At 40.1% G+C, this 144,179-nt stretch overlaps 4 protein-coding genes across 4 annotated transcripts; 3 read left to right on the forward strand and 1 right to left on the reverse strand.

Moving 5' to 3' along the window:
• Positions 1–43,860: 43,860 nt before the first annotated feature.
• LOC141622631 (mannosyl-oligosaccharide 1,2-alpha-mannosidase MNS1-like) lies at positions 43,861–53,252 on the forward strand. The gene is made up of 14 exons (XM_074438645.1): positions 43,861–44,321; positions 47,223–47,270; positions 47,575–47,739; positions 48,384–48,496; positions 49,045–49,110; positions 49,214–49,385; positions 49,494–49,583; positions 49,884–50,008; positions 50,122–50,187; positions 51,095–51,203; positions 51,284–51,382; positions 51,772–51,852; positions 51,929–52,099; positions 52,549–53,252. Exons 1-14 carry the CDS (start codon positions 44,169–44,171, stop codon positions 52,768–52,770), a joined length of 1,680 nt encoding a protein of 559 aa, XP_074294746.1. The 5' UTR covers positions 43,861–44,168; the 3' UTR covers positions 52,771–53,252.
• An 8,331-nt stretch (positions 53,253–61,583) lies between these two features.
• Positions 61,584–66,331, reverse strand: LOC141622632 (protein MANNAN SYNTHESIS-RELATED 1-like). Its single transcript, XM_074438646.1, has 6 exons — positions 65,863–66,331; positions 65,266–65,404; positions 65,057–65,127; positions 63,937–64,022; positions 62,606–63,170; positions 61,584–62,136 (listed from the first exon to the last, which is right to left on the reverse strand). Exons 1-6 carry the CDS (start codon positions 66,082–66,084, stop codon positions 61,858–61,860), a joined length of 1,362 nt encoding a protein of 453 aa, XP_074294747.1. The 5' UTR covers positions 66,085–66,331; the 3' UTR covers positions 61,584–61,857.
• Positions 66,332–82,281: 15,950 nt separating this feature from the next.
• On the forward strand, positions 82,282–85,727 carry LOC141622634 (uncharacterized). The gene is made up of 2 exons (XM_074438648.1): positions 82,282–83,486; positions 84,391–85,727. The coding sequence occupies exons 1-2, from the start codon at positions 82,429–82,431 to the stop codon at positions 85,529–85,531; spliced, it is 2,199 nt and encodes a 732-aa protein (XP_074294749.1). The 5' UTR covers positions 82,282–82,428; the 3' UTR covers positions 85,532–85,727.
• Positions 85,728–91,773: 6,046 nt separating this feature from the next.
• On the forward strand, positions 91,774–93,575 carry LOC141622635 (UDP-glycosyltransferase 73C5-like). The gene has a single exon (XM_074438649.1). The coding sequence runs from the start codon at positions 91,994–91,996 to the stop codon at positions 93,443–93,445; it is 1,452 nt and encodes a 483-aa protein (XP_074294750.1). The 5' UTR covers positions 91,774–91,993; the 3' UTR covers positions 93,446–93,575.
• The last annotated feature ends 50,604 nt before the right edge of the window (positions 93,576–144,179 follow it).

Raw genomic sequence — 144,179 nt, forward strand, 5'->3', positions numbered from 1 at the left:
ATTCTGATGGAACATGGCTTCTGGAACCAGAACAGGTTGAGGGTGAAATACTTTCTTATTTCCATAATCTTCTGTGTGCCTCAAATGGTCATGCTGCAGATCCGTCTTTTGCATCAATGGACTCGTTCCTTTCTACTCTGGAATTGCCTTCACTTTTTTCTGTAGATTGTTCACTTTTATCTGCACCTTTCACTGAAACTGATGTCCTTCGAGCACTACGCACCATGGAAGGCTCTAAGTCACCTGGTCCAGACGGAATTACGCCCCGATTCTACCAGTTCTATTGGCCCCAGATTGGTCATTTGGTTTCAGCTGCTGTTCTACAGTTTCTGAATACGGGGGTTATGCTTAAAGAATGGAATAGCACGCATATTGTTCTCATTCCGAAGATCGGCCATCCTGAATTGGTTGCTCATTACCGTCCTATTAGTCTATGCAATGTTATTTACCGTATTGCTTCCAAGTGCATTGCTAATAGACTACTACTGGTGATCCCTTCAATTATTTCGGATTCTCAGCAAGCTTTTGTCCCGGGTCGTCTTATGTCTGACGATTGCCTTGTTGCGCATGAGATACTGCATTACATCAACAAAACAAAAAAGGGTACTAATTGTTATGCGGTGCTGAAATTGGATATGAGCAAGGCTTTTGACCGTGTGTCTTGGCACTTCCTTATGGCTGTCCTGAGACATATGGGTTTTCCCACACAGTGGCGCAATCTTATTTGGGAATGCATCTCAACGGTTTCTTATCGGATTCTCATAAATGGCACGCCTTCTCAAGCTCTGCATCCTACTTCTGGTCTGCGTCAGGGGGATCCTATTTCTCCTTATTTGTTTATTATATGTATGGAAGTTTTATCAAGACAGCTTGTCAGGGCAGAAAGACTGAAATGTTTCACTAGTATAAAGATCTCACGATATGCGCCTCCGTTATCGCATTTATTTTATGCGGATGATGCTCTTCTATGCTGTAAAGCTACTAATACTTCTTTTGAAGCCATGCGCGATTTACTCAAGGAATTTGAAGTTGGGTCTGGTCAAATGATTAATCTGGACAAATCATACATTAAATTCAGTCCAAATACACCAACGGATTTCCGGAGCCATCTTACATCTATCCTGAAGATGCCCACGGTTACTTCTTTTGGAGATTATCTGGGAGTTCCAATTGATATTCCGCGGAAAAAATCAGAACCGTTTCTTCCTTTAATTGACAAGATTACTACACGCATTACTTCATGGACAGCACTTCATTTAAGCCAGTCGAGTAAGCTTGTTCTTATCTCGTCTATTCTATTGGCCTCTCTTAACCATATTTTGTCTTGTGTTCCTATTCCACATGCCGTATGCCGTAAAATCGACGCTTTGATTGTCGCTTTCTGGTGGCGTAATGATTGGAACAAAAATACAATTCACTGGCTTCGTCGAGAGGTTCTACAATCTCCTAAGGAATATGGTGGACTTGGTATTAAGAATACTTTCTTGCTCAATCAATCCTTACTCCTCAAAAATTTCTGGCGTATCACTTCAAGATCGACTACTTTACTTGCCAAATTTTGGAATGCTAAATATCGGAGGGATCTGCCTATTCCAAGCTCTAGGTCGGTGGTTTCGAATGTATCTTATGCATGGAATGGTATTTGCCACGCAGTGGATTTGACAAAAGACGCCATTTGCTGGAAAGTGGGAAGTGGTAAGTTAGTTGATATTTGGTCAAGTCGATGGGTGAATGGAGAACTCCCAACTATCAATACACCCGTTCCAGAGACACTACCGCCTCTACCATCTTTTATCTTGGATTCGGGGGACTGGAATCCAACCATGCTCTACCGTTATTTTGCTTCTAAAACTACAAAGGACATCATTGCTATGGAACCTCCATTTCGATATTGATGACTTTATTTATTGGAAGTTTCCGAGGATGGTGTTTATACAGCTAAGTCGGGATATTTTCTTCTTTGGTCACAAACTCCAGCTGCTTCTTCAGCTCGTTCTAGGCTGCACCAGTTTCCTTGGAACATTGTCTGGAAAAAGACGCTCTCACGTAAGTTATCGATCCTTCTTTGGAAAATGGCGCACAATATATTACCTACTAATGTAAACTTGTTATCACGAGGTTTGAATGTGGCCCAAGAGTGTCACCTTTGCCACTCTTCACATGAGTCCATGGATCACCTTTTTAGATCGTGTTCGATAGCACAACACTTATGGAAATCTTCTTGGCTTGGTATTAATGCCATGGCGAATCCTTTCATCCCCTTTCTTACATGGATTGCGGATTTTTTAACTTATCTTGCACGTCAATCTTTTGGATTGCACAAGGACTCCGGCTTGATATATTTTTGTTGTATACTCCGTGCAATATGGAACTCTCGGAATTTAGTTGTTTTCCAAAATCATCCAGGTCCCAGTAAGCGACTATTTACCATCTCATTGGTAATCTGGTAAGTTCCACTTCTCAGCTACGTCTAATTAGGTCATCTTTTGAACCACATGCTGTTTGTCTTCCTCCTATCAAGCTGGCAAGAATTTGCACGCCTCAAAGCGACCAGGTTGTTTATATTTCACTCTCAATCCAGCAAGATGCGACAATACAGTGCTTCACTGGTATTATTTTGGATTCTGCTTTGGATGACTCAGTTTCTAACACAATTCGGGCGCGATCGTTGGTTGTTGCATCCGCACGTCTACTCATTTGGGCTATGCAGTATGCTCAACAGAAGAACTATAGCCACGTTTCCTTTCGTATTTCATGTAGAAAATTATCCTCCGTTCTGGCAAACAAATTGCAGTCTCACCAATTCTTGACGACTCTGTCTTTCGGATCCGTATTTTGTTTGTGCTACACCCTCTATGGTCTGTAAGCCTAGCAACAGGCTAACCTTGTTGTATTTGCTTGTCTTTTAATATAAAGAGTTCATTGTTGTCAAAAAAAAAAAAAAAAAAAAAAAAAAAAAAAAAAAAAGAAATGACGAGTATGAAGAATGTTGATTAAAAGTAAGCCAAAGGAAAGCGACTAACACGTTATAAAACTTTCCTTAAATTGGTGAAGTAATGGGGAATGCCCGAATGGGACCAAAGCATAAAAGAAAATGTAATTATGTGGCAAGAAATATGTGGACCGTTGATTAGTTGTATTATTATCGTCTTTTGTTAGGGATCACAAATCAATATCAGCAATGAGAAGAAGAAAGCAACTTAGGAAACAACCACACAACGTTAAAAGATACTGTATGGCATGTATGGTGTCAATGTTGAGAAAAATATCAAGTGAGATAGAACCATAGTAAATGTGACACGTGCTTGAATGAATAATTGAATACGACGTACATTGTACATAGGTTGCTTGGTTGATGACCATCCGAATTTCAGATCCGCAAATTCCCGTCTAAAATATGACGGACTAAATATAATCATTTTACGATAAAATTTTTCTATTTTCAAAATAAAATATTATTATTATTTTAAGGGTAAAAAGTAACAATTATAATTATAATATTTTGAAATTAAATAATTACATCCTACCGTGTTAAAAAATATAAACGAAATTTTGTGTTTAGCTCATTAATTAAAAATTAGTGTGTTAAGTCATTACTTTTCATATTACTATGGATGATTTTAAAGCATTAGTGTATTGGGAGAGTTAAATTTAATATAAAATCTCATTGAAGACGGCGATATCCGTCACAAGCTTGTGACGGATAGCATTTTCTCTCACGAATACCCATAAGAGGTGAGTGGGGAAGTACATGGGGGGTGCCCCACCTTGTCCCCTTTCCCTTTTTGTGAGAGGTTTTCAGCTTCTGACGGAATTAGCCCGTCACAAGCAAGACGATTTGTAAATATAAATGAGTTGTTCTTTGGAAGTGTTTGTTTTTTGGTTGAGTTGTGGTTTGAACATGCTTATTATAAGATCATTTAATAAAATTTTACAATATTGAGTCAGCGAGGAAACTATGACTATGAATCGTCGAATCATGCATCATATCATATACTCGTATTTCATATATTACATTTTTAACATCATTACTTAAAATAATCACACCTTCATTTAAAAATTGTAAGTGGAAGAAAAATCCTAGGCATTAGTAGAGACTTTTCTTGGTACAATTTTCCTATGCAAAATAAAGGTGAAAATTTTATGAGTTAACATTTACATTTCATGTTTCATTCACTCTCAAAATGTCCCATTTAATTTGGTGGGTAAAGTACCAATTTGAATTATCTTTATTTTTCTCTCTAATACACTCATATTCCCTATCTACTAAAAAAAAATAGGTGAACTCATACTTTTTCCCTCAAAAAAACATTTTTTTTAACTAAGGAAACTTTTGATAATTTAATTGTATTCACTAAATAAGAAAATTAATAATTATAATGTATTTCATTATATAATTCTTTTCATTAAAATTAATCTTTTTATCAAATTATATAATTTCACTAAACACAAAACTATAATATTTTTATTAAAGTATAAATAATATAAAACTATAAACTATTAAATCTTTTATTGATATTATTATTTGAGAATGACTTAACTCATACTATTTCTATACTATGTATAAATAAAACTATAAATGATTTTGATTACTTTTATACAAAAAATGGAGAGAATTATTAAATTGGAATCATTAGTTTTGTGGTATAAAAAATACTTTTTTAAAAATATATTTCAACACATTACTTAATTCTCCTAGATTAATTTTCAGTTTAATTTATTTTTTGCTCGAAATAAAATACAATAAGGAGAAAAATGAACAATAAATGAGATACCACTATTATAAATACCTCGCATTCCAGAATTTTTTTGCAGAATCCATTCCTACCTCCAACGACCTAGGTACCTGATCAAGTCTATGGCGGATTCCAGAAATTTCAATTCTTAGTCTGATTGTAGTTTAATCTCTCTTGCTTGGAGATTATATGCTTTTGTTGAGAATGTATGGCTTTGTTAGCTAGTGCGCTATGATTGTAAACATTTGAATGATTTAATTTAACACTCCGTATATGCTTACCATTTTCACCAAAAAAAAATACCGCGCATTTATTGTGTGGGATCTAAACAGTTTTAATATTAAAACATTACTTTTATGAAATGATTATAACTATTAAATCGTTACAAAATTTAATCTAAATCATTATAAGAAATAAAGGCATCTTTTAAAGAAAATAGAAAAAATTCGGACCGGTAACATACATAGTGCAGAATTATACATTGGGCCGATTAAATCACTTTTTTTCTACAAGTTGGTCCACTAAAATAAGTAAGTTTAATGGGAGCCACAAAATCATACCCATCTTTGTTGTTTGGTGATTATAATGTCCAGAAAAGATATTGATATAGTGTAATAGTATGTTCTCATTTTTTGCCCACAGATTTTGTTTCACGGAGGCACAATATGTGTTTATAAAATATGTTAGGTGTCGTGGTGGTTGCGTTGTGTGTGGTTATTCATGTCTCCCTTCATTATTGTCCTATGGTCTATACTTTTAATATGAGTCACATAACCCATATGCTCATTAATATTTCTTTCATTTGTGGAAGTTTGCACTTATGATTGGGTGATCGATCAACCATCAAACATGGGCATCGAACTTTTTTTTTTAATCACTTGTGAAAACTGACAAATAAATATTGGTCGGTTCGGTTTAGAATATAATCATGTATGCATGTCGGTCCGATCTCCGAATCCACTAAAACATGGTGACAAATTCGGTCCAACCTACAAAAAACAAACAAATTTTCCTAGCCAAAATAGGTTGGTCCAAATCCGGAAAAATGTACCTACTGTATTTCGGTCCAATCCGGGTCCCCTCCTAGTCACTCCGGTATCTGCTTTGAGAAATGAGATAATTTGGTTTGTGGGTTCTTGTCCGGAGAACAGCCCTAGTCATCCTACATTATCTTCCTTTCTACAAAGAAAATACTCATCTCTAAATTTTCCCCCTTTACAAACACCCACTTAGAATTGGGCCTCATTTTTTGATGTTGAACTATATAGATAATGAGCTACAAATTGAGCTTACGTTTTAAGATTGTAGTATATAAAAAAATTATAATCATACATTGCATTTTTTGAAAAATTAGACATTTTAAGGCCCTGTTTTTTTGGACTTAATTTCAGTTCTAATAAGTTGATTGATTGACTCCATTAAGTTGATTCGATTGATTCAGCTCCATTGATTCGATTCATTTGATTCAGATCGATCGATTGATTCATATTAGTTTATGTCAACATTATTATTATTATTATTATTATTGTTGTTGTTGTTGTTGTTGTTGTTGTTGTTGTTATTGTTGTTATTGTTATTATTATTGTTATTATTGTTATTATTATTATTATTATTATTATTATTATTATTATTATTATTATTATTATTATATTGTATTTATTATTGTCATTATTATTATATTATTTATTTATTATATTACTATTATATTTATTAATAATTAATTTGTATTATTTATATTATTATATTTATATTTAATATATTTATTATTATTATTGTTCCGGGTGTAATTCCAGAGCAGTTACTTGTTACCACCCGTGCTTGTAGAATGACGTCCTTGGTTGAATCCTCCTCTCGGTCTCCTGAAACAACGAACAAACTGAGGGCTCGGCTTTGGACCGAGCGAACTCACTCCGACACTCAAGTCAGTAAACTTAAGAGATAAGTTGTTGTTACTTGGCGAAGTATATATTGTAGAGAGATAAGGAAGATATTACCAGATGAATAGTAATTCTTAGGTTAAATTGTGGATCCTTTCCTCAATGAGAGTTGAGGAGTATTTATAGACCTTCACCTTTTGTCACGTAGTGGTCAAGTGGCTAGCAGGTGGAAAGACTGATCTACCCTCGGCCGAGGGACCCATGGCAGACCGGCGGGCCCTGTTGACTCGCCGCCGAGGGGTCTTGGATATGAGTTCGCGGATGTGTGCCCTGGCCGGCTAGTTGCCCCCCGGGACCCAAGAGACAGCCGAGACAGTGCGTCGGTTAGGGTTGTCTAAGTCGTTGACTTGTTGATATCTTTGACCTTGCTCAATATGTTGACTTGGTCCCGGTGCGAGAATATGCCCCATCAATTTGCCCCAGCCGTAGTCATGCCGTGGTATGGGCTCCGATGTGTGTTGAGCGTATATTCTGCGTAAGACAAAATCTTTCGCCCCGCTTCTTCTACCTTGGCTTGGTTCTCGCTTAGGCCGTACCATATCCCCCTCCACATGGATGTGTAAAGGGCATCCGATGTGGAAAAGAAAGTGACGCCCGGCCGAGACCGAGTTGAGAGTCTTAGGTTGTTTTTGATTCCCCGTAGGTGCTACCTAACTTGGTTGATCATGTGGCCGGCGGAGAACAGATACCTTAGGAATTTGTTGAGGAAGATGAATAGGCAGAGAGATATGAAGGGGCGTGTTGAAGACGCTTGGTCACTGTTTCATTGATTGACGTTAAACTGTTGCAACGATTGACATTCCGTGGTTGCATGTCTGACACGTGACTGTTCGCTGATTGGCTGACGTTTCATGGGCTGTGCCCTGATTGGTCCTTCTTCATGGGCTTTCCCCTATAAATAGGGCAGTTAGTCCCTGAAATTGGCCTCCAATTTCATTTTCTCTAAAATTTTCTTCTCTCTAAACTTTCAAGGGCTTCTTTCTCTTCTAATCTCCAGAGTCGTTACTTCGGCTAGTGCTTTTCTTCAAGGTAAACAAACACATTTTTCTCAATCTCTTATTTTGTTAAGTAATTGTTGCTACCATGTCTTCTGCTGATGCCGGACCTAGTAACCGTGCGTCGGCGGGTTCCCCGTCGCGTCTTGATGAGGAGGAGATACTAGACGCTGTCCCGATAAGGTCTGGGGGCCCTAGGTCTCCTTCTCCCGAAGTCGATCCGAAAGCTTTGGAGGATTGGGAGGATGATGATGATGTTGATGATGACGGTGATGATGCTGAAAGGGCTCATCCTAATGAGGGGAGGCAGTACGTCATGGATCACGGCGAGGCCTGCATGACTGGTCTTGATCGTGCCTGGACCAATAAATTCGCCAGCTGTTCCGGTGGAACTCTTTTCGAGGGTCATTTCTCCTTCGGTGAGGGGTACAAAATTGTTATCCCTGAGGAAGGTCAGGCGGTCTGTTGCCCTCCCCGGTCATATCGGCGTATATATCGGGCACTGGAGTATGGGCTCCGGTTTCCTTTGAATGAATACGTCACGGCCATCATCAAAGCTATGAACGTCGCTGTGGCTCAACTGCATCCGTTGGCCATTAGGACGATAGTTGGCTTCGTGTGGCTCTGTCTCTTTAAGGGGGAGGTCCCTACAGTTAACTTATTCCGCCGGCTTCATCATCTTCGGCCATCGACCCCTGGTAAAGTGGGGTGGTATAGCGTGCAGATGGAGCCGGGCTACATCTCCGTTGATAAGCTTTCTTCTTGCAAGGACTGGAAGGGGCGGTGGGTGTATGTCGAAGTGCCGGATGACTATCCGCTGCCCCGGTCCTTCCAGCACCAAGTTAATTTGCGGTGCGAGAGCGAGGCAGAGCGTGACAAATGGGTAACCCGGAGTAAGCTTAAGATGGACGCTTCGAAGGTCTATCTTAATGCGGATGAGAAGCGGGCGATGCAGCTGTTTGATGCTGAGAAGGGATGGGTGCCCCCGACTCAGATTATTCTTCAGGATGAGCTGCTTTGCCGCGTCGGCCTCATACCGGCCCTCAACCAGGGTGAGTAGGGTCGGTGTGAGGCCCATTTTTGTCTGTTATGCTTCTGTTTTTAGAGCTTTGTTTTACTTCTTTCATGTAACTCTTGTCTGGTTTCTTGCAGACCGGTTTGCCAGGATCATCTCGAGAGGACCTTGAAGAGGTTAGGGCTTGATAAGGACGGGGAGGTCGTTCAGCGGCATCCTCGGCCGACGCGCGTGATCGTAGCGGCTCCCAAAGAACTCATGGACAAGCGGTGAAGGCACTTTGGATCCGGCGGTGGCTCAAGCACGGGTTCTCGGTGGCCTTTCAAGAGAAAACCAAAAAAAGCGTCCGTGTCGGCGACGGCGTCAACCCCAACTCCCTCTTCAACCCCAACGGTCCAGAAGGAGCATGTGGAGGTCGTCGATATTACCGCGGAGGTGGTGGCTGTGCGAAGGGCCCTCCTCCTCCAAAGAAGAGAAAAGAACCACCGCCGGCTTCTACGTTTCGGGGAAAGAATGATTCACCCGGTCCTTTATCTAAGAAGGTCCAGACTGGTACGGACCTAACCTGTGGTTCAGACTTAGCTGGTTCATTATGGATTCCCGATGACAGACTCTCTGATGTGTCAATGAATGTTGACATGGATGCTCTGTGTAAATTTTTTGTAGATCCCGTCGGGCGGCCGCCGTTCTCACCGATCGGCAACTAGAGAAGCGACTGAGAAGGCGGGTGATAGAAATGTCACCGTTGACTCCTTACTCAGAAGGTTTCCCGCCGAGCTTGTGGCAGAGGGGACGAGAATATACAAGAGGTTGGCGAAATGGACTCTAGCTTGGCTCCCACATTATGGAGCAAGAGAAGGCTATGGCCCAAGCTGGGCCATTGATCGAACGGCTTAAGCTTGATCTTTCCGCTGCAAAGGGGGAAGCTGGGAAGGCTAAGCTTGACCTCCTTGCTGCACGAAAGCGTGTGGAGGAAGCTGAGAAGCAGCTATTGGCCGAGAGGGCCAAAGTTGAGGCTGCTGATGCCACCGCTGCCAAGCTGTTGGAGGAGCGGGACAGGTATAAGGGCGGTTACGACGTCGTTGTTGCCAAGAGGGAAGAATGGAAGGAAATGTATTTGGCTCAGTCGGAGGCACATAGGGGCACAAGGGATATCCTTGCCCAAAGGGAGAAAGATATCGAGATGCTTCAAACCGAGATCATCCCTAACATGTGCGCTCAATTAGGGATCGCCGAGGAAGCGACTAGGGAGGCAATCAAGAAGCTCATTCCCGAAGGCTCCTTCCCGTGGGAAAAATTTGACCAGCTTCTGGATGAGATGGCCGATCTTGATGGAAAAAGCGGCTGCGGAAAAGGCGAGGCGGCGAAGGCGCTCAAATAGCCGAGGCCAAGGCGCTTACGATGCAAAGGTGAAGGAGGCCAAAGAGGAGGCCGAGAGGCTAAAGGCACGTGAAAATAACGAGCTTTCCTCTGGGCCGCCACCGAAGATGATGTCTTGCTGCTGCCGATGGGGGGCAAAGAACAAGCGTAGGGAGACAAGGCGGTCGTCACCGGACTCACCCGGCATCTCGGATAGCTTTAGCTGTTCGGGGGCCAACTATTGAGCCTTTTCTCCCTGCCATCTTTTGGCGCTTCAAATGTCATGTCTGTAACCTTTTGCTTTTCTTTTCCTTGTTTTTGTAAAACTTCGGTAGGTTGCGTTTTGGCTCATCCCTATGGGGACGGCCGTCGTCTGTATTCTTCTCATTTGTAGCCTGTTATCATTTTTAATAAGAGTTTGCTCATTTTGCCTCTGGCTTGGCCGAGGTCTTCTCTTGTCTTCTTGCGTTATTAATTGAGCGCTTTTTTTCATTTTTTATCTTCGGCTTGGCCGAGGCAGCTAGAATGCGCAACTCAACTGCGTTTAACGTCTTTTTCTTGAACATGTTAGCATGTTGGTCGCTTCCTCTTTCACTCTCGGTCTAGCCGAGGCGTCGAAATTGCGCTTCCCAACCGCCGTTGTGAACATGTTGGCGTATCGACCGTTGTGTCCTCTGCCAGGCCTTCGGTTGGCCGAGGCGACTAGAGGTTACGGCGCGACAGCGTATGTTAGCGTATCGACCGTTGTGTCCCCTGCCAGGCCTTCGGTGGGCCGAGGCGACTAGGGGTTACGGCGCGATAGCGTCTGTTAGCGTATCGACCGTTGTGTCCCCTGCCAGGCCTTCGGTGGGCCGAGGCGACTAGGGGTTACAGCGCGATAGCGTCCGTTAGCGTATCGACCGTTGTGTCCCCTGCCAGGCCTTCGGTGGGCCGAGGCGACTAGGGGTTAGGGCGCGATAGCGTCTGTTAGCGTATCGACCGTTGTGTCCCCTACCAGGCCTTCGGTGGGCCGAGGCGACTAGGGGTTCTGTAGCGATAAGCGTCCGTTAGCGTATCGACCGTTGTGTCCCCTGCCAGGCCTTCGGTGGGCCGAGGCGACTAGGGGTTACGGCGCGATATCGTCCGTTAGCGTATCGACCGTTGTGTCCCCTGCCAGGCCTTCGGTGGGCCGAGGCGACTAGGGGTTCTGTTGCGCGCAAGCGTTAAGTATCGCAAGCGCAAATTGGTAGTGATCGCTAGTGGCGTTTACTTCTTGGTAGTGACTATGGGGGGAAAATGAACACTTTGATGGAAAACTTGGACGATTCTTCATTAGACATAAACATGCGTCGGGGTGCCCACAGTTGTCTTAGGCACCTCCGCCGCTATACAAAGTATTTCTTGAGGTTGTCAGTGTTCCAATGGCTCATCAAAGGCACACCCTCCATGTCTGTCAGCCGGTATGTACCCGGCCTCATTTCTTCAACGACTTTGTAGGGACCTTCCCAGTTTGCCGTCAGTTTGCCATGAATGTTCTCTTTGTTGGTGGCGGCTGACTTTCTTAGGACTAGATCTCCTACTTTTAGGTCCCTTTTGTGGACTCTTCGATTGTATGCTCTTCTCATTCGGTTTTGATATACTGCCAAGTTGAGGCGTGCTGTATCTCGGCTTTCCTCGACCAGGTCTAGGGAGGCTCTTAGACCTTCCTCATTTTCAACCGGGTTAAAGGTGGCCGTTCTGAATGTCGGCACCGTTGCCTCAATTGGCAGGACTGCTTCGGATCCGTAGACTAAGTGGAATGGACTGTACCCCGTTGCTTCTTTCTCCGTGGTCCGGAGGGACCACAAGACGCCGGGTAGTTCGTCGGCCCATTTGATGAGCCTGCCGGATTGCTCAAATTTTTCCAATGCATTCTCCAATGGCTGGTCGGTTAAGACCGTCACGGGATGTGCGTCGAAGTAGGGTTTCAGTTTCCTTGCGGCGACGACGACAGCAAAGGCTGCTTTTTCAATCAGCGGGTAATTTCTCTCGGCGGGCAACAACGTATGGCTGACAAAGTAGATTGGGTGTTTTGCTTGTCCTCTTCTCTCGACGATCACAGATCGACCGTGGCCGAGGTAATCGCCATGTACAGATATAGCGTCTCCCAAAGATCGGCTGGACGGGGGTTGGGAGATTCGAAGATGAGCTTTCGGTTGCTTGAAAGCTGTGCTCGCTCCTCCCCAGTGAAGTCTTTATTCCCCTTCAACACCTTGAAGAATGGGGTGCTCTTGTCGGCTGACCGAGAGATGAAACGGGCTAGAGCCGCCATCCTCCCGGTCAGCATCATAACCTCTTTTCAATTCCTCGGCTCCGACAGGTCTAGGATTGCTTGGACTTTGTCTGGATTGGCATCAATTCCCCTGGCGCTGACAAGTACGCCGAGAAACTTACCTGCCCGGACACCGAAGTTGCATTTCATTGGGTTGAGCTTCATCTTGTATTTCCTTAGTGAACAAAATGTCTCGTGTAAATCGGCTAAGTGCTCATTTTGTCGGACTTGCTTTTCACAATAGCATCGTCGACGTAAGCCTCAATGTTTCGCCCTTTTTTATTTTGGAACACTTTGTCCACCAGCCTTGTGTAAGTTTGTGGCGTTCTTCAAACCAAACGACATCATTTTATACATGTATGTGCCGTTAGCGGTGATGAATGCGCATTTAGGCATGTCTTCCTCGGCCATGAATACCTGATGATACCCCGAGAAGGCGTCAAAGCAGCTCAAGATAGTGTAGCTCGTCGCGTCAATTAAACTATCTATTCGAGGCAAGGGATAGCAATCTTTGGGGCATGCTTTATTAATAATGGTAAAATCTACACACATCCTCCACGCCCCCGACGACTTCCTCACCATTACAACATTAGCTAACCACTCAGGATAGGTACAAGGCATGATAAAGCCCGCCGCCAGTAATTTATCTACCTCGGCTTTGATGGCCTCATCCTTCTCGGCTGAGGAGTTTATCATCCTTTGCTTGACATGGCGAGCGGTGGGGAGTACGTTCAGCTTGTGAACAATTACCTCCCGGCTCACGCCTGGCATCTCGGCCGCTGAGTAGGCGAAGACGTCTTTGTTCTTCCTCAGCAGGTCTAGGAGAGTGGCCCTGAATTTTGGCTCCAGGTTGACACCGATAGTCACGGTGCGCCCTGGGTCAATTTCCACCTCTCCAGTCTCGGCTCCCTCGACCATGCCGACAGTTGAATCCATGAGTTCGCCCTCCTGTTGTAAGGATGGGCTCTTCCCCTTCTCTGACTTCTTTGCCACTTTGAGGGATTGCATGTTGCATCCTCTGGCAGATATCTGGACGTTGACCACCTCGTCCTTCTCGTCCTTGGAGACGAGCTTATGCGCTTCCCCCCGGTCCGAGACATACATCGTGTCGTGGCCCGGATGGACATTACTGCATCGGCCTCGCTCAGAGTGACTCGGCCTATGAGAACGTTGTAGGCGGACGAGCCGTCAATGACCACGATCTCAGCTAGGACATTCTTAGCGCGATCCCCTCGCCGAACATCACTGGCAGTCTGATTGAACCCAGGGGTACCAGGCCGGCCCCGGAAAAGCTGTACAGTGGATTGGTGCAGGGGCTCAAGTCCTCGACTTTCGGACCGAGGTTGAGAAAGCATTCCCTGAACATGATGTTCGTGTAGGCGCCTGTGTCAATCAGGCACCTCTTGACCAGGTGGTTGGATATGTCCAAGTGGACTACAAGTGGGTCGCTGTGAGGGGCGATGACTCCCCCGCAGTCCTTCTTTCCAATAGTCATGTCGGGGATGTTGGAAGCGGGGATCGCTGTTTTGGGCACAAAGTTGATGGCCCGACGACTCGTTCAGTGCCGTTTGTGCCCATGAGCGGACCCACCGTTCTCGTTGCCCCCGATGACAACATGGATCACTCCTATCCGTTCAAAGACGGATTTCTTATTTGAACCGCCGGCATCAGTCTTCTGGCCTTTGGCAACATACTTGTCGAGGCTCCCCTTCCGGATCAGCTCTTCAATGGAATTCTTCAGATGCCGACAGTTGTCAGTAAGGTGACCGGTGTGGCCGTGGTACTCACAAAGATCGCTCGTGTCACCGTCACTCCTACCGGGAGGCCTTTCCCACTTCTCGACCCTCGTTCTTGCTCGGGCGAAGACCTCGGCGGCGCATACACGACCTGGGGGGGTGTGATCATTGTATCGCTTCTGGTAGTACGTTTCCGAACTCCCCCCGGCGCCCACCGAGTTCTGTTTCCTGGCGGACCTGTCAGACCGTGACCTATTATTGTCACAACGTCTTTCCTCCGGGTTGTCCTCCCGGCGGCTCTTACTCTCTGAGTGCCCGACCTCGCTGGGGCCTACCCAGGTTTTGTGGTAGTCTTCCACCTTAATGGCTTGATCGGCCATCTTCCTGGCGGAGTCTAGGTTCAGGCCGCCGCACTTGATGAGCTCATTTTTTAAGTCTCCTCTCGGGAGGCCTTTCATCAGTGCGAAGGCCGCCAGTTCGTTGTTCAGCTCACGAATCTGCTGAACCTTGGCGTCGAACCTCTTCACATAACTTCGGAGAGACTCGCCTCCCCTCGCTTCGATAGTCGGGAGGTCCGATGTCTCGACGGCCCTCCTCTTGTTGCAAGAATATTGGGCTAATAATATGTCCCTTAGGTCGGCGTAACAGTATACCGACCCATCGGGTAGCCCCTTGTACCAACTTTATGCCATCCCATGCAGTGTCGTTGGGAAGACTCGGCACCAAACCTCATCGGGTTGCTCCCATACCGACATGTAAGACTCGAAAGCCTCGGCGTGGTCGGTTAGGTCGCCTTCTCCATTGTATGCTATGGGTGGTAACTTCAGCTTAGTCGGCACCGGGGTCTCTAGGACGTAGGCGCTGAGGGGCTGTCTGACCACGTGTCGAACGACACGCGGCGATCGGCTCATCGCATCCCTAGTCCGGCTCCTCTCCCCGTGGCGGGAAGGGCTTCTTCTCCGACTCTGGTGAGTCAGGCTTCTTCTCCGACTCTGGCGAGTCGGACTTCTTTCACTCCTCTGGGGCGTGCCTCGTCGGTGCTGCGGCGACGCCGTCCTCCCGCGAGTGCGGGAAGGACTCAGGTCTACCACTAGCACTCTGGGCTCCCCCGGCGTCTTGACAAGGTCAGCCTCCCCTTGTGCTCCGTTCAAGTTTCTCGGAGTCACATTTTGGGCCTTGGTCTCCTGGACGGGTTCCGCCGCTCTTGTCGGTGTGACAGTGTGAGTCGGCGTACTACTAATTAGGTCCAGGAGTAGCTTCAGTTTTGCTGCATCAACCACATGTCCCATGATGGTGACCTGGTCGGCGGGCAGCGGTGTATCTTGTTCCTTTGGCATCCCGTTCGTCGTATCAGTGATACGGCCGGTGGGGGACTGCCCGATTTCTGAGTTGTGGAATGTGTCATCTTGGTAGAATTCATTTTCCACCAGCACCTTCTGTTAGAACACATTAGATTGATGATGCCAAGTCCCCTTGTTATTTGATTGTTTGCTCTTAGTTGAAATAATTAGTAAATGAAGCAATCAAATGGACTTTCAACAATGATTCAAGATGATCAAGTCATTCAAGGAAGTCAAGACAATGATACTTTCCAAAGCCTTAGTCGATATATGTAAGAGTAAGTGAAACATTCTCATTTAAGTCAAGTAATGGCAAAACCATGCAACGTACATTTGTCACCGTGGTTTCGGTACTATCATACGGAGGATTTTTCGTCCAAATGTTTTTAAGTGTCAAAACTTTGCAAACTTTAAACCTTAAACATTTGAATTTTCAGAAACTTGAAAACAATCTGAAATTTTGGAGTCACAAGCCCACTTGTCTAAGCCTCTAGATTTGTGCAAACACCTTTTACCAAAATGGCAAAGAAGACTTGTCAAACTTCTAAAGTAAGAAATGCTTTTTGCCATTTCGGTAAATTGTCACATGTTGAGTGTAGAAGCTTAAGTTTTCTGATTTCTTAAGCCCCAAGCCTACAAGTCTAACACTTACCATCACTCAAAGCTATCATTTTTATATTGGATTTAATTTTTCAAAGTGTACTTACCTAAGACTAAATCCACTATAAATAGAGTGTCTTAGTCACATTTATTTCTTAAGACTTCCAAAGCATTTATTGTAAAAACCTTGCAAATCATTTGTGCATTGAAAGCTTTGTTCTTCAAGTATTTGCAAAACGTTTTTCTGATTTTAAGTCTTCAAAATTGTTTTCGAAAAAAAAAGCTGTAAAACCTCCAAGTATCAGTTCGCTGTACTGTGACATGATGAGTTTGTTCCATGATTCTCGTGTTAGATCTTCATTGTAATCTCCATGTTCATTTAAGTGAACTCTTGAGATTCAAGATTCTGTAACACCTTGAGATAGAACCCATAAACTCTTGAAGCGGAGTAGCTTTAAGTTTGAGTGCAACCGGAGTAGGTTGGCGAGTTATTTTACTTGTAAGGGGTTTAGTAAGTTTGAGTAAATTTCTAAACAAGCAATAAAATAACGGTTGGACGTAGGCCTCGGAGTAGAGGCTGAACCAATTTTTAAAATGTCGTTTGTTTGTTCATTTACTTTTACGTTCTTCCACTTTGCTATTTCTCGCATGTACCTAATCAAGTTCTATGTCACGATCACCTATACCGTGACATAGAACTCTCATTGTACCTTCTTGTGAACTTACCTTCAATTAAGTTTCTCAAGTCTTGTACTTCTTTATTCTTAGCTTAAAGTAGTTAATTAACTAAGTTAAGAATAAAATTTTTAAAAGGTACACCTAATTCACCCCCTCCCCCTCTTAGGTGTTAATCGTTCTTAACTCTTCAATTGGTATCAGAGCCTTGTGCTCTTGATATTGGTTAAATCCAAAGAGTTGATCCTATAGTTATGGACGATTCAAAACACACTAAGTATCCCATTTTCAAGGGAGAAAACTATGCCTGGTGGAAACATCGCATGGAGCATTATGTCAAAAGTGCGGACTATGAATGTTGGTTAATCATTCAAAAGGGTCCCCTCAAAATCGAAGTGACTAATGCCGATGACACTAGCTCCCTGAAAAGTGAGGATAAGTATGTTGAGGCCGACTATAAGAAAATCGAGAAAAACTCTAAGGCCATGTCCATTCTTCAATATGGGATCGGTGACCAAGAGATTAATCGTATATCTGGATGTGCTTCGGCCAAAGAGATTTGGGATACCCTAAACCTTGCCTATGAGGGAACGTCACAAGTCAAAAAATATCGTATTGATCTTCTCATGCAACAATATGAGATGTTCAATATGGAACGAGATGAGTCAATTAATAGTTTGTCTTCACGTTTTTCTAGTATTGTCAATGACCTTAAGAGTTTAGGTAGGGGTTTTCAATCCGAGGATTTAGTCCGTAAAATCCTTCGTAGCCTAACTGAAAAGTGGCAACCAAAGGTTACGACTATTGAGGAAGCTAAGGACCTTTCATTGCTCACCCTTGATGAACTTATGGGCTCACTTATGGCTCATGAGTTAACTCTCATGAAGCGTTCTGGTGAAAGCTCTAAAGGGAAAGGACTCGCTCTTAATGCTCTCTCCGTGGAGAGAGGGTCGAAAGACAGTCGAGTTTGCAATGTTCACTAAAAACATCGTTGGCATGATCAATGGTCGAAACTCTCAAAGGTATAGCAACAACTCTAGTAAACGTCGTTTTCCTAAGAGAAGATCTAACTCCACTGTTGGTTGCTTTAAATGTGGTGACAAAGGTCACCAAATCAAAGAATGCCCAAAGTGGAACGATATCAAATCTAAAGAAAAACGTGATTTTGCAAAACGTGATTACAAAAACAAGGTAATGACTGCTATTTGGGGCATGTCTGATTCTGAAGAGGACGATGTCCTTGAGGATGAATTAGACGCCAAACTTAGCATCTCGTCTAGTTCCTCAAAAAATGCTTCCAAATCATCAAAGAAAGAAGACATCAAGTGTCTTATGGCTCACTCCGTGGATTCAGACTCTGATTCAGACCATGAGGCATTAGTGAGGGGCAGCAGCAATTGGTACTTAGACAGTGGATGCTCTCGTCACATGACGGGAGATGAAAACCAATTCCTCTCGCTAGAAGCCTACGATGGTGGCATGGTGACTTTTGGCGACAACAAGAAAGGTGAAATCATTGGTATTGGAAAAGTTGGTAAGTCAAAGTCATTATGCGTGGACAAAGTGTTGCTTGTCAAAGGTTTGAAACACAATCTCTTGAGCATTTCACAACTTTGTGATCGAGGTAATATTGTTGAATTTCTTGCTAGTGAATGTAGAATCATCAATGGAAAAACTAGAGAACTCATACTTGAAGGTAAACGTGTCAAAGATGTCTACATGACTAATTTGTATGCATTGTCGGGTCAATCACTATCATGCATGAGTGTTCAAAAGAACGACCCTTGGCTTTGGCACAAACGACTTGGTCATGTAAATGCTAAGACACTTAACACTCTTAAGAAACTTGATCTAGTTGACGGCATTCCTAACATTAAATTTGAATTTAAATCACTTTGCGATGATTGTGTTAAAGGAAAACAAGTTAAGTGCTCTTTTAAATCCAAAAAGGTTGTTAGCACTTCCTTACCTCTTGAACTCATTCATATTGATTTATGTGGTCCCATGCGAGTTGTGAGTAGAGGTGGAAGTCGCTTTATTTGTGTCATTGTAGATGACTTCACAAGATTTGTTTGGCTTCTCTTCTTAAGTTCTAAGGATCAAACATTTGATGAGTTCTTAATTTGGGTCAAAAAAGTTCAAAACAAATTTGGATATAAACTTGTCTCATTAAGATCCGACCATGGAACCGAATTTGAGAACTCGTCATTTGAGTCTTATTGTAATGAGTACGGTGTTAGTCATAACTTTTCGGCCGCAAGAACCCCACAACAAAATGGGGTTGTGGAACGAATGAATCGAACTCTTGAAAATATGGCTAGGACCATGCTCATTAGCTCTAAGGTTCCTAAGAATTTTTGGGCCGAAGCCGTAAACACATCTTGTTATATTTACAACCGTGTCATGATTAGAAAAATCATTGAGAAAACTCCCTATGAACTACTACGAGGAAGAAAACCTAATCTTTCACACTTAAAATGCTTTGGTAGTAAATGCTTTGTGCACAACAATGGAAAAGACAACCTTGGCAAATTTGATGCTCGTAGTGATGAGGGAGTTTTTGTTGGTTATTCCGATCATAGTAAAGCCTATAAAGTTTATAACAAAAGGACCATGAAAATGGAAGAAAGCGTTCATGTAATATTTGACGAATCTAGTCTTTTTGTGTCAAATACACAGGTTGATGATGAGGATGATGAATATGATGATGATTTTGAGATTGGTATGATACGACATGAAATGGATCAAGTGGTAGAAGAAGATGAGCAACAGTTGGAGCCACTGTTGCATGAGGAGGATGCGCAAAATTTAGGGGGAACTAATCGTCCTCCTACACAAGATGATGCTACCTCATCCAGGGGGAACAAGGATGGTGAAGAACAACCCAACCTAATCATAAATGAACCACAATCACCTCCTTCAAACAATCCTCATGCAACAGTCCCCTCCCCATGTTGCGGGGCATTTAACAAACCGAATCTTCCAACTCACTTATCCCCAAGAAATGGAAACACCAAAGCTCACATCCTTTATCAAACTTAACCAGTGACCTAACCTCTGGAATAAAAACCAGATCATCGCTTCAAAATTTCTGTGCACACAATGCCTTCATCTCAAAAATCGAACCAGACCATGTCACAGTAGCCTTGATCGATGAATCTTTGGATGATTGCAATGCAAGAGGAATTGGAGCAATTCGAAAGGAACAAGGTATGGCATCTTGTCCCTAGGCCCTCCCAACGTACTGTAATTGGTACACGGTGGGTCTTTCGCAATAAGCTAGATGATGTTGGAGAAATCGTAAGGAATAAAGCTAGACTGGTAGTGCAAGGTTTTAACCAACAAGAAGGAATTGATTACGATGAAACCTTTGCACCGGTAGCTAGGCTTGAAGCCATACGAATGCTTGTAGCTTTTGCGTCTTTTCAAGGTATAAAGCTTTTTCAAATGGATGTCAAAACCGCATTTTTAAATGGATACCTTGATGAAGAAGTGTTCGTTGAACAACCTCCGGGCTTTATAAACAACGAATTTCCCAACCACGTTTTTAAACTAGATAAAGCACTCTATGGTTTAAAACAGGCTCCTAGGGCTTGGTATGATAGGCTTTCAAAATTTCTATTGGAAAATGGGTTCATACGTGGGTCCGTGGATAAAACGTTGTTTATCAAGTCACAAGGAGATGAACTGTTGCTTGTGCAAGTATATTTCGATGACATTATTTTTGGTGCAACTAACAATGTTCTTTATAAGTACTTTTCTGATTTGATGACTTCGGAATTTGAAATGAGTATGATGGGAGAACTTGGATTCTTTCTTGGTCTTCAAATCAAACAATGTGAAAATGGAACGATGATTCATCAACAAAAGTACTTAAAGGAAATGCTAAGTAAGTTCGGGTTGACTAATTCTAATCCTATGCCTACACCAATGGTGTCTAAAGTCAAGCTTGACAAAGACGAAAACGGTAAGAGCATTAGTGAAAAGGTATATCGAGGTATGATCGGTTCCTTACTTTACTTAACCGCTAGTCGACCCGACATACAATTTAGTGTGTGTGCTTGTGCCCGTTTCCAAGCAAATCCTAAAGAATCTCATTTCAAAGCCGTCAAACGGATTTTTAGGTATTTGATTGGAACACAAGGGCTATATCTTTGGTACCCAACTCACTACGAACTTGATCTTGTAGGTTTTTCGGATGCGGACTATGCCGGTGACACATTGGATAGGAAAAGCACTTCGGGCATTGCTACCTTCCTAGGACCGTGTCTCATTTCATGGGCTTCGAAGAAGCAAAACACCGTTGCATTGTCCACGGCCGAAAGCGAATATGTGAGTGCCGCTCTATGTTGTGCACAAATTCTTTGGGTACGTCAACAATTGCATGATTATGGCCTTACTTTCGAGACTACCCCTATTTTTTGTGACAACACTAGTGCAATTAATATATCAAAGAATCCTATACAACACTCATGAACTAAACACATCGACATACGACATCATTTTCTACGTGATCAAGTTGAGAAAGGTCATATTTGTCTAAGCTTTTGTAAAACGGAAAATCAAATTGCGGACATTCTTACAAAACCGTTAGAAAGAGAACAATTCGAAAGACTTCGGTCGGAAATTGGTTTATTAGGTGACATACCGCTAAATTAAATTACGTTTTCCAATGATTGATTAGAGGGAGGAATTGCATGTAATTAAATATTAGTTAATATGATAGAATACATGCAAATGTCGAACAAATGCAACTGACAACCGTATGAGTGCACTTGAGTTATTTTTGCATTGAGCTTCCAAAATCACTTTATGTCCCATCATACTTAAAAGCCTACACCCTAGCCTCACATTATCAAACACTCAACCGTCCCTCTCCTAGATTAATTACACCATCCCCTCATTTACTTCCATGTTTCCACTAAACACACCCTATTACCCACTAAATAGACAACCAACCCTCACTTTTTCGGATTCCCAAAACCGTCAAAACCATTTCCCCTTCCACTCTCTCAAAATGCCTCCAAAGTTTTCAAAAGAAGTTCTTCAACTCAGAGATACATTTAATCCAAAATACATTGCCAAAAAGATGGCTCCCAAAACCGCTGCCAAACCAAATGAGATCACCTCTGCCACTGCCAAACCAACCGTTGCACGAAAGAAGACAACCGCCAAAAGGGGCGGTGGTCGTGGCAGAGGAGGAAGAAGTAAGAATCCTCCTATTTCTCTCCAATTAGATGCTGAGGTGGACATTGACACCGATGAAGAAGACTCCGGTTCTAAGGGAACCAAAAAGAATGAAGATATTCAAAAATCAACTGATGTTGTCGAAACAAGTGAAAAGGGAGATCACTCAAGTGAGATGAAAGAGGGGGAACTTGAAGGAGAGAAATCAAAAGAGGGAAAAGAAAGTAAGGAAAAATCAGAGGGAAACAAAGAAAAAGAAAGTGAGAAAAAATCAGAGAAATCAAAAGAAAGTGAGGAAAAATCAGAAAAATTAAAAGAAAGTGAAGAAAAATTAGAGGGAGACAAGGAAAAGGAAAGTGAGGAAAAATCAAAAGAGAATCAAGGGGATTCAAAAGAAAAGGAAAAGAAGGAGAAGAGTGACGATGAGAAAGATGTTGTTGAAGAGAATAATGATGATGATGTACCATTGAAAGATTTGGTGAGTGAAAGTTTAGAGAAGAATGAGATTGGTAACATTGATGCAACGGTGGCCTCCACTGTTGAAAAGGAAATCAGTTCCAATGCTGAAAAAATTGATGAAGAAATCATTGATGTTGAGAATCATGATGATGCCACAGTGGTGTTTGATGATGGGCTTGACCCATTATTTTCAAAACCGGCATCAAGAACCCGATCCAAGCGAAAGATGCTTGAAATCTTTGGTGATGATGATGATGATGTGACGCCGGAGGCATCCCCTCCTAAACCCAAAGTTACTCAAAGAAAAAGGGGATCCGGGTCAAAAACCAAAGCAACCAAAAGGGCTCGTTATCATCGGGATTTGCCGAGAATAGAAGAAAATGAGATCATTGAGGAGAAGGTTCCTCTCAACACATGCATGGATCTTGTTATTGCTCCCTATGCCAAATAATTCAATAATGACATCTTCAACCATCTTACTTCTCTCGATCTCCCGGAGGAGATCTTTAAAATTTGCCACGGTACGCTGATTTGTTGCTTCCACACTGGAAGGCGTTATAAGAAATCTTGGTATGACACCTCTCCTGCTTTTAAATATTTCAAAGAGGCTATGTATGCACAGGGTTGGGTGAATTTGTTGGACAAATATAGTCCCATGTACTTGTCCGAAATCATCCAATTCTATGCAAAGTCCAAGGTAGATGTTGAATCGGAACTCTCTCAGCCTTTATAAATCAGAAACCCTTTGTCCTAACAATCGACCAACTTGCTGCCCATCTGGATATTTGTGATGTCGGGCTTACCTCCTTCCCCAAACGTGATTGGGGTGAAATTGATGAGGTTACCTCTACCCAAGTCATGAAGGTTCTTCGACCTCATGATGACGATGGCCCTACCAACATATATGCCTTTGAATTAACCGCACCCATCCGGTTCATCTTCAACCTGGTTTTTCGTAACCTTGTCCCTTCCAACAATAGCCGTGGGAGATGTTCTCTTCTTGACATGCTCCTGATTCATCACATTGTTAAGCACAAACCCATTAACCTTCCTCGTCTTATGTTTCACCGAATTCTTGAGATGTCCACTGAGTTCCAAAGCGGCAACTTTGACAAAAATGCCGTGGTTCCTTATGGTATGTGGCTCTCGATCATTTTTATGGGAGAGGGGTTAGTGTTGAAGGGCAGTCCTGCAATTGAGAAATTAACTGATGAAATGACACCGGGCCTTCTTTCTCGGATGAACTTGGAGATTAAGAATGGCAAATTGGAAAGGAAAAATCAGTCGGGTTCTACAGTGGGTTCTACCGTTGAAATGGGTGTGGTACTAGCCAAGTTGGATAAGCTCCTTGGGATTGTGAATCGGCTGGTCAAAGAACAGGGCAAGTTGAGGGATGAAGTTGGTGATCTTCGCACCATGAATGAAGATCTTCTTGAACGTCTTCAGAATGCCTCCTAAACTCATGCCTCTTTAACCCGTCTCTCCTCTTGAACTTTGGCTCTTTGTTTTAAAACACTCTCTTGCACCTTCGGTTGTTTTTATCTTGCTTGAACTATTTGCGTGTGTTTTAATCGTGTTGCTTGCCTTTTGGACATGTTTTCTCCTCCTTTGACGATGTCAAGAGGGGGAAGTAGTTTAATTATGCCATGTGTGATCTTCTAACTCTTAGGCTAACGTCCACCTTAATTATGTCTTAGCTTCCATGATTAGAAGTTTTACTTTGGCCAAGCATGTTGCACCTTTCGAATACCTTGATCATGTTTATTAATTATGTTTATGTTGAAATTGACCAAAGACCGACTAACCATGGGCTAAGGGGGAATATCACACATGTTTGGACTTGTCATCATCAAAGGGGGAATTTGTTAGAACACATTAGATTGATGATGCCAAGTCCCCTTGTTATTTGATTGTTTGCTCTTAGTTGAAATAATTAGTGAATGAAGCAATCAAATGGACTTTCAACAATGATTCAAGATGATCAAGTCATTCAAGGAAGTCAAGACAATGATACTTTCCAAAGCCTTAGTCGATATATGTAAGAGTAAGTGAAACATTCTCATTTAAGTCAAGTAATGGCAAAACCATGCAACGGTATTTGTCATCGTGGTTTCTGGTACTATCATACGGAGGATTTTTCGTCCAAATGTTTTTAAGTGTCAAAACTTTGCAAACTTTAAACCTTAAACATTTGAATTTTCAGAAACTTGAAAACAATCTGAAATTTTGGAGTCACAAGCCCACTTGTCTAAGCCTCTAGATTTGTGCAAACACCTTTTACCAAAATGGCAAAGAAGACTTGTCAAACTTCTAAAGTAAGAAAGACTTTTTGCCATTTCGGTAAATTGTCACATGTTGAGTGTAGAAGCTTAAGTTTTCTGATTTCTTAAGCCCCAAGCCTACAAGTCTAACACTTACCATCACTCAAAGCTATCATTTTTATATTGGATTTAATTTTTCAAAGTGTACTTACCTAAGACTAAATCCACTATAAATAGAGTGTCTTAGTCACATTTATTTCTTAAGACTTCCAAAGCATTTATTGTAAAAACCTTGCAAATCATTTGTGCATTGAAAGCTTTGTTCTTCAAGTATTTGCAAAACGTTTTTCTGATTTTAAGTCTTCAAAATTGTTTTCGAAAAAAGCTGTAAAACCTCCAAGTATCAGTTCGCTGTACTGTGACATGATGAGTTTGTTCCATGATTCTCGTGTTAGATCTTCATTGTAATCTCCATGTTCATTTAAGTGAACTCTTGAGATTCAAGATTCTGTAACACCTTGAGATAGAACCCATAAACTCTTGAAGCGGAGTAGCTTTAAGTTTGAGTGCAACCGGAGTAGGTTGGCGAGTTATTTTACTTGTAAGGGGTTTAGTAAGTTTGAGTAAATTTCTAAACAAGCAATAAAATAACGGTTGGACGTAGGCCTCGGAGTAGAGGCTGAACCAATTTTTAAAATGTCGTTTGTTTGTTCATTTACTTTTACGTTCTTCCACTTTGCTATTTCTCGCATGTACCTAATCAAGTTCGTGTCACGATCACCTATACCGTGACATAGAAGCTGCTGTACCTTCTTGTGAACTTACCTTCAATTAAGTTTCTCAAGTCTTGTACTTCTTTATTCTTAGCTTAAAGTAGTTAATTAACTAAGTTAAGAATAAAATTTTTAAAAGGTACACCTAATTCACCCCCTCCCCCTCTTAGGTGTTAATCGTTCTTAACTCTTCACCTTCTCTGGTTGTTTCGACATCTTCTTAGCTTTTTGGGTGGGTTTTTGTTTTGTGTTTTTTTTTTTGTTTGGGAATGAATGTGACTGGCTTCTAGTATCTTTTCCTGAGACAGCGCCAATTGTTCGGGTGTAATTCAGCAGCGATTACTTGTTACCACCCGTGCTTGTAGAATGACGTCCTTGGTTGAATCCTCCTCTCGGTCTCCTGAAACAACGAACAAACTGAGGGCTCGGCTTTGGACCGAGCGAACTCACTCCGACGCTCAAGTCAGTAAACTTAAGAGATAAGTTGTTGTTACTTGGCGAAGTATATATTGTAGAGAGATAAGGAAGATATTACCAGATGAATAGTAATTCTTAGGTTAAATTGTGGATCCTTTCCTCAATGAGAGTTGAGGAGTATTTATAGACCTTCACCTGTTGTCACGTAGTGGCCAAGTGGCCAAGTGGCTAGCAGGTGGAAAGACTGATCTACCCTCGGCCGAGGGACCCATGGCAGACCGGCGGGCCCTGTTGACTCGCCGCCGAGGGGTCTTGGATATGAGTTCGCGGATGTGTGCCCTTACCTGGCTAGTTGCCCCACCGGGATCCAAGAGACAGCCGACAGTCGCGCTTGCTTTAAATTTGTTCTAAGTCGTTGACTTGCTGTTGATATCTTTGACCTTGCTCAATATGTTGACTTGGTCAGCGGGTGCAGAATATGCCCCATCAATTATTATTATTATTATATTATATTTATTATTTTATTAATATATTCATTATTATTAATAATATTAATCAAATATTTATTATTATTATTATTATATTTAATATTATTATATTAATAAGTTAATATATTAGACCTATTATTTTTATTATTATATTATTTATTAGTTATTATTACTAATATATTATTATTATATTTATTATTATATTACTATTTTATTTTTTATATATCTTATTAGATTATTATTATTATTATATTATTATTATTATTAATGAATAATATTATTATAATATTTATTATTATTATTGGTATTATTATTAGTAGTAGTAGTATAATCTTTTTATTATTATTTCGATTCGATTCGATTCGATTCGATTGATCAGTTGATTCGATTGATTGATTCAGATCAGATCCATTAAGTTCATTTCAGTTCAGTTCAGCTCCATTAAGTTCAGTTCAGTTCAGATAATTTCAGTCCAAAAAAAAACAGGGCCTAATTCAGTAAGGAAATAATTTCCTATGAAAAAATACGTTCAAATAAAAACAAATTCCATAAATTATAGTAAATACGACTTATTTTAGAAACTCTGAAAACAATTTTTTTAAGAAATAAGACAAATTGCAGTCAAATACAATTTCTCTAATAACTATGTTCTCTACACAATCAATCAATCAATCAATATATATATATAAAAGAGGCTTTTTTCAGGCAATTCTAGAGACTCCAAGTTTTTTGAAACACTCTAATTATAATAATAATATTGATCTAAAAAAAATAATAGAATTCGTAAATATTAATCTAAAAAGATAACTTTTGTTTCATGGAAACTTTATCTCTTAAAGATAACTTTTCTTTCATAGAAACTTTATCTCTTAAAATAAAAAAAAATCATTGAAATGTATATATAAATACTCTTCATGCCTAACATAATCAACACGGCTCTTCCTTCTTTGGCAAGTTCTTCCTCAGCCTCCTCACATGTTTCTACAAAAGCATAGTAACACCACTTGACATGTTCCGGAAGTTCTTTCGCAACATCTTTCTTCCATAGCCTACATTTCATTTAGCGTATGCCCATAGGGCACATGTTAGAAAACCTTACTTATATATATAAATGATATAATTATGTTAGTATCTCGGCTTAATTATACCTTAAGTTCTTCTAGGGTTCCATAAGCATCATACGTATCATCCATAAGGCATACGCTTTATGGATGATACCATTATAGCTCCAAATACATTTTAAATTATAGCTCCAAGCAAAGCAAGATGGCAATTAAACAACAGCACAACAATTGCTCCGTCACGGTGTAAATCCATATGACTCGGACATTGAATTGTAAAATTTCCTCTACTTTTCCTATGCAAATGACAATTATTCTGTGCATATTATCAAGTTACAAGAAAGTACAGTAGAAGAAGAAGCTTACCCTTGCTGGAAAAGATCAAGATTGTGAACATAGCCAGATGTTAGTAATTATAATCATGAGCGGTTGTGAAGGCATTATTGGGATGTATATATAAATTAGGTACGAAATTACAATGTCTATCAATAATAAAAAGGCTCCAAAGTTTTGGTGTAAGAAATTCTTTTATTTCACTTTTTTTTTTTTTTCGTTTATATTAGTATGTATTTTATACCTTTTATCTATATTCACGACGATTCCACGCAACCCCGATGTACACGCACACTACCTCTATGTCAACCAGCAACACACTTGCATTCTTGCAAGCAGGAGCTATTTCATCCTACTGTAATGGTCACAAAACTATTCGAGAAAGTTATTAAACTAATAATAAACGGTAAAAGGCGGCCTTAATGCCATGTAACGCCTAAGAGTAGTCTAAGCTAAGACAGGGCAGTGCTGTTGCCATATCAAATACAAAAGACTCCCAAAGTGCCTTACTCTAATCCACGTCCTAATTTAGCAAAATCGAGCAGGCTACATGAGCTAACTGCTAAGCCATGAAGAAAAATAAGATTATAGATATGAGTTATTATAAGAGTATGTACTCAATTAATTAACGCAATATTCCGGAAATAAGATACGTTACCTTAAGCGTATAAGCAAGGCAAGGAGATAGACGTGAATCACCGAGCCACCGAGGTTTGGCACCAAATTACAAAAATTTTACTATAAAATATAAAAAAAGAAGTTCTAATTCAGAGTGCAATTAGAGTTGTTATTCTAACCTCTAAGTCAGTTCTTAGGGATTAAATTTATTTTGTAAGTTATTGGTTTTTGTCATGTTAACTTCTCACTGAAAGTAGAAGTGCTTTAGTAGAAGAAGGATATTAGAGTTATTGAGATTGATCGGATCGTTTAGTATATACCACATTACCACGCATATTACTCTGTCCTTGATTTGGCTTAGTTAGGTTAATCTGAACATATCTCAAACACATACGCACACAAAAGATAACTATTGTAGGACCATATTTATACTTTTAAGTTCAAGTTTTAATTGGCTGCGTAAATTTCATATTTCCATCTTTAGTTCAATCCAATCCGGCCCAAGCCAACCATACTAATAAAATAAATAGGATACTCATCTATTATTACAAAATGTTATAATATCCGTGCAACGCACACTCTAATTATAATAATAATATTGATCTAAAAAAATAACAGACTATTTAAATATTAATCTAAAAAGATAAGTTTCTTTCATGGAAACTTTATCTCTTAAATTAAAAAATATTATTGGTATTGTAAGGCAAAGGATATAGGTATTTAATACTATTTTAATATAACTGTACTTATCTCATTATCAAAACATCTGTTAAATAGCTAATTTAATTATATATACATATATATATACAAATATTATAATAGAAGATAAATCGATGTAAAAGTCCTACATATTATAAAAGTGTAAACAGATTTTAAAGCAAAAAACACGTATATATATGATAATCAACTCATTCCCACACCAGCGTTTTTCGGCTGCTCCTCCCCCCACACCCCCCAATATTTTTTATTTGTTGTATTATGTTTCTTCCTTCGATTTCTGTTCATCATGCATGCGATTCATTCTTAGACTACCTTTAATTAATAAGGAAATTGAAAATCCCTCACATGAATTGTCAGTGAAAAGTAAAATTGTGATGCAAATATATGCGAAAGACTTATATACAGAAACTGGGATTAGGAAGAGAATACCTGTTCGCCGAGGTTACAGCTGCAGACAAACCAGAGATAGGTAAAGAAAGCTTTAGAGTGATAGGGAATTGCGGTAAATGGAGTAATTATTATTAGGGTTATTCAATGGGATTAAACCGCGAATGTGATTCAATAGTGAAATTAGGCCCCTTAACTTTCAATTATAGCAATTAAAGTGCCTTTGAACTTTGATGTTTTGCCCGAGATACCCAATTTTTTTATCCGAAAAGAGAGTCTATAACTCATGTTTACGAGCTCCGAAAGTGACGATTGTAATTTTCAAATTGATTATGTTTTCGAGAATTATGACTTGAAAAAAGAAATTTATCGAGTTTCGAATTCGTGACCAAGAAAGTGATAACCGGAACGGAGGGAGTACAATATTAGGAAGTATCATTCGCAAACTACATAAATTTTATATGAAAAGATTTTAATTAAAATAATTTAAAATGAGATATGGACTGAACATAAGACTTTCTAACTTAAGACTAAATTAATCTCAAAAAAATACAAATCTACTTAAGCCTCACATTTTTACAACTTTATTCAATCTACAAACCTTATTGCCTGAAAAAAAATAAGTACATTTACAAAGTCCTATTCCCATAGCAATATATATTGTGCAACTATTTATAGTCATACCAAATTTAAGTACCATATAGTGTGTAACTATTTTTAGTCATAACAAATTTTAGTACCCGTGCAACGCACGGGCACAAAATCTAGTACAAACTAAAATTCCGTGCATTTGCTATCTAAGTGTAATTGTCGCTCAAATTCAGCTATCTGCGAACTTACCAAGTGACTCATCTTATAACTTTGAGTCATACCTTTCTATACTAACTCTATGACTCTATCCTACTTGTTTTGATGTCGATGTGATACGAGGAATTAGTAAGGAACATTACGACTTGCGAGCCAACCATAAATCAGTAACCTTGAAAATTTATCTCTTATGCCGCGTGTTGTAACGGATGTATGGCGTTACCAATAGTTCGTTGATTATGGTGATAATAAGAGTAATAAGATAGTGAATAATAAATAAATGTTAACACAAAGATTTACATGGTTCATCGGTAAAATCAATAGCTATACCTACTCGACGAGGAGAGTAACTTTTATTATTGTGAAGAAAACAGTACGACGGCAGATTAGAGTACACGTGCTCAATAGCTCACAACTAGAGCAAAAAAGTACAACCAAGAAAATAGTAATCTCAAGGAGAAAATAGACAACCCAAAAACCGAGTTCAACCTATAAAGAACTCACCAATAACTTGAAGGACGGATGATCTTAAAGTCAACCAATATCCCAACGAACTTATTTTATCACCAAAGAGTAGAATAGAAAAAAAAGAAGTGAAAACTCAAAAGAAATTGAGATTTCATCTCCCAATAAACTTCGCAGATCGATTATCTTTTGTTTGTGCTCTCTTAATTAACCTAAAATACAGATTTGTTTTGTACGGAGTATAATTCAGTCTGCCCAAGATAAAATACCCGACTTTTTAAAAAACCTTAAGACCTAGTTTAGTTAGGAAATAAGACCATGTAGAAAACTAATCAATTTCTAAAACAAAGAAAATAAAAAGCAAATGACGAACAACACTCCTCGAGAGTCATGATGTACTAGCGACTCACGCAAAGGGATTGTCGTAAAATAGTTTTCCATATTCCGTCGTGTAATATTGTTCATATCTCGAGTTTCTTTCTTCCTTTATTTGCAATCTTATGTAATTACCTTAGTTTACTTAATTAGGTTTAAGGTAAATATTTCAAGATACGTTTCTTGTGCTTTAATGTATTCGTAGTATATAAGGCCATATTGTAACAATTGTATTTCATCAATAATATTAATCTTTCATAAACCTTACATGGTATCAATCGCCCTACGATTCTAACAACACAAACACGTCCTTTACTACCCTAGCCATGTCGAGCAACACTATCAAAAACACCCATGAAACGAGTGTCCCGCTCTACCTTGTTAACCTATCCATGGTCGACAAACTCACTCCATTGACGTTTATGCAATGGCAAGATCAAGTTGCATCGTTCCTCGTTGGTTATGATCTTCTCAAATACCTTGACGGTTCCCACCCATGCACACCCGACACCATCAGCTCTCCCACTGACACGGACAAAATAGCCACCGCTCCTAATCCCGCGTTTCACACCTGGAAATGCCAGGACCAGCTTTTCAAGGGTGCCTTGCTTGGCACCTTGACCCCAGAAACTCACGTTGTCGTTATGAGAGCTCCCACCTCCCATGATGTGTGGACCGTCCTCACCAACACCTATGCCAAGTCCACTTGTAGTCACATACTACAAGTAAAAGTCCATCTCAAATCAATTTCCAAAGAATCCACCCAATCTGTCACCGACTATATGCACTCCATAAAGTCTTGCACCGATAAACTAGCCATCCTAGGAAAACCTATGGACAATGACGATATCATCGCTGAGATTATTCGTGGCTTAGACTATGAAACCTAAAAACCCATTATTGATGCCATTATTGCACGAGATGATTCTATCTCTTTCGATGCCTTATACGAAAAATCGGTCAATTTCGATCTCACACAGAAAAACCTCACCAAGCCTACTCTTTTTCGAGCCTCGACATACCCCGCTCAAGCCCAACTCAATCAAGCCACCACCCATAGCTACACACCCAACCACAACCGAGCCTCCACCTCAGCCGCACCACCTCCCACCGCCGATAACTTCACCCCTGCCCCATTTAAAGACAAGTGCCAGTATTGCCGTGTTATTGGGCATGTCATCTCGAGTTGTTACAAGTTCAAACGTGATTATCCCGATGTTGTTTTTCCGCCCTCGAGTGCCTTCCCATCTGCTCGACAAAACCGTCCTCAACCTCTAGCTCACACCGCCACTGCTCAGAGCTCCACCTTTGACCCGTCACGCCCCTGGCTTGTCGACAGTGGTGCCACACACCACATTACCAATGACCTTGAAAACCTAGCATTACACAACCCTTATGATGGTAGCGATGAACTAGTGATTGGTGACGGCTCTGCTTTACCCATCTCGCGCATAGGTTCGTTCACTGCTTCCGCTCATTCTACATCTAAATTATTTTTCCGCAATGTTTTATTTGTTCCTTCGATTTCTCGAAATATATTGTCTGTATCCCAATTTTGTCGCGATAACAATCCTTATTTCGAATTCTCACAACTCTTTTTCTATAAAGGAACTTCAAACTCATCGGATTCTCATAAGCGAGACATCTAATGGTGGAGTCTATGAATGACATCCTCCAAAACCGATCACTTACACTAGCCGACTTTATAAAGATTATGATTGGCATCATCGTCTTGGACATCTATCGACAAAAATATTACGTTATTTAGTCAATAAATTTTATATTTCTATTGCAAGTACTTTAGTTGATTTTTGTAACTCTTGTCATATACACAAGAGCCACAAACTTGAATTTTCTAATTCAACGTTATTATCTCAAGCTCCGTTAGATTTAATTTTCACCGACTTATGGTCTTCTCCTATTGTGTCGTACGATAATTTCAAATATTATATTATTTTTTGTTGATCACTTTACCAAATATATTTGGTTATATCCGCTTAAATTGAAATCCGATGCTACAACTGTCTTTATTCGTTTTCAAAAACTTGTTGAGTAATTCTTTAAACGACCCATATTACAAATATTTTCCCACAACGGAGGTGAGTACATTAAAATGGCCCATACTCTCAGTGATAACGGCATTGGTCACCTAACTACTCCGCCTCACAACCCCGAATTAAATGGGTATGCTGAAAGACGTCACCATTACATAGTTGAAACCAGATTGTCCTTCCTCACCCATTCTCGTTTACCACCAACATTCTGGACCCATGCTTTCTCCACCGCCACCTATCTTATAAACCGCCTACCCACGGCTACCTTACAAAACTCCACCCTATATTTTCGTCTCTTTGGCCAACACCCCAATTATGCCAAGCTTCGAAGCTTCGGCTGCCTTTACTACCCCTGGCTTCGGCCCTATACGTCTCACAAACTGAAACCGCGTTCCAAACACTGCATGTTTGTTGGATATTCCCCGACACAAAGTGTTTTTTATTGTCTTGATCCTGCTACTCACAAAATCTTTACCTCTCAACATGTCATGTTTGTTGAAAACTGTTTCCCTATCCTGACCTCCTTACAAACGATGCCCCCAACATCCACCATTACCATTCCCACCACCACGTGGTTTCAAGAAGCCCTCGAACCCGTATCCGCTGCTCACCACCAACACCCTATTGCCTCACCACCCAGTACACCTCCCTCTTCACCTCCTCGATCACCCACCCAACCATTGATAAGTGCATATTTTATACATTTTAACCCCTTATATTAGTTTGATTTTACATATCATTTAGCACTTATCAAAGTGTTTTTAAGTTAATATTGTGTTTCTAGTGCAATTGTGTGTTCAAGTGTGTTTTGTAGGGAACTGAGCTAAGATACTACAAATTATGCAAATACTAGAAGCATGACTAAGTGAGAGAAAGCAATGGACTTTGTACTTCAAGTTGCATGGGTTTTTGCATGGGAATTTGTTGGATTAATTAGCAAAATGTAATTGTGATCAAATATCCAAGTCAAACCCAAATTACAAGTCAAAAGTCAAAGGGAAAGCATGCGATCCCAAAGTTCTTAAGATGCCAAATGAAAGCATTAACCGGGTGATTAATCGTATCATTAATCACAAACATTGGATGCCATTTTCAATTAAGTGGAGAATTAAGAGAAACAAGCTCGGACACTACGTCCCCGATCGGGGTTTAACAGTCCTAGGGAGTGTTCATTTCCGGATGTTACTCAATTGTTTTCCTATAAATAGAAGGCTTATGCTACGACTTCACAACAACTCTTACACATATTTTTCCATCTAAATTCTCTCTAAATTTTATTAGTGAGTTTAGGTTAGCTTAGTTTAGTTTAGTTTGTTCACATTTCCTTTTAGCAATTACATTACAATTCCATTTAAAGTTTAATTCCAAGTTACATTTCAAGTTTGTTCTAGTTTCATTGCTCTTCTATCTCCATTCCCATTTCCATTCAAGGTAATTCTTATTCTATTTTCATTATGTTATTTATCATTTCATTTAACATTAGTTTAATTTACATTTCCACCATGTTAGAGTAGTTGCATTTGTCTAAGAAGTAAGGGAAGCCATGTATGATTAAGTAATATATAAATGTTAAAATGAGGTTAAGTTAATATTGATAAATTGTTTCTATCACATGTTTGTAACGTCACGTTTAATCTTTGGTTATTGGCCGTAATCGTAGATTAAGTTTGTTCATTCATTCTGAAAGTCGAGAGGCACGTAATTGAATTAGACTGAGCATGTGTAGTAGGACGACCTAGTCATGGACGAGAGTTTCTTTAAGACCCGGACTATGGTTGACACTAATATCGTAAGGTGGACAATTGACAATATTGTTATTACCAAGTTTAACATAATCATATATTTACGTAATTGGCATGTGTGACCCGACCTCCCTAGACATTTTATTTATTATTGTTTTATTACATCAAACCAATCAACAAAGCAAGCGTTAATCTACCAAGGTAAAATTCAATCCATAACAACTAAATTATAAACTCCCGTCTCCTTTGGGTTCGACCCCTAAGTACTACATTAATTTGTTACCTAGGTTATAAATATTATCTTTGCATAGGTGTGCGATAGCCTATCAACCATCCTCCCATGTTATTCTTACCCATGCCTCACCTATCACAACCGTCACCACTTCTTCCAGTATATCTCTTGCTACTACTTCCCATAACACATCACCACCACCCCCGCCATCACCACCTGCCCGCGCTGTAACTCGCTTGGTTAACAACATTCGCAAACCCAATCCCAAATACGCAAAACTCGCCACTTTTCCCCTACCTTCCTGTTTATGAACCACAACCAAACAAGTTCTCGTTGATCCCTTTATGGCGTGATGCAATGATTGCTGAATATGATGCTATTCAAAACAATAAATATATGGACACTTGTTCCTTCTAACTCATCCTATAATGTTATTGGGTGTAACTGGATTTATCATATCAAATACAAACTGGATAATTCCATTGACTAGTATAAAGCTCGCTTGGTCGTCAAAGTTTTCTTACAACGTGCTGGTGTCGATTACTTTGGAACTTTTAGTCCGGTTGTTAAACCCCCCACGTTACATACTTTGTTATCACTCACTCTCACCAAGGGTTGGTGTTTACGCCAACTCGACATTAACAATTCATTTTTGCAAGGTACACTCTCTGATGAGGTTTATATGTCACAACCACCGGGATCCACTAACCTCGAACACCCCCCACACGTCTGTAAACTAAATAAAGTTATTTACGGACTCAAACAGGCTCCACGGGCCTGGTACACGACACTAAAGCAACACCTCTTTGGTCTTTACTTCACAGCCTCACTTGCTGAGCCATCATTGTTTTTATACACGACATCGTCACAAACCTTATATTTACTTGTCTATGTCGATGACATAATTGTCACCGGCTCGGGCCCGCATCATGTGTCCTTCTTCATCACATCTCTCGCTGCACGATTTGCACTAAAAGATTTAGGTATCTTGTCATATTTCTTAGGTATAGAAGTCACCCCCACTCCACATGGTCTCCTTTTGACACAATCGAAATACATCCATAATTTATTGCACAACCACAATATGCTTGAGTCGAAACCAGCTAACACACCATTAGTTGTCCACCCTCCCTTACAACCCGATGAGAGTCCTGCCTTTCGAATGTCACTGCTTACCGCGCTGTTCTGGGAAGTCTACATTTTCTCTCGTTCACCCGTTCCGATATTACGTTCTCCGTCAACAAACTTGCCCAGTTTATGCAACACCCTACTGAGCTTCATTGAAGTGCTCTCAAACGACTTCTTCGTTATTTAAATGGTACGTCCTATGTTGGTCTTCAACTACATCGTTCTTCGCCATCTTGCATTCACGCTTATTATGATGCTGATTGGGCGGGGGATTGTGACTCATACGTATCCACCACGGATTACATTACTTACTTGGGACATAATGCTATTTTATGGGCCTCGAAAAAGCAACGAGCCTTGGCTTGTTCTTCCACTGAGGCCGAATTTAGAGCTGTTGCCACTACCTCTGCTGAATTGACTTGGCTTCGCTCCCTTCTCACTGAACTTTGTGTTCTATTTTCTGTTACACTGGTTATCTACTGTGACAACCAAAGTGCTACTAATTATTCTGCCAACCTCGTGTTTCATCCTCGAATAAAACATTTGGCTCTTGCGTTTCATTTTGTTCGTGAACACATCAAAGTCAACTTCGTGTTCAAGATATTTCAGGTGATAACCAGCTCGTTGATGTCCTCACTAAACAACTTACGACACCTCATTTTACTTCATTGTTGTCCAAGATCGGTCTCTCCTTTGGGTCGTCCGTCTTGCGGGGGCATGTTAGGAATATTTCCGTAAAATAGTTTTCCATATTCCATCGTGTAATATTGTTCATATCTTGTGTTTCCTTCTTCCTTTATTGCAATCTTATGGAATTACCTTAGTTTACTTAATTAGGTTTAGGGTAAATATTTCGAGATACGTTTCTTGTGCTTCAATGTATTCGTAGTATATAAGGCCATGTTGTAACAATTGTATTTCATCAATAATATTAATCTTTCATAAACCTTACAATATAAAAGAACAATGCATGTGACAAAAACAAACTCGTAACAAATTTTAAGAGCAAACACAGAGTAATAATTCTCGTAAGTAAGAATTGGCCGAGTTTGGAGAACTCGGATTTCGATTTCCAAACATTCAAACATCACAAATTCTTGTCTCAGACAAACCATTTTCGTTTTTCCAAAAATATGGAATTTTATAGCCACTTTATTGTCAAATATAACCACAATGATCCAACTAGTTTTACAAGTAACTTGTTTTCCAAGAGTGGTTACATTTAGCTGTAAAATGGTCTCAAAATCCCGTCTTTTGAAAAAGACCAAAATAGCTCGTCTAAAGGGAGACCAACTGCACACACGTAGATGATTTCAAAGGAGCTCGATATTGGTGAGATCGAAAAAAGACATTCTCTTATAAGAGTTCATTAGTCTTTTTCATTAAGTTACAACAAATAATTTTTGTGAGTGATAGACATAAATAGATTACTTCATTGATTAGCGAACTAAGATTTTTTGTTAAAGCAGATTGATTAGGTTTTATGAGGAAAAAAGAAGAAGGTAAAAATAAGAATTACTAACAAATTAGAACGGTATTAGATGAAAACTTGAGTGAATTTTGTATTTGAAAAATAGGGTTTTTCTACATCGTAACCTCGTGTTTTTTCAAACTCTACGCGGTAACCCTGCTTTTTAAAAAACACACATGGTAACGTTATACTTTATCAATACTTATTAACGTGACCCTTAACTTTTGTTTCGTCAATTTTGTTCGTTAAATAGGTGACATGTCTAATTGCATTTTGGGATTTTCCACAAGGTAACCCCATGTTTAGAGTTGGCATAAAGGGTCGCGGGCTGGTGGGCGGCAAGGCCAAGAACGACCCACGACACTACGAGAAAATCGAAGAAGCACGGGCACTAGGGACGAAGCTAGGACTAAAAAGAAAGGGGGACCGGTTTATATAAAATATACAGTATACTACGGAGTATAATTTACTCTATCAATAGCACTTTTACATAATTATTAGAAGCACAATAGATATAAACTATTTTGTTCATTCAATCAATAAAACTTCGACCAAAGATTTTTATTTATTTATATACTCCGTAAAATATAAAACTATGATAAGGGTAAACATGTATACTCAATAGAAGAAACGCAAAAGAGAAAATGAGAAAAAAAGTAGTCACTCGAAACTTATTATACAAAAAGTATTTTACTTACATTTTTTTATGACTAAAAATAGTAATTTTATTTCATAACACGCATTTATCAAAGTTTAATTTAGTAAAAATTAAGTCGAATAAACAAAAGATTCCAATAAGGAGAGAATTTAGACTAATAAAAGAATTACAAAAACAAAAGAAAAATAAAATCATAATGTAAGGATCGAACTCAAGATCTCCAAAATCCAAATAAAGACCCACGGGCCATGGCACATTTGGCCATAACCAAGCCTCGTCTTTGACGGGCATGGCACGACTGGGCTTGAGACGGGCTCCGACACGATTTTCATCAGAAATCCGTGCCCAGGCACGGCACGGCCAGACATGGTGGAGCCCGGCACGCACCAGGCACGGTGGGCCTGGCCCGGCCCGCCCGAAAATGGCCTGTTGATCATCATTTATTAAACAAAAATACATTAGTCGTCGTTTATTAAACAAAAAGTACTAAAAATATATCAATTATACAACATTTTTTTTTTTAAAAAATATTAAAGCCCATGGGCTGGCCCACAGACAAGGTATGAAAAGCCCATGGACTAGGCACGACCCGAGCACGAAAATGGTTGTGCCTTGAGCGGGCCGCGGCGTAGGTTTGGATTAGTGGGCCTGGCACGACACGGCCCGAGGAGCCCAATATCCGTGCCTGAGCCGGGCCAATTTTGGGGGAAGGCACGACGGTCCAGCACGGCCCATTGCCTACTCTACCTATGTTGCTAAAATTCACAAGATAACCTTTTTTTTTTTTTTTTTTTTTTTTACAAAACACGATTTTTTAAAAACTTATATCCTTCATTAATCATTTTTTCGCAGATTTTCACTCGATTGCCCCCAAAATTGTCAGATCCCACCCTCATCAACCTTCAATTACCCGAATTCTGAAAGAAAAATATAGTAAGAATTTTTTTCAATATAGAAATATTTCCAACAATAATTTCTAAATACCAAAGTAAAAGTCCTTCGTGCCAAGTATTTGATCTTTAGCAAATAAAGAAATCAATAATTTTTAAAATATACACTATAAATTGCATTTTCAAACCTACCGTGCGAAGCACGGGATTCTCCGTAGTTTGGTATAAAATAGGGTTAGCTTGTAAAATTTTTTAAAAAACATAGTATGATTAACTTGTGGAAAATCTCAAAAATCCATTTAGCAACATCACCTTCTTAACTGAAAAATTGACGGAACAAAAGTTAAGGGTCATGTTAATAGTACTCCCACCAATTCACTCATTTGTTCCCTCTTTCCTTATTGATGTTAGTCGGTTTTTTTTTTTTTTTTTTGAAAACTTTTATGTGGTGCAAATTCAATTGCATGTGGGATAGAGTGTTTTGTGTGGTTCAAAATCATTTCCTTATTTCTCGTGTAAAATGATAAGGGAATAAATGAGTAAATAGGAGGGAGTATTTTTTTTTTTAGGTAAAGCTAATGTGTATTTTTTTTAAGGTGTAGGGTTACCATGTGTGTTTTTGAAAAAACAGAGTTACTGTGTAAAATTTGAACAAAATAGAGGATTATCAAGTAAAAAAAAAAACCCCAAAAAAATTACTATGTTTTTAAAATGAGTTTTTTTGTCAAATGATACCTATTTTTTTTTCACTTGCAAATACACTACTTATCATTTGATCTTTAGCAAGCTTATGTTTTGTTGAAAACTACGAAAACCTATTTTTCAGCTAAAATTTGGCCATACTCCAGCATTGACCTTATTTACTCCATTTTTCGCGTTGGAACTATCTTATTTTATTTATTTATTTCCCTCTCTCCTCTTTTACCTAAGTCCTTTTGTCTTCTTCCTCACCCCTATTTTACCCTACTTACTTTTTCAACCATTATCATTCTTTACCCATTTAGGGTAAGATTATTGGTAGTCTTGAGACAAGACTTTGGTAAATTTTGAGACAAGACTCACTCAAGACTACCAATAATCTACCATAGTCTTGACAAAGTCTTAAGTTGAGTCTTGGAAATTCAAAACTCAACTTAAGACTTTAGGTTAGTCTTGACCCAACCTTAAAGAAAAATTGTCCAATGAGTGGGCAACATGTATCATTATTTTTGTTAAAAAAAAGTGGAGTGGAAAAGTAGAGTCTGAGGTGAGTCTGACGGATAATGTATAAAAACTGAGATGAGTCTGAACAATAAAAAGATAATAAAAGTTAGTGGAAAGCTGATGTGGCAGAGTCTTAAAACTTGAGAGAGTCTGACTGATAATCTCACCCTTAGGATTGGTGAATATGTTGTAATCCTCAATCCACTATTTTGCAACTAGTTTAGATCTCGCGCAATGAATGCGCGGTATTTATAGAGTTTTTATTTTTATATTACTTAATCACGTTAAAGTAATACCTCATTAATTTTTCATATTTCACGTCATTATATTTTGATATGAGAAAAAAAAATTTGAAGTGTAAAATTATTCAAGAAAACCGAGTAAAATTGAACCACAAAATAATAGTGGTATCTCATTAATTGTTCATTTTTCTTGTTATTATATTTTTTCCGAGAGAAAAAAATTAAAACTGAAAATTAATCCAAGAGAATTGAGTAAAGTGCTGAAATGTATTTTTTAAAATCTATTTTTTTATACCACAAAGCTAGTGATTCCAATTTATTATTTCTCTCATCTGTTTTTGTCATGAAAGTAATCAAAACGATTTATAGTTTTGTTTATACATAGTATGACTCAAGTCATTCTCAAATAATAGCATCAATAAAAGATTTAATAGTTTATTATTTTATATTATTTATATTTTATTTAAAATACTATAGTTTAGTGTTTATTGAAAATTGTAAAATTTGATGAAAAAGTTAATTTTTAATGAAAAAAATTATATAATGAAATACATTGTAATTATTAATTTTCTTATTTAGTGAATACAATTAAATTATCAATAGTTTCCTTATTTAAAAAAATGCTTTTTGGAGGGAAATTTGTTGAGTTCACCTATTCATTTATTAGATAGGAGATGACAAATTGTAAGCATGAAAACCAAGAATCCAAGCTATATCATGTGGCGGTGTAGATTATGGACTTTATATTAAAGTTTCCGAATTTTGTTTAAAAGAATCTAAGCTATATCATAAATTTTATGAACTCACCAACTCAAGCATAAAAAAAATAAACTTTAAGACAGCTCAAAAAAATTAAACATAAACTCGGTTAGATATATATTGCTAATATACTACTGGTTGTAGGATATTATTTGTGCAAAAACTCGACTTGTAACTTACGACACGAAGTATAGAAACAACCAGTACGTAGATTATAAATCCGATGTATTACCACCAATTGTATTAGTTTCTGTGCATTATAATAAAAATTTGAGTTTTGTTTCAAAAACTATATATGAATTTTACTATAAAATTTCTACTTAGACATTAAACTCCAAAAATTACAATAAAACTCAAAAACATTACATATAAGTTTAGTTAAATTTGAGTTTTGATGGAAAAAAAAATTCTAACTTATAAATTTTAATAAGCCTAGAAAAAAACACACATATGATCAAAAATAAATAAAATCTGAGGTAATAAGTTTAAAAGAAATACACATATGCTCAAAAACAAATAAAATTTAAGGTAGTACATAATGTAGGATTTTTTTTTTTTTTTCGAGAAACCACAAATTCCACTTTTTGTTACTTTTTTTAATTAATCTCTCACATTTTTTTCCTTGATTTCTCCATTTAACTACTCCACCAACCTAGTACTATATCACTAAGGCACTAACACTAAATCAAGTAACTAATCAATTAATCATATATTTCTCTAATGCAGCTGCCAAAAAGTTGACTTGGGATCCTAATTCTACATTATAATCTGACATGGCAGCCAAAGAAGAGGTTAAAGAAAAATCATAAAAAAGTCAGCATGTCAAATTTATGCCATCAAATAAGGAATGATTAATCAATGGAAAATAACAAGAATAAAATCATAAAAATAAAAAATACGGCAACATGCTAAATTATTGGCATATGATGAAATATTCCATATATTATCCCATACCCATTATACACTATATATTATTCTCCGTATATTATGATGATTAATACGGAGTATTTAATAATGGCAAATGCTCAATTATTTCTACATTATATATTATTCTCCGTATATTATGATGATTAATACGGAGTATTTAATAATGGGAAATGCTCAATTATTTCTACATGGGGTGAGATTTGTAAAATGTTTTCTGTAGATAAGGTGAGATTTAATTACAAAATCAGTTATACTTTTATCTTTTCCAAAATTTGCAGAGATTTTTTCAATAATTCAACATTTCTCAATTATTTCATGTAATCTCAAGATTTATATCACAAAATACTCCCCGAAATCACGCTCAAATTAACATAAGTAAAAAAAAAAACTATCATATATTTCTCTAATGCAGCTGCCAAAAAGCTGACTTGGGATCCTAATTCTACATTATAATCTGACATGGCAGCCAAAGAAGAGGTTAAAGAAAAATCATAAAAAAGTCAGCATGTCAAATTTATGCCATCAAATAAGGAATGATTAATCAATGGCAAATAACAAGAATAAAATCATAAAAATAAAAAATACGGCAACACGCTAAATTATTGGCATATGATGAAATATTCCATATATTATCCCATACCCATTATACACTATATATTATTCTCCGTATATTATGATGATTAATACGGAGTATTTAATAATGGCAAATGCTCAATTATTTCTACATTATATATTATTCTCCGTATATTATGATGATTAATACGGAGCATTTAATAATGGCAAATGCTCAATTATTTCTACATGGGGTGAGATTTGTAAAATGTTTTCTGTAGATAAGGTGAGATTTAATTACAAAATCAGTTATACTTTTATCTTTTCCAAAATTTGCAGACATTTTTTCAATAATTCAACATTTCTCAATTATTTCATGTAATCTCAAGATTTATATCACAAAATACTCCCCGAAATCACGCTCAAATTAACAGAAGTAAAAAAAAAACTATAGATATAAATTTCTTATGCCAACGTAGCTAAAATCTTTCTCATTAGTCAACATTAACATTTTACAAATCTATACAAAAAAAATATTTCACAAATCTAGAACACAATATTTCACTCGAAAACAAGAATGCTAATGATGGATATCACCATGTTCATCAGTCTGGAATGACTATGTTGGTGTAGTGCAAGACTCTGTATCAAGTCGTAAGGGAACCAGTGAACCTGTTATCATCGTCACTTACTGTGTTATGAAACAAGATGCCTTATTCCTTAATCACTTTAATATTTTTTTTTCTGAATTAATATAAAATATAATTGTATTACAACATTATAGATAAATGAGATATATATCTATCACAGACAAAATTCTCATCATAAAATGACTATCATCATCATCATTAAAAGTAATAATAGCAGTGCTTAATTTATATATCCCATATTAAAACATATAAAGCAGACCCGTGAATTTTCACGGGTTTAAACCTAGTTCCAACACTAATTTCGTCAACTTTTAACCAATTAATTAACGGATTAATTTAATTAATTTATTACCCTTTTATTCTTTCCCTCATTTTTACATCTTTACCAGATTCCCGACGAAAAATCGTCGATAATATGATCAACAAGGGGATCTAAAGTTCTAAATTACAAACCCTAGACTTAATTTCTCCCCAAATTCAGTCACTTTACTATCTCAATTTCTAATTCGACTCATTTTACTTGAGTTTCTTCCTTTGATCTTCATTTCCCCCATGGTTTGAGCTCAAATTACATCGATTTTTAGGGTTTTAGGGTATTTCAGTTGTCATTTTATCGGAAATTGAAAATGGCGAGAAGTAGATCATCATCTGGGTGTTTGAGATACATTAATCCGGCGTATTATTTGAAGCGTCCGAAACGTCTTGCAATGTTGTTTATTTTGTTTGTTGTTGCTACTTTGCTGGTTTGGGATCGACAAACCCTAGTTAGAGATCATGAGGTTAATATTATGTTTTGTTTTTGGTTTTTATTTGGATTTATTTTGTTGGGTTTTTGTTTATGTTTTGTGGGTTGATCTGATTTTGCTGTTTTCCAAGACATTTTTTTTTTATTATATATAATTTGGAGTAAAGTGTGGTTATTTTTATATAGGGATTAACAGTAGCGGAACCAGGATTATAATTAGGGGGGGGGGGGGTGGAAATTTCTTAGAGGGGCGAATTAGTAATGCAACAAGGTAAATTAGGACAAAGAGCTTCAAAATTTTCATTGTACGGGGCGAGAACCCCTGCTAGCCCTCTCTTGGTTCGGCCACTGGGAATTAAACTTGTGTTTTCATGTTTGGTTGGTGATTGTTGAGAAAAAGGTGGAGTTTGGGATGGTTTTGATTGAAGCAATGCATTTTTTTGAAGAAGATGGATCAATGTTGTTTCAGTGTGATTTTGAGGTGGGATAACAGTTGAGAACTTTTGACATTATAGGATTCCCTACATGTGTTGTAATTTACAGAACAAGTATAAGATGTAGTAGCTGTTGGAAGTCGAGTTTTTAAAAATGTGTTCAATTTGGATGTCTCTGTTTGCTGAAGTTTGATATCGAGGATTTAAGATTAAACCATTGAAGTTTTAGCATTTTGTACGAGGAGTGAGTTTTGTTGATGGTATTTCTAATGAATTATTTGGCAGCGTATTGATAGAAATGTGGAAACTTAAGATATCTAGGTTACACATGGAGCATGTTTGAGTTTATGTGGCAAAGAGTGTATGTGTTTGAGGACTAATTTGTAGAGGGAGCGAGATCGCATATGAGAAGGTTTGGCTGTATGGCAGGGGCATGTGTTGAGGAAACTCAAAATGGGACACTTTATATACTTTGTGGATAATTGATTTCCTTGCCTTTGAAATGATTCAAACTTTATGAAATTTAATTTTAGGATTTTAGGGTATTTCATTTTAATTTTGCCGGAAATTGAAAATTGCTAGAACCCCTGCTGGTAATTTAGGACTTAGAGGGTGAAATTTTTAATTGTATGGGGGAGCACTCCTGCTAGCCCTGCTGGTTCTGCTAGACTGCTACTGGGAATTAAACACGTGTTTCCATGTTTGGTTGGTGATTGTTGAGAAAAAAGTAGAATCTTTGGGATGGTTTCGATTGATGCAATGCCTTTTTTGGAAGGGGGTGGATAAATATTGTTTCAGGGTGCTGCAAAGATTGAATTTGTGATTTTTGAGGTGGGATAATAGTTTTTTTGAGCAAATGTTAGTATGATCTTGGTTGCTCAAATTGTGTTTTGGGTTGGGAATTTTGACATCATAGGATGCCCTACATGCGTTGTAATTTGCGGAATGCGTATAAGGTGTAGTTGCTGTTGGAAGTTGAGTTTGTAAAATGTGTTCAATTTGGTCAAAATTTCTTTGGTTGCTGAAGGCTTTGGTTGATATTGAGGATTTAAGATTAAGCCATTGGTTTTAAATTTTCGTATGAGGAGTGTTTTTAGTTGATAGTTTTTCTTATGGATTATTTGGCAGTGTATGCCTAGAGGAGCATGTACTGGTAGAAATGTGGTAACTTTAGATATTTATGTCACCCATAGAGCATGGTTGAGTTGTGGCAAAAGTGTATGTGTTTGAGGAGCTAATATGTAGAGGGAGTGAGATCGCATTTGAGAAGGTTTGGCTGTGTGGCACGGGCATGTGTTGAGGAAACTAGAAAATGGGACCCTTTGTACTTTGTGGAAATTAATTTTACTGCTTTTGAGATGATTCAAACTCAATGAAATTTAGTTCTTGCTTTTATTATACTCTTAATTACTCGGGCTGAGCCTTTAATCTGTTAATATCTAGTCTGCTGATGCATTTTTGTTTTCCATTGAGGAGTGTCTTCTCAGACCCCTATCCCTTTAATAGCTGAGACATGAAAGTGTGGGGTTTCTGGGCTCTTGAGACCGATGCCCACTTATAGGGGTGTTAATGAGACGAGACAGCTCGCGAGCTACTCGAGATCGGCTCGGGCAAAGCTCGGCTCTTGAGAGCTTAACGAGTCAAGCCGAGTAAAGGCTGACTCGACTCGAAAAGCTCGCGACCGGCTCGATCTTGTGTGATTACATAAGATATTGCTCATATTTTATAAAAATATTTTATCATGATTATATTTTTGTATCACACATATCAAATGTCTCGCTGATTTGCCAAATATTTTTACATATAACCTTCGAGCCTTGTTATTGAAATTATCGAAAGAAAAAAAAATAAACAGTTTTATATAGGCTCGATTTGAGTTTGGCTCGAGTTCGCGTTAAAGCTCGCAAGCTTTATAACGAGCACATTTTTTTCAAGCTCGGGTAAGCTCGAGATCGGCCCGAGCTCGAGTTTTGGTTCTTGAGCACAAGCCGAGCATGGCCATGCTCGGGCTCGTCTCGGCTCGTCTCGTCTCGTTAATACCTCTACCCACTTACCTTACTGTGAATTATATGTTACCTCGAAATTTTACTCCGTTAGATTGCTCAATGCAGCTACTCTCAAGGCCAAAGACTTCACCTTTTCATCTTTAAGAGGATGACCGTTTTAGATAGTGTCTTAGATCCTAATGCGTAAGGGTCGTATTCTCCTTGCAAAGGGTAGACGCATACCTATGTTTTTTCTCTGACAGGAGTACTTAGTTTAATGACAATGCAATTTGATGATCTACATGTGAATGTTTATTGGTACTAATTGTTAATTTTCTATAGAATGTAAATGTAAATGGTGATTTTCAGAATTTGGTTCGTGCTGCCGTAGTTCTCAATGGTTCATTCCGAGTTTCTGAGTATTTTTAGGTTTTTATGTGAACATTGCGATTAGCTTCTACTTCAGAATTCATACATGCGGTTTTCTACTTGTCACATGATTTTTGCTGACTGCAGGAAGAGTTGGCAACATTACTAGCAGATGTCAGTCGATTGCAAGAGGAGGTGAATAGTTGCTATGCCTCACTTTAGTTCTGCATCTTCTTTTCAGCACCTTGCCATATTTACCGTTTTTTGCTCACCTATATGATATTGCTCATCTGTAACCACTGTAGTTCTCGTCAAGGTTTCATAAAATATGAATTTTAGTCCGTAAGCATTGACTAAATAACTAAAAAATTGTCAACACATTTTTGTCATATGTATTTTAAGTTTCCCAGTAGTATGTTTATTAAGTGCATTATTTGCTTTTCATTCCTTTTAGAAGACAAGTCATTTATGCTTTTGTCTCTGGTTTGTCTTGTTGAAGCTCGAAGGGTTGAAAAATGCCCGAGGCATGAAGAGTGGTGACTCAGGAAGTAAGGCTGTTAAAGATGATCCTATCGAAGTTGAGCGAAGGCAAAAGGTTAAGGAGGCCATGATTCATGCTTGGAGTTCATATGAGAAATATGCTTGGGGCCAAGATGAACTTCAGGTACTTCTTGCAATATGTTATCATTGCCTTTATCAGTAATATGGACGTTGTCTGTGTCTTGATGGTTCAACAACAACATCAGAGCCTTAATCCCAAAATGATTTGGGGTCGGCTGACATGAATCATCCTTTAGAACCGTCCATGGGTGAACGCAAACCTCAAAAAGCGAAAAAATATACTCCCTCCGTACCAGACCAAAGGTAACACTTACTATAAACGGACGTACCACACCAAAGGTAACATTCCTTATTTGGCCCACAACATTACCAAGTTATCCTTATTCCCATTTGATATTTACACAAAATGCCATTACATACCCCACCTACCAACCCACAATTACATACCCCACCTATTTTTTCCCTCTTTACCCTTACTTTTTCCACTTTTTCTTAAATACTCCAATTTTCCCTACGTTACCTTGGTGTGGTACGGAGGGAGTATAAAAGAACATTTTTATGTTCCAAAAGTCTATTAATGATAATGACTACACAGAGTCAAGACATAATTACTGGAGCTATTCTCATCGGTTTTGATTAATTTTTACTTTTGAGCTATTTCATGAGCGTTTATAATTGCTTCTTTTCTGTCACCAATGTTAAAATTATTGTGTAGCATGGACTAATTTTTTTTTTCTTTTTTCACAGCCGCAAACAAAAAATGGTGTCAATAGTTTTGGAGGTCTTGGAGCAACACTTGTAGATTCACTGGATACATTGTATATAATGGGACTGGATGAACAGTTTCAGAGAGCTAGAGAGTGAGCTGAACTTTCACTTCTTATACTGTGCCTCTCATTTATTTTCTGGTTGTGAAATGTCTGTGTTCGTTAGTGATAACTTTGCAGTGCATCCCATTTGTCGACAGATTATGCCATAAAGTGATATACCTTCATTTTCTATGACATGCCATTCGTACATTTTGAGACCCTTCATTTGACCCTTAATATCTCTCAAAATATGATCAGAAGGTGCAAAAACATATTTTTGTGAAAATATCTTTTAGTATCAGTATAGCATGTAATGTTTGGGATGTTTAGCTGGTGAATTTGAAAGTAAAAAGCCAACCTTGAAACTCGGACATGTCATATAGTGAAAATCAATAGGTAATAAATACATATTCCGTATTTATTTAGATGATGCTAAAATTTTGATGGAATGAGACTTTTGAATCCCTACATAGAGGGAGCCTTATGTTTTTTTTCCAAGTACTATGTTGCAAAAATTTGTTGCTAATATCTTCTTATTCACGTCTGCCTCTTCATGTATTTGTTTTAATTTGCTGATGTTTGAATGATGGTTTTTGCAGTTGGGTTGCCAGTTCATTGAATTTCAACAAAGATTATGATGCTAGCGTCTTTGAGACAACCATAAGGTTGCTTTATAAGGTTTACTGTCAATTTTAGTCCATTTATTGTAGCTGAAAAATTCAGAACTCACTTCACTTTGAGACTAATTTGTTGTGTGATTTTTAACAGAGTTGTAGGTGGACTTCTGAGTGCATATGATCTCTCTAGTGACAAGATGTTTCTTGAGAAAGCTCGAGATATTGCAGATAGATTGCTTCCTGCATGGGACACTCCGTCTGGTGTTCCATATAATGTTATTAATCTGGCTCATGGAAGGCCACACAATCCTGGATGGACTGGGGTAGGTTGCCAATCCGTGGTCCAAAAGAATTGGAAATTTCGCTACGCTTTGTCCTTTTAAATCCTTGATGTTATCTTAGTCATCCTCTTCATTTTTGCTCAATGTTAGGGTGACAGCATACTAGCAGATTCAGGCACTGAGCAGCTAGAGTTCATTGCACTCTCGCAGAGGACGGGAGACCCGAAGTACCAACAGAAGGTAACATTTAAGGTTTATTCTGTCGAGCTTGTTTACCAGATGCAGGCTTGCTTAGCTCAACTTAGCTGGTTAGTATTGAGATGTAGTACTACTGACGTGAACCCAAAATCCCTCAAGCATTAAAAAAAGCTTTTGTAGCTCTCTTTACGCACACAAAAAAACAGCCAAGCATGGTAAAGGGATACTGTAGCTATGCTCACCGTCTTTTCTCTCTCTTCGGGGTTAGTAAAGTAGCTAGGCTCCCTTTCCCCAGTGAATTAAGATAATAATTTAATTGCCTTCTTGATGCTTATAATGTAGGTAGAAAATGTAATATCGGTGCTCAATAAGACATTTCCTCCTGATGGTCTACTACCTATCTATATTAATCCTGATAGTGGGTCCGGCTCACGCTCTACCATAACTTTTGGTGCTATGGGTGACAGGTAAAATTGGTTAGCTCTTTGAAGATTAAGTTGTTATTTCGACCCTTTAAATTTCCTAGTAATAGTCAGCAGTTTTGGGTTGGGTTTATTGCTAAACAAAACATTTCTTGCAGCTTTTATGAATATCTACTCAAAGTATGGATTCAGGGGAACAAGACTTCAGCTGTGAAGCCTTACAGGTGAGCAAAAGTCTTGTCATGTTTGAAATACTTGTATGCTAAACACAGCATGTTGCATATCGACTCACGTAGTAAATGACTCCCTATATCCCACTTAATTTGTCCCCATTTGACTAGAAGTCTTGCTTGAGAGTGATAACATATTAACATGTGATTATTGCCTCTTAACTGAAAAAATTATTAAAATTTACTTGTAGACATGCCACATTAGCACTTGACCCTCACCATTCCCTCCCCACTAGGGAGTATAAATCGGATGGAGGGAGTATGTTATGGAGTATTTAACTAGGGATTGTATAGGTAGTTCTTTTTTTTATCTTTTAGATATCGGAAGGGGTCAATTTTTTTTAAAATGGGCCAAGAAGGACATGGAGACAATATATATAGGATGAAGGGAGTAGTTTAAACTTTAAAGTCGTTTTTGGCTTAAGCACCTTTTTTAAATCCCCTTTTGGCTTACAAAGTGATGATTGAGTAAAGAGAGGCCTCTATAAGCTCGAGTTCACACTACACATGGTATATTTATATATGCAAAGTGGTGCAAAAATAGTCGGTATTGATTGATATGGTCTATACTGACCGATACAATTGATACATGAAGGCTAATACAGCCGATATTAGACTAAGATAGCTGATATGACCAAATCCAAAACAAGCGAATGTATTGGATTGTCGAGCTATCAATGAATGATCTTCCTGAATCACTCTGGCCAATATGTTTTACTCATTGCTAAGAAAGTTTCTATTGATACATATCCTTTAGTAAAACAATGACAGCTGCTTTGATGTTTTGCTCATTCCATTTATCCATTTTCTTTGCCTCAATCATTCTCGACTGTAATGAAACTAAGTACATGATTTTGACGCATTTATAATGTTATTTTGCATGTGACCATATTGGAAAAAGACAAATGTGGGAGACATCGATGAAAGGATTGTCATTACTTATCCGGAGGACGACTCCTTCTTCTTTCACATATATATGTGAGAGGAATGGGGGCTCGCTAACGGACAAGGTAATTTTCGGTGTTGGATCAAAGCTACCATTATCATAATATATTAATGTGCTAAGGTCACCAGTAATTTGGATATGCAGATGGATGAATTAGCATGTTTTGCTCCTGGTATGTTAGCTTTGGGATCATCTGGTTACGGCCCTGGAGAATCTAAGAAATATATGTCACTTGCTGAAGAGGTAATGAGGGACTATTTGCTTTTGCTAACTCCAAATGCGTAAAAGCTATTTTGACTGCTTGAGATGTGAAACCCTACTCAGTGATAGAATTTCGCCAAGATTTATAAAGCTGTACCACATTTTTTTCTCGCATGTGTGATCTTAGGCTTAGCCGTTTCTTTCATTTTTCATTTGAGCAACATGCTTACTTTGTAAAACAATGACAATGTTGCTAAATGCTTTCCAACAAGAAAATATCCAAGAAGAGGAATATGAGTTTATGAAGGAGATCTTGCAAAGGAGATAAATTCCTCTAGATACGGTGATCCCCATTCCCCAAAAAAAAAGTACAAGAAAAAGGTTGATGTGTAATCCGAGTTCACTGAATGACTTGCCATTTTTGTGTGTAGCTGGCATGGACATGTTACAACTTCTACCAGTCGACACCCACAAAATTGGCTGGGGAGAATTATTTCTTCCACTCCGGAGAGGTGAGATACCTTCTCTTAGGATGCATTGTTCATCCATTACTTTCTTCTGTCTTATGCATTTTTTATTCATGTTTAGGACCTGTCTGTTGGTACATCTTGGAACATTCTGAGACCAGAAACAGTGGAATCATTGTTTTACTTGTGGCGTCTTACTGGAAATAAGACGTACCAAGAATGGGGTTGGAACATCTTTCAAGCATTCGAGAAAAACTCACGGATTGAGTCTGGCTATGTCGGGCTTAAGGATGTAAGCTTCAAAACTTGAACGGCTTATTTTATTCTTTATGCAACTATAGCCTTAATACTTGATCTGATTTTCTAAATTCTTATGCCTTGCTTTTGGGGAAGAAACCTAGTACAGTAGCACAATACTGGAGATCCTTGCTTGTTAAGCTTAAATTCCTAAATTACCCTCTCCTCCCACAATACCTTTTCCTAAAGTCATCATTGTTTCTTTTGAAGGGCCCTCCTGTCAATTAAATTCAAAAACTATTCAAATAGGGAATGGCAAAAATCCAAAGAATTGGTTGAAAATGCAACGTGGTAAAAAATTAAAAATAAAAAAATCAAAGAATCGGAGAAAGTACAAAACTGACTATATTGTGGAGTATATAATATTATAATGTAGTATGTACGAAGTTATGTTGGGTTTATCCTTTATGGAACATCAGTGGTGTAACCCGGTGCTTTGGTCAGGTAAATACTGGTGTCAAGGACAATATGATGCAAAGCTTCTTCCTGGCAGAAACCTTGAAATACTTGTATCTTCTTTTTTCACCACCGTCCGTCATTTCCTTAGATGAATGGGTTTTCAACACAGAGGCTCATCCTCTTCGAATTGTAACCCGGGGAGGCAGCAGTGATCAACATGATAAACCAGTTATTCGGCAACGTGCTAGGAAAGAAGGCCGGGACTGACATTACACATTAGGCAACTTTGATAACAAGACAATGTGAGAGAGTAGATGTTGTACCAAGTTCGGATTTCTTCTCCCAACTCTTTTCGAGTTTGATGATCTTGTTCTCGAGATTGCTCAAGATATATGGCTCATGGCTTTGCTAGCTAATTTGGAGGCGTTGGGGCCGTTGTATACTTGTATTAGCACATCATACTTTTGACGAGCATCATATATCATCTTATAGAGGTCTCATGTAAGCGGTTTTACACTAAAACATGGCAAAACCACATGTTCTCGACTTAAAACACTCCTATAGATGATCATCTTTTGTAACGACCTTTTATTTGTACCATTTAATAGGTACGTAAAGCAGAACATGTAGAAATTTGGCATTGTCGATTGTCATTGTATTTCAGGTCACATGTATACACACTTAGGATTGTAATATTCAAGCCGGATATTTAACTTTGCTTACTGATGCTTTGATTTGATGGGTTTTAATGTGATTGGCCTGATTATTCTAATTTAAGGGTCCCGTTTATTCTAATTTATTTAAGGGTCTCTGATTTCCAGTACAATAGGTTTTGGTATAGACGGGTGGAGCGAACAGACGGGTAAAGACTTCTAATAAAATGGGTAGGGGGGACAAGGTGGGACACTCCCATGTGCTCCCCATTTTATGGCAAATGGGTATTTTGTGAGGGGAAATGGTATCGGTATCCGTCTATACGTATAGACGGATAGTGTCCGTCTATAATGAGAATTTGTGTTTCCAGTAGACTTGTCCATTTCCGTTTATTATTTTCTTGCTCTGTGTTCGTATTATTGCTGTGTGTTCAAATTGAGTTTGAACTCTCCGCTTAATGAATCCAATAACTGTTACTTGTAGACTGTAGCCAATAATATACGGTTTTCGGGATTACAGGGCCCTGGAACAAAAATGTCCGTAAATCACAAGGACGGTTTCACGGGTCAGATAAAGCGTCCACATAAATTTTAAGGAGTAACGGAGGACATTTGAGGGTGTCGGTATTCAATAAACTAATCCGGACGAAAGTTGGATATTCGTTCAGAATGGATAAATATTTGTTATTTGGTGCTCAAATCTCGGGCAAAAGTTGGATACTCGTTCAAAATGGATAAATACTTGTTATTTCGTGCTCAAATTGAATAAGACAACTCCTGAAGCAACCTCGGACACATGACTCCACACGACCTCCCGAACGGCTGAAATTGAAGTGTAATACACAGTTATCGAGATTACAGGGTCCCGAAACAAAAATGCTCGTAAATCACACGGACGGTTTCCACGGGTTAGATAAAGCGTCCACACAAATTTTGTGGAGTAACTGGGGACATTTGAGGGTGCCGGTATGTAATAAACTAATCTCGTGTGAAAGTTGGATACTCGTTAAAAATAGATTAATATTTGTTATTTGGCGATGAAATCGAATAAGGTAACTTCGGAAGCAAACTCAGACACGTGCTAGAAAACTAGGAGAGAAAAGAACATGACCCGACACGACCTCACGAACGACCGAAATGGAAGTGTATAATACTCGGTTTTCAGTATTACAGGGTCCCGGAACAAAAATGCTCGTAAATCACACGGACGGTGCCTCATAAAGTGTCCACATAAATTTTGAGGAGTAAAAGACGACATTTCAATTTGCTGGTATGCAATAATATAATCTTGAGCGAAAGTTCGATACTCGTTAAAAATGGATTAATACTTGTTATTTGGTGTTGAAATCGAATAAGGCAACTCCGAAAGCAACGTCAGACACGTGCTAGAAAAACCGGGAGAGAAAGAAATATGACCTCACACGACCTCCCGAACGAGTGAAATTGAAGTGTATAATACACGATTTTCGGGATTTCAGGATCCCGGAAAAAAATGTTCGTAAATCACACGAACGTTCATCAGGTCACATAAGGTGTCCACAAAATTTTTGAGGAGTAACAGAGGACATTTGAGGGTGCCGGTAGGCAATAAACTAATCTCGGGTGAAAGTTGGATACTCATTAAAAATAGATAAATACTTGTTATTTGGTGCTCAAATCGAATAACGCAACTCCTAAACCAACCTCGGACACGTGCTAACAAAATCGGGAGAGAACGAAACATGACTCGGCACGACCTCCCGAACGGCTGGGATTGAAGTGTATAATACACGGTTTTCGGTATTACAAGGTTCCGGAACAAAAATGTCCGTAAATCACACGGATAGTTCCTCAGGTTAGATAAAGCATCCACGTAAATTTTGTGGAGTAACATGGGACATTTGAGAGTGCCGGTATGCAATAAACTAATAATGCGTGAAAGTTGGATACTTGTTAAATATGGATTAATACTTATTATCTGGTGCTAAAATCGAATAAGTCAACTCCTGAAACAACCTCGAACACATGCAAGAAAAACCGGGTGAGAAAGAAATATGACCCGACACGACCTCCCGAACGGCTCAAATTGAAGTGTATGATACATGGTTTTCGGAATTCCAGGGTCTCGGAACAAAAACGTCCGTAAATCACACAGACGGTTCCTCGGGTCAGATAAAGCGTCCACATGATATATGATCAATTTATACCATTTCCCCTCTTTATTCTCATGCATTTTGATTCCGTTTGAGACGGTTTTGCGTGTCTTTCCTTGCATTTTGTACCCCGGTTCCCTAGTCTATGTAATCGTGTCCGTCTTGCAGAATTTGGGGCGGAAAACAAGGAATGAGAGCAATGAAGATGGATTGAGAAGATAGCATGAGAAGAAGAAGAGGAGAAACCTGAGAAGTGGTTCCCAGAAGGTAGGTCGGCAGCCGGTCCGCCGGCTAGGAACCCTCCCAATGAATAACAAGGAAGAAATAGGTGAGAATAAACAGAGAACTCCCAGCCGGGCAGCCTACCGGAAGCCGGCCCACCGGCTGGGAAAGCAAGGAGATGAGTCAAAGGCAGTATTGAAGAAAGAATCACAAGCGCACTCTCAGTCGACACCCCATCGGCGGTCGGCCCGCCGGCCGTGCGTACATGATGACTTCAATTTCCTTCACAACATACAGAGAACTCCCAGCCGGGTAACCTACCGGCGGCCGACCCACCAGCTGGGACGCACCCTCCGCATTTTTGACTTCTTTTTAATTTTCAACCTAATTTTCTTGTAAACTATAAATACCCCATCCTTTAATCATTTGTACACATAACCCTAGATCTGAATTTATTTCCCTTTTTATGCAAACACTCTTAAGCAAGCTTTAATCTTTCCCTAATCAAACATTAATTACTTAATAATTTAGCTTAGAATTAGTTAATCTCAATTGTTTAGATTTGGTATTGGGTTGTAATTTGAAGATTGGTGAAGATTCTTCTCCTATTTAATCCAAGATTGCAAATTGCCTCTTAATTGGTATAACTCCTCTTCTAGTTTGTTTATCTTTCAATTGTTTACATATTCAAGTTGCTTAATTAGTTTATCTTTACAACATGCTTTCCTTTACTTGTTATATGTCAAAATTTCCATCTTTTGTGTTGTCTGTTGTCACCATGTGTGAGTAGTGCCTTACTAGGATGGAGAAGGATCTTATATAGAGTTATACGAGTGGATTATGACACAGAGAGACTACAATTCTTGAGTATATGCTTGTTGGTTTTATCATGCGCATAAGGTGGTTGTGTGAATGCTTGAATGAGAATTTAGGCATTTGCACTATCTTTTATACTTGTTGGGTGAGAACTTGACTAGTATCTAGGAATTACATGATAAAATTGTGGTTGGATTAATTAGGTGAGGACTTAATCAATCTTGATTTAGGGGTTAGTCTCACATCGAGAGATTGGGTCTTTCCTTTGCATGCGCTCTTGGGTTTTGTCATTCTATGTGTATTTCCCTCTTTGTCTATATAAGTGAACCCGAACATCCTAGTTCAATTAATCATTATATTTCATCGTTCTTAGTAATTACTCGACTTTCTATTGCTCTAGTTTTAATTTCATTAGTTAGTTTTAAACCAACTCACCTTCTTAATTTGAGCTAAACTAGTGTCTAGATAAGCAATCCTAGAACCATCACAACCGTCCCTTGGGTTCGACCTTCACATCTTCAACGATCATTCGTTATACACGTGCTAGAAAAAACGGGCGAGAAAGAAACATGACCCGACACAACCTCCTGAACGACTGAAATACACGGTTTTCGGAATTACAGGATCCTTGAACAAAAATGTCCGTAAATCACAAGGACGGTTCCTTGGGCCAGATAAAGCGTCCACATAAATTTTAAGGAGTAACGAAGGACATTTGAGGGTGCCGGTATTCAATAAACAAATCTCGGGCGAAAGTTGGATACTCGTTCAAAATGGATAAATACTTGTTATTTGGTGCTCAAATCGAATAAGACAACTCCTAAAGCAACCTCGCACACGTGCTAACAAAATTGGGAGAGAAAGAAACATGACTTGACACGACCTCCCAAACTGCTGATATTGAAGTTTATAATACACGATTTTCGGTATTTTAGGGTCACAGAACAAAAATGCCCGTAGATGGTTCTACGAGTTAGATAAAGCTTCCATGCAAATTTTGTGGAATAACAAGGGACATGTGAGGGTGCCGGTATATAATAAACTAATCACGCGTGAAAGCTGGATACTCGTTAAATATGGATTAATACTTATTATTTGGTGCTAAAATCGAATAAGGCAACTCCTGAAACAACCTCGGACACGTGCAAGAAAAACCGCGAGAGAAAGAAACATTACCCGACACGACCTCCCGAACGGCTGAAATTGAAGTGTATAATACACGGTTTTCGGGATTCCAGGGTCTCGGAACAAAAACGTCCGTAAATCACACGAACGGTTCCTCGGGTAAGATGAAGCGTCCACAAAAATTTAATGAGTAATTGAGGACATTTGAGGGTACCTGTATGCAATAAATTAATCCCGGGCGAAAGTTGTATACTCGCTAATAATGGATTAATACTTATTATTTGGTGCTGAAATCGAATAAAGCAACTCCGGAAGCAACCTCGAACACGTGCTAGATAAACCGAGAGAGAAAGAAAGATGACCCGACACGACCTCCCGAACGGATGAAATTGAAGTGTATAATACACGGTTTTCGTGATTTCAGGGTCTCGGAACAAAAATGTCCGTAAATCACACGGACGGTTCCTCGGGTCAGATAAAGCGACCACAAAAATTGAAGGAGTAACGAATGACATTTGAGGGTGCCGGTATGCAATAAACTAATCTTAGGCGAAACTGGGATACTCGCTAATAAGGGTTTAATACTTATTATTTGGCGCTGAAATCAAATAAGGCAACTCTGGAAGTAACCTCGGACACGTGCTAGAAACATTGGGAGAGAAAGAAAGATGACTCAACCCGACCTCCCGAACGGCTGAAATTGAAGTGTATAATACACGGTTTTCGGAAATCCAGGATCCCGAAACAAAAATGTCCGCAAATCACACGGACGGTCCTCGGCGGGTCAGATAATGTATCCACAGAACTTTTAAGGAGTAACAAGGACATTTGAGAGTGCCGGTATACAATAAACTAATCGGGGGCGAAAGTTGGATACTCGTTAAAAAGGAATAATATTTGTTATTTGGTGCTAAAATCGAATAAGGCAACTCCTGAAACAAACTCGGACATGTGCTAGAAAACCGGGCGAGAAAGAAACATGATCCGACACGACCTCCCGAACGACTGAAATGGAAGTGTAATACATGGTTTTCGGGATTATAGGGTCCTGAAAAAAATGTCCGTAAATCACAAGGACGGGTTCCTTGGGTCAGATAAAGCGTCCACCGAAATTGCAAGGAGTAACAGAGGATATTTTAGGGTGACGGTATTCAATAAACTAATCTCGGGCAAAAGTTGGATACTCGTTCGAAATGGATAAATACTTGTCATTTGGTGCTCAAATCGAATAAGACAACTTCTGAAGCAACCTCGGACACGTGCTAACAAAATCGGGAGAGAAAGAAATATGACTTGACACGACCTCCCGAACGGCTGAAATTGAAGTGTATAATACACGGTTTTCGGTATTTCAAGGTCCCGAAACAAAAATGCCCGTAAATCACACAGATGGTTCCACGGGTTAGATAAATCATCCACGCAAATTTTGTGGAATAACAGGCGACATGTGAGGGTGCCGATATATAATAAACTAATCACGCGTGGGATTACTATGTTAAATATGGATTAATACTTATTATTTGGTGCTAAAATCGAATAAGGCAACTCCTGAAACTACCTCAGACACGTGCAAGAAAAACCGGGAAAGAAAGAAACGTGACCCGACACGACCTCCCGAACGGCTGCAATTGAAGTGTATAATACACGATTTTCGGGATTCCAGGGTCTCGGAACCAAAACATCCTTAAATCACACGAACGGTTCCTCGGGTCAAATAAAGCATCCACAGAAATTGAAGTGTATAATACACGATTTTCGTGATTTCAGGGTCTCGGAACAAAAACGTCCGTAAATCACACGGACGGTTCCTTGGATCAGATAAAGCGTCCACAGAAATTTAATGAGTAACGGAGGACATTTGAGGGTACCGGTATGCAATAAATTAATCCCGGGCGAAAGTTGGATACTTGGTCATAATAGATTAATATTTGTTATTTGGTGCTGAAATCGAATAAAGCAACCTCGAACACGTGCTAGATAAACCGAGAGAGCAAAAAACATGAGCCGCCACGACCTCCCGAACGGCTGAAATTGAAGTGTATAATACACTGTTTTCGTGATTTCAGGGTCTCGGTACAAAAATGTCCGTAAATAACATGGACGGTTCCTCGGGTGCCGGTATGCAATAAACTAATCTTAGGCGAAAGTTGGATACTCGCTAATAATGGATTAATACTTGTTATTTGGTGCTGAAATCAAATAAGGCAACTCCGGAAGCAACCTCGGGCACGTGCTAGAAAAACCGGGAGAGAAAGAAAGATGACCCAACCCGACCTCCCGAACGTAGGAGGGATGACAATTATGGCCCAAACCGAACCGAGAACCGAAGGAAAAAATTCGATCCAAACCCACCCTTTAAATATCCATCCCCAATCCACTATTTAAAAACCCATATCCATATCCACTATTGGAAAACCCGAACCAAATCCAAACCCGATCCATTCATACCCGAAACCGATTCAATCGTATATTTTTAAAATTTTAGGTTTTATTAAACTTGAAATTTCAATTTTCTTATATAAGATTAATTTTTTTATGTAGTCAAATAAAGTTTTGCATTGGGTTTTGGATTATATGGTGGATCGGGTATGGATTTGGAGCGGGTATGAGTTTGAAAAAAGTATAATGGATCGGGTATGGATTTTAAAATTTTGGATATGGATCAAGTATGGATATGGATTTGTGATCCAATAAGTAAGTGGATCGGGTTTGGATCTTGCAAAACCCTATCCAACCCGACCCATTGTCATCCTTACCCGAACGGCTGAAATTGAAGTGTATAATACACGGCTTCGGAAATCCAGGATCCCGGAACAAAAATGTATGTAAATCACACGGACGGTCCTCGGGTCAGATAATGTATCCACATAAGTTTTGAGAAGTAACAAGGACATTTGAAAGTGGCGGTATACAATAACCTAATCGGGGGAGAAAGTTGGATACTCGTTATAAAAGGATTAATATTTGTTATTTGGTGCTAAAATCGAATAAGGCAACTCCTGAAAAAAACTCGGACATGTGCTAGAAAACCCGGGCGAGAAAGAAACATGATCCGACACGACCTCCCGAACGACTGAAATAGAAGTGTATAATACACGGTTTTCGGGATTACATGGTCCTTGAACAAAAATGTCCGTAAATCACAAGGACGGTTCCTTGGGTCAGATAAAGCGTCCACCGAAATTTTAAGGAGTAACGGAGGATAATTGAGGGTGCCGGTATTCAATAAACTAATCTCGGGCAAAAGTTGGATACTCGTTCAAAATAGATAAATACTTGTTACTTGGTGCTCAAATCAAATAAGGCAACTCCTGAAGCAACCTCGGACACGTGCTAATAAAATCGGGAGAGAAAGAAACATGACCCGACACGACCTTCCGAACGGCTGAAATTGAAGTGTGTAATACACGGTTTTCGGTATTACAGGGTCCTAGAACAAAAATGTCCGTAAATCACACGGACGGTTCCTCGAGTTAGATAAAACATCAACGCAAATTTTGTGGAGTAATAGGGGACATTTGTGGGTGCCGGTATGCAATAAACTAATTACGCGTGAAAGTTTGATACATGTTAAAAATGGATTAATACTTGTTATTTGGTGATGAAATCGAATAAGGTAACTCCGGAAGCAAACTCAGACACGTGCTAGAAAACCAGGAGAGAAAGGAATATGACCCGACACGCCCTCCTGAATGACTGAAATTGAAGTGTTATAATACACGATTCATGGTACGCCAGAAAAGTAAAGTACATAAACTTTACCTCATCCTTCCATGTCGTTAGTTAATTCGAGGAACATGAAACGGGAGATCTGAACTTGGTACTGATTTACCATAGTTTCTTAGCATTCGGTCTGGTCACTGAAGTCCGACTGGAAACACATCGGCTAAAGGTCCGCACTCAGTCGGCGTGGAGAGTGAAAAGGAGGGAAACAAACGCCTGTGAAGGCACATATAAGGGTTATATCTCGTTATCTTGGAAATTTTAATGCGACCAAATCCAAACCCTTGTTGCATCGTAAATTCAAGTTTGGGCTAATAACAATTCATTACGAATTAAGCAACACTGACATCCACAATTCCACACAATTCGGTTTTGACAGAGTACGAGGTTCAAATGTTCAATAAAAGACTAACCAAAAAAACCCACAAATTATATCAAACTGACAATGTCTAAATCACATCGTTTACAACGAAAATGATAGGAATACAAGTTAACCAAAAAAAATCTATACTAACACCTGTATTTCTAAATTGCTTGTCGCCTCAATGTTTGCTTAGGCAAGCTGAACTGAACTGAATTGAAGTATACTTAAACAATAAACAACTCAAGTTTTGATTCCTTGTCCAAAGGGGTCTGATTTACCTGTTCATGGGGCATTTCTGGGCTGGATTCAATTAGGACTATCAACAGAAACACGAATACGCCAGGTGGGTCTGCTTGGTGATGTAATCGGAAATGAAGCGATCTGGAGTAGCAGAAAGATCTGATATCTCAGTCGGAACAAGTATCTGAGTTTTGCCAGTTGAGATACGTTTGCCAGCAACATTGGCATAGAATAGACCGGAAATGGCTGGCACAAAAACGTCGCTTTCTGAGCAGATGTGGAAATCAATCACCTCTTCTAATGTCGGGGCTTCAACATCGAGGAATTTATCCTTCTTATCCGTTGGCATTATCCCCTCCTGAAATAGTTGCAAGTGGAAAAAACGCGTCAAAATGACTTTAGGTCTGTAGGTCGTACGTTATTGAGTGGCAGTAATCATGACCGACCTTATGACTTGCAAAAAAAAATATTTGCAAATGCTGCGGCTCATGATACTAGTGAACTATAAAAAAAACACTACCATAAAATATTTCAAACTTTCACAGCATGACACCACCTTGTTCTGATTCATACTCCACACTTCACTTTGGCTGCGTTTTGCATGAAGCCAGGCGCTCCAACATGTCACGACACATCATTCTAAGCAAGATAAACATATTTTTTCTTTTACAAAGTATACGATCTTTAAAGCATCATTCAAAGTTTGACCTTCAGTTACAAATCACTTGGGAACCCTTCCCTCCTCCTCGTGAAACAAATACTCCGTAGCAGAAAGACTTCCAAAAGTGGGGTGGTCCAAATAACTTATGTAAAGAAGAGATTTATACCTTTGTGTAAGTTTTCGGGAAGAGCTCCTTTAGTTCACTAAGACTACTGTTCCATCTGGGTTCGGTCACATAGATTGTGGTATCCTTACCATAGCCAATTTTCCTTAAAAATACCGCAACTTCCCTGGCATCGAAACAACTGTTCTGCTCTTCGCAACCCTTCTTCTTTAAGAGATCAACCCTTAAATCCACGGCTATGAAACGGCCGTCTGACTTTCTGCTCAATGTTCTTAAACGCTCCAACATTGAGTCAACAACTCCATGGATTTCAGACTGCAATTCTAATGACCCAAACATTGCCTTGCATGCAACCAGGTCAGTCTCGGTTTTGCCTGCAGTCTTTTGCATATTTACTGACGGAAAAGATGTGGCTAGCCTGACATTGCCCTTCTTCTTGAACATTGGCTCGATATTTTCTTCAATTTGCGTTTTTGTAACACGAGTTGGAACCTTCACAACAGCAAGATTTTTTGCTGCTATCGTTGTAGATGGTTCCTTCACTACCCTGACAACTCCATCTAAACTATTTATGAACTTTTTAGCGTCATAGACGTCTTCGAAATCCCTGCAAGTTAAATGATGTAAAAATCTATTGTTGAGGAAATGTAAATAAGGTAGATTGCCAGCTGTCACATCATATGCTACATTTTTCCTATAGCTGACACAAATCTCGGATGATCATAGATGACAATGATAAAAGAGTTAAAACATTACATAATCAGGCCACTCCGGCGGCTCTCATTTAAGTAGCACAGCAGGTCAACATGCATGACATCTCTTATTTTAATAATCTTATGGACTCATTTTTAAAGGGGGTATTACATAAACTCACTATTGTTTGGTTCCGTATTATAATGCAAGAAAACAACATGGCCGACTAAGATGGTTGCATGTCCTTTTATTCTAACAGTCATTCAATGTAATTTTCGATGCAATTTTCATCAATAGTCCAGAAATCTAGATCGGCCATCAGAACCCTCCATCCCACAATTTGCAAGAGCCTCTAAGGCACTCGACTACTCGAGTAACATTGTTGTTACGTGGACTTATAATTGCAAGTACATCAAAAGCGTGCAAAAGGAGTGGCTTTTTCACAAAACCCTTGTTTTTGGATATGATGCTTTCAGACCAGAAGCAGATTCTCGGTTTAGCAACCCTCCGCAATGCAAATAAAAGCAAACATTTTCAAAAATGGGCGAAAATTCTTATTCATGATTCCTAAGAAAAGAGCAGATGAATATCTGTGTATACTAAACTGGTTTGAGTACACTGTGAACGTCATGTAACAATTAGCTGGAAAAATAATAGCATCGTAGACTTTGATTACTGACCTTTTGTCCCCCAGTTTGCTTCCCCTGATATCGGGAAGTACAAGAGTCGCACCAATGCTTCTCGCGACCACCACTGCATCAGCAATCTGCGCGAAAAAAAGTTGCAGTATTATAGATAACACTCTAGACTCAATCATAAGTACCTGATAGCACCTTAGACCAACCGATAAGTAGTTGACCTAGCCATACTAAAGGTCTCAAGTACGATCCAGGGGAATTCAGCAGTGCTACAAGACAAAACGAATGAAAGCCTTCTCACCATCAACCAAAAGATCCAAATGCTCCAGCACTTAAAATGTGAGAACATAAAAGTCCCCAATTCACCGTTTCAGGCAAGAGCGATTTGAACAAAATCAGTTGGAACTTGGAAGCATAAAAATATAAATCTAAATGAGAAACATTTCAGATTTGACAGGCAAAAATAACAGCTAGAATGCAAAAGAAAATGAGAAGAAAACCATTGATACAGCTTGAAGACTGAAGCAATTGTCAAAAGTAGTCAAATGCAATTAAACCAGATCATAAATTGAAACAAAATTTGACCCGACCATATATCGACTAGTGAGTCTGAGTTTGAGTATTGTATATGACAGTCTTACATAATAGGAATATTTATAATAGTTGGGCCTCAACCATCATCACCTTAAGGTTTTGGTTGAGATGGTTCATCTATCATGGTATCAGAGCCAGAGTGACCGAAGGTCACGGGTTCAAATCCTGGCAATCTCAAAACTCCTCAAAAACTCGAAGTGGAAACCCAGCACACGGTACGGGGGAGCCGGTGCACAACTAACCACTCTTCAAGCCCAACGGGTTTTTGAGTGAGAGAGCGTACACGGGTTCAAATCCTGGCAATCTCAAAACTCCTCAAAAACTCGAAGTGGAAACCCAGCACACGGTACGGGGGAGCCGGTGCACAACTAACCACTCTTCAAGCCCAACGGGTTTTTTAGTGAGAGAGCGTAATAGGAATATTTATAATAGTTGGGCATCAACCATCACCTTAAGGTTTTGGTTGAGATGGTTCATCTATCATTACATACAGACCAACCCAAATTCTCATGTATGAAACTGTCTCATATAAATGTTCGTGTGTACCAATAAAGGTTTGATTCGCTACCTGTGAGACATGGTATTCAGGACCATCTGTCAAGGAAAAAGTAAGATACCCCTCAGATTGATGTGCTTTACCTGAAAACAAGGAATCAAGTCAATTCTCAAGATCCACATAAAACATAGTAATCCCAATCTTTTCAAAGGTTCAAACTTCAAATCCATAACCCAACTATAGATTCAGTTTAGGTCTTGCTTAAAACCGTCTTAACTTACCAAAACTTGATTTGGTCCAACAGGGTTTAAGTGCAGGAACATCATCACCCCATAATGCAATGTTATCAACTGCATCTTCAATCTGTTCTTCAAACTTGGCTTTTTCCAATGGATTTGTTTGAAGTGGTGAAATGTCCACCTTTATCATAAAACAATCAAATTGGAAAAAAAAAATGTTAACTTTCATCATAAAACAATCAAATTGCTCAAAACACATAATTCAGCAAAAATCAATCAATTCCCACCAAATTAGAAAAAAATCACCAAAAATCAATCAAATCACACAAAATTCCCCCAAAGAAAAAAATTGAGCAAAAATCTGATGAACAAAGTGACCCGTCAATAAGACGGATATACCCGTCTTAAATGAGAATTTGTGACAAAGTGAGAGCATGATCACAGAAAATCCATCAAAATAAACACAAAACTCATCAGAAATCAATCAAATCCCACAAAAAAAAAAAGAGCAAAAATCTGATAATCAAAGTAAAGCATGAATACACAAAACCCATCAAAATAAACTAAAAACCAATCAAATTTAACACAAAAAACTCATCAAATTAAGCACAAAAATTCATCAAATGAAGCAAAACCCACCTTGGAAAAAGAATCAAAATGCTCTCTTTTGATCATATGAGCAAGCATAACAAACATAGTAACAGTAAGAAAACCAGCAAGAATTTGTCTAGGATCAGCAGCAACACTTGAGATCCATTTAACAACAATTAACGTACAATTAGAACGATGTTGTTCTTTCTTTTTATCAACTACTAATCCTCCGTTATTATTACTATGATGCTCTCTCTCAGATCTCTGCATTTTTGTTTTATTTCTTTGATTTTTTCTGTGCAGAAACAAAAAGAAGAAAAACAATGGAATTTAAAGGAAAGATTGTTACTTTAATTTGTGAAAATTAATAATAATGAAATGTTATATAGATAATTACATTTACATACACTTGTTTGTTGTATAATTGAAAAATGGTGGAAATGACGTCGGTATATGGGAAGTAGTCTTTAACTAAAGTCAGCGATTTTATGTTGTCTGCTTGATTGGTATCGCCGACACTGGTATTTCCCAAAAAAAACTCACTGGTTTATCGGCACTCTGTAGTAATTTCCGAAGTTGGATTTATTTTCGTAGTACGTTTTTTTACTAACCGTGTATTTTTTTATTCAACTTTTGAATATTGGACTATCTTTGAATTTTCAGTTGTATTTTTTGGTTATATACTTATATATAAGTGGTTTTTAACTCTGATTAGATAGAGTTGTTTTTACTCAGTATACGTTAAAGGTAACGGCTACGGGTTCCTTCGTCATAAAAAAAATAGAGTTATTCCGCGACCTTTGTTTACGGATGGGTTAAGAGTTCTTATTGTATGTTTTATCCACCGTGACTTTACTTTTATTATGATTGTCTTATAATTGTCAAAATGAGCATTAGTTACTTAACGAAAGCTGATAGACAGGCTCGTTAAATCACGTAAAGACCGTGGATTTTGAGAAAAATTAATGTTTTCTGAAATTGTAACTGGAAGATATGATTAGTCAATGTTTACACGCTAACTGTAACTCCTGGTTACTAGATCAGAATGTAGCTAGTTTTTTCCAAACTGAAGATCTCATATAGATGATTTAATGAAAAAAAAAGTCTATTATTCTCTGCACTTGTAAAAGAAGATTACAAATTGTCCCATTTTCTTTTTTACAAAAGAGCACAACTTAGAAAATCAAACAATTCGAAGAAAAAAAAAATCGAAAATATAAGGAAATACAAAAGTGAAACTCCGATTGATTTAATAAATGTAATCATTGCAGAGTACAAAGTCGGCAATGTTTCATCATTCACTAAATTCCATGAAAAGATATGATTATAAAGCGTGAATTGATTGTCCAATTATAACCTTTATGTATTTACTGCTGTTCTTTAGGTAAAATGCAGGCAGAGTAGTTTTTTTACTCAATATATTCTTTAATAAAATCTCATTATAGACGGCATATATTCTCGTCTATATCTAAAGATAGGCCAAATACAATACCACATTCTTAATAGAATAAGCAACAATTGAGGTGGTGGGGCCAAAAATGTCACCAAGCTATTTGACCCGTCTTTAGCTATAGACGGATATATCCGTCTATAACAAGACTAACTGATATTCTTTTAGATTAACATCAAAAAGGAAAGAAGTCAGTCCATAACTCATTTATTGCAGTCTTATTTTAGACTGATGATGTCCGTGTTAACTTTAAATAAATAAAATGTGACTATTTATCGATAAAATTTGAATATTTTTGATAAAAATTATCGCCAAGTTATTACGATTTCAGTTATAAATTTTTATTGTAAAATAATCACTTTTTATTATATAAAATGATTAGTACTAAGGACAGAGATGCATCTACGATACACACGACATGCACGTTCTTTGTGATTTACATTCATGTCATTCAATAATTCAATCATACATAAAATGCTTAAATAGTACTCCTTAATTAATTAATTAATTGATTAATACAACATGATTGTCTTACATGAATTGCTAATGGTGATGTTGTGGACAGTGAGTGGGAGGATGGAAGGTACAAACTTCGACGTGAAACCTCAACGCTTACAAGTAGTTTTCCATTATTAAGGTTGAAGTCCTACAAATATTTTAATCAAAATTAATCCCGACCGTGAGCAGATTGTCGAGTTTATATATTAGAGTTGTTTAGTTGCCTTGGATATCGGGTTCGGGTCAGGTGAAGCCTCATCCGTCATCCATTCGTCACATTAAAATCTCATCCAACCCATCCATCATCCATGAAAATTATCATCCGTCATCCACCCATCCATCATCCATGGATGAAACGGGTGGGTCGGGTGCTAAACGGGTGATAATGTATATGTATGCTTAAGACTAAAAAAATGATAGACTTTTTATTCTTTACAAAAATTAAGTTATATAATTATTTTAATGTAACTTTTTAGTGTGAATTTTCACAAAATATATAACTTTTTAATGTAACTTTGGGGTCGGGATTGTGGTGTTTGTTGAGGGCGTGAGGCGCGGTGATTAGGTTCGTTGTGGGGTACCGTGAGGAAGATCGTCGGCGCCGCTACTTGTGGTGGTGTCGGTGTAGATAATGGTGGCAGGTGGTGGGTAATGGTGGTGGGTAATGGTGGTGGATGTTGGCTTTTAATTCCCTTTTCCTCTAATTGTCAACCAAACACCCAAGTATAATATGGGTGATCCCATTCATTTCCCTCTCTTACCATTTCTTGATTTCATTCTCTTACCCTTTCCCGTACCAAACGCCCCCTAAATATTTACAACATTCAATATTTCACATTTTGTACAAATTTATCTCCCGGCTTTTTATGATAAAGAAATTTTTTTAAAAGAACTTTATGATAAAAATTCATTAACTTTTTATGATAAAAAGTTGTGGCTGAAAAAAATGTTATTAGTAAGTATTCGTAAAATAACATCATTTATTTCTCAGTAAAAAAAAATTCAAAAAAAAAAATACTCATTTCATTACTTCTTACAATTTTAATTTTTATTCCTCAATTCAAATCAAAATACAATGATGAAAAATATGAAAAATAAACAAATTGTCAATCCGAATTCGATAAATAATACTACTGAAAAATAAAATTATATAGGTATTGTAGTACCGTACATACAATACATGGGGTCTATACTATTTATAAATAATACATTACAAAGAAAAAAAAACTAATGTATACCGTGCACCCATTGCGCGGGATCTAAACTAGTTATGTCGTAATTTAATTAGAGTTTTCGAGTTTGATTGGTAAAAAATAGTGCTAAGATTTGATATTACTGAAATTTTTTTTAATGTAATATTTATGTTTATGGTTTGTATGATTGTATCTGAATAAATTAAAACCGCATCTTATATCAGAAAAAAAAAAGCTAAAATATTATGAATTAATAAATAGGTAATGATAAATACAACCCGACCCTAACCATAACCGACTTCCTAAGAGTGCGTAGATCTCCATTAACTCAATTATTAAGGAAGACCAATGCTTAAATAGATCTTAGTCCCTAACAACCATATAATACACCGCAACTATAAGGATGGTAGCCCGCATGAATCGTGTCCATGTGAAATCCTCTTTACACCAAAATTATACTCGTTACGTAATTTGGATTCAACGCAAGGCGTGGATCTTGGCACATAATCAAATACTTTCAACTCCAATCCATTAATTGGACCCACTTAATTATTGGGTTTTCACCTACTCACCTAAAACAAAAACATCATAAAATGAGGAAGAAAAAACTATAATATTTCATCAAATAATAAAATGCTAACAACATAGTCACATTGGATTAGGTATTATACAACTAACTCAATTTGACATTACAAGATAATGGGATAATGACTAGTTCTTATAACAATTTATCAAATTAAAGTACAAATAATTGAGTAAATTTGAGTTGTACCTTTGTTGGAAAATTGCATGATTGGATTTGTGAGTCGTCAGGAGGAGTATACATGTAAATATGTAATACTTTTAAGTTAACTAAAGATGTTATTTAGATTAGAACTGACAAATAGTGACTCGACCTGATACGAAACGAAGTAAGCAGGTTCAGATTGAGACATTTTGATCCATTTAAATAATTGAGTCGATACGAAAGTTAAATGGGTCTGGTTAGGGTTGGGGTTTTATGACGCGAATGAACCCGACATGAATAGCCCATTTAATCTAAATGGGTTGAAATGAAGTTGGTTTTACCTGTTAACCTATTTACCAATATGACCTTATATCATATATAGTGGTAAACTAATAAGTTAAAAAAACATGCAAATGAGATGTTGAAATCATACATTTTTATTAGATTACCGCGTAACATTTCAAAAAGAAAAGCATTAATTTTGTTTTCCACACTTTGATTAAGCCATTTTAGATGTGAAAGGGTTTGAACATGTCATTTGGTAGGTCGTTTTGGGTTAAACAAGTTATTCAGGTTAAATGTGTTAAGTGAGTTTATTAAGATAAAATTGAGTTGTTTAAGGATAAATGGGTTAAACAAGTCGGATTGAGTTATAAGAAAGTTAAATTGATTGGGTTAGGATTGAGTGTATGATCACTTTAAGTAAACGGGTTTGGTTAAGATAGTTAAGGGGTAGATGACCCATTTATATGTGACACAAACACGAACTCAACACGACACAACTAGTTTTCCAACTCTAATTTAGATGGGGTACTTCATTGAAAATATCTACTGATAAGCTTAAATGACTATTGCTTAAAGCGATTGAAAATATTACACATATTAACAAAGTTCGCTTTCTAATATGTAACCCCATGATAAGAACTCCACTGTTAAACATGATTGTTGATGGGGAGTAACTAATCTTAGGATGAGTGACATTCAGGGAAGGTTTTCAGGGATGCACATGGGTGTGGTCAAAATATGCAAAATATGTTGATCTATGGGCTAAATAAACAGCATGACAGGCTACCGTGAGTAACCGTTTGACCCATATTAATCTATGGACTAAATACACAGCCTGATAAGCTACCGTAAATAACCGCTCCCGATTAATATTTAAGTCGGGGTATTACAATATACTTACGTTAACAAATTCCTTGATTAATGTCCTATTCTTTTGGACTTAATTTCAGCTTATTTCAGTTCAATCAACTCTATTCAGTTTAGTTAAGTTCAGTTCAACTCAGCTCATCTCCTCACAAATTAACTTTTACTTCAATTAAGTTAAGTTCAGTTCAGCTCCATTTAATTAAGTTCATCTCTTTTCAGACGAAAAAAAAAGGGCCTTGGAGTATTTGTATAATTTGAGATAAGCGTGGTTAACCCTTGAGATAAAAGTGAAAGAAAAGAAGAGAGAAATGTAAACTTTATGATAAAGGGTTTTTCTTACCTGTGTTTGGGCACATGTTAAGAACACCAAAATCGAAATAATTAAGTGTTTTTCTATTAGAAAAAAGGGTTTTTCTAATGTTAATAACCTATATGTGGAAATAATAACAAGATAATCTTATGAGATATCCAAAAATAAACTCATTTTTACCATAATTAATGAGATTATCTTGTTATTATTCCACATATAGGTTATTAATGTATGCCCTTAGGGCACACGTTAGAAAAACCCAAAAAGAAAGGTAAAGGTGGTTACATATTTCAGTTTTTCATAAAAATAAGACTTAATTATTTCCTTTTTGGGTTTTTTAATATGTACCTAGTGAGCACGTGATAAAAAAGCCCTAGATAAATGAGGCGAGATTCGTAATTTAGGGGCGAAATTAAGCAACTCCAAATCACATACACACCAGATTATGAAACCAAATACATAATTAGATTTTTGGTCTAAACGGAGCTACAAGGGCCATTTGATTCTAACGAGGTTCAAACTCAGGTCATAAATACCATTTTCATGACTTTATTAACTAATTAGTTGACATCTACAAATACATACTTAATTAATTAGTATGGTGTAATGTAGTACCTTTCAAAATTCGTGATTCCTAATCTTATCTTTATTAATTCAGAAGACAATGCTGAATGGAGAATGCGCCACCTCATTTGTACAACTTTTTTTTTTTTTTGGAAATTCAGGTTATGGTGGGTCCCGTTGGTGTGCAAAGAATTTATTTCTTCAAATCGTCTGCCGATACAACCATGCGATAATTTCCGTCTTAAAAAAATTAATAATAAAATTACATAATTAATAATAAAATTACATAATTACGAGAATAAATTACATTTTGTTCCGGGTATGAATTCCGAAGCAGGTTTGTTTACCACGCTAGCTTTGTCGAATAATGCCTCTTCTAGCCTTGACTGCTCTCCTCGGCCTCTCCTGCGACAATGAGCAAACTGAGGGCTTGGCTTTGTGCCAAGCGTACTCACTCCGACGCTCAAGTCAGTGAACTTATTGTGATTCAGTGGTATGTTGCTTGATGACGTGTATTGTAGAGAGATGAGAGAGATAATACCAATTTAAGGGGTTCTTAGGTTAGATTCCCGATCCCTTCCTCAATGAGGATTGAGGAGTATTTATAGACTTTCACCTTTTGTCACGTAGTGGCCAAGTGGGCCAAGTGGCACAAAGCGGTGAAAAGATCGATCTACCCTCGGCCGAGGGACCTATGGCAGCCGGCGAGCCTGGTTGACTCCATGCCGAGGGTTCTTGGATATGAGTACGCGGGTAGGTGCCCTGGCTGGTAGGTTGCCATCCGAGACCCAGTCGGCAGCAGCCGAAAGGTCGCATCGGCTGGGATGTCTAAGTCATTGGCTTGTCTTGTGGATATCTTTGACCTCGTTCAATATGTTGACTTGGTCACGGGCATGAGAATATGCCCCATCAATTTGCCCCCCGGCGTAGTCATGCCGTGGTATGGGCTCCGATGTATCGAGTGTATATTCGTGCAAGTATTTTTTTTTGCAAAATTTCAGTATCGGCTTCTTCGAAGCATCGGCGTGGTTCTTGTTAGGCGCATCAGTATCCCCCCTCCACATGGATGTGTAATGGACATCAAAATGTGGAAGAGAAGGTCTTCTTAGCCGGCGGACCCAAGGTTGAGAGTGCTTAGGTGTATTTTTGATTGCCCCACGGTGCTACCTAGCTTGGTTAGTCGTGTTCTTGGCGGAGAATAGATACTTTAGGAGTTTTCTTTGAGGAAGGTGAATAGGCAAAGGGATATGAAGGGGCGTGTTGAAGACGCTTGGTTTCTTGTTGCTTTGATTGACATTCAATCATTGCGTCGATTGACATTCCGTGTATGCATGCCTGACATGTGTCTCTTCGTTGATTGGCTGACGCTTCATGGGCTGCGTTTTGATTGGTCCTCCTTTATGGGCCTTTGCCTATAAATACCAGGAGAGGCCGAGGAGAGCAGTCAAGGCTAGAAGAGGCATTATTCGACAAAGCTAGCGTGGTAAACAAACCTGCTTCGGAATTCATACCCGGAACAATTGGCGCCGTCTGTGGGGAAAATTTGACGAGCTGTTCGACGATAGGCTCGAGGCTAAAGAGAAGGCTGCGGCGGATAAGGCTGCCGAGGACGCGAGGGCCAAGAAGGAGGAGGCGACCGCTGAAAAGGCGGCCCTTGCAGAGGAGACGAGGGCGGCCAAGGAGGAGGCCGCCAGACTGAAAGCAGCTGAGGATGCTAAGAAAGCTGCGGCGGATAAGGCAGCTGAGGATGCTAAGGCTGCTAAGAAAGCTGCGGCGGATAAGGCAGCTGAGGATGCTAAGGCTGCCAAGAAAGCTGAGGATGCTAAGGCTGCCCAGATTGCACCTAAGCCGCTCACCGAGGGTAACGCTGCTGATGGCGGTAAGGGCAAGCAGCAACAGGCATAGGGAGACGGGCGGTCGTCACCAGGCTCACCCGGCGTCTCGGATAGCTTCAGCTATTCGGGGGCCAACTATTAAGCCTTTTCTCCCTGCCATCCTTTTGGCGCTTCAAAGAACCAGTCCGAAACCTTTTGCTTTACTTTTCCTTGTATTTTTGTAAGACCCTGGTAGGTAGAGTCTTGGCTTATCCCAAAGGGGACGGCCGTCGTCTGTGTTTCTCCTTCTTGTAACTCGTTATCTTTTTCTTAATGAGAATTTTGCTTGCTTTGCCTCTGGCTGGGCCGTGGCATTTGGTTTATCCCTTCACTTGTCTTCGGGCGTTAATTAATTGAGCGCTTTTCGTTTTTACCTTTGGCTTCACCGAGCGCGTTAGAATGCGTATCTCAACCGTGTTTAACGTCTTTAAGCTCGGTCTTAATTTGCCGAGGGTAGTTGCGTTAATTAATTGAGCGCTTTTTCGTTTTTACCTTCGGCTTGGCCGAGGCAGTTAGAATGCGTATCTCAACTGTGTTTAACGTCTTTAAGCTCGGTCTTAATTTGCCGAGGGTAGTTGCGTTAATTAATTGAGCGCTTTTTCGTTTTTACCTTCGGCTTGGCCGAGGCAGTTAGAATGCGTATCTCAACTGTGTTTAACGTCTTTAAGCTCGGTCTTAATTTGCCGAGGGTAGTTGCGTTAATTAATTGAGCGCTTTTTCGTTTTTACCTTCGGCTTGGCCGAGGCAGTTAGAATGCGTATCTCAACTGTGTTTAACGTCTTTAAGCTCGGTCTTAATTTGCCGAGGGCAGTCGCGTTTCACTCGTCTCTTCCCGGCTAGTTACCGGGGCAACGGAGTTTACGTTTTGACCGCCGTTGAACATATGTTAGCATATCGGCTCGTCCCCGTCGCTCCCCGTTAAAGGCCGGGATGATCGAGGTTTTCGCTCTGTCTGCTGTGTACATATGTTAGTATGCCTTCGATTGGGGTGGATTAACACTTTGATGAAAAACTTGGATGACTCCTCATTAGATATGAATATGCATTGGGGTGCCAACAATTGTTTTGGGCAACTCATTTGTTATACAAAGTATTTTCCGAGATTGTTTCGGTGTTCCAATGGCTCATCAAGGGTACATCTCCCATGTCCCGTCACCAGGTATGTACCCGGCCTCATTTCTTCAACTACCTTGTAGGGACCCTCCCGATTGGCCGTCAACTTGCCATGGATGTTTCCTTTGTTGGTGGCGGCCGACTTCCTTAGGACCAGATCTCCTACTTTTAAGTCCCTTTTGTGGACTCTTCGGTTGTAGGCTCTTTTCATTCGGCTCGATATCTTTGCTAAGTTGAGGCGTGCCGTATCTCGGCTTTCTTCGACCAGGTCCAGGGAGGTTCTTAGGCCTTCCTCGTTTTCATCCGGGTTAAAAGTGGCCGTTCTGAATGTTGGCACCGTTGCTTCAATCGGCAGGATCGCCGGACCCGTAGACTAGGTGAAAAGGACTGCACCCGTTGCTTCTTTCTCCGTGGTCCGGAGGGACCATAGAACGCCGGGTAGCTCATCGGCCCATCTTCCCTTGAGGTCTTCAACCGTCTTCTTCAAGCCGTTGAGGATCGTTTTTTATTGGCCGCCTCGCCCGTTGCTCTTCGGGGTGGTGGGACGGAGGAGTATGCGAATTTTATGCCGAGTTCTTCCAACCAGCTCATTATTGTGTCACTCCAAAATTCTCGGCCATGGTCGAACACCATGACTTGGGGTAACCCAAAACGAGTTATGACATTTTCCCAGATCACCTTTCTTACGGCCGCCGCGGTCTTCGCAGTAATCGCTACGGCCTCAACCCATTTGGTGAAGTAGTCGACGACGACGATTAGGAATTTTCTTCCTCCGGATGCCGTTGGAAATGGCCCTAGTAGATCCATTCCCCACTGTGCAAAGGGAAGGGGATTAAGCACTGTTGCGGGTCTCGGGAAGGTGCGTGTATCACCCGGAGCGTGCATCCGCGATTGTTGCATTTTCTGGTTTTGTTTCGGAATCTTCAAGCATGGTGGGCGAAGTAGCCGGCTCGGAGAGCTTTGTGGGCTAGTGTTCTTGCCCCCATGTGATGACCACAGATGCCTTCGTGTATTTACAAGATATTAGCTCGCATCTACCGGACCGACACATCTTAGGAGTGGCTTTGTCGCGGACCTCCTGTATAACTCTCCTTCAAACACCAAGTACCTTCTTTGCGATCCTCTTTATCTTTTGTGAGAGGTTGCGGTCCTCTGGTAATTCATTTGACAGTTTATACCCCTTTATCGGAGTCATCCATGTTGTCTCGGTTTCCACGTCGCACACCATGCCGATGGTTTCGTCAATGCTTTTAGCGTTCTCGATGTCCACCAAAGACGGTTCGGTTGGTGATATTCTTTATGGTTGAATCGCCAGCTTTGAGAGAGCGTCGGCCGGTTGTTCTCGACACAGGGATGTGTCGCATTTTGAATGACTTCAATTTTGAGGTCTCGGCTTTTACCTTTTCCAGGTATCTTACCATCCCATCGTCCCGAGCCTCGTACTCTCCTTCGTATTGGTTAGTTACCAAGAGAGAGTCATTTTCAAAATGATGTGTTCCTTGGTGGCTCTCGGCTAACTCAACTCCGGTTATCACCGCCTCATATTCGGATTCGTTGTTTGAGGTCGAGAAGGTAAACTTCAAAGCGTACTCGAACTCGTCCCCGTTTGGGCTGATGATAAGGATGCCGGCTCCCGAGCCGTTCGTTGTGGAGGATCCATCGGTATATACCTCCCACATGCCGGGACACGATTCTTCATGATACGTGCACTCGGCCAAGAAGTTCCCGCACGCCCTTTTATCGAAGGCCTTGGTTTGTATTGAATGCCGAAGCGAGATAGCTCATTTGCCCATTTGATAAGTCCGCCCGATTGTTCGAATTTTTCCAGTGTTTTCTCCAACGGCTGGTCGGTTAAGACCGTCATGGGATGTGCGTCGAAGTAGGGTTTCAACTTCCTTGCGGCAACAACCACGGCAAAGGCCGCTTTTTCAATCAGCGGGTAGTTTCTCTCGGCGGAACAACAGTGTATGGCGATAAAGTATATTAGTCTTCTTGCTTGTTTTTCTTCTCGACGATTACGGAGATCGTGCGGGCCGAGGTTCTTGCTAAATATAGATATAGCGTTTCCCCGATCGTCGGCCTGGACAGGGTCGGGAGAGTTTGAGATGGGCCTTGATTGTTTGAAAGCCGTGCTCTGTTCCTCCCCCCAGAAGTCTTTATTCCCTTTTAGCACTTTGAAGAATGGGGTGCTCTTGTTACCGACCGAGAGATAAAACGGGCAAGGGCCGCCATCCTCCCGGTCAACATCATAACCTCTTTTCGATTCCTCGGCTCCGTGCAGTCTAGAATTGCTTGGACTTTCTCGGATTGGCATCAATTCCCCTGGGCGCTAACAAGCACGCCGAGGAATTTGCCTTGCCCGGACACCGAAGTTGCACTTTGTAGGGTTAAGCTTCATCTTGTATTTCCTTAGTGAACAAAAAGTCTCGTGTAAATCGGCTAGGTGCTCGCCGTCGGACTTGCTCTTGACAATAGCATCGTCGACGTAAGCCTCAATGTTTCGCCCTTTTTGATTTTGGAACACTTTGTCCACCAGTCTTGTGTAAGTCGCGCCGGCGTTTTTCAAACCAAACGGCATCATCTTGTACATGTAGGTGCCGTGTATGGTGATGAATGCGCATTTAGGCATGTCTTCCTCTCGCCATGAATACTGATGGTATCTGAAAAGGCGTCGGCAGGCTCAGATTGTGTAGCCTGCCGTTGCGTCTATTAAACTATCTATCCGAGGCAAGGGATAGCAATCTTTCGGGCATGCTTTATTAAGTTGCGTAAAATCAACACACATCCTCCACCCCCCTGATGACTTTTTAACCATTACAACATTAGCTAGCCATTCAGGGTATGTACAAGGGATGATAAAGCCCGCATCTAACAACTTATCGACCTCGGCCTTGATGGCATCTTCCTTCTCGGCCGAGGAGTTTCTCATCCCCGCTTCACGGGCGGCGGCTGGGAGTACGTTCACTTGTGAACGATGACTTCTCGGCTTACACTGGCATCTCGGCGGCCGAGTACGCAAAGACGTCTTTGTTCCTTCTCGGCGGGTCAGGAGATCGGCCCTGAATTTTGGTTCAGGCCGACACCGCGATCACGGTGCGTCTGGATCAATCTCTATCTGTTCGGTCTCAACCCCTTCGACCATGGCGACGTGGTTGGTGCTCATCGGTTCGTCCTCTTGTCTTAAGGATGGGTTCTTCCCTTTTTCCTCTTTCTTTGCCACTTTGAAGGATTGCATGTTGCATCCTCTGGCCGATATTTGGACGTTGACCACCTCGTCCTTTTCGTTCTTTGAGACGAGTTTATGAACCTCCCCGCGGTCCGAGATATACATCGGTGTCGGGCCCGGATGGACATTACAAAGATCGACCTCACTCGGGGTGACACGACCGATGAGAACGTTGTATGCGGATGAGCCGTCGATGACCACGAACTCGGACATCACATTCTTGGCCGCGTCGGGTGGCCGAACATCGGTAACTTGATAGACCCCCGGGGGGACCAAGCTGCCCGGAGAAGGCGTACAATGGGTTGGTGCATGGGCTAAGGTCCGCAATTTTCGTGCCGAGCCCTTAAAGCACTCCCCGAACATGATGTTCGTGTAAGCACCCGTGTCAATCGGGCATCTCATGACCAGGTGGTTAGCTATGTCTAAGTGGACTACGAGTGGGTCGCTATGTGGGGCGATGATTCCTTCGTAGTCCTCCTTCCCAATAGTTATGTTCGGGATGTTGGAAGCGCGGCCGTGTGAGTGGGCACGAAGTTGATTTGACCGATACGATCCGTTCAGGTGCCGTTTGTGTCCGCGAGCGGATCCGCCGTTCTCGTTTCCCCCGATGACAACATGAATTGTCCCTATCCGTTCAAAGACGGACTTTTTATCTGAGCCGCCGGTGTTAGTCTTTTGACCTCCGGCAACATATTTGCCGAGGCTCCCCTTAGGATCGGCTCTTCAATGGCATTCTTCAAATGCGGCGATCGTTGGTTAAGTGGCCGGTGTGGCCGTGGTACTCATGATGCAGGCTCGTGTCACCGTCCCCCCTAGGTTTGGGGGGCCTTTCCCACTTCTGCCCCTCGTTTCTGCTCAGGGAGAAGACCTCTGCAGCCGATACGACCAGGGGGGTGTGATCTTTGTACTTCTTATGGTAGTACGGACCTGAACTCCCCCCGGCGTCCGGCCGGGTTCTCGCTTCTGGCGGGCTGTCGGTTCGTGACCTATTATTGTCACGGCGCCCTTCGTCCGGCTTGTCCTCCCGGTGGCTCTTTCTTTCTGAGTGCCCGGCCTCGCCGTGGCCTATCCATATTTTGTGATAGTCTTCGACCTTAATGGCCTGGTCGGCCAATTTCCTGGCGGACTCCAGGCTCAGGCCACCGCACTTGATGAGCTCGTTTTCAAGTCCCCTGCGGGAGGCCTTTCATCCGCGAAGGCCGCTAGTTATTTGTTCAGCTCCCTAATCTGCTGAACCACGGCATCGAACCTCTTCACATAGCCGGAGTGACTCGCCTCCCTCTCCTCGATGGTCGGGAGATCCGATGTCTCAACGGCTCTCCTTTTATTGTAGAAATCTTGGGCCAAGAACGCGTCTCTTAGGTCGGAATAGGAGTATACCGACCCATCGGGTAGCCCCTTGTACCGGCTTTGCGCCATTCCAACCAAGGTCGTTGGGAAAATTCAGACTGCACTCGTCGGGTTGCTCCCACACCGACATGTGAGACTCGAAAGCCTCGGCATGATCGGTTGGGTCGCCTTCTCCTTTGTATGATATAGACGGTAGCTTTAGCTTTGGCGGCACCTGGGTCTCTAGGACGTAGGCACTGAGGGGCTGTCTGACCACGTGTCTAATGACACGCGGCGATCGGCTCCTCGCATCCCTAGTCCGGTCCCTCTCCCCGTGGTGGGAAGGGCTTCTTCTCCGGCTCTGGTGAGTCGGACTCCTTCTTCGACTCTGGTGAGTCGGACTCCTTCTTCGACTCTGGTGAGTCGGACTCCTTCTCCGACTCTGGTGAGTCGGACTCCTTTCGCTCGTCTGGGGCATGCCTCGTGGGCGTCGCGGCGACGTCGTCCTTCCGCGAGTGCGGGAAGGGCTTAGTTCTACCACTGACACTCTGGGCTCCCCCGGCGTCTTGGTAGGCTCAGCCTCTCTTAGTGCTTCGTTCAGGTTTCTCGGAGTCACCTTTTGGGCCCTAGCTTCCTGGACGGGTCCCGCCGCTCTTGTCGGTGTGACGGTGTGAGCGAGCGCAGACGACAATCAGTCCAGGAGTTGCTTGACTTTCTTTGCATCAACCACACGCCCATGACGGTGACTGGTCGGCGGGCGTGGCGTATCGGCATTATTGGCATCCCGAACTCCGGTTGAATTATCCGGCTGGTGGAGGGCTGCACAACCTGCATTGTGGACGGTATCTTAGGGTGGAGGGGCTCTTGATTCACGAACACCTCTTGTTCTTTTGACATCTTCTTAGCTTTTTGGGTGGGTTTTTTTTTTTTTTTTTTTTTTTTTTTTTTTGGTTTGGGAATGTCTAGCTTCTAGTATCTATCCCCACAGACGGCGCCAATTGTTCCGGGTATGAATTCAAGCGGGTTTGTTTACCACGCTAGCTTTGTCGAATAATGCCTCTTCTAGCCTTGACTGCTCTCCTCGGCCTCTCCTGCGACAATGAGCAAACTGAGGGCTTGGCTTTGTGCCAAGCGTACTCACTCCGACGCTCAAGTCAGTGAACTTATTGTGATTCAGTGGTATGTTGCTTGATGACGTGTATTGTAGAGAGATGAGAGAGATAATACCAATTTAAGGGGTTCTTAGGTTAGATTCCCGATCCCTTCCTCAATGAGGATTGAGGAGTATTTATAGACTTTCACCTTTTGTCACGTGGTGGCCAAGTGGGCCAAGTGGCACAAACGGTGAAAAGACGATCTACCCTCGCCGAGGGACCTATGGCAGCGGCGAGCCTGGTTGACTCCATGCCGAGGGTTCTTGGATATGAGTACGCGGGTAGGTGCCTGGCCGGTAGGTTGCCATCCGAGACCCCGGTGGCGGGCAGCCGAAAAGGTCGCATCTACCGGGATGTCTAAGTCATTGGCTTGCTGTGGATATCTTTGACCTCGTTCAATATGTTGACTTGGTCAGCGGGCACAGAATATGCCCCATCACATTTAATTACGGGAATGAATTACATATAATGGGAAGATATTACAGAAATTAATTATAAATTAAATAACTTAAATAATTTTTAAAACTAGATAGTACGATGTTGTTGAGCGCTTTGTGAGAGATCTATGTGCCGAATATGGTGAAACTCTTACTGATGCTAATCCGTCTGTAACTCGGAATGAACATTCACCCGGTAGTTGTGGTTTTAACGCATCCTATTTACGTGGAGAATGTTCATTTCCAGTTAGATCATTGATCTACATTAAACATGTAGATCAGAACTATTAGATAATTACAATAGAAATGTAAAAATAAAAAATTCATAAAAAAACATTCATACGGTCCTAAATACAAACCCGTGCAATTTTGCACGGGTTTAAAACTAGTTTTTTTATCTTTTAACGAAATATCATTTTCATTAATAATAAGTCACACAAGTTTTTATCATCGATATCAAAAATTGACAAAATTCCACCAAGAAATCAAGATTACAAAACTAACCGTCCTACGAATTATGTTGATGATCTTATCTAAGAGCATCCGCAATAATGGGGCTCCCCATATTTTCTCTTTCCTTCTCTTATTCGTCCACCTCATTTTCCACTAACTTTTTCATTTAACCTCCCCATTTCATAACTACATTTATGCAATAATGAAGCTCCCCAATTCACACACAAACATTTGGGAACCTCCCCAAAAGTAACACAAATTGTGTTGCTTTTTTTTTTGGGAGCTTCCCTAAAAACAGTGGAGCCTCAAATAATGGGGAGGTTGGTGCAACAATGAAGATGCCCATATGAGGAGAGAGGGTGCATATGGGGAGCTATTTTCCCACCTTTGCGGATGCTCTAAGGCCATCATTAGAGCTTGTAGGTCTGGCCCGACCCGAACTGAGCAAACCCGACCCATCCCGTCCCGACGACCTATAACACGACACGATTTGATAACCAGTGATCCGAATTTGAACCCGACCCGACCCGATATTGACCTGATTAAATTGTTTACCTGATAATTATTAAGCTTAATATATATTGATCAAATTGAAAGCGATTTAATGTTAGTTTGATAGTTTTGATTTAATAATGAAGTAATTAAACCAAATAATGGTCAAAAAAATAATTTTAATGGTAAAAAATTGAAGTAATGCAATAAAATCGCTAGACTCGATAGTGACCCGACCCAACCCAATACATCATTTGACCCGATAAAGACTCGACTCGACCCGAAAGGATATGTTGACAATTGACCTGATATGACTGTAACCCAATATGACCCAACCTGACTTGACCCGATCTAAACCCGACCCGACTTAGCCGATTGCCAACTCACCTGACACAAGTAATTGGGCTATCGAATTGATGAAGGGGGTAGATTTGTAGCCCATTGTGGACAACACTAGGGTTTCTTTCATCTAAGACAGAGGAAGAGGCCGCAGTTCTGATCTTACCAAACCACAATCCCAAATATTTACCAAAAAAAAAAAAAAAAAAAAAAAAATCCGACCTTTATCCAAATCCAACTCTTATACTATTGCAATTAATAATAATCTTTCCTTATAAATTAAACATAATCGTAAACGTAAACATGCATAATCATAATCAAATCATGGCGGAAGACGAGCTACCATCGATTGATGAAACACCATGGTTATTAGCCGGTTTACTTGAAAACAAAGATGATGCAAAACTTGATCAGAAACAAACTTTTTTCACAATTAATGACAACAATTCAACCGTCAAGAAAATTGTTGAGTTACAGGGCAAGTCGATTATTGCGTCTGTTATGGGCTGGTTTATTTTACGTGACCTTGAAAATTCGACAATTTATACTCTTTGGAACCCGATTACTCGTAATTCGATACTGCTTCCTGAATTACTTGACTCACCTGCGGAAACAGAACATGTTACGTGTATATTCACTTCGCCACCGAATTATTATGAAGATGGCTTTGATACCGCTAAATGTGTTCTTTTACTTTTCTGTAAAGGACTCGTCTTTTTTTGTAGGCCTATGAATGAGGATTGTAAGTGGGTTAAACAACGTCTCGAGCATGACAGCGACATTGTGAGAATTTCACAGGGTGTTACTCTTAATGACGGGGTTATATACGCGTACGCTAATTTGTTTAATGATAATGAGGAAGACGGAAGTTTCCATACCGTATTTGCTCGTTTAAAAGTCGGGTTGAATTCTGTTGGTTTCGAAGTATTGAGTTTGAAATGTCCTTTGTCGAAGATCGTATATAAAATGTTTACAAGAGAAATTAGTTATTTGGTTGAAGTTTGTGGAGATTTGTATGCTGTAAACGTAATACCTCGTCAGTTAGACTTAGAGAACGTTAAGGGTTATGACATTGTTAGGGCTTTTGTTTGGAAATTGGATTTGTCGAAAATGGAGTGGATTCAGGTCGAGTCATTAGGAGATCGTGCATTTTTGGTAGGTCATAGTTGTTCTACTTGGTGTTGGGCTGACACCTGTCGTGGTCGAATTGAAGGGGATTGTATTTATGAGGTTAGTACCGGTAGTGATACTATACATCAATACCGGTTACAAGATAATAGTTACACTTTCTTGCCGTCTCATGCCAATTTTCGGAATTCCTCTTATGGTCCTATTTGGTTCATGCCCCATGATCGTACAAGGTTTGCTACACTTGCTTACTCCGTATCATTGTTATTATTGTTGTTATTGTTATTACTATTATTATCGTTGTTGTTGATTGTTGAATTGTTACAAATTAATGATGAATTGACGAACAAATGCAAAAAATTGAAGGAAAAACTGATTATACCACTTAGTCCTATAGTTAAGATTGATAGCAACTCTAAAGTCGATCAAAGAACTTATCTTTACGAGTTATTTTATACTCCCTCCTATTCTAGATAAGTGTCCCATTATAGGGATGACACGAGAATTAAGGAAAAGAGTTAAATAATGTAAAGTAGTGTGCTGGGGTGAGTTAATTGGAGAGAAGGAAGCTATTGTGGGGTATTATTGTGAGTGAAGTGATTAAAATAAGTATTGTTTTGGGTTGAGGTGGGGTATTGTCGTGGGGTTGAAGCGATTAAAATAAGTATAACAGTTTACCAAAGATAGGCAATGAGACATTATTGTGAATAGACAAAAATGGACAATGGGACAGAATAGGAGGGAGTACCACTTAGTTGGCTGGTGTGTGGTCACGACTCTCATTTCTTAAACAAGTGATCAGGGGTTCGTTCGATTCCTGACTCTTGTGAATGAAAAAGCCAAACTTGGGAGCCGGTCAACCTATTAAATTGTTTTCAGTTCCCCGAAGGAGATTGTCTGAGTTGTCGGTAGGGGATACTCTTGGTCAACACCAAAAAAAACTTAGTCCTATAGTTTAAGATTAAGATTGATAGCAACTCTAAAGTCGATCAAAGAACTTATCTTTACGAGTTATTTTATGTTGATTACATAATTTTGTTGGTGCAAAGAGAGACATATAGGCAGTTTAATTTACAGGATAAGAAATTAGCCTGAATTATATTTCGAGTTAAACTAGTTGACATATGCAATTGACAGGTTAACATCGTTGGAGAAGACTATCGTGGAAAAGATTCAGGATATTCATCTTGTCGAGAAGACTAAGTATGTTGAAGAGTTGGAAGTGATGAACAGAGAGATCCCAACATCATTGCTCTTGGAACTTCCTTTAGATGTAGTGACATCAATAGCGGATCGTATGCATTGGTTCGATTGCATGAATTTTCGTGCCACTTGTAAGAAAATGCACTCTGAAATCTCTAAACCAAAATGGAAAGCCAATAGTTCATTACCTTTATTCATGTTTCTGAAGAATAGTGAAGGCATTTGTGAATTATGGGATCCAATCTATCAAAATAATGGCACCATTACCAAAAAATTACCTTATTTACCCTCAATCGTATCCACAGTCGAGTTTTGCAAAGATGATTGGTTGTTGTTGCGTTCCCACGAGGGATGCTATTTGCAATATCTAAACTTGTTTACAGGGGAAAAAGGTGAATACCCAACTGAATCCCTGGCTCCCGGCCTTTCAAGTTTTGTATTATCGACATCTCCTATTTCTCCCGATTGTGTAACAGCTGGAATTGGCAGTATGGGTTATGTTGATGTTAGCGTTCTTCAAGCTGGACATGTCGAATGGGAAACGTTCCAAATTGACATGCAAGGGGCAGTTGGTTTCCAAGCTAACAATAATTCTAGCCCCAAGTATCACAATGGAGCATTTTATTTCCTAGACGAGAGTGGAAATCTTGCAGTTCTTAAATTGATTGATGAAGGATTCGGTTGGTCGATTTTCAAGGGTCCACTACAAGAAAACGACAGTCGAAGTCGAAATCTAAGTGAGTGCTACATAGCCGAGCTTGATGGACAACTCATATACGTTTTTATTCAAGACCTTGGATCTAAGGTTCAAGTGTACAAGTTTGATATGAACAAGAAGCTTTGGGTTGAGGTTAAATGCCTAGGGGATTTCATGTTATTTGTGAGTTCAGCATCATCATTTTCGGTAGCAGCAAAAGAGAGTAGCATGAGGAACCGGATTTATCTGCCGAAACGTATTGGTAATGAAATGGTCTTCTATTCACTCGACACTGGCAAGTATCATACTTCAAGCAGCAAAGATACTTATGAGAAATTCCATGGCATGATCTCACAACCATTTTCTTGTTGGGTATAATTTTCTATTACTACTTAAGTTATTTTGCAAACCATGGTCCTTCTGGAGGCTTTTGTTTAGAAACAGTCTTATTGTCTTTTAATCCGAATTTGCTCATTTGGTGCCAGCATTCTGTTGTTTCTGAATTTTCTTTTTCATTCTCGGTTTTGTAAGACATTGCATCAAATATTGTATTATCGTGTTAAAAACTATCGTCTGAGGCGATCTTTCACCAAGTAGTGTCAACAATCAGTATCAGTTGATTACTGTCGAATGGCAATTCTGATTTTTTACAGGAGGAAACAGTCAAATACTCAAATCACTAACAATTTAGTCTGTCATCAACTTGCTAAATTCGTACAATCTATTATCTTCATAGTAAATCATAGCAGCATTTTTATATCAGAGAGGTCATTCATTGGTATTTGTAAGCTACCCATTCCTAGAATCCTAGGTGAAGCGGCACCATGATTGATTCTTACAGACGAGTCGGAACTTGAAAATCAAATTACATTCTGTTTGATTAATAATAAATCCTACACTAGTTAAGACAATTGTTGAATTACATGGTAAGTTTTCTAGCTTCCAACCATGGTTGGTTATTCCTACGCTAAAGATGAGGCAGGTCTTGACCCTAAATGTGCCGGTCATTTTCAGGTTCATGTTATTTTCGGGCGGGTTTTGGTCGATTTTTCGGATCGGGTAAGCTTTTGACAGTTCTACCGCTCTAACCCTTTCTTCCCCTATATTCCTGCATCCTACTATTTGTGGTGGACTGTTGGTACTTGGTAGTGCATAAATGTCCCAATTCTTCTGAGTCATGTGTCCAGAGACTCAATCTTTGGACGTTTTAGGTATACATGATAGTCCAAGCCCACAACTAATAATGGGCTCTTTGCACTTTTCATACGAAACATTCAGTTTTTTTTTTTTTTTTTTTTTTTTTTTTTTTTTTAAGGTAAGAAAACTAGGTTGGTCATCCTGCAGAGACCAACCTATCTCATCCTTTCGAATGAGGAGGTAAGTTGAAGCCCACCGGCTATCAAACCACCTCGAAAGAGTTGGACATGAATGTCCAATAGAAGCCATGAAGTCAACAACCTTGTTGGCTTCATTTAAAGAATGTTTAATTATCACTTCATCGAAAAAATGAAGGTCTAATTTCACATCCTTAATAATACTAGAAATTTCCCAAGGAATTTGCCAGGTACCTCTAATCGAGTTAATCACACATAAATTATCACCCTCCACAATTAACTTTGAGATTCCTAAATATTTAGCTGCTAAAATGCCTTCTTTTAAAGCGAGAGCTTCCGCAACAAGAATACTATTGGAACCGCACTTTTTTGCTCCTAACAAAACGACTTTACCATTGTGATCTCTTATTGAATATCCTAAGACAGCTTTACTACCTTCTATTCGCGATCCGTCAAAATTTAGCTTTAGGAAATCGTTTCTAGGTTTTTCCCACCAAATTTCTTCCTTCCTAGGATTGTTTCTAGCTGACTCTTCTATCTCGGGATTGTTGAGATCCTTAAATCTCGTCACATTCCAGGTCTTAATGCTATTATTACATAAAGTAATAAGTTTGCTGATATTTAAGTTAACATTATTAAAGATAATGTCATTTCTATGAAACCATGCATTCCACCAAATAAAGATAATCTTAGTGAAATCATCTCTTGAAATTAAATCTTTCAGAAAATTAAGTTTCGTTAGAAAACTTTGACTTGTAATATTATCATATTTTGACACAAACTCATTGAAACTAATAATGTTCAGGTCTTGAATGACAGATCCAATCAAGGGACATTCGTAAAAAAAATGATCTTTACTTTCAATATGATTGTTGCACAGAACACAATGAGATGAGACATCAATATGACTCTTAAGAAGTCTACTTTTCGTTGGGAGACCGTCAACACAGGTTTTCCAAAGAAAAAATTTCAATTTTGGAGGAATATTCAATTTCCAAATCCACTGAAATTCACATTTGTCAAGAGCTTGATCGAACAAACCTTGCGCTAACCAAGTTGCTGTCTTGGTAGAGAAAGTTCCGTCTGCAGACAACCCCCAAATGAGGGTATCTGGAATATCATTATGCGGTAGAGGAATGTTAGTAATCTGATTAACTATATCGTTATTCACTAAACTGGATACGAAACATTCAGTTTGGTCTGACGGATTATAAACTATATTTTTTAGGGGTGTTCAGAATAAACCGAGCTGCAATAACAGAACCGTTACTTTATTATGAAAACGGTTTGGTTAGGCTTCGTAATTTTAGAAAACCGGTTAACCGAACCGAACCGTTTCACAAAAAAGTAAGCAAAAAATTAAAATATTATATAAAAAATTGTTCTTTCGTTTAATTTTCTTAGTGTTTCCAAATTCAGAATTTGTAATTTGTTAAATTGATTAATACTAAAGTTTACCTAATTAACTTTAATGTTGAGTATAATATATAATGAAAATTTAATTAAACTATTAGATAAAATTAACGAAAACTAAAAAAAAAGTACATGTAGAACGATTATAGGTTAACCGGCGAACCACAAATACCCGTTTAAAGTGGTTAACTGAACCGTTTATAACCGTTAAAAACGGTGCGGTTTAGGTTCGGTGTTTTGCCAAATCCATCCGTGTGCGAACCGAATTAAATATGCACCGAACCGTGAATGAACACCCCTAAAATTTTCGGTAGAAGTTTAGTAAATTCGACTTTCAAAAAGTAAATGCAAAGAAAATAGGAAATGGAGAGAGTATTAATTATTACTCCGTGCCTAACAATATTATCCTCTTCATTAAAAGAACAACCACAGAGCTGAATGGTTGAAAGTCCTTTTTAAAAAAAAATGAAAAATAAAAAAAATAAATGGCCCACCACGTTCACTGATATCTTTTTTTTACCAAGAATTTGTGATCTTTTATATACACTACACAATTAACCTGACAAATTACTTCACCCCTCATAACAACTACACCATTTAACTACAACATAGTATACATTTTACAATGAAGCTTGATTGTCTATGAACAAATGATAATCCATTTCAATTGGGCCAAATTTACTACTATCTTTGAATGATAATTATATTTAAATCCATATTATAAAGAAGGAATCTCTCAGAGATCGAAAAGTGATGGAGATCAAATTATTACTGAAGTTTTTTTCCACCTATACCAGAAAATAAATTAAAAAAGTGTGAAAAAAATATTTAAACCGAAATTATTTATAAGATAAAAAATATACCAATAATTATAGTCAAAATGATGAATAAACATTTGGGAAAAAAATAGCTGAAATAAAATATAGCGTAGAGGCCAGGTTTAAAAATCAAATTTTCTAAATCTACATAACTAATGACATAAAGGTAAATATCTGGTACATATTTCTGGGAAATTATTAAAATTATAGTTACAAAATATTGAAAATTTTATTTAAACTAAGATACAGAAAGAAGAAAAACGTTACTATGAATAAATAAAAACAAATGCAAAAAAAAAAGGCGAAAAATTGTTAAAAAGAGAAAGTAATTACAAACAAGAATATTTTTTGGAGAAAAAATCAGGGATGACTTTAATACTTACGAAACTTGCAATAGGATGAATATCAATAAGACGATAGATCTAAACTAATATAGTTTCTTATGAATTTTTTAGGAAAGAATGAGAGTGAGAGTGATATGAGGTAGGATTCAAGGTTTTAGTTGAGCATAATATTAGTGAGGGAAACTGAGTAGCAATTGAGAGAAAGTGGGATTTCAAGATTGTGACGATCAGAGGAAATTTTGTGTAAAAGATTGATGAAAGAAAACCATCCATCAATCAAAGATTGAGAAAGAGAAAGAGGATAAAAAAGGGGTACATGCAGTGTACAGGAGCGGCGAGTAACAAATTTTAGGTTTGGTGGTGGGTTACTTTATTTTGTGTTTCAATTATGTAAAATTTCATTAATGAGAAATTATAATGGGTACTCCGTAGTTGGTATGTATATGTAGGCTGTTTTTTTATGAATTGCTATCGGCCTTATTAATTACGGATGGTCTTGCTTAAAATCGTCTTAACTTAAGAGTCTCAATCCAGATACACGAAAATTTTGTAACCCATTTTCAAACTGATTTGATATCCGAAAGCCTATCCGATCTAAATGTGTTTTCAGATTGGATATTCAATTTTTCGGACATTTTTCGGATCAGATATCATATCAGTTAGTATAATCCAATGTTTTTCCTGGCTTTAGACGACGTTATCATTAAATCTTTCAGCTAAATTGTTTTAAGTGTGTACCATCATAATTTTCATGTTTCACTAAGTACCAATTGTAATTAAACAAAAATCGCATTATAATTTTCATTTTAAAAGGGCAGGGTCAAAAATTTCATTTTAAAATTGCACGAGTCAAAATTTTCATTTTGTATTTTACCATAATTAACAATCGATACTAAATGAAAAATAGGTTAAAATTTTTCATTTTAAACGTTCTAATTCACGGGTCAAAAATTTCACTTTAAACTTGCACGACTTCTACAAAGTGTACGAGTTTGACTAAATGAAAAACGAGTTTGACATTTTGCACGGGTCTGCTTACAGACCGGTTCAAATTTTACTAATTTTGTTTTATTTTCGCGCGAATACTTTGGTTTGATATGTAAGACGGATTTTTTTGAAGTTGCGCAAGTAGCATGACAGAGTAGTAACTCAAAATTTAACTAACAAGAAGATATATCATACTGCAATCACTACCTAACCAAATGACCCTATGCATTATTTACATTCATTGCAAATAAAGTATAGCCACCGTAAATTACACTAGGCCATATTAGACATAGATTTAGCTTATTGAAACATGTATCTATTTATTATTTCGTAGGTAAGGGGTTCATAAATATTTAGATTAGATTGGCCTATATTATGAAATATGAAGCACAGGCACAAGGGGCTTATCTAATTCCGTATCTACTTATAGTTTTCTCAGCCAAATAAATTTAACGAAATTTAACGACCTATTGCAAGAATTTTGTAACACTTCTATTATATGTTACTATATTTCTAAAATTATATATACAACAAGTACATAGTATGAGTCTACATCATGATATAACTTTTAGTTATGGAGATGAGATGATAAATCAATCTGAACATGTACCTAATACAAGAACACGACGAGATCTTACATCTAACAATCCATCGGTTGACCAAATGTGTTACAGAGTAATATATTTCAAATATTGTACTGTCGAGTTTTAAGATTTATGTTTTGATATATTTCGAAAATAAATTGATTGTTAATATTACCATATTTTGTATACGTCCGTCATGTACAAATCGCTAATTACAAATGAGATTATTATACAGATAAAAAATACTCCCTCTATTTCAATCAATTCTATACATTTCATTAAAATATAACTCACATATATTCAACAAATGTATAGAAATGATTGTAATGGATGAAGTATTAAACATGATACATAAAACGTAATCGTTTTTTTTTTAAATTATTTGAAACCGTGCAAATTGCATAAAAAGGAAAACAAAACATTAAAATTGCACGAAAATGAAAACAAAACTTTTAAATAACAAAATCAAATAGCATTCCCGTGCTATTTGCACGGGTTTAAAACTAGTTTACCATAAAAAGAAAGACCGAATTAATTTTGAAAGTATGACATTTGGCCATTTGGGATCCAAATTAATTCTTTGTTTTTTGTTAATAAGTTGCAAGACCAATATAATACAAACGAGACGGGATTCTAACTTGTTTCCTATTGTCACGATACCTCCATCTCAACCAGTTTAAGACCTCGTCGGTCAAAATAATTCATTCGAATGAACACAAACAGAACAATTGGCCTATAAAGTATAACCTATAATCAACCATGTCCACTTCTTTATTAATAAAGACAACCAAAACAGCATTGTGCTAGTCAAGATCAGCCTGAAGATAGAAAGAATGACAGAAACCAATCACGTAGCACACGTTTCAGCCTTTGTAATTGTAACGTGCTATAATTGATAAAGCGGTGGTATCCCGACTCTTCGACCGACACATGTCATGTTGGATACGTGTTCTAGTGTTGGACACGGTTATTTTGTACAATTTTTTCAATTTATCCCGTCGAACAGGATAAATGTCGGATATGTGACACGACAGCTAAATGAAGTGTCAAAGTCATTAATGAATTCAGTGGCGAAGCCAGGATTTACAGTTAGGGAAACAAAAAAAGTCTTCGGGACGAACAAGTAATGGCATAACGTAAACTAAAAAAAAATCGGAGATTTTAACCAAAACATTTGAATATTTCCTTGCCAGCGTAGACGAGTGTCCTTGCTAGACCCCCCCTAAGTTCGACAGTGGTAATGATAAGAGTATGTCAAGTGAGTATAGGATTGTACTCATGGTCTTGGTTCAAAACCCGTCAGTATATAAATGTCGGGAGTATTTATTAACCCTTTGTGAAAGCATTTGCTTGTCTAGACATGGCTAATGCAAATTCTCCCCCTCATGCAATCATCTTCCCCTTCATGGCTCAAGGCCACACGATCCCTTTGCTAGACTTAGCCAAAGTTCTGTCATTTCGAGGCGTAAAGGTGACCATCATCACTACACCTTCCAATGCTAAACAAATTTCTTCACATTTCGCCACAAAATTCTCATCCACCATTTCGACTCATGTTATACCGTTTCCTGTAGTGGACGGTTTACCTCTAGGTTATGAAAACACGAAAGATCTAACTTCAGACGATCAACGTCTTCCGTTCTTAAGAGCGACTTTGAAGCTAAAACAACCTTTTGAGAGTTATCTTAGGGATCTTGTCGATACAGGAGACCGTCCAATTTGCGCAATTTGCGACTTTTTTCTTGGATGGGCTGTAACTGTTTCCTCTTCCTTAAACATCCCTGGAATACTGTTTTATGGTATGGGAGTCTTATCGACGAAGATTAGTTTTTCCGTATTCATAAATCAGGAATACGTAAGGACTTTAATGAACGGCGAAAAGCTGGAAAATGTGTCTGGATTAGCATGTCCATTCCCCTTGATTCTCGACGATTTCCCTGTTTTTAAGGATATAAATAACCCGTCGAAGAAATTCTTCCAAGAGAACGGTGGTGATGGTGGGACCACCACTTGTTGGGGAGTACTCTGCAATAGTTTTGAAGAACTCGAAGGCGAGTTTGTAACCGCCCTTGAGGAATCCTTTGGAAGATCCCGTGTTAAAGCATGGTGTGTTGGACCGCTTTTACTATACGATGATCCAGAAGAGAATAAAACATTTCCGAAAGACGGAAATGTCTCAAAATCTTCGATTTCTAGTTGGCTAGATGAGCAACATGAGGATGTAATCTATGTCTCATTTGGGACACAATCTTACATATCGAAATCACAAATGGACGAGATTGCGCAGGGACTAGACTCGGCGGGTCACCCGTTCATCTGGGTGGTTCGCTCGAGTAGTTGGACACCGCCGGCGGAATGGGAGGAAAGGGTGAAAGGAAGAGGGTTAGTGATAAGGGAGTGGGTGGATCAAAGGAGTATATTAGCCCATCTAGTAATCGGAGGGTTTTTAAGTCATTGTGGTTGGAACTCGGTTCTAGAGAGCTTGTCTATGGGCGTACCCATATTGACTTGGCCAATTGGCGCGGAACAGCCTCTAAACGCCAAATTAGTGGTGCATGTCTTGAAGGCAGGGTTAGCCATGGATTCGACACTGGACGAGGTACGAGAGGAGGGTGTGGTATATGGGTGTAATGCCATTAGTAGTGGAGTGAAGGAGTTGATGGGTGAAGAGAGTGGAAGATTAGCTCGAAAACGGGCGAAAGAGATAGGATTAATGGCAAGAAATGCTGTAGAGAAAGATGGTTCATCTTCTAAGAAATTGGATCATTTGATCAACTCTTTAAAGGAGCACAGTGTGCGATTAAATTCTTAAAGATTGTTAAAATGATTCAGTAATTAATATGGTTTTAAGAATTTAGTCTTGCGATTTTCGATGTATTTTTTCTAGTTCGTACAATTTTCAGCAACTTTAAATACAGGTTTCGTTCAGAACTTCGGAATTAGTGGATGGTTTCTAAATTCAACTAGTCTTGCTTGTGACGGGTTAATCCCGTCACAAGCTTGTGACCTCTCACAAAAAGGGAGAGGGGATAAGGTGGGGCACCCCCCATGTGCTTCCCACTCACCTTTTAATGGGCATTTTGTGAGAGGAAACGGTATCCGTCACAAGCTTGTGACGGATATCGCCCGTCTTCAATAAGATTTTGTATTCTAAATTTGACGATGTTAATTAAAGACCGTCTCTATTTATGATACCGAAATACAACTATTCCCTTCTATTCACCATATTATTACATTTGCTTTTGCTGGGGAATATGAGGAATCTCATGTGCGTGTGGGGCGATTTTGATGCTAGTTTGAACCAAGGTCACCTTTCATGATTTTACCAACTGTTGGAGATATAGTATCACTATAGGGGCGAAGATATAATTAGAGAATATTTGTTGTCGTGTCGTAGTATGGAGGCCACTGAATGAGAAACGAAATCGTCCCGACTACGGTACAAATCGATATAGGCGTCGTCCCCCAAAGTCACACAACACTCCTAAAAGTTGTGTACTCAACCATTAGGAGTTGACACTCATATAGTCATATGGTATGCTCAAAATTATCATAGAGAAGTAGTAGATGTGACATCCTCATTTATTGCGGAAAAGTAAACACGTAATTCTAGAATAAAACTGCATGAATATGTTTGTAATAGGTTCATTTGGGTAAAAACCTTTAATTTTTAAAACCTGAACCTGTTATAAAGATATCCAAATTGGAAGGTGTCAAACATACAAGGTCTAACTAGAAGTTTCAAAACCTGACCATCGCTAAAGTCGCGAATAGTAAATTATACAACCAAATGTAAAGAGGGAGACATATGTCCCTAAAATGTATGTGACATAAAAAGGGTTTAAGGGTCACCATAAATAAAGCCAATCTAGATTCCAGGGTTACTTTACTCGCTAGCTCGTCCGTGTACCCCATATATGCATCACCTACCTGTCATTCGCATTTTATACAAATACGAAAGCCACAGTCAGTGGGGAGTAACTCCGAGTTCTCCCAGCCACGAAATGTCATAATTAATATAACATGTAAACATAAGAATATGAATACGAATCACACATAGCCTTAGCATATAGATGCTAGACAATCGTGCTTATCATGTGAACAAAAATATAACAACACATAGTCCTTGCATGCGAATACTAGACCGACTCATACTACACTATCATGTGAATCACATAACATCCAGGAATCCAAACTCTATCAACCATAGTCGGCTTGCATCTCACCTTCTATGATTCATAGAATCATCAAACAGGAACGGGCAATATATCAAAGACAGGCATAAGTTCTTAGTACGGTCAATAGTCACTTTGTAACTCGAGTCTATACCACGAGGTAGGGAAGGTAATCGAACCGGTATCTTGGCTCAGCGGTTACTATTAAGAAAACATGGCCAAGAGACAACACAACCCTAGCCTAAAATCACAGAGACCTAGACATGCGGATACACACCACCGCACCCAAGACCCACAACTTTTTTTAAAACAAAGTGAAGTGAGTACCCTAAGGACACCACCGAAGGGTTGGCTAGTACTTAAGCTGACCCCATACTATCAAAATAAGTACCTGAGGTCATGCCTCAACTTGGATATAAATCCACTAGTCAGGAACACAAAGGCTATCAAGCAGTGAACATATACTCGTCAAAGACTATAAAGACCTATCTATGATGAAGGCCGAAATACTCACCTAGGACCTAGTCCCAGCTAGTCCCAGCTTGAATACTTTAGCCCACACCACACAAGACTCACCACACAAGTCAAGTAAGACACCCACTTAACCTTAAGAGGGCAAAAAGTCCTACTTACCAACCTAATGCTAACATTCTATCATGTTAAAGGCTATATAAATGTCTATTTACAGCATACAATCCCAACAGAATCCTCAATATCAATAATAATCCAAATTTCAGCTAACCGACAATACCATAATCTATGAGAACAAGCTAAAATGGCAAAGACAAGAAGACTGAAGTATAAGGCAACCAATTCATCCAACAACCAACATGTGAAATAATAATTACGAATATCAAGGCATAACATAAAACCTCCAATAACAACTAATCTTACCTCAAAGACAAACCCTCGACCCGAGTCCCGCGACGGGTCATCGGTCAAATCGAGGTCGTTGGTTTAAACCTAGTTTGACCAAACTCGTTCGGTCAATCAACGGCCCACTTTAGTCTTGGCCTACTTTTGGCCCAAATTACAAAATTTATCACAATATTATTCTCATGCTATTTCTAATTTCTATCATGTGAAAAACGAAAGTAACACATTATCAATCACCTAAACACTTAACAAACAACAAACACCACATTAACTACTAATGTGACATTAATTCGTCGAGTAACTCGGAATAGTTACCTTAAGCTAGCAAAGAGACAAGCAATAAACTTGAGAAAGCTTCTAAAACCCAAAACTACTCTTCATCTTCAACCACATATGAGTCACCTAAAATAATTATGTGAAAGGACGATATTAACGAATTATCGTTATATAAAATATGAGACGGAAATTAATTTAAATCAAAACATGTAAATCATATTCATTAGCTCTTTGTCTTATGTTCATAAACCATTATGACCCTCCTTTTTGACAGGCATACCAAGAAAATTGTCACAACTTTTACGCCCTAGAAACAGTCCCATAAAGCACCATTTTATCCGTCCCAAAATCGAGCCCAAACCACTGTCACGGCTCCCAAAACCGAGGCCAAAACAGCCCACACGGCCTCCATTTCGACTGTCCCAAAACAGTCAAGGCTACACAAAAGCGGTACTAAAACAGAGTTCAATCAATCCTAATCCAGTCTAAACCGAGTCAAACAGTCCCAAAATGTCCCAAAGTACTGCAAGCGGACTCAAAACGATCCTAATTTATCGCACAATACCACAACTAAACAAGATCCCAAATAGCATCCCAAAACGATCTCTACATGTCAGTATACACCGTCTCAAATATACCACTTACTAGCTAGCATCCCAAATGATCCCTAGAGGTCAGTATACACCGTCTCAATCATCTCCACATATCAGTATACACCGTCTCAACTATACAACTGACTAATTAACATCCATAATGATCCCTATATATAATTATACACCGTCTCAACTATAAAACAGACTAACCAGCTTTCAAAATACACATATTTAACAAGTAATACTGAGTAACCTATCATTATTACCTTTTTCCGATTGAACTAATCATTTATGGCTAACAAATCTTCTACAAGACCGTCTATTTTAGTACATACAACCGTCTTATAATAAATAAAGCTGAAAATATAAATGGGTTTGTAAAAATACATGACGAAAATGAATTTTACTTACAACGGATTGACGAGAACGACGAAAGGAGCGCTATGGAACAAAAATCATTGATAACGGATGACAAACGGAGTGGCAGGATCAATTTAAAATAAAAAAAATGGAAACAGAACGTAATAGAAGAAAAAAGAAGAAAGAAGAAGGATGATGAGTGAGAAATGAGGGAGCAGCTTGCCTGCCTGCTATTTATTATACGTACGTTTCTTCGTCGTTAAGAAACTTCGATCGTTATTAAAATCGTTTCGAGTTAAATTTAACCGATTTAAGTAAAAGTTTCAGTAATAAAACGGAATCAATAATAAATAAATTTAATGAGTGAAAATAAAATAAACTCAGCTAGTTAACGGAAATAATACGATATCAGCTTGAATCGGAATTATTAGCGATTTTTACGAAACTAACGGATATTAATAAAAATTGCTATTTTAGTGAAATAAGCTCAAAATAGCTAATTGGACGGTTTTGTTCCCAAAATCCATCTCGGGTTCACTTAAAACAACTTTCATAAGGACTCGTAAAGAAACGGAAATTATTAAATAAATAAACTCGAACTAATTTCAATAAACTCGAACTAACTTTAAATAAACTTATTAATGATTATTAAAATTAACGTATCGACTTATGATGAAATTAATTAATTAGCTAAGCATATATATATATATATAAATCGTCAAATGATGTAATTAAATTCAAAATAGCAATTAAAAGAATTTTATCCAACTTAATAAAATACGGGGTGTTACAGTAGAGATATATGGAAGATGTGTTTTTCAAATGACCACATACTTTTCATATTTATAGTGATTAATTAGCACTATAAAGAGGCATAACCACTACCATAAACATGGAGTTAATGGAGTTATAAACATGCATTTAGTGGAGAGAGTGGAGAGATTCTCTTACGAGGTAATAGAAGGCTTCTCTACAATGTAATGTATCTAGACAACATTACTAGCCTTTTACATTACTTCCAATGATCCCCCACTAATGCAAAGGATACACAAAATTCTGAGCATATTAATAAGGATTGATACTTAAGCATTAGTATCTTTCGATTTGAACTAACACATAGTGAAGTGGAACAATTCTTTCATCACCTAGAGAGTGAACGATCTTGAACTCCTAGACTCCGGGGTAAATTCCAAACACACATCTCACCTTAAGTTCCAGACGAGTTCCGCGATACAATTCAACAAATTTATGGCCAAATGAACCTTTCGATTCTCACGAGTGCTCTAGAGAGATGGCCTAGTCTCTCATAGAAGGAGGCCAATCCTTCACACTCACGTAGGTGATTCCAACAAGTCTATCTCCATATAGACCACTTACGCATGAGCTATAGATTCGTTAAGAGCTCTAAGGCTCAACCTCTCAACATAGCAGTGAATCCATCAAGGCCTTATCAATAAAACCACCCAAATAAAGGGATATAGATTCATTAAAAGCTCTAAGGCCCAACCTTTCAACATAGCGGTGAATCCATCAAGTCCTTCTCAATAGGACCACCCAAATAAAGGGATATAGATTCATTAAGAGAAATATCTCAATCTCATCATTACGGTGATCTCATCAAGTCCGTCTCACAAGGACCACCCAATTTTGGGCTATAAGACCATTAAGAGTTATATGCTCAACCTTCCAAAATAGTGTACCTGTCATAGGAATGGGATGTGTACACAAGTATGAGTTATCTAAGGCTTCGTTAGACCACCCTTGCATTGCATAGCAAGTTCCAGTATCCACCACAAATTCCTCAACTAGTAGGCTTTAGCCCCATTCCCCTCGACAATTCTAGGTCTTCTTTCTTTCTTAGTCCATTAGCTTAAATATGCTTCACTCAAATTTCACAAAGATAATAATTTGTGAGCGTATTATTCTCAATCAACTTTTTCAAATCTCAAATCTGCATAAAATGCGTAAATCTGTACGTCATTATACACATTATTTTAGCATTATTAAGTTGATGTTAGCATTATGCTAAAGATAAACATTAGGCAAAACTACATGCCCCCACAATTAAGTAGTAGCTAATAATAGTTTCACAATCACCCTGCATCTTACCCTGCATGATTATGAGCAATATAATATGCTTACACAATAGACACGGTTATAATAGTCTTCTCAATAGACTTAAAATAAGATCACCATTAAAGGTGGAAATGTATAATACTCACAATAGATCTCACCTTGTCGATCGTCATTACCTCTTGGTCGATCCAATATTATCTTTCTAGATATCCAACATAGTGCAATTCTTAATATTGCACCTTAGGCACTTCACCAAATGTGAATGATAACTTTGGTAATGAATAAAAAGACAAAATGTACTTAGCAGCATACGCTACATTGAAGCAACTATAATTATACATATTAGACTTCTCACAATAGTCAAAACATGTTCTCTTATAACTCATTAGCATCATTGTTCTAATTAAATATAGAGCTCCACTCTCATGTCGTTTAAAAGAACAAATAATCTTCTTTATTATTTTCCCTTTCTAATAAATTGACATAGAATAAAGCATACACGTAGTATTTGTGATTTTGCACCCAAAATCATATTATTTACTAAAAGTTCTATATACATCATCATTCTTATATTAGAAAACAACGAATCTCGATGATTGTTTCACTTTATATTTACTCTTTGCAAATCCACAATATTTTAAAAAAGAATTTGACTTCTTACAAACATAAAATCAATCATCATAATCTCATATAGTGTGGTGTAAGCAAAATGTAACATAAATAATTGAACCTTACGCAACCATTATTTATTGACATAGCCATTGTCCAACAAATTAATACTTCTAATTTTGATTCAATTAGTCACGTATAAAACATGCAATTATCATTTTCTCTACACCCCCACAATCAAATATATACATACTCTTCACAAATTATAAGATATCAACTCTAAACTTGATGAATAAATTTATCAAATAAGTTGAACGTCTTCTCCCACATGTTGTCACGCCACAAATTAGTGACAAACATAATCGTTCAAACAAAATATACACATTATGCATTCATTCATCATCTCAACTTGTAGATATCATATAATAATTGACAAATTATGTTCTCCATAATCTACTTTTATGAAGCTTTGACAAATAGTCATTTCCAATTTTTGTCACACATATCCAAGATACTATATCAATTTAAAACAAAATATTTAACCCCCACATTTGGTTCATAACTCAATTATATCAATTTTAGTTTATCTAATAAACAAAACTAAATAACCAATCCAAATGTGTGAAATATATTGCTTGATAAACATGTTGTACACATAACAATATCTTGGACACTTAATCATTCTAGCTACTTGTCAATCAAAAATCTTGGAACAATTTCATTCACATATTCTTGAAATCAATTAGCAAAGAGTAATTTTGCCAAGATTATAGACATATCATACCAAATAAAGTAGTAGCTTAAACATACAAACGATTAAAGCATATATAATTTGACCAAACCTTCATATTTATCATCATAAATATTTTAAAGGAAAGTCTCGAGAACATACCTTAACCACAAGAATGGAATTGAGCAATAAAATTATAGATAATACCATTCTTTTATAAGTCTTCATAAAAGCTTTCAGCATACTACCCTGACATTGTTGTCCATTTTAAGGATGGTAGATGACCGAATCTGCTCACGACTGCAACTACAAAGTTGCAGCCCTTCTTCTTAGCTTTCCAACGCCGTCTTACACGCCTCAAACAAAGCTCTAGAGACCGAGTTATGGCCAAAATACCAAAGTGCTGTCTCACCCTCCGCGGCCTGATTCTTATACCCGAAGAACAATATATTTGGCCAATTGAAATAATTCCAATGACAAAAATAATGAACACAACAACAATAATAGCGATAAAATATTGTTTCTCAATTGTTGGAGATATAGTATCACTATAGGGGCGAAGATATAATTAGAGAATATTTGTTGTTGTGTCGTGGTATGGAGGCCACTGAATGAGAAACGAAATCGTCCCGGCTACGGTACAAATCGATATAGGCGTCATCCCCCAAGGTCACACAACACTCCTAAAAGTTGTGTACTCAACCATTAGGAGTTGGAACTCATATGTTATGCTCAAAGTTATCATAGAGAAGTAGTAGAGATATATGGAAGATGTATTTCTCAAATGACTACATACTTCTCATATTTATATAGTGATTAATTAGCACTATAAAGAGGCATAACCACTATCATAAATATGGAGTTAATGGGGTTATAAACATGCATTTAGTGGAGAAATTGGAGAGATTCTCTTACGAGGTAATAGAAGGCTTATCTACAATGTAATGTATCTAGACAACATTACTAGTCTTTTGCATTACTTCCAACACCAACTAAACTAGTTGACGCCTGAACCCGACCCAATAACTATTGACCTGAAAATGACCCGATTCGAATCCGGGTCTGAATGACCCATTTGCCTAGTCTTTGTAAGGAGACATCAACGCCCTATTTATGATGCAATGACTGAGATTAAGGCTGTTCAAATTTTGGATCGATGGTGATCGATGTTGCAAAACCTATTGCTAGTCGATCTAGTTTAAGCCTGAAAATGCGTCAGACAAAAACCGGGTTTGGAACGAATGCGTTGAACCGAGGTGTTTACACAAACTTGTAAACGTGAAAGCTTCAGCTTTATTTCTTGAATCAAAAATTAAGGCAGAATCGATCTCCACCAAATTTTCTTCAGAAGAGCAAGAATTCTCCTCAACAAATTTCACATCCTCCTCCGGCTTAGACCGTAAGGATTTTTTTTATAAAGAGTGTGCAAAGCCTCACGGAGGCTATTCAGAAAAATTGGATCGTCAAACCAATCCATATCAAACAAGGATCTCAAACCCGTCTCTACTGCCCATCCGTGGAAAAAGTCGCAAATTAGACGGTCTCCTGTGTCGACAAGATCTCTAAGGTAACTCTCAAATGGTTGTTTTAGCTTCAAAGTCGCTCGTAAGAATGGAAGAAGTTGATTGTCTGAGTTTAAATCTTTCGTGTTTTCGTAATCTTGAGGTAAACCATCTATTACAGGAAACGATATAACATGTTAGTGATTTAAGAGTAATTACCGGTTCATTTGGCGTAATTAAGGTCGGTTCGTTGATGGGTAATTTCTAAATAATATAATACGAGTTCGGGAAGTACGGAGTGTACGCTTCACGCTTGTATAATTATTTACGGGATTGCGGAATAGTTTTCGTAATTTAATTAATTATATCTGAATTTCTGAAGAGTTGCAACCCTTCAGAAATACATCTCCCTGCTTCCCTGTTTCCCAAATCCCTTCTATATATATAGATGAAGGATGAGAAGAAAAATACACACAAAATTCATAATCTTCTACTGCATCAAAAGAACGTATAACATTCTACACAAAATATTTTCTATATTACGTCTCTGATTTTTGTGCCAAAAATCAGAGGGCGCTGTCTTATCTGTCAAAGATAATCATTCTAGTAATCAATCAAGCAAAGTCAAAGATACACCTCCTTATTCTCCTCCTCTAACTTAGGAAACAAACAACCCTATGTTTGTATGTTAGCCGTATACATCCCTCATTCTATGGGATTTGTTATCTTTAGTTATTTACTTACTCTAGTTAACCTATTGTATCTTAGTATATATATATGCTTGTAAATCTCTTCAGTCAATATACAATTATTACTCATCTCAATTATAACTCTTATATGGTATCAAGGTTCATATCGATCCTAATACTAACCCTTTAATTCACGCTTCCGCCACCACCGAAACACCCATGGCGTCATCCAACAACCAGCTTATCCCAAATCTCGACGAACCATCCAAACCTCTGCTCTCACTTCACTTCCCGTCGTCCACCAAACTTACAGAACAAACCTACCGTACTTGGAAATTCCAACTGACCCGCCTCTTAGAAGGCTACGGTCTGGTTGGTTTCATTGACGGAACCACCCCTTCACCACCCACAACCATCACACCAGCCGCCACAGAAGCTAAACCCAACCCCGACCCCATCCCAAACCCAGCCTATAACACATGGTACCGTCAAGATAAACTCATACTAGGTGCCCTCTCTGCCACCCTCGACGATTCTGTCGGTCCCCTCATACTTGATGCCAAGACCACCCATGAAGCTTGGCAAACCCTAGCCGCCCTTTACGCTAACCCATCTCGAGGCCATATCCTCCAAATTAAGGATAGACTCAAACACATCACCCTCGGCGAAAAATCCGTCACTGACTATCTTCTAGCAATCAAATCCTGCACAGATCAATTGGCACAACTAGGCAAGCCAATGGATCCCGAGGATATCACGTCCTACATCATCAACGGTCTTGACCAAAATTTATACAAGCCCGTTATTGATGCGGTCCGTGCACGTGATGTCCCGATTACCTTTAATGCCCTACACGAAAAATTAATTCACCAAGAACTGACCGTAAAACGCCAACCACCACCCCCTGCTTTCAACCCGTCTGCTCACGCTGCCCAACACCGACCCTATCAGACTCGCCAATATACCAACACCAACCCACCTCGCCAAACCTATAATCCACCCATCCCACCTGTCGAAAACCAAAACACCAACAATCAACCTAACCAATTTCGTGGAAAGTGTCAATACTGTCGCACTACGGGTCACGTAATCTCCGCGTGCCCCGACTTCAAGCGAATGTATCCCACTGTTATTTTCCCTCCACCTCCCTCTCGGAACCAGCGACCCCATGCCCACACGGCAACAACCACCGCTGCCCCACCTCACACCTATCTCATTGACAGTGGAGCATCACATCACATCACCAATGACCTGCACACACTTGCTCTTCACGCTCCTTATGAAGGTCCCGACGATCTAGTCATTGGCGATGGCTCCTCGCTCCCTATCACTCATGTAACACCCCGGTTTATGAAGGAGCCTTTAGCAAGACATTCCCCAATAAACCGGACTGTCACCATCTCGGTTTCCCGAGGGAGTGAATAACAAAGTACAACAATACCATAGTACTTTAACTTAAAACTTAACGATTACGTGTTTATTACAACTTATCCAACTAATACCTAATATAAGATAAATACAACCCGCAGCGGAAAATAAATTAAGTGATAAAATCTTCTATGTGGTCTAAACTTCTAGGTAGATTGGCCAAGTCCTCACGCATCCCATAGCTCCCAAGTCAGCTAATCTTTATTACCTGTCAAATCTGCTCCCCATTATGGTTCATCACAGGTGTTCACGAATACACAGGGTCAACCACGAGGTTGAGTAGGGAAAACAATGGAACAATAAATATGATATGCATGATACTCCGTCACCTCCATCTCCATCTCAACTCATCACACACATCTCATAACCCGGAACGCCCAGCCATACCGATCCCCGGTAGACTATATATATCGACCGAAGTCGATCTGCCAGCTCAACAGCTGAGGACACCAGGGCAAGTCCTGCAGAACCCGCCTGGGCCTTATCACAACATCACACCGTATCTCAATATCGTCACTCCTGCACCATCCTCCAACTCCAATGCATATGAAATGCTCAACAGTAATAATGCAACACAATATGTATAATAATGAATGAAATCATGCCAGCTACCGAATGTTGTGATATCATACTCAATACAATCAAATCAGCCAATCACCTTTCCGAATATAAATGATCACGTAAATCAACAACCAGGAGTCAAGTCAACACAATCCAACAACGACGATAATAGGACAAGTGTATTTCCCTACCTCAAAGTGCCAGCAAATCCAATTAAGCAGTTAAGCAGTCCAGAAGGTAAAGCAATGAATTTGATTATCGATCCTTCACGAATTCGTCACCTAAAACAATTATAATAATTATAATTACTAACTACTAAATATAGTAATTTCCCAAAATAGAAGCTTTCCAAATACATTCCGACACCAACTTATGCCCAACTGGTAACTAAAATAACCCGATTAGTCATTTGACCCAACTTCCCAAAATAGAAAGTTACTAAAGTAGAATTTCTTAGAATGGAAACTTTCCCGATATAGTAGCCTTTTCATTTTAACAAATCCGTCTCAAAATCCCGCTTCTACTTAATTAATTATTATTTTATTTTAATTAACTCGGAACTAAATCAAATGATAATTAAAGGATTAAACGTCATATGCGATTTTAATAAAAACCCCAATCGATTATTTGAATAACTCAACACCCGACTCAAACCCGTCTTTAAATATTTTAATACACTCGGGAATTAATTAAATAAATTATTAGATGACGCGGGATTAAATTAATTAAGTAAGAATACGATTCATTACAAATTGTAACGATTTAAATATGAAAAACCCGCTTCGAAAACAAAAACAACTCGATATAAACACGTCCCCTTCACACACGCACACACACCACCACAGGCCACCTCACCACCGCGACAACCACCTGACCCAACACCCACTCTGACCCAGCCACCAGCAAACACCCCCACTGGGGTCGACCCTCGCCGGCGAGGTGAACCACGGCCGTCTTTTGGCCTGGTTCACAGCCGCGCCTTCCCAAACACCTCTCGTTCCCAACCTGCCACCACCGCAACTTTCCCCAAAACACTATTCTATCACCGTCATTTTGTTCGCCGCCAACCCACGCCCACATACACCACAGCACCACCTTGTCGACCTCCCCCTAGTCGACGTTGGCACCACCCAAACTTACCCATCTAAAACTTTGAAACGCATCTTAAACCGTTTCTACCACCCCCTGCCGCCGCCGCCTTTTTCTGTCATTATCACCGCTCAAAACCACCCTAACCACCACCACTCCACTCGTCCCTTACCACCCATTACCCTTACCCCGACATCAACCACTCATATCCCCTCCCTAAGACACGACACTACAACCAACAACCCACGACATTCATATAAAAACAGAGGAAGGAATTGCTCTTACCATTTTTTCGCCACCACCACGGCCACCACAGCCACCTAAGAACGTCGACGACCACCACTAGCCCTTCCTTGATGCACGGTCAACACTCACGCTCTCTCTCTCTCTCGTTTTGCGTGAGGCTTGAGATTGGATGCGAAAAAGGAGGGAGGCGTGAGGGAGGCGGGTTGAGGAAGGATTAGGGTAGTGTTTAGGTTAATTAGGTTTAGGGTTAGGGTAATTGGCTAAATGGGCTTAGGGTTTAATTGGGCTGGACAGTTATTGGGCCAGCTCACATGTGATGACTCACATTTGAATTATATATAAAACCGACTCAATTAACTTAGCTCGATACGACGCGAGTTAAATAAAGTAACTTAACATAATTATCGACTCAACAATTTACCCGACTTAATTAGTAATATAATATGATAAAATGTATAATAAATAATATTATATGATATCCATTTAATTTATTATATAAAATCCATTTAATTTATTATATAAAAATACGAGGTATTACAGTCTTCCCCCCTTAAAATGAACTTCGTCCCGAAGTTCGCTCCCATACCCAAACCTAAAAATGGTATTGTATATCGTACTTACAGACGTCACGCATTTCTAACACGGTTAACACACACTTTTGACACATTAATTAAACATGACAAACACGGAATGTTACATTACGCCCTCCTAAAAATAAACTTCGTCCGAAGTTTAACTCATCATTACTTAGCCAACTAACTATAACTAACAACTACCTGAGAACACGAATATATATCAACTATATAATCATCTGAGACACTGTCATCTTTCCATCTCAATTCCGATCTCAACTCAATTAACTCGATAACCATGGTCGCGCTGGACCGCAAACGTAACTCGGCACAAAGGCCCCACAACTCATAACTCAATACCAGTAGTTTAACTATACTCTCCTTTTACACATCAACCAACTAACAGAAGTAGAAACAACACCTATAGAACCCATTTGCATAGGTACCCCACAACGAAACACCTACTTGGTCAACTATAATCTACAAACAAGTGCAATTTAAGCATTAAGATTTTACAATCCTACCCGACTAGAAACATGCTTACGTCCTCGTAACCTCTTTTCAATTTTTTCATATACATATGCAACAAAATCATTATCAACCACATGTGACGGGGGAAGAACATATGATAACAGATTGCGCATTAACGTTAAGGTCGAAACAAGGTTCTATTATGGAATTAACTGGTTGTCAACAAGTAACTTTTATTACTAGCTTATGCCTAACTTAAAACACAACAACAAACTAAAGAATAACAAGAAAAGAACCAAGGTTTACACGGTTTCACAACTAAACAAATTTGATGATCAATTATAGACTATGAACAAGCGAGAGCAAAATCAACAAAACAATTTAAGAACTTCTCACTTTTGTAAACATATCACAGAAATAGATCTACCACTACTATCTATCACAATCACAGGACCTTATTGACACGTCCATTCAACCCTTTACTCACTCCTTTGGTTTAGGTCACGAATTAGGTCGATGAACTTAAGCAATCTAACAACATACCCATAATTCATACTTTAAATTATAAAAAAATTGTTTGCACGATATCAATTTTGAAAACATGCTTCCCAATAAAAGTAACTACATATGATCTATGACAACGACAACATTACTTCCATATCACCCTATGTTTCACATTTTAGCAACCATATCATTCAATTGTGTCCAGAACTTAGTATAATTCATTCTCAAAAACAAGAGATATTGTATAAATAGTTTAAACCTATACATTTGCCATCATATACTTTGTAGAACACTAGCTATGATAAAAGATTAGCAACTTGAACAACTTCTCCGATTTGCATGATTGAATAATTAGGCAACTCGTAGGCTCAATTAAATGTAACTATAATGACTATCATTTAAACCAATGCATATCATGTGAATCATCAAAAGAGTTATCCCATTATAATTGCCAACATAGTTATCATGACGATTTTTATTATAATATAATTGATAGTAACGACTCGAGAATATAGATATGCCAATTGTCATGTTATATCAAACAGTTTCCTTTATATCACACCCATACAATTGCAAGAATCACTTTAGCATTTTATGACAATATAATAACGAACATATTCAATAAGGAATAACAACATTGTGTATTATCATGTTATAGTTTTAGGTCCAACTGAAATAGTTTAATGTGATGAAAGTAATAAATATAACTATTGGCACACAACTCATATGAAAGACATTAGAACTTAGATGCATCCTACATGTGTGAACATTTGGACATACTCATTACTATCATCCATGTGTAAACATTTAGACATAACTATTATAATTATTCATGCGAGTATATTAGAACAATCAAATTAACTTTTAACGCCATCAACTTTACCAAGATATGAGAACATAGTTTTATATTTATATATATCCGACCACCATGCACATATGATGAACATACTAGAGATATTACAACATGCCAAACATACATAAAATATGCAACAACTGGACTCGTATAACATATTTCACCCTTGATTAAGAATCAATTTAAGCTATCCAATTTTTTACTCACGCTATCATGCCAACAATGTTATCAACTAGACTTTAATTTTTTTTTTATCTTTGTTAAGATACATAACTACTGAACATGCATGCTACTATCATCATATAAAACATTATAATATCACATTAATAAGGCTCAGGAAATAACCAAACAATTATATGAAACTCACATAGTACGCACATTTTACAAGTCATGATTCACGTTGTAACTTTCGAAAATCACAAATAAATAACTGTCCAACGAATACTTGAGTTAGATTACTTTTTATAACATACCGAGAGTTAAAAACACAGGGGAAAAGAATTATGTCTAAAGCACAAGAATTTCATTTTTAAAGCATTTTACAACTCAGTTGTTCCAAATAAGTATGTGACGGCAATTGGTTGAAACTTGGGTCGGTTTGCAAAACGTACCATTTAATATAGAACATCAAGAATTTTCGTGGCTTAACAATTTGAAAACATATGCGAATCTTCTGATCGATGGAGTTGGAATTATGCAAAAATTAGCAATACAATTTAAATGAGGATTTTTACAAAATCATTGGTCAAAACATCACCGCACAGAACTTCACGACCACCGCCCACTAAAATATTTATTACTCCTAATCCGTATATCATATAAGCATGAAACCAACGCCAAATGGACACTGACTCACGAGGCTATCTCTCACAAAAATTTCATCCATAGGGGAATAACAGAAAAGAAATGACAGCAGGATCACTTAGGGAGTAAAATCAAACAAACGTGTTTCAGCACTAGGTCATTCATCTACTATGTTCCAAGCTCTTACAACCACACTATCTATACTAACTCATCCTAACTTAAATCTCACACTGTATACCTTCGTAACATCTACCCCATAGAATCCCGTTGCATCTCGATCTACTCCTTAAATCTAATCACGATTGCTATGACTAGAAACATGCAATTCAATAGTGTTTCTTATTACTATCACAAGACTATACTAGCATGGCTTTGGGATCACATAACCGCATATCACTAGACATAATAGTACTATCAGCACATCATTCAACATCCACCTAGGTAAATATCATAATTCGTAATTATTTTCACACTCACGATTACCACATTCCAACACTTCATTGATTATCAATCTGAACACGAAGATTTATTTCTCATTTCCACAACATCATATGATCACATCATCATTCATACAAAATACTTACCGTAACGTTGTCCTGTAGAATGGTTAGAACATATGGGTCTCAAGGTGTACATCCACTCGATTATATTCAAGGTTTTCCTTCTAACTACCCATTCACTCAATTTCTCTCGGGTTACGGTTCAAAAGCGAGAGGGCAAAAGAGCACGTATTAAGGGCGCCTTCTTAACCGCACCGTGAGCTCCTAACAGTTTATTCCCAGGGGTTCATTTTATTTAGACACATCCTACGTTCATTGGGTTCATTGGTTGGGCCCGAGGATCGTTCGCTCCGATACCACTTTGTAACACCCGGTTTATGAAGGAGCCTTTAGCAAGACATTCCCAATAAACCGGGATTGTCACCATCTCGGTTTCCCGAGGAGTGAATAACAAAGTACAACAATACCATAGTACTTTAACTTAAAACTTAACGATTACGTGTTTATTACAACTTATCCAACTAATACCTAATATAAGATAAATACAACCCGCAGCGGAAAATAAATTAAGTGATAAAATCTTCTATGTGGTCTAAACTTCTAGGTAGATTGGCCAAGTCCTCACGCATCCCATAGCTCCCAAGTCAGCTAATCTTTATTACCTCACAAATCTGCTCCCCATTATGGTTCATCACGGTGTTCACGAATACACAGGGGGGTCAACCACGAGGTTGAGTAGGAAAACAATGGAACAATAAATATGATATGCATGATACTCCGTCACCTCCATCTCCATCTCAACTCATCACACACATCTCATAACCCGAACGCATGACCATACCGATCCCCGGTAGACTATATATATCGACCGAAGTCGATCCAGCCACTCAACACGGTGAGGACACCGGGGCAAGTCTGCAGAATCCACTGGGCCTTATCACAACATCACACCGTATCTCAATATCGTCACTCCTGCACCATCCTCCAACTCCAATGCATATGAAATGCTCAACAGTAATAATGCAACACAATATGTATAATAATGAATGAAATCATGCCAGCTACCGAATGTTGTGATATCATACTCAATACAATCAAATCAGCCAATCACCTTTCCGAATATAAATGATCACGTAAATCAACAACCAGGAGTCAAGTCAACACAATCCAACAACGACGATAATAGGACAAGTGTATTTCCCTACCTCAAAGTGCCAGCAAATCCAATTAAGCAGTTAAGCAGTCCAGAAGGTAAAGCAATGAATTTGATTATCGATCCTTCACGAATTCGTCACCTAAAACAATTATAATAATTATAATTACTAACTACTAAATATAGTAATTTCCCAAAATAGAAGCTTTCCCGAAATACATTCCCGACACCAACTTATGCCCAACTGGTAACTAAAATAACCCGATTAGTCATTTGACCCAACTTCCCAAAATAGAAAGTTACTAAAGTAGAATTTCTTAGAATGGAAACTTTCCCGATATAGTAGCCTTTTCATTTTAACAAATCCGTCTCAAAATCCCGCTTCTACTTAATTAATTATTATTTTATTTTAATTAACTCGGAACTAAATCAAATGATAATTAAAGGATTAAACGTCATATGCGATTTTAATAAAAACCCCAATCGATTATTTGAATAACTCAACACCCGACTCAAACCCGTCTTTAAATATTTTAATACACTCGGGAATTAATTAAATAAATTATTAGATGACGCGGGATTAAATTAATTAAGTAAGAATACGATTCATTACAAATTGTAACGATTTAAATATGAAAAACCCGCTTCGAAAACAAAAACAACTCGATATAAACACGTCCCCTTCACACACGCACACACACCACCACAGGCCACCTCACCACCGCGACAACCACCTGACCCAACACCCACTCTGACCCAGCCACCAGCAAACACCCCCACTGGGGTCGACCCTCGCCGGCGAGGTGAACCACGGCCGTCTTTTGGCCTGGTTCACAGCCGCGCCTTCCCAAACACCTCTCGTTCCCAACCTGCCACCACCGCAACTTTCCCCAAAACACTATTCTATCACCGTCATTTTGTTCGCCGCCAACCCACGCCCACATACACCACAGCACCACCTTGTCGACCTCCCCCTAGTCGACGTTGGCACCACCCAAACTTACCCATCTAAAACTCGCCTGAAACGCATCTTAAACCCGTTTCTACCACCCCTGTCGCTGCCGCCTTTTACTGTCATTATCACCGCTCAAAACCACCCTAACCACCACCACTCCACTCGTCCCTTACCACCCATTACCCTTACCCCGACATCAACCACTCATATCCCCTCCCTAAGACACGACACTACAACCAACAACCCACGACATTCATATAAAAACAGAGGAAGGAATTGCTCTTACCATTTTTCTGCCACCACCACGGCCACCACAGCCACCTAAGAACGTCGACGACCACCACTAGCCCTTCCTTGATGCACGGTCAACACTCACGCTCTCTCTCTCTCTCGTTTTGCGTGAGGCTTGAGATTGGATCTGAAAAAGGAGGGAGGCGTGAGGGAGGCGGGTTGAGGGAAGGATTAGGGTAGTGTTTAGGTTAATTAGGTTTAGGGTTAGGGTAATTGGCTAAATGGGCTTAGGGTTTAATTGGGCTGGACAGTTATTGGGCCAGCTCACATGTGACAGCTCACATTTCGAATTATATATAAAACCGACTCAATTAACTTAGCTCGATACGACGCGAGTTAAATAAAGTAACTTAACATAATTATCGACTCAACAATTTACCCGACTTAATTAGTAATATAATATGATAAAATGTATAATAAATAATATTATATGATATCCATTTAATTTATTATATAAAATCCATTTAATTTATTATATAAAAATACGGGGTATTACAACTCATATTGGTTCATTTTCCATAAACTCCCTCTCTTTTACTAATGTCTTAGTTGTTCCTACTATTTCTCGTAACCTTCTTTCCGTTGCTCAATTTGCAAAGATAATTCTGCTTATGCTATTTTCTCACCCGACTCTTTCTGTTTTAAGGAAACTTCGACGGGGCGAGTACTTCTTCAGGGCCATCACCATGACGGCACCTACCTTTGGCAGCCGACTCACCAGCCTCAAGCTTTCTCGGCTAGCACATCAAAATTCAACCTATGGCACCATCGACTAGGCCATCCCTCCACCGCCACACTTCAACATTTAAATCGTTCTTTGAATTTATGCATTTCGAATTTTACTCACTGTTCTGCTTGTCTCATTAATAAAAGTCACAAACTTCCTTTCTCCGTTTCTACTATTACGTCTACAGCTCCTTTTGATTTTGTTTATTCCGATGTTTGGACCTCACCAATACTGCCCAATAACAATCTCAAATACTATGTTTTATTTGTCGATCATTTCACTCACTACTTTTGGTTATATCCAACTCGAAATAAATCCGATACCGTCGCCATTTTCACTCGATTCAAAGCAATTATAGAAAATTATTTCAACACAAAAATTAAATGTTTTTATTCGGATAATGGGGGAGAATACATCAAGTTAAACCCGTCTCTCCTTGACTCCGGAATATCACACCTCACCTCGCCTCCTCACACTCCCGAGCACAATGGGTTCGCGGAGCGACGACACCGTCACATTGTTGAGACGGGTATTGCTCTACTAACCCAAGCTCAGCTACCCACGACATTTTGGCCACACGCCCTATCCACAGCCGCCTATCTTATCAATAGGCTTCCCACACCAACTCTCCAAAACCATTCTCCTTATGAGAAACTCTTCAACAAATCACCAAACTACCACAAACTCCGCCCCTTCGGATGTCTCTGCTTTCCTTGGTTAAAACCCTACACAACCCACAAACTTGACCCTAAATCAACCCCGTGTGTCTTCATTGGTTACTCCATGACCCAAAGTGCTTACCTTTGTTACGATCCGATCTCCACTAAAACCTACACATCTCGACATGTCAGATTTGTCGAGACCTCTTTTCCTTATCTTGAACTCACCAAACTCACTGCCACTCTTATCCCCTCCCCCGACAGTTGGTGCAGCCTCACCATTCCTCTCCTTCCACCGTCCATACCCGACCTACCTGTCACCACACCCTTACCCGAACCCACCGTACCTAATTCACCTCCCCCAACCCCTCCCAACCAGACCCCTCCTGCCAGTCCCGAGACTCCTATCTCGACCCCTTCATCAACCCCACAACAATCACCCTCTCCTTCCCCTCCTCCTCCCCCACCACCACCACCTCCACGCCATGCAACCCGCCTTAGCAACAACATAATCAAACCCAATCCCAAATACGCCAAAACAGCCACTTTACCAACTCCTCATACCACCCCGACTACCACCAAACAAGCCCTTGTCGACCCACGTTGGCGCAACGCCATGCTCGATGAATACCAAGCTCTTATTCGTAATAACACATGGTCACTTGTCCCTAAAACACAAGCCCAAAACGTTGTCGGATGCAAATGGGTGTATCGCGTCAAATATAATCTCGACGGTAGCCTCAAGCAACACAAAGCTCGTTTAGTTGCTAAAGGATTCCACCAGAGACCCGGAATTGATTATTCCGAAACATTCAGTCCCGTCATAAAACCTACTACCATCCGCCTTATCCTCACCCTCGCTGTTACAAATCGTTGGCATCTTCACCAACTCGACGTCAACAACGCATTCCTTCAAGGCCGCCTTGAAGAAAAGGTATTTATGTGTCAACCTCCCGGCTTCGTGGGCCCTGACAAACCCGACTATATTTGCCAACTTTCCAAAGCTATTTATGGTCTTAAGCAGGCACCACGAGCATGGTACACGGAACTAAAGAATTATCTCGTTACTAATGGGTTCAAAAACTCCCTTGCCGACCCGTCCCTGTTTATTTGTAAGTCCACCTCCACAACCTTATTTGTTTTAGTTTATGTCGATGACATCATTGTCACCGGACCCAAAACAACCCACATCACTGACTTTATTTCCCGACTTTCTACAAAATTTTCCCATAAAGATTTAGGACCACTCTCATATTTCCTTGGAGTTGAAGTCACTCCCACCAAAACCGGATTACACCTTAATCAATCCAAATACCTATATGACCTCCTTTCTAAATTTAATATGCACACAACCAAACCTGCCTCAACCCCCATGCTCCCTCATCCGCCCCTCGTTAAACAACCAGATTTACCCATCGAAAATCAAAGTGATTATCGTGCCCTAGTTGGTAGCCTACAATACCTCTCCTTAACCCGTCCCGATATAGCCTTTCCTGTAAATCGCCTCGCCCAATTCCTTACCCACCCCACCACGACCCACTGGACAGCCTTAAAAAGGCTGCTGCGCTATCTCTCGGGCACGCTACATCTAGGCATACAACTCACAGCCAACTCACCTCTATGCTTACATGGCTTTTGCGATGCTGATTGGGGAGGTGACCTTGAAGATGGTGTCTCTACTACTGGCATTATTGTATATCTTTGGTCCAATCCTATTTCATGGTCGTCACGTAAACAACGGGCCGTCTCACTGTCCTCAACCGAAGCTGAGTTCCGAGGTGTAGCCGATACCACGTCTGAAATTATGTGGCTGCAATCGTTACTTCTTGAACTAGGTGTCACTGCTTGTCAAGCTCCCACTATCTATTGTGACAACCTCAGCACGACTCACTACTCCGCCAATCCAGTCTTCCACTCTCGCATGAAACATATAGCATTGGCGTTCCATTTTGTCAAAGAACAAGTTCGAACAGGTGCAATTCGAATTCAACACATTAACGGTACTGATCAACTTGCGGACACACTCACTAAACCTCTCCATAAGCCTCGGTTCTATGAATTGTCATCCAAGATCGGACTCCGTCAAAGACCGTCCATCTTGAGCGGGAATGTCAAATATAATCATTCTAGTAATCAATCAAGCAAAGTCAAAGATACACCTCCTTATTCTCCTCCTCTAACTTAGGAAACAAACAACCCTATGTTTGTATGTTAGCCGTATACATCCCTCATTCTATGGGATTTGTTATCTTTAGTTATTTACTTACTCTAGTTAACCTATTGTATCTTAGTATATATATGCTTGTAAATCTCTTCAGTCAATATACAATTATTACTCATCTCAATTATAACTCTTATATTATCTCAGTAGAAAGTTTGATTATACCCAGGCACTGTTAAGGGTCGAATTATTGTATTAGGAAAGCGGAGTCGATTTGGTGCGGTGCTAATATTGTCAATTCCAGTTCGTGAAAATCAATTTCCTAACATAACATGAGTTAAACTGGTGGATGAGAATTTTGTGGCTAAATGTGAAGAAATTTGTTTAGCATAGGAAGGTGTTGTGATTATGGTCACCTTTACGCCTCGAAATGACAGAACCTTGGCTAAGTCTAGCAAAGGAATCGTGTGGCCTTGAGCCATGAAGGGGAAGATGATTGCATGAGGGGGAAGATTTGCAATAGCCATGTTGTAGACACCTCGTTTCTACACCTCCCACAAACCACCCGGTGATGATTGGGCCGCATGTTTGATCCGCGGAACGATTTGTGACAATTCGTAAGATTATCGTCAAGTGATTGCTCAAATATTAATGTCAACCTCTTAGTTGTCATCTACGTCCTGATACGGTCGTTTTGGCGTAATTAGAGTGCATTGAGTCCGGGTCAAAAGTCTCCATTTTTCGATATTTTGTTAAATCCCGAGTCAGAATGTTCTGGAATGTTCCGGATAATTCTATTCCATATTTCTCAAATTTTATCTTTTGGCAAATAATATCCCGTAATATTTACGTAAGATATTAAAGATAATCTAATCAATTCCGTCCTACCATAACTAAAACACGGAAATCTTTCTTAAACAGGAGGAAACCTCCTGGGAATAGACGCAGCAGGTGCTGCGCCTCTTCCAAGAGACGCAGTGGCTGCTGCGCCTCTTCCCAGGCCCTTCTTTGCATGATTTACGTATCTTTTTTATATCTTTCCGAGATTCACTTCCAAAGAGTCTCCGAAACCCTAAACCTCCGTGTGATTAGTATAAATAGGAGCTTTCGTTCCTCATATTTCTCACGCGAGTGTCCGCCCTTCTCTTCTCCCTTTGCATTCTAGACTTCGTTCTTACTAATTGGCGCCTACGTGCTTGAACATTCGACCACGTAAGCTCGGATCTTTCCGGGTACCAGCCTCTCCGTTGCATGACCGACCAATTTGACCAACTACACTCAATCAATCTAATTAATCAACTTGTTAAATCGTTTTCCTCTCACGAGGGCATTCTTTCCTTGCATTCGCGTCAAGCATTCACTAATCGATCTTCTTAGTTCATCTCGTTCCGTCAACATGTAAGTCTGAGGGTGTAATAATCTCTCTTTTATTTATTGTTATTTATTTTATTGTAATCATCATTGTAAGATTCACGTCAAAAGTACCTCATTAAAACCGATTTCTAAAACCGTCTTTAAAACCCTTTTTTTGCGGATTTCCAGTAGACAGACGTCGAGAAAAGACGCAGCAACCGCTGCGCCTCTTCGAAGGAGCGCAGCACCTGCTGCGCCTCTTCGTGAGGGCCGATTCTCGCTTCTTTTCTTCTTCCTCCGTCCTCTGTAATTCGTATCAAAAATATTTCTTTTGTTTTGTTCGTCTGTTAATTCGTTCATCATGATAGTTTAATAATTCATATGTATATTATTCATCCATAATTCACACGTTTTAATTGTCATAAATCCGACTCAAATCCCTTATAATCCAATATTTGCGGGTTTTTCGTCATTAATATTCAATTCGAGTTTTAGAAGTTCAATTTCATCATATTGAGTTTCTGGGATTTATTGTTGATATATTTTCACCTGTTTAGTCATATATTAGTCACATTCATCATGTTTAGTAATTAATCAGTTTAGTTAGTTTGTTTTATTAATTATTCATTAACATCGACCCTTCACATAATTAACCCGTTTATTTCCGTCTCATTCATGTTTTACTGTTTTTATGACTTTAATCATATGTAAATAATCCATTAATTACTTTCATCCGAGTAGATAATTTAATCGATCCATAAATTCACCAATTAACATTAACGGTTTGCAGTTCCGGCTTCACAGCCAGAACTCATCCTTGGAACAGACGCAGCAACTGCTGCGCCTCTTCCAAAGGCGCGAGTGTCATCTGCTGCGCTGTTCGAGATGAGTTCTGTCCCTGAACTCCTTTTCTGCCTTGACCTAGTTTAATTAGTTTGAGTATTAATTCACTAATATTCGTATTATCACCTTCTGATCTGTCGTGTTTTATTCTTTTATTTCTTTTTCTCAAATAATCCGTTTTAAAGGTTTTTTCGACATGAATCACCTATTCCATTGTAATTAATGTAATTTTCATTATTGTAACTCATAATTATTGTATTTCTTTCATTTTTCACATGTAAACGAACATTAAATCCAACTTCGACCCAATTGTATGCTAATTACGTGTCAACCGACTTAGTCTAATTTCTCACATGCTAGGATTAATCTAATGGATGTTGCATTGCATGCATATAGCCGACGATATATCGAGTACGAATAAACTCCCTAATCATTAGTAGAGGCCGCTATCGAGGCGGGCGGGATTAGGTGTTCGATCAAAAGAGCTTCCTAATACGTACCCTCACCCCTTACTCCAGATCTCCGTGAGCACCCGTGTTCATTGGCATCCACGAGAGTCATTCTAGACATAGAATGCTAAGGGCAACGATTGCTTAGTGTTCATGTCACTACTTTGTGTCTTGACATGACACGAGGTATTCGAACGGTTCCAATTTCCCATAAAAATTGGTGGCGACTCCTTACAAAATGCAAACGCTTGTTTTCGAGCCCCTTCACCAAGCGCCCCCGTGGGCGGCCTGCTGTCCACAGTTTGGCGACTCCGCTGGGGATATACACTTACGTGTAGCTAGGGTGAAACTCGAACAAGGTTAGGGAATAAGTTTGTACAAGACAATTGTCGGTTTTCATAACTCGGTCTTCCTAGACCGTTTAATTCGGCCTTCCTAGGCCTAACCCAACCCATTCGACCAATCGTCCCGTCTAAACGGTCCTAATTCTTATTTGGGCCTAAGGATGGATAGCGATTGACGTCATCCATACCATGATGCTTACTCTTGTTTGTATCAAGGGCCTTCACTACTTGAGGAAATGGACTAGGAATCGGCCTTACTCTTGTTTGGCACGAGCCTCTCCACAGACTTCGGGTTTGATGGTTCGGTATGGCAACCCACCCTTTAAACCAAAACCCTTCTAAATGCTAACAGCATCCCGTTATAATGCTTGTATAAATGTGTATACCTTACGTGATCACCATTTCAAAACAAATCATGACGAATTTTCAAAAATCAAAACCCAATTTCAATCAAGAATTTCGAAAAAAGGGGCCTTTAATTAGCACAAAATCCGGTCAAAACTCTGTCCGTTTGTCGTGTCAAAATTCGGGCCATAAGCCCATTTCAAACCTCACCTCGAGTCCACTCCTACAACTACACTACAGTTGGCTAGGACACACATTTTCAAAGACCTTGTCTTTCTTCAAAACTCACTCAACACAAGTGGCACATACCCACTTCACGAGTCAAAACTTTTCCTCTTTTAGCAAGTGTGATAGAATGGTCGATCGTGTTTTGATTCGTCGTCGATCTCTTATCCAGTTTCCAAGATGCCTGGGTCAAGTGATGAAACAAACCTCCAGCAAATTCAAGAAAATAGTGATCGAATCCTAGCCGCGATAGCCCAAATGCAAATCACTCAAGAACAAACCTATGACCGCCTCGAACTTATCGAAGGCCGCATCTTTGATGTAGAGGGAAAGTTGCCTCCCGTTAAAGAAGTACTACAATTTTCTGATGACGAGTCTAAAGATGAGAATCCTCTCCAAGGGACGACTATGGTGAGAAAAGACTCCAATACCTAGAGGAGCAATTGATGTACCTTAAGGGGGATGACATTTACAGGGAGAACAATCGTAAGTATGAAGCCGTCAATTCCAAATTGCCCACTAACTTTAGCATGACAGATATCCCTAAGTTTAAAGGACATGAGAATCCTTTGAACCACATCCGCGCCTTCAAGGACTACATGTCTATCAAAGGCATCAAACCCGAGATGTTCTTAAGGATCTTTCCTTCATCTCTTGACACTATCCCAAAGCAATGGTTCTACACTTTAGATCACAAAAAGGTCGCTACTTGGGAGGACGCCGCCATCGAATTCTCGAAACAATACGCTGATAATGCCGAGATACAAGTCAACATGCGCACTCTAGAGGTTCTTACCCAAAATGACAAGGAAGGATTCACCGACTTCCTAAGTAGGTGGAGGAAAACTAGTACCCAACTAGTTGAACGCCCGGATGAGGCCACTCTTGTAGAAAAGTTTGTGGACAATCTCAAGCCCATATATGCCAACCATTTGAGATATCAAAACATCAAGACCTTCAAAGACTTAACTGTACTAGGGACACGAATTGAAGACGACATCCGTAAAGGACTCTTGTCCAAAACGGTAGGTCGAGGGTACCAAGGGTCCACAAGTCGTTCATACGGCTCTACTAGCAAGACCGACGAAGTTAACCTTCTCGAGCCATCCAAGAAAACTAGCCCGCCAAGGAAGTTCACAAACCTTGGGGATACATACTCCAACGCTCTAAAAAGACTAATGAAGCAAGGTAAACTCCAACCCATTGGGCCTACTCCCGAACCTGAAAGGAAGTCCAAATTCTGGGATGAAAATTCCTACTGTGAATACCATAGGGGCAAGGGGCACGATACAGAAAAATGCTACAAATTAAAACACGTGCTTCAGGATGATTGAAGACGGTCGACTTCCAATCCCACCAGGAGGTAAACCCAACAACACTCAGAATCCTCTTGGAGTTCTAGTGATTACAAGTGACGAATCTACCTTAGATTGCTCACATCTCATTTCTCCCACCGAAAATGAAATTCATGCAATTGAGAAAGAAAGACTCTACTCTACCATCTCCCCTACCATTTCCGACTTCATCGCATGGGCAAGGAGTGTAGATAGACAAGTGTGGGAACTAGAAAACATGGTAACGACCTTACGCGATCCCAAGGCAACGCCTAAAGAACGCATACCATTGACCTTCGCTCAAAATGCCACTATGCAAGAAGTAGTCGCCGTGGTCGACAAGCTAGTCGATCAAATTATACAACTGGAAAGTGACATCATGAGGATGAAGGAACTAGCTGCAATCAATGGGGTTTGGGCCGATGACGACGAGGACGAGTATCTCATCGAAAACTCCTTAGTCAAAGAAATAGTCCAAAATGGCGAAGACCAAGATGTGGATCACCTAACTCGCTCGGGTCGTCCGTACCAAAGCACTACTCAAAACGGTCCAACCAATGTCATCACACCAAATGACAACGAAGACGACCCCACCGATCATTTGCTCAAGCAATTACAGAAAACCAAGGCTGATCTTTCAGTCTGGCAACTAGTGGCAAGCTCATTCCCGCATCGCCAAGCTTTACTGCAAGCTTTGGCCAAACTGAATGTAGCGCATAACTCTACTCCCGAAGATGTAGTCAACTTGGTCTTCCAAGAATCACCGAGGTTAAGTAATCCTATTACTTTCTCAGATGAAGACTTGCCACCTTTTGGCGCTAGTCACAACCTTGCTCTATACATCACTGTCATTTGTTTAAAGAAGAATGTGCCAATGACTTTGGTAGATGATGGCTCTGCGGTCAACGTCATACCCCTCAAAACGGCATACAAATTGGGCATGAAAGAGTCGGATTGGACTCCCACCAATCAAGGTGTACGTGCATACGACGGTACGCGACGAAAGGTGGTTGGACTTGCTAGCCTAACCATAGCCACGGGACCAATCGAGCGAAAAGTCAACTTCCAAATAGTAGACATCGAAGCTTCATTCAACATACTTCTGGGAAGGCCTTGGATTCATGCTTCCAAAGCAGTAACATCCACTCTTCACCAAAAGATCAAGATCCCACTCAATGGCGAAGTTGTGACGATCACTTCGTCGCCTATCAAGGCAATAATTGAGAAGCAACCAAACAATCAAGTCCCTACGGATCCCATATACGAACTTGGGGGCTTCCAAAGTGTAAATGTCATAGAAAGTGAGTTGGCACCCTTATACTATAATCCCTACTCTAACTTGGTGGTCAACCACATACTCAAAAATCAGGGATACTTCCCTGGAATGCCTTTGAATCCGATTCGGAAGAACACCTTCGCGCCATACAAGAAAGGCAACTCATCGAGAATACCACTTGGACTAGGGTACAAACCCACAGCTGAAGAAGTTCTCGAAATGCTCGCTCAAGTCCAAAATCGCAAGTATGTAGGAGTCCAAATGAGGCCATATCTCCCCACCTTAAATGGATACTTCGTTCAAGAAGGAAGTTCAGAACTCTTTCACGGGTTTCCCGAACCTTGGCATTACCTTGAGAGGAAGTTAGCCGGAATCGAGATCTTTCACGATTGCTACTTCATTCCTCCCGAAACGGTGCCTACCGTCAAAACCCGTCAAGCACCTTGCTTTGACGAACAAGCCGTTAGCCTATTATTTGGAGAGGACCGATTCATTAGGGCCGCGCAGGATGAGATCATTACTATGATACTCCAGGACGATCACTTCAACCCCACCGCGTTGATCACAGAAATCGACACAAAACAGCAGAAAGGATGGAGGAAATCCATCAAATGGACCAACAATCAAGGAAGGCTCTTCAAGCTCACTACTGGAGAAGGAGAGATGTTCAAAGGAGAACCAGAAGACGACGAGTTCGAGTCGGAGTCGGAGTCAGAGTCGGAGTCTAGAGAAGTCATTAGAGAGTCTACTCCTGTTGTCATCCCCACTCCCTTCGTTTCTCCTAGCCTAGCATCGAGTAGTCACAGTAGTTCGGGAAATGCCCCAATTACTGTTCCTTTACCGCCACTGACCATGGATCAGTTGGCTTCTTTGTTTCAACTTTACTCAAATCTTAATATGAATAAATCAGGTTCTGCTTACTCTTTGCGTTATCTTGAGTGCAATTCTGTTTATGATGATACTGAGGATGACCAAGACCCAGACTTGACCGAAATACCTCCCTACGTAGCCAAAGAAATATTACGGGGAAAGGGAAGGGGGACCGAATGGTGAGGACACCGAACCTATCAATGTAGGAATTGAACTAGAACCCAAAGAACTTAGGATAGGGACTACCTTGAGCTCTACCGAACGGGCCGACCTCATAGACCTCCTAAATGAATTCAAAGACGTCTTCGCTTGGTCCTACAAAGACATGCCAGGGATCGACAGGGATATTGCCGAACATAGAATTCCGATTAAGCCGGGTTTCAAGCTTTGTGAAACAGAAGCTCGACGAATGAGAACAGTGGGCTCTAAAGATTAAAGAAGAAGTGGATAAGCAATTCAAAGCCGGGTTCATCAAAGTTTCCGAGTATTCCGACTAGGTAGCTAACATAGTACCCGTACCCAAAAAGGATGGGAGAATCCGAGTTTGTGTTGACTTTAGGGATTTGAACAAAGCGAGTCCAAAAGATGACTTCCCTCTACCTCACATCGACATATTGGTGGACAATACTGCAGACCACGCACTACTATCCTTCATGGATGGGTATGCGGGTTATAACCAAATCAAGATGGCCATGGAAGATATGCATAAGACCGCGTTCGTCACCCAATGGGGAACCTATTGCTATACAGTAATGCCGTTCGGATTGATCAACGCCGGAGCTACATACCAACGCATTGCAACTACACTCTTACACGACATGATGCACAAAGAAGTTGAGGTATATGTAGATGATATGATCGTCAACTCCAAGGAGAGAGAGGGACATATTGCGAACCTTCGCAAGTTCTTCGCAAGGCTACGAAAGTATAACATGAGACTCAATCCTCAGAAATGCACATTTGGGGTAACGTCTGGTAAGCTCCTAGGATACGTCGTTAGTCAACGAGGTATAGAAATAGATCCTTCCAAAATCAAAGCTCTGATTGAAATGCCACAACCCCAAACAGAAAAAGAAGTCAGAGGGTTCTTGGGAAAAGTTCAATACATAAGTCGATTCATATCGAAACTTACGATGATTTGCGAGCCTATCTTCAAGAAACTCAAGAAAACAGAACACACCATGTGGGATGATGATTGTCAAAAGGCGTTCGACCGAATCAAGGAGATATTGGCTAAACCACCAGTGCTCATGCCACCACAACAAGATCAACCTCTTGGTTTGTATCTCACGGTAACCGAAACCGCCATGGGTGCCATGCTAGCTCAAACCGTAGGAAGTGAAGAAAGAGCTATCTACTATCTGAGTAAGAAGTTCTTGGAATACGAATGTAAATACTCACAACTCGAAAAGACATGCCTCGCTCTTGTGTGGGCAACAAAGAAGCTACGTCACTACATGCTTAGCTATTCCGTCAAGATATTCTCCAAAATGGATCCAGTCAAATACCTCTTCGAGAAACCCGTCCTCAACGGACGCCTGACAAGATGGACCATGATGCTCTCGGAATTTGACCTCAAATATGTGCCACTGAAAGTAATAAAGGGTCGCGCCGTCGCCGAATTCTTCGCAGAAAATCCCATCGACGACGCACAAACCATAGATACTTGGTCATTTCCCGACGAGGATATACTTCAAACAGATGTAGACTCCTGGGACCTATACTTTGATGGAGCATCAAACCTAAGAGGATTTGGGATAGGAGTGTTGCTCATTTCTCTTGAAGGTGAGCATACACCGATTCTTTGTCAAACTCGACTTCGAGGTGACAAACAACGCCCATGAGTATGAGGCTTGTCTAATTGGACTACAAGCGCGATAAGCTTAGGCATCAAAAACCTCCGAGTGCATGGAGACTCGTCACTAATCATCAACCAAGTTACGGGATCCTGGAAAATCCGAAGTGAAAGCCTAGCACCCTATCAGGCTAGGATAGACCAAGTCGCTCAATTCTTTGATCACGTAACCTACTTACACCTACCTCGAGAAGAAAATCAATTTGCAGACGCTCTTGCGAAACTTGCATCCTTGGTAAACATGCCAGATTACATGATGGAAATGCCTTTGTGTATCGAACGACGGTCGGAGCCGGCTTATGTCCATCAAATTACCGATGAAGAAGAAATCGCACGGGAACCCTGGTTCCAAGCAATCCTGAACTTCAAGCTTAATGGTACCTATCCACCAGATATGGACAAGAGGGGACAACGAGCTATACGCCTATTGTCTTCACAATACGTTCTCATGCAAGGAGAATTATACAAAAGAACACCTCTTGGTGTAATCCTACGTTGCCTTGATCATTCACAGGCACGAAAGGTGATGGAAGAAGTCCACGACGGAGAATGCGGTCCTCATATGAGTGGACCTATGATGGCAAAGAAAATCACACGTCTAGGGTACTATTGGACCACAATGGAATCCGATTGCATCAAATATGTGAGACATTGCCACAATTGCCAAATCTTCGGGAATGTACAACATGTCCCTCCTTCGTTGCTCTATACGATGACATCTCCTTGGCCATTCTCCGCATGGGGAATTGACATAATTGGGAAAATAACCCCGGTAGGAGAACAGGGAGGTCACTGTTTCATCCTAGTAGCAATTGACTACTTCACCAAGTGGGTAGAAGCGGCTTCCTACACCGCTCTTACGGCCAAAAATGTAGCCAAATTCATACAAAATAACATCATCTGTCGATATGGTTGCCCGCATGAGATCATTAGCGATAATGGGTCCCACTTCCAAGCCGAAACCGAACAATTGCTAGCCAAATACAAAATCAAGCATCACCACTCTTCGCCCTATAGACCACAAACTAACGGCGCGGTAGAAGCGGCTAACAAGAATGTCGTCACAATCCTCAAGAAAATGACTGACAATTATAGAGATTGGCCAAGCAAAATACCCTTCGCTTTGTGGGGGTATCGAACATCCGTCAGGACGCCCACTGGGGCTACTCCTTTCTATTTGACTTACGGCATGGAAGCCGTACAACCAGTCGAGCTAGAAATACCATCCCTGCGCATCCTACTCGAAAGCCAAATCCCGGAGGCCGATTGGAAGAGGGATAGATACGAAGAACTCATCCTCCTGGATGAACGTAGGCTTCGTGCCTTACATAATGTCCAAACATATCAAGCACGTATCAAACGAGCTTTCAACAAAAGGGTTAGGCCAAGAAACATCAAAGAAGGAGATTTAGTTCTTAAATCGGTCGAGCTCTTTACCTGTCGGCCCGAGGGGAAAATTCAAACCTAATGGGCGGACCATATCTAGTCAAATCAATACTCCCAGGGGGTGCGGTTAGAATCACAGACCTAGACGGGAATGAGTTCTCAAACCCCACAAATCTCGACCAACTGAAACGATACTATGCCTAGAACAGGAACAAAAACGCGCCTCGCGTAAACCTACGTGTCGCTCTTGTGGCACTAAATAAACGGCCCCTGGCCCATTTGAATGTCACTATGCTCGTGCATCTTGGCAAACTTGTCATCCTCATATCATCAAACAAACTAAATTCGCACCTCCCGAGTAAGCAAAGGCTCATGCTTATTTTCTATGTTCATTACAAGCTCTTGCTTCGAACAATTATTCTTTTACATTTACTCGAACTACGCGCAAGGGTTTGATTTCGCTTTTTAAGTGAATACGTAGGCAATCCTTCACGGGATTCAACCCACCATCATATTTAAAATGTGAATAGAAGGACATTTGCATTGCATTTGAAATTCGACAAGAATAATTAAAGAAAATCACTACGGTTTCATAACCACTTAACCTTTTATTTCATTCAATTTCTAATAATAATAATACGGCAAATAATAAAAATAGACTAGGCTAGGATTCTAAAAATCCCTTCTTTCTTATTACAACAATAATAATAATAATCAAATAATAAATAAGACTTGGGCTATTCCTCCATCTTTCCCTTGCCCTTGTCGTTCTTGCCATATTTCTTATCACGACCTCGAGCCGGGCGCTCTTGCACCACTTCAGACCTAATCACCAACGGTCTTTCTCGAGGCCTGACTTTTCCATTCTTGCCAACCACCATCTCCGCGACAGGAGTAGTCTTCGATTTCTTCGAAGGATGAATGACTTGGAACCCGGCTTCTTCTTCTCCTTCAGTCAGATGCTTCTCCTTCTCTTTTTCTCCCTCGCGCACCTTGTATTCAACGGGCTCACGCTTCCTCAGTCTTTCGCGCTCTTCCGAAGTTGCGGCCTTCCTCCACATCAGATAAGAGTCCGACACCCACAAGGCATTGGAAGAGAAGTTCAAGAACCACATGTTCCTTTGGGCCCACTTCATAGCCCACTCTCTTCGGCTCTCTGTAGTAAGCGCCATAGCAGTCTGCGGAACGGTGTCAAGCCTAGGGATCATCTGCTTCAACCCGACTTGCCTCATCAATCTCTCAGGAAAGATGCACACCATAAACTCCAATCCGGGAATGCGCACGGACCTAGTAGGATCCAAAGAAGACACTCCAAAGTGATGGACTTGAGGTGCCACCACGGACGACCCCCCGATCAACGGGCCATCATCGGTCTTGACTTGTTCTTCCAATAATCGCAGACCGGGTGAAGTCCACCATGTACGGTAGTGTCCTCATCGAAATCATACGGGCATGATAGGAAAGTGCATGTATCGGGGGCTCGAGCAATCGGAGCGTTCCATGAGCCAAACCTACCAAAAACAGGTATTAGACACCCACAAAAAAAAAAAAAAAAAAAAAAAAAAAAAAAAAAAAAAAAAAAAAAAAAAAAAAAAAAGAAAAAAAAAAAAAAAAAAAAAAAAAAAAAAAAAAAAAAAAAAAAAAAAAAAAAAAAAAAAGAAGGGTGTCTTTTGTAGGATAACGGGACTCCCCAAAAATGGAAGATCGCGGTTGGATTTCCTATTGTCCAAACCCAAGATGATCTCCCCCAAACATAGACAATTTGGGCTCTGCGCGACTCCATTTGCTCAATAAGACCCAATAGACGAGGATCACCCCTCAAATCTTCATCAACATGTCCCTGAAAGACATAAACATGAAGCAAACAGAAGCCAAATGCTCTCCTCCTAGCAACATAAGAGACGGTAGGGTCGGCCCTGTTGATGAATCGGTCTATAAAATCTAGCATCCTCACGCCCTTCGGAGTAACAAGGCGATCCACCTCAAGTCTAGTAAGTCCAAGCAAATCTCTAAACTTGCTCTTGTACCCTTGAGCAGTAGAAGGGATGGCAGGTAAATGTTCGGGGTCCCACCCCCCAATAGCGACAATTTCCTCCAGGAAAAGGACAAATATCACCTCACGGGAACACAAAAACATGGTAATTTGGGTCCCAATAATCAAGGCAAGCGTCCAAGAACGGTTTTACAACCTTAATGAGTTTCAAACTCAACAAAGATCCAAGGTTATAAGCACCCATGTCATGTTTCTCAATGTTCGAAAACTCATTAGTCCATTCCTTCAAGCGAATCTCTAAGGTATTCATGATGATAATTTTCTCTTGAAAATTTATTGGGAGTTTTTATGTGTGAATCGACGAAGAAGAGACGGAAGAATTATATGATTTAAAGCTTCGTCGACGCTTCTATTTATACTAATTCTTTGTTTCCAAAAATCCGTCGAACCGACCTGGCAGGAACAGGGCGCGGCACCTCTGCGCCTCTTCAAAGGGACGCGACTCTTCTTTGCGCCTCTTTGACCTTATTTCTGTGATTTCCGCGTTTGGATCTTTCCTAATTCTATATGCGAATAATTTCCTATTCCTACGGGATTTTATTTTGGTAAATCCGAGTAATTTACCATGCTTCAGGTTTCCCTAATCCACAAGCGCGCATTTCGAGGCAACATCGACATTTTCCGCCATTTTTTCTCACACTTTTATATTTAGTTTTCATTTTAATTCTTTTTCATTTCAACATTTACCTAGTCGTTTCATTTTCTTAATTTCTATTTTTTCCATTTTCTAACTTATAGATTTCTCTTTTTCTTTTTTTTTCGGGGGTAACCCTCCCTACCGTCCGGTCATTTCCGACAAAATTTTTGCATTTTCACATCTTTTCGAGTCTCATTTTGCACTAATTAAAGGCCTTATGTGTATATAAAAATGTATGTTTTATGTGATTTATCTATGTAAATTTCGGCAGCATGACGGTGTAAACCGTTGTCTACCAAACCTGTTCAAAAGCTAACCTGCGGGTACAAATAACGCAACCCAGCAACAAAAGGCACTCAGGCCGTCGTATATACAACAAAAAGCAAATATACAAGCAAACTGGGGGCTTCGCCCCAAACAAAGTTCAAATGTGCAACTGGGGGCTTCGCCCCAAACAAGTCCAAATCTAAACTGGGGGCTTGCGCCCCAAACAAATCCAAAATGTTCAAAATCAAAACCACGCGGACTACTGCTGGGCACCCTCCAACTCGGCAACCCTCGCCATAAGAGCGGCGATCTCGACATCCCGAAGCTCGAGCTCCCTCGACAAACGAGCCGTCTCCTCCCGAGACTGGGTCAACTCTCGCTCCAGCTCACGATCGGCCTGTGGACAACAAGAAATTGGCTCATGTCAATCAACTCAAACAAATTGAAAAAAACCAAAGATCAAGAAAAAAAACCAAATACCTGACGACCTCGACCGCCGACGAGAGCCTCGATGGTCGTAGCTCGTAGCCGGTTGGCCACCCTCCATAGTGCCACAAACCGAGATGGCGCGACCTGCATTTCAAAAGAATTTTCAGTAAACTGAACAAGTTCAATCAAATGTGTTCTTACACGGAAACTGCGCAAAATAAGAGCTCACCCTCCGAATCAGATGCTGCCAGTCATCTAGGCCAGCATCCGTCACAGCCACGTCAAAGTCACGCAGCTCGGAGATCGTCGTCCTCCCAGTAGCGTCAGTGTACTCGAGGGTCTCGGGGTACTCTGGGGGCTCGATGCCCGCCGCCTAAACCTCCTACGGAGACAAATGGCTCTCGTTAATCGATGATCCTTCGTCGCAATTCTCGAAAATCAAAATCCAACAAGAAACAAAAGACACACACCATTACCGGCCAATACGCCAACCTCCCGTAAAGGAACGCTGAGTAATCCTCGTCAGGGAGAAGAAGGTCGTCGCCACTAGCACCAGCCAAGTCCGCCTCCTCTCGGCCTCGAAGGCTCCTAAACATCGTCCTAGGAGGATCGACGGGAACCGTCAACGCGCCCCGAAAGCACTGACGAGCTAACCGCTCGCCCAGATACCACACGGGACCCATCGACGTCCACAACAAAGAGCCGACTCGAGCTCCTAGGTCGAAGGACCTCGGCGACAAAGGAGGCGCTCCGGCGTACTCCGCCCAAGGTGCAGGCACCCTTTGCGATGATATGAAGGCAAAGATCATTCCTATGATCAATTTAAAACAAAGTATGAGAAGAATAAGTGCATACAAATAGGATACTCACGCTGCTCGGCTGAAGAGCGTTCACATCTCGCCGGTAGACATTGTGAGAAGAACGTTTGCTCTTCGTCCGGCACATGACCCAGTCCCTCACCACGGGGTAGGCCCTCTCCAGTGGCTCCGTCCTCTTGGGCGCGAGGCCCGGAAAGTAAGAGTACACCCACGCCTGCAAAGCATAATAATCAATGACGATTCTTTCGTGACTCAACAAAGAAAAGAATTTACTTTGGTCTAAAGGAAGGTTCATACCTCCAACAGTAGCCCAGGTCCGACGGCACCAGGAGAAGTCCCCTTCTCCATCAACTCCGGACGAACCATGGCCCTCATAAAGCGGATGAGGACCGCAAAACCAGCAGTGACCCAATCCCAACGCTCTAGGGAACTCAAGTCAGAAAGAAAGGGAGAAGCTTCGTCGACAATGACCTCTCACCCTTGTCTCCGAGGTAAATCGAAGACAAGAACCACCAAAGCCAAAGACGAGCCCCTCGCTCATTTGTACAAGGAGGAGGAGCGGTCTCCCTCCCATCAATCACCACCGATGCCGGGGTCTTCCCCGCAAAGTAATCTCGAACATAGGTACTGGGTACCAAACCCGGCACCGCAACAGCCTTCGGCGACAGGTTCCAGCCGATCAACCTCCTCGCCTCGGCCGAATCCGCCCTCATGCCAGTCTCCGGCCACACCATCTCCTCAGTCCCGCACGGCAGACCAGAAATCATGCCGTAGTCCTCCAAGGTGACTCCCACCTCACCAAAAGGCAGGTGAAACGTGGAAGTCGTATCCCAAAATCGATCCAAGAAAGCGCGAACCAGGCTAAGGTTGGCCCGCAACTTCCTCTTCACGATATCCCTCCAGACCTGAACCAGAGGACCGAACGCTCCACGCTCGATCATGGCTCTCTCCTCCGCCGACAGCCGCTCGTAGTGCTCCATCGCCGTCGTATACCCCGAGAACGACCGGATGTTCCCGGCCTCCTATTATGATTCGAAATAAAGCTATCTTTAGTTTTGAGTAAATTTGAAAGTAAATTAAACAAAAGAAGAAAGGGGTAGGTAATGAGTTAGGGAATTCCTATTTACCAAGCTCTTCACCGTCCTGTAGGACAAATGACCCTCTGCAGCCCACACAAGGTGTCTACTCTCCCGTGTCTCGGCCACGCGGAGCTCCCTCGGTGACGACCCCTCGTCCGAGGTGGGCCCGTCTCGGAATCTCCTCCTCATCGCCGGTCTCCTCCTCGGGAACCTCGTCTGCAGCAGCCCATCACCGCGGCGGTGAAGGCACGCTCCAAAGCCTCCTCAACAGCAGCAGCGGCGTCTATATCCATGGGGTCCTCCCAGTAGAAGCATCATCACCGCAACATTAAAGTGAATTCGGGCGCGTCACGTGACGACAAGCCTCTGTTAAGAAATTTTCGTGCCTCCAAGGCCCAGGAATTCCCCATTTCTGGGCAATGCCATGTTCTCGCCAACCCGATCACTCATGTGACAAATTGGGTCAAGTCGAGTCCGAGTCAAGGCCTAGTTCCGGGTTCAAGTCGAAAATTCGGCAGCATTTCGCTACAATGGCGGTTATGCCCTAGAAGAGTGTCCTGAAAAAGTTGTCGCAAACCAAAATTCCAAGATGACAAGAAGTTTACCCATCATCCAAGGGTCCCAAATATCAAATTTCATCACAAAGGGGCAATCCTAAAACCATTTTCGAAGCAATTTGCGGTTTAGCTGTGAAACCGTCTCAAAGTTCGCTCAAGGGCTCAAAACTCGATGAAAATTCAAAGCAAATGCATGGTTATGTTCCTAACATTACCTATTATCCATTCCTAGCATCAATTTGGCAAGACAAATCCATTTAGGGGGAAAGCCCCAAATTTTCGATCAAATGGGTCGAAAACCCTAATTATTGCGGCTAGAAATTCGACAAATATGGATGATTAATGCAAAATTAAGACACATACCTCGATTAGTCATATTTAAAGCAAGCTTTTGAATCCAACCTTGACGGAAATGGTGAAGATTTGAGAGAGAAATTGAAGAAAATGAGTTTCGAATAATGAAACATAAACCTTTCTGATTTCGCGTTTTTACGCAGGAATTGCCAAATTGGGGAAAAAAGACGCAAAGCGGCGCTGCGCCTCTTCCAAGAGACGCAGCTCTTGCTGCGCCTCTTCCTTTTGTTCCCTCCATACGAATTTTCAAAAGTTCGTTATGAGTTCGTTATTTGTGGGCCCATCTTTGGTGCGCCTTTTCTTCAATGCTATTTTACCATTTTGGTCCGTTTCGACGATTTTCTTTCGTTCGGCCCCGCGTTTTATCCAAATAGCGACAATATTTTGCAAAGTATTGTCCAAACCCATTTTATCCGCGCAGCGATATTTTGCAGTATTGCTCAATTTATTTTATCCAGCGCAGTAGTATTTTGCAGTACTGCTCACTCGAAGTTTCTCCCATGACGATCAAGATGTTCCTAGTCGTCAAAATAATCACCCAACGAGAGTTTGCTTGAGGACAGAGACAAGCAGATTCCCCCAAAGTCATCGATATGGTCACCCAGCCAGGGTTCGCTTGAGACCAACGCAAGCAGATTCAGCCTCCAAATTTCGCCAGAGTTCGCTTGAGACCAACGCAAGCGGATCCCCAGCAGTTTCTACCGACGTCCTGCTGCTTTCAACATTTCTTGTTTCCCCGCGAAGTTCGATTAAGTCTCAGGTATGATCTCTTCTTGTGGCTGGCGAGCTTCCTTACGTAGTCTAATGGACTTTAAACGACCCTCCCCGATAGTCGACAGACTCTAAAATGTTCCCGACGATAGGTCCTTGGCTCAGACCCCTTGAGTCGCCTCGCGTCGCCATAGTCGTCAGGTTGTAATCTTCGATTGACCTGATGGCTATACTTTGACTTTCGCCTTGTCCAAGCCTCAGTCAAAGTGGGGGCTCTGTAGACACCTCGTTTCTACACCTCCCGCAAACCACCCGGTGATGATTGGGCCGCATGTTTGATCCGCGGAACGATTTGTGACAATTCGTAAGATTATCGTCAAGTGATTGCTCAAATATTAATGTCAACCTCTTAGTTGTCATCTACGTCCTGATACGGTCGTTTTGGCAGTAATTAGAGTGCATTCGGAGTCCGGGTCAAAAACCGTCTCCATTTTTCGATGTTAAATCCCGAGTCGAGAATGTTCTGGAATGTTAGGATAATTCTATTCCATATTTCTCAAATTTTATCTTTTGGCAAATAATATCCCGTAATATTTACGTAAGATATTAAAGATAATCTAATCAATTCCGTCCTACCATAACTAAAACACGGAAATCTTTCTTAAACAGGAGGAAACCTCCTGGGAATAGACGCAACGGAGTCTGCGCCTCTTCCAAGAGACGCGATGGGTTGCTGCGCCTCTTCCCAGGCCCTTCTTTGCATGATTTACGTATCTTTTTTATATCTTTCCGAGATTCACTTCCAAAGAGTCTCTGAAACCCTAAACCTCCGTGTGATTAGTATAAATAGGAGCTTTCGTTCCTCATATTTCTCACGCGAGTGTCCGCCCTTCTCTTCTCCCTTTGCATTCTAGACTTCGTTCTTACTAATTGGCGCCTACGTGCTTGAACATTCGACCACGTAAGCTCGGATCTTTCCGGGTACCAGCCTCTCCGTTGCATGACCGATCAATTTGACCAACTACACTCAATCAATCTAATTAATCAACTTGTTAAATCGTTTTCCTCTCACGAGGGCATTCTTTCCTTGCATTCGCGTTGAGCATTCACTAATCGATCTTCTTAGTTCATCTCGTTCCGTCAACATGTAAGTCTGAGGGTGTAATAATCTCTCTTTTATTTATTGTTATTTATTTTATTGTAATCATCATTGTAAGATTCACGTCGAAAGTACCTCATTAAAACCGATTTCTAAAACCGTCTTTAAAACCCTTTTTTTGCGGATTTCCTGTAGACAGACGTCGAGAAAAGACGCAGCAACCGCTGCGCCTCTTCGAAGGAGCGCAGCACCTGCTGCGCCTCTTCGTGAGGCTGCCGCAGTTCCTGCTTCTTTTCTTCTTCCTCCGTCCTCTGTAATTCGTATCAAAAATATTTCTTTTGTTTTGTTCGTCTGTTAATTCGTTCATCATGATAGTTTAATAATTCATATGTATATTATTCATCCATAATTCACATGTTTTAATTGTCATAAATCCGACTCAAATCCCTTATAATCCAATATTTGCGGGTTTTTCGTCATTAGTATTCAATTCGAGTTTTAGAAGTTCAATTTCATCATATTGAGTTTCTGGGATTTATTGTTGATATATTTTCACCTGTTTAGTCATATATTAGTCACATTCATCATGTTTAGTAATTAATCAGTTTAGTTAGTTTGTTTTATTAATTATTCATTAACATCGACCCTTCACATAATTAACCCGTTTATTTCCGTCTCATTCATGTTTTACTGTTTTTATGACTTTAATCATATGTAAATAATCCATTAATTACTTTCATCCGAGTAGATAATTTAATCGATCCATAAGTTCACCAATTAACATTAACGGTTTTGCGATTCGCTTCACGGCCCAGAACTCATCCTTGGAAACAGACGCAAAGAATCTTTGCGCCTCTTCCAAAGGGCGCGATGTCTATTGCTACTTTGTTCGAGATGAGTTCTGTCCCCAACTCCTTTTCGCCTTGACCTAGTTTAATTAGTTTACGTATTAATTCACTAATATTCGTATTATCACCTTCGATCGTCGTGTTTTATTCTTTTATTTCTTTTTCTCAAATAATCCGTTTTAAAGGTTTTTTCGACATGAATCACCTATTCCATTGTAATTAATGTAATTTTCATTATTGTAACTCATAATTATTGTATTTCTTTCATTTTTCACATGTAAACGAACATTAAATCCAACTTCGACCCAATTGTATGCTAATTACGTGTCAACCGACTTAGTCTAATTTCTCACATGCTAGGATTAATCTAATGGATGTTGCATTGCATGCATATAGCCGACGATATATCGAGTACGAATAAACTCCCTAATCATTAGTAGAGGCCGCTATCGAGGCGGGCGGGATTAGGTGTTCGATCAAAAGAGCTTCCTAATACGTACCCTCACCCCTTACTCCAGATCTCCGTGAGCACCCGTGTTCATTGGCATCCACGAGAGTCATTCTAGACATAGAATGCTAAGGGCAACGATTGCTTAGTGTTCATGTCACTACTTTGTGTCTTGACATGACACGAGGTATTCGAACGGTTCCAATTTCCCATAAAAATTGGTGGCGACTCCTTACAAAATGCAAACGCTTGTTTTCGAGCCCCTTCACCAAGCGCCCCCGTGGGCGGCCCGCTGTCCACACATGTCTAGACAAGCAAATGCTTTCACAAAGGGTTAATAAATACTGTGATATTTACATACTGACGGCTAGTAGAGGTGTTCATAGGTCCGGGACTGGGCAGGACCGGACCAAACTCTCTGGGCCGAAGACCAAATAGAGGTTAAAAGATGGACCATGAAGCGAACTATATTAATATTGAGTTACTTCTATTTGGACCATAAAAACGTGTAGAGCAGATCAGACTGGACCAAATGGAGCAAAATAAAACACATATGATTGTGATCGATAAGGTATAATGTATAAAATTATAAATCAAGATGTCCGTAAGATCAAAATAAGCAACATTTATCTTCTTACAAGATTTAAGTACCAAGGTAAGTGATTCCTTAAACAGGAAAACGAGGAGGTTTCTATGGGGCGGTGACGAGGCAAAACTGAAAGTTCATCTCATTTCTTGGGAAACGATTCAAAAACCAAAAAGTATTGGCAATCTTGGTATTCGTTCATCGGACAAGCAAACGTTGCCTTCCTTACGAAATTGGGATGCTGAGTCTTATCAGAACCACATAGTTTATGGACAAGAGTACTTTGGGCTAAGTATTGCAATGGGCGCTGTGATGTCAATATGTTCCAACCAAAACCAAATATGTCTAACGTATGGGGCTGGTATCACCTCTCAAGCCAGGATTGTGTCAGCTTGTACTTCAGTTGCAGTTTTAAATGGAAGAACTACTCTCTTTTGGGATCATTCTTGGGTCGACAAAGGGAGTTTGATTGATAAGGCTATTGCAAAAGTGCCAAACAGTATTTTGGGTGCTACAGCCAGTGAAATGTGGGACGAAACATCGGTCTGAAAATGGGATTTATTTTCTAACTATCTTCCAAGAGAGGAACTATTAAAAATCGAAGTTTTTTCTCTACCACCTGGATGCTTTATTTTGGAGCGGAACACCAAACGGTAAATTTTCTTTCAAATACGCACTTGTCTATATTCGAGGAAACGATCCTCCTAAAGAACCTGACACCATAGAATGGCATCTTATTTGTAAAATTATGGTCCAACAACGTATAAGAATGTTTGCCTGGCTCGCCTCCCATAGTCGTATTATGTGTAATTTTAACAAAGTTTGCCGCGGCCTATTTAATGATCCCATTTGTCCACGTTGTTTAGCTGAGGATGAAACTACATATCAACTTCTCCGGTCTTGTCCATAAACTACCCCCTATGACATCTTATGATTGGCCCATGAAGTTCGCTATTACCTGTTGGCGGATGTGGAAATGGAGAAATAACACTGTATTCGGTCGAGGAGCTGAAAATCCTATTATTCCGGTACAATTTCTTCAACAGAAATTCAATACTTTCAAGAACGCTTTCGACCCGTTCTCTTTATTCAATTCCTCCACTTATAAAGAAATATTTCTACGTTGACACCCTCCTCCTTATGGTTGGTTTCTCCTTAATACGGATGGAGCTTCTCGAGGTAATCCAGGCCCAACAGGTTGCAGAGGGATTATACAGGATGAAACTGGTAATTTCGTATCTCCCTATTTTTTCTCTTGTGACATGTGCAACTCGATGAGAGCTGAGATGCGTGCACTAATACTAGCTGGTCTTGAGCATGCTCGATTGCTACCTACAAACTACTAATCACTCGTCCTTATGGATAATAAGCCTTGTATTGATTTCTTCCGGCCCTATCATCTTTTTAGTAACAGTTTACGTCCTCTAGTTCAACGATGTAAAGAGTTTCGGGAAGCTAACTGAGCAGTTGACTGGCTCGCTGTGGACAGCGGGCCGCCCACGGGGGCGCTTGGTGAAAACGAAACAAGCGTTTGCATTTTTGTATGGAGTCGCCACCAATTTTTATGGGAAATTGGAACCGTTCGAATACCTCGTGTCATGTCAAAACACAAAGTAAAGACATGAACACTAAGCAATCGTTACCCTTAGCATTCTATGTCTAGAATGACTCTCGTGGATGCCAATGAACACGGGTGTTCACAGATATCTGGAGTCGGGGGTGAGGGTACATATTAGGAAGCTCTTTTGATCGAACACCTAATCCCGCCCGCCTCGATAGCGGCCTCTACTAATGATTAGGAAAGTTATCTATACTCGATATATCGTCGGCTATATGCATGCAATGCAACATCCAAGTTTTAATCCTAGCATGTGAGAATTTAACTAAGTCGGTTGACACGTAATTAGCAAATAATTGGGTCGAGGTAGGATTTAATGTTCAATTACATGTGAAAACATACAAATGATACAAGAAAATAATGAATAATACAACGAAAGAAGATTACAATAATTACAATGATTACAATGGATTAGGCGATTTATGTCGAAAATACCTTCAAAACGGATAATTTGAGAAAAAGAATAAAAAAGAAAGAAAGAATCAAATAAATTAACGAAGAGTAATTATCGTGATATTACGGATAATAGTTGATTAATACGTAAACTAATTAATTAGGTCAAGGCAGGAACGGAGTTCAGGGACAGAACTCAGCCAGGAACAGGCGCAGCAGAGCTGCGTCCTTTGGAATAGGCGCAGCAGAACGCTGCGTCATTCCTTGGCTCGGCCCCAGGCCGTGAAGCCGTAATTGCAAGCCGTTAATGTTAATTGGTGAATTTAATGATCGATTGATGATATTTACTCGGATGGAAGTGATTAACATGTTATTTAACACATGAATAGGTCATAAAAACAGTAAAATATGAATGAGACGGATACAAACGGATTAATTACATGATGGAATAATGACAGAAGTGAAAAACTATTAATGAGTCCTACGAATTAAATCAATTAACTACGTTAGATATGGCGGATTAATGACAAATATGCGACGAACATATGAATAAACAGATGAAAACTATGTCAAAGACGAATTCCAGAAACTCAATATGAACAAATTGAATCTCTACAACCCGGATTGAAGTTAATGACGAAAACCCGCAAATATTGGATTACTAGGGATTTAAGTCGGATTTACGACAAATTAAACATGAGAATGACGGTGATTATAACACATGTGGAATTATTATGATATTAAGACGAAGAATTAACAGACGAAGCAAGCAAAAGAAAGAATTTGAACACGAATTACAGAGGACAAACGAAGAAGAAAGGAAGCGAGAGCTGCGGCCCTCACGAAGAGGCGCGGCGAGGCTGCGCTCCTTCAAGAGGCGCAGCGATTGCTGCGTCCTTTTCGACGGTTATCTACTGGAAATCCGCAAAAACAGGTTTTAACAAAGGGTTTTAGAAATCGGTTTTAATGGTATTTTCGACATAAACCTTACAATTGATGATACGAAAAGTAAAATACAATAAATAAAAGAGGAATTTACACCCTCAGACTTACATGTTGACGAAACGAGAAGGACTAAGATATCGATTAGTGATGCTCGATGCGAATGCAAAGAAAGTGCCCTCGTAAGAGGAAAACGATTAATTAATTAAGTTGATTATTGTGGAGTTGGTCAAATTGGTCGGTCATGCAAACGGAGAGGCTGGTACCCGGAAAGATCCGAGCTTACGTGGTCGAAAGTTCAAGCACGTAGGCGCCAATAAGTAAGTACAAAGTCTAGAATGCAAAGGGAGAAGAGAAGGGCGGACACTCGCGTGAGAAATATGAGGAGCGAAGGCTCCTATTTATACTAATCACGTGAAGGAATTAGGGTTCCGGAGACTCTTTGGAAGTGAATCTCGGAAAGATATGAAAAAGATACGAGAAACATGCAGAAAAGGGCACGGGAAGAAGCGCAAAGCAACCATCGCGTCTCTTGGAAGAGGCGCAGACTCTTGCGTCTATTCCCGGGAGGTTTCCTCTTCTTTGAAGAAAGATTTCCGCGTTTGAGTTATGGTAGGACGGAAATACTTCGATCTTCCTTAATATCTTATATGAATATTACGGGATTTTATTTACTAAAAGATAAAATTTTTGAAATATGGAATAGAAATATCTGGAACATTCCAGAACATTCCGACTCGGGATTTAACGGTTATCAGAAAATGGAGACGGTTTTAGGCCGGACTCGAATGTACTCTAATTATCGCCAAAACGACCGTATCGGGACGTAGATGACAACCATGAGGTAGACATTAATATTTGAGCAATCACTTGACGATAATCTTACGAATTGTCACAAATCGTTCCGCGTATCAAACATGCGGCCCAATCATCACCGGGTGGTTTGCGGGAGGTGCAGAAATGAGGTATCTACAGAGCCCCCACTTTGACTGAGGCTTGGACAAGGCGAAAGTCAAAGTATAGCCATCAGGTCAATCGAAGATTACAACCTGACGACTATGGCGACGCGAGGCGGTTCAAGGGGTCTGAACCAAGGACCTGTCGTCGGGAACATTTTAGAGTCTGTCGACTATCGGGGAGGGTCGTTTAAAGTCCGTTAGATTACGTAAGGAGGCTCGCCAGCCATAAGAAGAGACCATACCTGAGACTTCTTCTCGAGATGCTTCCGGAGGTGCATAGGAGCTAAGGTTGAGCATGGGAGCTATGGGTAAGACCTAAAGGATATATAAGGATTGTGCTAGGGTATGGGGCCCTAAAGGAAAGCATTGACGGGAAGGAGGCCTAAAGTAAGTTCAACTTAAGGGTAACTAAAGCTTGGGTGTAGGAACTCTATCGGTTTGGGGAACTTGAAGGCTTATGAACCTAAAAGGATTGGGATCCTATAGTTAAAAAGTCCTAATTTCGGGTTTACGAACCTAAGAAAGAAGGCTTTGGGTTTGGGAACTTCTGGAGAATGACACCCTGTCGAACTCCGCGGGGAAACGAGAAATATTGAGAGTAGCAGGACACAGGCGGGAACTGCTGAGAGAAAACTGCTTTGGATAATCTTCGGGAAAATATTGCAAGTAGCAGGACACGGCTGGGAACTGCTGGAGGGAAAGATCTGCTTAGGTAGATCGTCAATCCTTACGTCTTGAGAGAGACAGTACGTCCGCTTACTCTCGCTGGAGACATCATGGGGAATTATTCTTCTTGTCATGAGAGGGAAAGTATATCCGCTTACTCTCGCTTGAGACATAATGAATGTGTGTCGAATTCTTGTGAATAAGTAAATGCTCGTTGCGACAAGCAAAAACGGGTCTTGGAAGGAATAAACAGTCTGCTGCTGGCTTGGAAATGCGAGCCGGAACGAAAGAAAATCGTCGAACGGACCAAAAGAGTAAAATAGCATCGGGGAAGAGGCGCACCAAAGATGGGCCCACAAATAACGAACTTATAACGAATTTTTGAAAATCCGTATGGAGGGAACTAAAGGAAGAGGCGCAACAAGAGCTGCGTCTCTTGGAAGAGGCGCAGCGCCTGCTGCGTCTATTCCCCAATTTGGCTTTCCTGCGTAAAAACGCGAAAATCAGAGGGATTGTATTCATTTGCATTCGAAACACAAATCACTCATTTCTCTCTCAAATCTTCACCATTTCTGCCAAGGTTTGATTCAAAAGCTTGCTTTAAACATGACTAATCGAGGTATGTATTTAAATCTTGCATTAATCTTCTACATTTGTTGAATTTTGAGCTGCGAAATCTAGGGTTTTCGACCCTTTTGATCGAAAATTTGGGGCTTTTCCCTCAAACACATTTGCCTTGTCAAATTGATGTTAGAAATGGATAGTAGGTAATGTTAGGAACATAACCATGTATTTGTTTCGAATTTTTGTCGAGTTTTGAGCCTTTGAGTGAAATTTTGAGACGGTTTTACAGCTAAACCCTAAATTGCTTCGAAAATAGCCCTAGGATTGCCCATTTGCGATGAAATTTGATATTTGGGATCCCTGGGTGATGGGAAAACTTTCTACCATCTCGGAATTTTGGTTTGAGACAACTTTTCAGGACACCTTTCTAGGGCATAATCGTCGTTATAGCGAAATGTTGCCGAAATTTCGACTTGAACCCGGAACTAGGCTTCGAATTGGACTTGACTTGACCCAATTTATCACATGAGTGATCGGGTTGATGGGAATATGGCCAAGGATGGCCAGGAAAGGGCGATTTCAGGGCTTAGAAGGCTCGAAAACTCCTTAACAAAGGCTCGTCGTCGTATGACGCGGCCTGAATTTGCTTTAACGTTGCAGGTGATGAGGCTTCTACTTCTGGGAGAGCTCCCATGGAGATAGACGCCGCTACTGTTGAGGAGGCTTTAGAGCGGTGCCTTCACCGCCGCGGTGATGGTCGCCGAGTTTCACGAGGAGGAGGCCGTCGAGGAGGAGGAGATCCCGAGACGGGCCAACGTCGGACGAGGAGGTCGTCGGTGAAGGGAGCTCTGCGTGGCCGAGACACGGGAGAGTAGGCACCTCGTGTGGGCTGCAGAGGGTCACCTGTCCTACAGGACGGTGAAGAGTTTGGTAAATAGGAATTCACTACTCACTACTCATCTCCTATTCATCCTTTTGTCCAAATTTCTTTCAAATTTCATTCAAATCTAAAGATAGCTTTGTTTCCAATCATAATAGAAGGCCGGGAACATCAGGTCGTTCTCGGGTTATACGACAGCGATGGAGCACTACGAGCAGCTGTCGGCGGAGGAGAGGGCCATGATCGAGCGTGGAGCGTTCGGTCCTTTGGTACAGGTCTGGAGGGATATCGTGAAGAGGAAGTTGCGGGCTAATCTTAGCCTGGTCCGCGCTTTCTTGGACCAATTCTGGGATACGACTTCCACGTTTCACCTGCCTTTTGGTGAGGTGGGAGTCACTTTTGAGGATTACGGCATGATTTCTGGTCTGCCGTGCGAGATCGAGGAGGTGGTGTGGCCGGAGACTGCCATGAGGGTGGACTCGGCCGAGGCGAGGAGATTGATCGGCTGGAACTTGTCGCCGAAGGTGTTGCGATCTTCGGGTTTGGTACCCGTTCTTACGTTCGAGACTACTTTGCGGGGAAGACCCCGGCGCCGGTGACGATCGATGGGAGGGAGACGGCTCCTCCTCCCCTGTCTGGTGGCAGGGCTCGCTTTGTGGCTTTGGTGGTTCTGTCTTCGATTTACCTCGGAGACAAGGGAGAGAGGCCGTCGACGAAGCTTCTTCCCTTTCTTTCGACCGAGTTCCCTAGGACGTTGGGACCGGGTCATCATTGGTTTTGCGGTCCTCATCCGCTTCATGAGGGCCATGGTTCGTCCGGAGTTGATGGAGAAGGGGACTTCTCCGTGTCGTCGGACCGGACTACTGTTGGAGGTATGAACCTTTCTTTAGACCAAAGTAAATTCCTTTCTTTATCAAATCACGGAAGATCGTCATTGATTATTCTGCTTTTACAGGCGTGGGTGTACTCCTACTTCCCGAGTCTCGTGCCCAAGAGGACGGAGCCGCTGGAGAGGGCCTATCCTGTGGTGAGGGATTGGGTGATGTGCCGGACGAAGAGCAAGCGTTCTTCTCACAATGTCTACAGGCGGGACGTGAACGCTCTTTCACCGAGCGGCGTGAGTATCCCATTTGTATTCATTTATACTTCTTATACTTTGCCTTTAACTGATCATAGGAATGATCTTTGCCTTATCTTGTCATAGTGGGTGCCCAGACCTTGGGCGGAGTATACTGGAGCGCCTCCTTTCGTGGCTGAGGTCCTTCGACCTAGGAGCCCGAGTCGACTGCTGTTGAGGACGTCGATGGGTCCTGTGTGGTACTTGGGCGAGCGTTTGGCTCGTCAGTGCTCTTGGGACGCGTTGAGGGTCCCCGTCGATCCTCCCAGGACGATGTTTAGGGAGCCTTCTGAGGCTGAGAGGGAGGCGGACTTGGCTGGTGCCAGTGGCGACGCCCTTCTTCTGCTTGGCGAGGACTACTCAGCGTTCCTCTACGGGAGGTTGGCGTACTGGCCGGTAGTGGTGAGTATCTTTTACTTTTTCTTGATTTGATTTTGAGAATTACGACGAAAGATCATCAATTAATAAGAGCTATTTGTCTTTGCAGGAGGTCGAGGCGGCGGGCATCGAGCCCCCAGTGTACCCTGAGACCCTCGAGTACACTGAAGCGACCGGGAGGACGACGATCTCCGAGCTGCGTGACTTTGACGTAGCTGTGACGGATGCTGGCCTAGGCGACTGGCAGCATCTGATTCGGAGGGTGAGTCTCTCACTTGTATAACTTTCGTGTAGGAACACATTTGATTGAGCTTGTTCAATTTGCTGAGAATTTCCTTTGAAAATGCAGGTCGCGCCGTCCCGGTTTGTGGCATTATGGAGGGTGGCCAACCGGCTGCGAGATACTGCCGTCGAGGTACTCGTCGGTGGTCGAGGTCGTCAGGTATGAACCTTACACCTATTTCTCTTTTATATTTTTGATTTTTCTATTTTCAATTTTGCTTGAATCGATTGACATGAGCCAATTTATTGCCGTTTACAGGGTGACCGCGATCTGGAGCGAGAGTTGACCTAGTCTCGGGAGGAGACAGCTCGCGTGTTGAGGGAGCTCGAGGTTCGGGACGCCGAGATCGCCGTTCTGGCGGCGAGAGTTGCAGAGTTGGAGGGCGCCCAGCAGTAGCTTTGTGTAGTTTTGTAGACTTGTACATTTGGACATTTGATTTTGAACATTTTTGGACTTTGTTAGGGGCGCAAGCCCCCAGTTTGCTTGTACATTTGCTTTGTTTGGCGTATATACGACGGCCTGAGTGCTTTTGCTGCTGGGTTGCGTTGCTTGTATCTGCAGGTTAGTTCTGAACAGGTTTGGTAGATAACGGTTTACGCCGTCATGCTGCCGAAATTTACATAGAAATCACGCAAAACATACGTTTTTATATACATATGGCCTTAATTAGCGCAAAATGAGACTCAAAAGAACACAAAGAAAAAGCAAAAATTTTGTCGG

This window comes from Silene latifolia, chromosome X, assembly GCF_048544455.1.
Source record: "Silene latifolia isolate original U9 population chromosome X, ASM4854445v1, whole genome shotgun sequence".
Lineage (NCBI taxonomy): Eukaryota > Viridiplantae > Streptophyta > Magnoliopsida > Caryophyllales > Caryophyllaceae > Silene > Silene latifolia.

What these genes read in the sequence shown, in the direction of transcription:
- LOC141622632 (XM_074438646.1), bottom strand. Translation starts at nt 66,084, where the DNA reads ATGCAGAGATCTGAGAGAGAGCATCATAGTAATAATAACGGAGGATTA. An exon ending in ATTTTGATTCTTTTTCCAAG is followed by an intron (nt 65,405 to 65,862) that starts GTGGGTTTTGCT and finishes TTTATGATAAAG; the next exon opens with GTGGACATTTCACCACTTCA. An exon ending in AGCAAACTGGGGGACAAAAG is followed by an intron (nt 63,171 to 63,936) that starts GTCAGTAATCAA and finishes TTTAACTTGCAG; the next exon opens with GGATTTCGAAGACGTCTATG.
- LOC141622634 (XM_074438648.1), top strand. Translation starts at nt 82,429, where the DNA reads ATGCATAATCATAATCAAATCATGGCGGAAGACGAGCTACCATCGATT. An exon ending in ATGCCCCATGATCGTACAAG is followed by an intron (nt 83,487 to 84,390) that starts GTTTGCTACACT and finishes TGCAATTGACAG; the next exon opens with GTTAACATCGTTGGAGAAGA.
- LOC141622635 (XM_074438649.1), top strand. Translation starts at nt 91,994, where the DNA reads ATGGCTAATGCAAATTCTCCCCCTCATGCAATCATCTTCCCCTTCATG.
- LOC141622631 (XM_074438645.1), top strand. Translation starts at nt 44,169, where the DNA reads ATGGCGAGAAGTAGATCATCATCTGGGTGTTTGAGATACATTAATCCG. An exon ending in CCCTAGTTAGAGATCATGAG is followed by an intron (nt 44,322 to 47,222) that starts GTTAATATTATG and finishes TGCTGACTGCAG; the next exon opens with GAAGAGTTGGCAACATTACT. An exon ending in ACCCGAAGTACCAACAGAAG is followed by an intron (nt 49,584 to 49,883) that starts GTAACATTTAAG and finishes CTTATAATGTAG; the next exon opens with GTAGAAAATGTAATATCGGT.